Source organism: Mixophyes fleayi, chromosome 3 (assembly GCF_038048845.1).
Source record: "Mixophyes fleayi isolate aMixFle1 chromosome 3, aMixFle1.hap1, whole genome shotgun sequence".
NCBI lineage: Eukaryota > Metazoa > Chordata > Amphibia > Anura > Limnodynastidae > Mixophyes > Mixophyes fleayi.
This window is the reverse complement of record NC_134404.1, coordinates 236,409,781-236,552,267: the sequence shown is the minus strand read 5'-3', so window position 1 is coordinate 236,552,267 and position 142,487 is coordinate 236,409,781. Positions and strand designations below refer to the sequence as shown.

The following is a 142,487-nucleotide window of genomic DNA, read 5'->3' as shown; positions in this document are numbered from 1 at the left end:
CATGTACAGGGCACCTCTCATTCCAATACCAATAGTACAAGTTCCCTTTGAACGGATAGCTATGGACCTTGTGGAGCCACTGGAAAAATCAGCACGTGGGCACCAATATATACTAGTGGTGCTTGACTATGCAACCAGGTATCCAGAGGCAATTCCCCTACGAAACATAAAGTCCAGCACCATAGCTAAAGAACTTGTATTGATGTTTACACGCTTGGGAATACCCAAAGAAATTCTCACAGACCAGGGTACTCCATTCATGGCTAAACTGATGAAGGACATGTGCCAGTTGCTAGGGGTTACGGCGCTTCACACCTCTGTATACCATCCACAAACAGATGGCTTGGTGGAACGCTTTAACCGCACATTAAAGCACATGCTCTTTAAAGCAGTGGCTCAAGAGAAAATAGATTGGGACACTCTTATTCCCTATTTGATGTTTGCCATTCGTGAGGTACCTCAAGCTTCAACAGGGTTTAGTCCCTTTGAGTTATTGTTTGGGAGACAGCCCAGGGGTATCTTAGATATGTTAAAAGAAGGCTGGGAGCAGCAAGGTCCCAGGGAGCCAAATCTGGTACAATTTGTGTCCCAAATGTATGAGAGGCTAGGAAAGATAGGGCCCATTGTGCAGCAACATGTAAAAGAGGCTCAGGAACGACAGAAGAAAAGTTATGACAAAAGTGCTGTTGTTCGATCTTTCAAGCCTGGGGACAAGGTCCTAGTCCTGGTTCCTACCCAGGAAAGCAAACTTTTCGCCCATTGGCAGGGTCCATATGAAGTTCTAGAGGCTGTCGGTCCTGTCAATTACAGAGTCCACCAGTTAGGTAGGAGAAGGGAGGAGCAAATATATCATGTTAACCTCCTTAAACCCTGGCATGATGAGGAAACCTCTCCTCAGGTAGTGAGTACTGCCATTGAAAAGTCTGTAGTGACCCATAGAGCCATCCTTGTCCATTCAGCAGAGACAACAGACTGAAGAAATGATTCGCCGGAACAGGGATGTCTTCTCTTCCATTCCTGGGCGCACTACCTTAATCGAACACGACATTGGCACTGCGCCAGGAGTCATTGTAAAGCAGAAGCCGTATCGTATTCCAGAAGCCAGACGGGTGGACGTGAAAAAGGAGGTCAAGAAGATGCTCCAGTTAGATGTAATTGAAGAGTCCACTAGTGAATGGAATAATCCCATTGTGCTTGTCCCGAAACCCAATGGGACAATTAGGTTCTGCAATGACTTTAGGCGCCTAAACAGTATGTCGCAGTTTGATGCCTATCCGATGCCACGTGTGAATGAACTAGTGGAAAATCTTGCTGGTAGCAATTATTTAACAACCCTTGATCTAACAAAGGGTTATTGGCAAGTTCCCGACTTCCACGGCCAAGCCAAAGACTGCATTTTCCACCCCTGATGGTCTCTATCAATATAAAGTCCTACCCTTTGGGTTGCATGGGGCACCTGCCACCTTCCAAAGGGCTATGAATAAATTGCTACGACCTCACACAGCTTATGCAGCTGCTTACTTGGACGATATAGTGATTTATACCTCAGACTGGGATCACATTTAGCCAAAGTTGAGGCGGTCTTAGCTTCATTAAGGTCAGCAGGGTTAACAGCTAACCCAGAGAAATGTGCCATAGCCATGAGAGAAGCCAAATATTTGGGGTACATTGTTGGTCGAGGGCATGTAAAACCCCAGCTAGACAAAGTGGAGGCAGTCAAAAGTTGGGCAAGACCAGAAAAAAAGTCGCAGTTAAGAACCTTTTTAGGCTTAGTAGGTTACTACAGGCGGTTTGTAAGCCACTTCGCCACTAGAGCTGCTCCACTTACGGACATGTTAAAAAAAAGTTGTCCAGATAGATAAACCTGGTCTGATTCTGCAGAAACCGCCTGGTCTGATCTTCGGTTAGCTCTTTGTTCCTCTCCAGTTCTACAAGCACCGGATTTTACCCGGAGGTTCTTCCTCCAAACTGATGCTTCTGGTGTTGGCTTAGGTGCAGTCTTGTCACAGGAGAAGAATGGAGTAGAAAATCCTGTCCTGTACCTAAGTCGTAAGTTGCTGCCAAGGGAACAAAAATATGCCACTGTGGAGAAAGACTGTCTCGCCATAAAATGGGCTACAGAAGCTCTGCGCTATTATCTTTTAGGCAGAGAGTTCACCTTAATAACAGGCCATGCACCATTGAGATGGATGCAGAGCAACCGGGAGGTAAATGCCAAGGTAACCCGCTGGTTCTTGGCACTGCAACCTTTTAAGTTCATAGTAGAACATAGACCTGGGATTCTGCACAAGAATGCAGAAGCATTGTCACGAAAATATGTGCTCCTCGCGAAGTCCGCGTCCCCCTACTTGGAGACGCTAGGGAGAGGGATATTTAACAAAAGGAGGCATTTAGCTGGCAATATGCAGATAAAGCAGGGAAGTAGAGTAAAACATTGGCACAGTTATGTACCTAGGTGGAGATTAAACTAGGTAAAAACATATGTGTAGTTTAAAATTGGTTTACTTACATGATTTAAAAGCTGCTTCCTCTCAGCAAACAGACAGGGTGGGTCTGATAGTCTAAACAGAGTCGGGGATGGACGTTTCCTTTTAAAGAGGTGGGTGTGTCACATGTCCATCAAGCTAGGCCTGTGGGAGGAGTATCAGGTATAAAACCCTGCTTGTTTCATTGTTCAGGGAGATCAACGCTGGGCTAGCTGGCTGATCTGGACAGAGAGCTGGACTATGTATAGTAAGCGTTGAGGGTCTCCATAATTGCTGTGCAAGTATACGGTGTCAAAACATTATTACCATCCTGACAATAAAGAACCAAAAAAAAAAGGAAAAAGTTGTACGCGTGTGCTTCTGCAGTAGCGGGCTCTTGCCACAATATACATATATATATATATATATATATATATATATATATATATATATATCTAATATATAAAAGCCTAGCGGCGTGTGTTAGTGTGTGTGTGTGGAAAAAACTATTTTCTCAGAAAGGGCTCATCCAATTGACCTGAAATTTGGTATACTGACATTATAATAGTGAAGTCAGTTAACTTCCATCATCCCCCCTTCCCCCCGTGGGAGGGGTAGTAAAGGCTAAATTTACGAGTTGAGGGCTCAAACTAATTTTCGTGAGGTAATTTTACCTCATGAACACACATGCTGTGTTAGTGTGTGGAAAAAACTACCAGGTGACAGAGTGCTCAAGCTGCAGCGCCACCTGCTGGGCGGAGTTATATACTACACTGACCTACTAAATTCTTAGCATTATCTAATATATAAAAGCCTAGCGGCGTGTGTGTGTGGCGATGAGATGACAAGAACCTTTTTAACACCTTAAGTAGCTTGATTTGACTAGAATGCATGAGTATCATGCACGGGTTAACTTGTATATACCGAGCGCGGGCATATTTTTCTCTGGTTTTGTTTCAAAATATTGCCTTTTTGTCATAGCAGCTGTCCATCAAGCCTATTTAAGGCACATTTGGGTGTGGCTCACAAGCCAGCCTTTGCTAGATGTAAACCCCTATACCTGGGAGGTGAGTGCATCTGATTTTAACTGCATTTTAATAGTGTTTAAAGCATATAGGTCAGTGTAGGACCTGCATATAATGAGGTACCCTTGACGTGTGATGCAGGCTTAAGTCTTTTGAGCAAAATATGAACTAATACCTCAAGTTTTCATTTTGCTAGACACACACAGATATGCAGTTTAAAGGATAAGCGCTGACAACTTTCTTTCTGTTTTGTATACATATATGGGCATTTATATTGCCACGCAGCTGGTACCACATACAATATGGGATATACCGAGCGTGGGCTTGTTGCCAAGCAGCTGGTACCATATATAATGTGGGATATACCGAGCGCCGGCTTATTTTTCTCTGGTTTTGTTTCAAAATATTGCCTTTTTGTCATAGCAGCTGTCCATCAAGCCTATTTAAGGCACATTTGGGTGTGGCTCACAAGCCAGCCTTTGCTAGATGTAAACCCCTATACCTGGGAGGTGAGTGCATCTGATTTTAACTGCATTTTAATAGTGTTTAAAGCATATAGGTCAGTGTAGGACCTGCATATAATGAGGTACCCTTGACGTGGGATGCAGGCTTAAGTCTTTTGATCAAAATATAAACTAATACCTCATGTTTTCATTTTGCTAGACACACACAGATATGCAGTTTAAAGGATAAGCGCTGACAACTTTCTTTCTGTTTTGTATACATATATGGGCATTTATATTGCCACGCAGCTGGTACCACATACAATATGGGATATACCGAGCGCGGGCTTGTTGCCAAGCAGCTGGTACCATATATAATGTGGGATATACCAAGTGCAGGCTTATTTTTCTCTGGTTTTGTATATATATATATATATATATATATATATATATATATATAAATTGTTGTTTTAAAAAAATAAAAACACTGCAAAGGTCTGTGCTGGTGATGATCATCATTAACAAAGATCTTTGCATCAGTCCTCAGGCACCCGAAACAGGGGCAAACGCAGGATTTGTAGAGGGGGGGTTTCCACACCACGCCGCCAGTGGGCGTGACCAGCATGCATGGGGGCGTGGCTATAACAGACAGTTCTTGGCTGCTCTCCAACTCTTCCTATCCCCAAAATATACGTGGGCAATGCTGTGTGCACTACTGTTAGGTGCACGCAGCTCTTCCTTTTCAAGCAGAGCCGTGTGAAGCGGGGGCAGGGTCCAGCCAACTCAATTATACAGTGTCCCAGGCTTGGAGGGGGTTTCCAGGCACTAGCAACCCCCCCCCTTCCCCTCGGTTTGCCTATGCAAAAATGGTGTGCCTGTTGACAGGAGTATCTGCAGGTCTGCATGAGAGGCATTTGCATGAACATGGCCTTACTGTACTAAAGCTACATTTTGCACACCACTTCCCTAGACTTTTCTGCCACTTAAGGCATAACGAAGCACAATTTCAGATGTGAACTATCCTGCATGTGTGAGGCCTCTTTTTGAGCATGCACAGAACAAATGCACGCAACTTATGCTAGGCAAACTGGCATATTACTCACTCTCCATCAGGCCTTTGTATTTAAGAGTCTAATGGGTTAATTGTCTGTTCAATACAAATACTCAGATGTTTGCCAATGAATGGATATGTAGGTAATTTGGTTTATCCCTTAAGCCTGCTTCTATATTTTACTTCTGAAGAAATCACCATTTTTAGATGAAGAAATGCATCAAGGCTTTTATGCAATTTAATTTACAGATGTACTGTTTGTTTGTTATTTTTCCCCATGGACTGATTTCATTCCATTCTCAAAGTTTAAAGAACTTCATGGCCAATAAGGATCTCACACAGATTAGTAGGGAGTTTGAATAATATGGAGGCTGACTTGTGACAGATTACTCTCCTGCAAGTTGAGATGCCGGGGACTGGAAGATAGCGGGCCCCCAGGTAAGTCTGTGCTGCCGGGCCCCCTGGTGAGCTTGGGCCTAGTACAAGAGTACCCCCCTGATAGTGGTCCTTCTCTTCCTCAGGATGTTAAGGATAGTGGTTGATAGATTTTCAAAGGTGGCCCACTTTGTTACCCTGATGGGGCTTCCTTCTGCTTCTGCTCCTGCTCTAGCTGACATCTTTGTCAAAGAGATATTCAAACTATATGGTTGCTCACAAGAGATTGTCACTGATCGAGGGGTGCAATTTGTGTCAAAATTGTAGAGCTCTCCCTGCAAAAAGTTTGACATCAAATTAAATTTTTCCACTGCATATCACCCGCAGTCAAATGGGTAAACAGAGAGGGTAAGCCAAGACCTGGAGACATTCATTTGGATGTATATTTCCGCAAGTCAAGACAACATGATTGAGCTGTTACCATGAGCTGAGTTTGCTCATAATAATCACACTCATGAAGGGATGTCCATGTCCCTTTTTTCATCCTATATGGTTGTCACCCTCAGTACTCTCTTCCGTCCCCATTCCAATGGTTCCTGCTGTTGACATCCTATTACAAAAGTTCTCAGACATCTGGACCAAAGTAAAACCAAATTTAATTAAAACTTCTTCTCACTACAAATCAGCAGCTGACAAAAAAAGATGTACAGTTTCTAGTTTAGTTCCAGGGGAGATAGTCTGGTTATCCACAAGGAATCTTCGCTTACGAGTACCTAGTATGAAGTTCGCACCACGTTTCTTTGGACCTTTCAGAATCCTATAAAAGATTAATCTAGTGGCCTTCAAGTTCGATTTACCAGCCTCATTACATGTCATCATCATCAACATTTATTTATATAGTACCAGCAAATTCCGTAACGCTTTACAATTGGCAACAAAGTAATAAAACAATACTGGGTAATACAGACAGACAGAAAGGTAAGAGGGCCCTGCTTGCAAGCTTACAATCTATGGGCTCTCCAAATTGTTCTGTTTCCCTACTCAAACCTTTAGTACTTAATCATTTTACCCTCTAGAAGTGATCCTCCTTTGTCTACAGCAGTTGACCAGCCAAAGGAGTACAAGGTTAGCCAGATTTTGAACTTTGTGTTTCTAAAGTTGGTCTTCAATTCCTTGCGGATTTGCAGGGATACAGTCTTGAAGAGCGTTCTTGGGTCAAGGTCTCTGACATTCATGCTCCCAAACTTCTTAAGCTGTTTCATAGGAAATTTTTTGATAAGCCTTTTATTGGGTGTCCGGAGTCCACCCCTAAGAGGGGGATACTGTCACACATTGAAGTTCGGCATTTATTTTTCGATCCAGCTGTCCGGCACACTCTGTCTATTCGTCCATCCACTCCAGGCGCAGAACCTTGTGAAATAATAATAATACTTTGTACAACAGAAGATGCATGGCCCTTTAAGAGCTCTGAACCTGTGATCATGTGTTCTGTCTTGAGACCCGCCTGATCAGTTCAATAATTTAAATGTGCTCAGTTCACAGCTCTGTATTAGGCTCTAAACCTTTACTTCAGTGTTCCAATACTTCTTGTGGCTAATCCCTGTGAACTCTGACCCGGACCGTACCTTACCTTTTTTGTACCTATCGTTTGGTACTATTCATCATCCTGTTTGTTGCTGGCTGGCTTGTTCTGACACTCCTTCTGTTTCCTGATTTGGCAGCCTGCAGTCTGATTGTGTACTAGTTCCGGCTACATTGACCAGTCTCTCTTCTCACTTTGATACCAACTCGTCTTGCCTGCAGGCAGCGCAGAGGGCCGTGACCTGAAAACTTACCAGCAGCAAACCCCAAACCTCCGCTCCTCCAGGGTGGCGAAAGTGAATCCACTATATCTTCTAGAATGGTGACACAATGGTAGGCAGAGTCACAATACTGGCAGGCTTTTTAAGGACTTCTATACAAGGCAGGCATTTTAGGGACCTATATACAATACAGGAAGCATTTCAGAGATTGATATACAATACAGAGTGCACCCCAATTACCCATATACAATACAGAAAGCATATCAGAGACGATAAATGTGACAAGACCGGGCCTTACATTGAGAATATTGGGTCAGCCTAGTCTGTCAATCAGTGGGCCAATTGAACAAGAGCAGCCAACTCGGTTATCAAATGCCGCCCAGTGGCCAGATCCAGTATTGCTGTGGTGTCCAGAGAGGGTGGTCAGAGGCAGCTCACAGGAAGTGTGAAACAACTGTGGACACTGTTACAACAGAAAAGCGTGGAAGAGGTTAAAAACAGGAGGGCCTGGACTCTATCTACAATCAGGAGGTGGACTCTCCCTGTTTACTGACCATTGTTCCAGCACCTCTCCAACGCAGACTGGATGGCACGGAAACAGCAGGTGGTAGACCACTGATGTCATGAGGGCAGCACAGTGGCGTAGTGGTTAGCACGTCTGCCTCACAGCACTGGGGTCATGAGTTCAATTCCCGACCATGGCCTTATCTGTGTGGAGTTTGTATGTTCTCCCTGTGTTTGCGTGGGTTTCCTCCGGGTGCTCCGGTTTCCTCCCACACTCCAAAAAATATACTGGTAGGTTAATTGGCTGCAATCAAAAAATTGACCCTAGTCTCTCCCTCTCTGTATGTGTGTGAGTGTGTGTCTATAGTAGGAAATTTAGACTGTAAGCTCCAATGGGGCAGGGACTGATGTGAATGAGTTCTCTGTACAGCGCTGCGGAATTAGTGGCGCTATATAAATAAATGATGATGATGATGATGATGATGGTAGACCACTGATGTCATGTTCAACCTCCACCCTTGTTACCACCAAGACTCTACACACCACCAAAAAAGGGACCATGGCCGGGGGGGTTGACCCAGGGAGTGGGCAAGAATCAACAACTTCATGGGGCCCCTAAACGGCAGCGCAACTTTGCTAGTGGGTGTGTTCATACAATTGGGGGCATGGCTGTGCATCATTGCCCATGCCCAGGCCACCCTCCTACAGAAAAAAAACCTGCATTGTTGTGTACACCATTGAACGGTCACCAAAAATTGGGATTGTCCCACTAGAATCACAACATTTCACAGACTCTGCTGCTCTCTCACTTTCACCACCTGTTGCTGCAGGTTTCTTTAGTTGCAGCTTATCTGGATCCCTATTTTGGGGAAAAAATGGATACATTTAGAAAATTACAGCCAGCGTTAAATCAATAGCACCCACAAATAACAATTAGGCCTTCCTCCAGCCCCAACATTAAAATAATAGTATTCACATTTAATAAATAAACCTATTTCCCTCCCTACAAACAGCCCCAGCAATAAATTAATAGTATTTACATTTTAGAAATATACCTATTTCCCGCAACTATCAATGCCATTAAATAATTCATAGGCACATTCAATAAAAAGACCTCATTCTCCCCAAACTCACCCCCACATTCAGTAGCCCCCAAACCACCCCATCTTAAATTAATAGTCCCCACTACTGTGCCTCTCCCCCCCCCTTTTTCCTCATACTGTGCCTCACCCCCTTTTCTCACGCCGTGCCCCTCCCCCCTTTTTTCTCATGCTGTGCCTCTCACCCCCCCTTTTTGCTTGTTTTGTGCCTCTCTCCCCCCTTTTTGCTCATGCTGTGCCTCTCTCTCCCTTTTTGCTCATGCTGTGCCTCTCTCTCCCCCTTTTTGCTCATGCTGTGCCTCTCTCTCCCCCTTTTTGCTCATGCTGTGCCTCTCTCTCCCCCTTTTTGCTCATGCTGTGCCTCTCTCTCCCCCTTTTTGCTCATGCTGTGCCTCTCTCTCCCCCTTTTTGCTCATGCTGTGCCTCTCTCTCCCCCTTTTTGCTCATGCTGTGCCTCTCTCTCCCCTTTTTGCTCATGCTGTGCTTTTCTGCTTTCCCCCCTTTACTTACCTTTCTATTAGCTTCTCTCTTCTTTTCTGTCTTCTCTCTTCTTGCTTCTTTCTTGGTCCTCTCTGCGTTGCTCCTCACTGAATGTCAGGCGTGACTTGATGATGTCACGCCCGACATTCAGTGTAAACAGAGGAGGGAGGAGGAGGGACGCCGGTGCCGCAATCACCTCTCCCCCACCTCCTCCCCCCACCAACGAAATGTCTGACCCTGAACAATACAAAAAAGAAAAAGTGGCCAGTGAGGGCCCTGAGTTGGAGAAGATTGGAAGAGAAAAGACTTGGACTGATATAGAGTAACCATCTCTTAGGGCCAGAAAGGATCGCTTGAAGCAGGATCTTCTACAGACATATCCGGCAGCGTACTCCTAGGACTGATTTTGTTAACACTCCAATGGGAGACACTCGCAGATTCTGGGGAATTGGTGAGCCCACATCAGTAGGGAGACTAATATCTAGGGTCCCAACAAGCTGGTGGAGAGTGGGCCAAGCGGCTGGGATTAGCAAGATACACAGACCCACCTATGGATCAGAACCCGTGGCCCACTTGGATTGTCATTTGTGGACTTTAATACCGGGAGTTTGTGCCTGCTAGAATTCTGTTGGGATTTTCTGACACTTGTCTATCTAAGATCTAAATCTGTCCCTCTCAGTCTCACTTATTTACCTCTCAGCCTGTCTCTCTCATAGCTGCTTCTCTCAACAAATTTCTCTCTATCAGCCTGTTTCTCACACCTGTCGTTGTCTAAGGTCTCAGTCTCTCTCTCTCTCAGCCTGTCTCTTTTACCTCTCAGTCTGTCTCTCTCTGCTGTCTCTTTTACCTCTCAGTCGGTTTCTTTAATAGCTGCCACTGGTCACTGACATCTCAATGAAGAGAACAAACAGTAAAGGAGACAATAGATAATACATATGGGTTCTGCAAAATATTTAACACGGATCCCAAAAGGTACCTTTAGCTGGTCTCTGATATCAGACAGTTTAGTTAGTTGACCCTGCTGAAAAAAAAGAAGAGATTGACATAATCAGCCTGATTCATGTTTGGACGTAAGTCCATTTGCGCGTTGTATCATGTGAGAAATAAGCTCAGGACATGCTCAGAAACGGACCATAATTAATGACCGCAATTGCATGCAATGCAAGTCCAAATGCAAATGACACTTATGATTGCCTGCGACTTGAAGAGCACGACTGGGGAGGGAAGGGACAGACTAACGTAGCCCAAGTACAGTAAGGGTGTTCTCACACAGATGCAGACGATTCAAGCACGCTTCTTTTCAGACGTCAGGTTTGCACCCGTTCCAGGGCAGGTGTAACTGACAGATGATAGTGATGACCAAACATGACATTGTCTCTTACAATCTAATGGGATGAATGCCAATTCATCTGCACTGACATTGCTACATATGTTTAGACATATGTTTATGTATATGTTTATAGGTATATATGTACTTGCATACATTAGCATAGCGATTTTATTTTTAATAGTAAAATTTATTTCAAAACTATCATTACACACTTTATTATACTAGATTATATTTTATTTCCAGGTGCAGAACCAACACCACCCCTGCACATTCTCATTGAAAAAAAAATTTGAAATAATTAAACAAAATTATTTATGAGTTTGTTGTAAAATGTTTATTTTTCTTTATTGGTTTATAAAAAAGTTTGTAAAAAAAATTATAATGATACATACTTGTTAGTAAAGTATGTGATAAAGGGGTTATTATTAACATGGAATGGTGCAGGTTGATGAGTGCAGTGAAACAGTTAATATAATGTATATGTCAGGAAACATCAGTGTTTAGGTCAATTAGGGTAATTACAGAAATGCACGCACATGTATTCCGTTGCGACTTAGGAAAAAATATGCATGTAGTGAAACTGATGCAATTGCTCAAAAACAATACAAATACAAAAAAAAAAAAATCGCTTATGTGAGTTACTACCATGTTAACGCCAGAACGGATGCCTCATATATGGTTGGATTTGAATATGGGTTTACGTACGTACAAGCTATGTGCTCTTTTTTATAAGCGCAAGTTGCATCCAAGTTGTGTCCGAACATGAATCAGGCCCTATGTTAGCATCAGGAGATTTTTCCCATCATACAGACAAAGGTCAAACTCCCTAATTCCAAACTGGTATATTTCAGGGTATACACCAAAGACCCATCTTTCCATTTAATTGAGGTAAAATTCTTTGAGTGCAATTATTTAGGTAATTCATCAACCCTAAACTGTTGTACATGTTTATTACAAGCAGCAGATAATCAATAATAATTAATCCTCTAATATAGAAACCCTATATTAGGGGTTATATCTATTGTCAACTGAAAAAATATTTCTTTATTTCTTCTGCAATAAATAGACTAAACAGATCATCCTCGAAAACATATTAAGGCGCCACATTCCTGGACGAAACCCTAATGAATATTCCTTTACTGAAAGGGTAATCATGCTGTGATCCAACCATGAAACAGGAACATGTTGAGGATTTTGCACAAACACAAATCAATCCTCATATATCCTCTGAAGAACAATATGAGCACTTGCTGTCTTATACCCCATTCATACTGCACCAAAATCCCGGGTTTTTCCTGGGTCGAGCTCAAACGACCCGGGTCTTGGTGCAGTGAAAAATCCCGGGTCTAAAAACCCGGGTCTTCAACCCGGGATTTATCGAGGGCTAATTCCCGGGTCGGACCCGGGTTGCTTGCACTATGAATGGAAAAACCCGGGTTTTTGCATAGTTGCATAGGGGAGAGAGAGAGAGAGAGAGAGAGACAGAGAGAGACAGAGAGAGAGAGAGACAGAGAGAGAGAGAGAGACAGAGACAGAGAGAGAGACAGAGAGAGACACAGAGAGAGAGAGAGACACAGAGAGAGAGAGAGACACACAGAGAGAGAGAGACACACAGAGACACACAGAGAGAGATTGAGATTTTTTTTTTTTCTTTTCTTCCATATTCCAGCTTTCTGCCAATGAAAAGTGCTCTGGTGATGACTCCCACAAATTGCCAGGGCACAGACTTGTGCAGTATGAATGGGGTCAACCCAGGAAATTTCCGGGTCCAAGGTGCAGTATGAATGGTGTTTCTGAGCTGGGACGCTCCGAGCCCCTGCAAAAACCCGGGATATTGCAGGGGCAGCAGTATGAAAGTGGTATTAATGGTGGAGGCCTCTCCATCAATCAATGAAAGCTAACTATATCAGTCAATCAGGAAACATTTCAGAGTAAACTGGAATAGTTTGCTTTAAGCAAATGCTTGTCTAAAAATGAGATTTGTCCACAATAGGATTAACCGTGCCATTAAAATATCCACCTAGAATTATAACATAATCTGTAAAATCCAGAAACATCGGTGTGATTTTCAATATATTGTCCCTATTAGCACTGATTGGCTGCATAATTTGCCCACAACAAATATATACAGGTCTCTGTGGACTGCATATGGAGTGTTCTCACAATATTGGATGGTTACTCCTCTCTTTATCTCAATGGAGGGAGCTAAGTAAACTTCATTATGCAGCTCCTAAACCTGTTGTCCCTGTATTGTGCTAGTAGCTAAGAGCAAATATATACATATATACTTTTCCATTTCCATATTAGACATGCAGTAGAAAGCAGTAAAACAAAACATACACCTTTCTAGTAGATTTCAATTTGGTTGGTTTCTTTAATATATTTAAAAATATTACCAAAAGTAAATTTAGGATTTTTAGCTGATCTCTTCTTATGAGTTTCCTCCTTTAGTAATGTCAATTACTGGTTGTCTTTCTTTGATTTGCAGGCCATAAATAACAAGGTGGAGGCTAAATATCTATTGCAAATTAGTAGACATGGTTATACTCAGTAATTTGACAGTTTAAAATACCTGCATTTACATTTAACAGCACTTGCCTCCAATAATAATCTGTATATAACTAGTGCTATTTTAGTAAAATTCAACTGCTTCTTATCAGGTTTGCTTTACAATTTGACAAAGATTACTTAAATATAAGTATGATACTGTTACGATCTGCAGATGAAAAAACCTGTGCTAATCCTAACTGGCACTGGCAGACCAGGGGCGCAGAGTTCCCTGGTGTTCGCCAAGAACCGCCGTAAGGCGGTATTTACTTCACTGTCAGGAACTCACAAGCCGCGGCCCCCTGGACTGTCTCAGGAAGTAACACAGGCCTCAACGGAGGATGATATTGCCAGAAGATAATGCAGAAATATTGATAATGGAGGGATCAGGTATATGGATGCACACAGAATAACAGGCTGGCAGGGATCTAGTACAATGAATCAGGCATAGAGGTACTGACTGGTTAGAATCCAGTACACAGGTAGTCAGAAAATGTGTAGTCAGACTAGTCAGGTTCGGTACACAGGTGATCCAGCAATGCGTAGTCAGCCAAGCCGAGTTCGGTACACAAATGATCCAGCAATGCATAGTCTGCCAAGCCACGTTCGGTACACAGGTGATCTAGCAAACGGGGTCAGACAGGCCAAGTAACGGTACACAGAACCAGCAACAGTACGCACTCACACGGAAAAAGGCACATAGAGGAAACAGGAGTCAGATGCTAGCAACAAGTTGCACTGACACTGAGTGAGTGTCAGTGCCGATATTTTATAGAGAGCAATTCAAAAATCCTGCCCCGGCAGCCGAGTCATGTGACCTGCTACCCGGAAGTGCCGATTGCGGCACAGGGAGACACCGCTGGAGCAAGGAACACGTAAGAGTGTTACAGATGCTAAGTATTCTGAAATTAAAATTTCAATACAATATATAAATTAATTTTTTATTTTTTTTAAATGCCACCAGTTTTATGTGTTAGCATCTGGACCAAACACTTGGTGCTAAGATCTCCTGTTGAGATAAAATTGATAAAGAATGAGATTAAAAATGAAAGCTATGATAATAACTGCTAAGATACTATGGGGGGTATTCAATTGTTCCTCCGGGCGCCGCCGGAACGAGCGCGTTAAAACTATTACCGTTTATACGGTAAACTTGCGCTTAAAAACCGTTAATACGGTAGTTTACTCGCTGAATTTCAGAGATGAAATTCAGCGAGTAATTACCGTATTAACGGTAATAGTTTTAACGCGCTCGTTCCGGCGGTGCCCGGAGGAACAATTGAATACCCCCCTATATGTTCTAATTCAAGATTCCAATGCAATGTGATACATTATTTTAGTTGTAGCTTGTGTGATATCTGTACACTATTAGGGCCTGAGTCATTAAGGAAAGCAAGGCAAAAAAAAGGAGTACATTTTCTCATGGACAAACCATGTTACAATTCAAGGGGTGTGAATTAGTTCATTGTTTTGCACATACAGAAAATACTGGCTGTTTTTTCATGTAGCACACAAACTTGATAGCTTAATTTTTAAACTGAAATCTAAAGTTGATCTAGGACATGCCCTACCAACTATAAATCTTTCCCCACATTTTAAATTTACCTCCCCCTAAAATGCAATGTGGTTTTGCCAAGGTGCAAAGTTACTCCCTTTTTCTGCTATGCTCTACTTAATGACTTAGGCCCTTAATGTTCTTCTTTTCTGCTGTACCTTGACTATTTATCTGTATTGTGTTGCTTGTTTTGTTACCCCCTCTGTATTTGTATTGAAAAACGTTCCAAGTGTCTAATTTTCAACAGCCTTTGCTCCTGTCTTTCTGATGCAAGTAAGTTGGTCTAGCTTTACTGAAAAAGAACACACTAGTGGGAGAACCCTGGGTTTATCTATATATGGTGGACTTAGGGTCACTTTTTGCTAATCAATACCTTAATTAATTTTTCTTGAGAAGGGAAGCTTGATCATTTAGATGGAGTTGAAGAGCCTATTATAGGGCAAAATCATTCCTCTATTATTGATAAAAATTCTTAAAGATTTATTAGTCAAGGTCTATAGTTTTTTGGTAAACCATCTTTTTCAACCTCTGAATTTCTGGAAATTTAATTGAAAAGAACTTGGTACCTTGACCAAGCTTCATTCCAGGGGGAAAACATATCAAGCTCCATATTTTTTATTTTATTTTTATTAACTTTGTGTGGTATTAACCAGGGTGTGATTTTTTTAACATTTTGTTTTGTGGAACTACAGGTGGCAGCCAGCCATGGGTGTCAGGCCATGTTGGCACTTGTGGTTCTCCAAGTGCCAGCATGATCTGGCTGCCATGGGTATGCTGGTGCTTGTAGTTATACAAGCATCAGCATGCCCAGACTGTTTATGGCACCCTGACATGGCTGGGAATTGTAGTTCCACAAAACAAAATGGCGTCTGTTTGTTTTTTCCTAACTTTAATTGTCGTTATTACCCTACAAAAACCACCCAGAGGTGTAGGAAGAGCCCTGGTGCTTTAAGCACTGGGCTGGTTATTCCTAGAGGGGGGGCCCCGCACGTTTATTTTTTGCAGACCCCACTCCAGACCAGCCAGCGCTGAACAGCCTGGGGTTGGTATGTCATTATGACACAGGGACCCCTGCCGCGTGTCCACCTGCTATAGTGCAAACCACCCCGGCTGGTTTGCCTAGTGCTGATTGCTTTAAAATCATGGGATCCCACGCATATTTTCCCTGATTTTCACGCAACCAGCAGTAGGCTGGCAGCACTAGGGTTAATAATGATCGGACGGGAGGACCCCACACATTTCTTTTTTTCAACATTTATTTATTTTTTTACTTTTGACAGCCTCCGGGACCTGCGGCTATATAGGCAGACCAGTGTATAGCCTGACCAGTGTAATAGTGTAATTTTGCAGCTAGGAAGCAGAGTGTTGTATCTAGCATTTTATCAAGCAAACTCGAGAGAGTTATCTTAATTGCACCTTCATACATTTGGAGACTTGTATAGCTAGAGTGGCAAACAGTTGGGACTTCGATCTCTAGTGATTTTTGAAATAGCGATTTTGACAGAAATACATCTCTGACGATTTTACATCAAAACTCAGGTTAATACATCGGGGAGTTTCAACTCTCCCGAGAAAATTGCAGGATTTTCAAAATCAGAGCTTCATGCATTTAGCCACCAGGAGGTTCTATTCAATTTCAGACAGTCCCACATATGCTTCAAGTAAACCTTCTACATAAAACCAGAGAAAAAATAAGCCTGCGCTCAGTATATCCCATATTATAAATGGTATCAGCTCCATGGGAATATAATTGCTCATATATGTCTACAAAACATAAAGACAGTTGTTGTCAGCACTCATCATTATCACTGCATATTTGCGTGTATCTAGCAAAATGAAAACATGAGATATTAGTTCATATGTTGATCAAAACATTTAAGCCTGCATCCCAGAGTCAAGGGCATACATCTAGCAAGGGCTGGCTTGTAAGCCACACCCAAATGAGCCATAAATAGGCTTAATGGACAGCTGCTATGACAACATAAGGCAATATTTTGAAACAAAACCAGAGAAAAAATAAGCCTGCGCTTGGTATATCCCATATTATATATGGTACCAGCTGCATGGGCTTATAAATGACCATATATATTCTACATAAAGGGCAAATCTCCTTTATCGTGATACTTAAGGTATTCAATCTGCTGATACTATGCCTACCCTAGATTTACAGGTGAAACAAAGGTAATATAAACCAATGCTTTATTCATTCAAATGTAAATATAGGAGCCCAATTTTTAAAATGATTGTAGATGCTCACGTTGAAAGTGAAAAGTGCAGATGTTGCCTAGAGCAGATTTTAGCTATTACTTTGTAGAATGTACTCAGGGCCAGTGCAAGGTTGCTTTGCACCCTATGCAAAGCTTCAACCCACCGCCCCTCTTCCCCCCAAAACTCACTTCTCAGCCCCTGACACACTTGACATTTGTAAAAGAAAAACTCTTACCTCCTCCTGGCTGCTGGTAAGGCTGCAGTCCTGATGTACACCGAATGCTGTCCAGGCTTCACTGTTGCCCAGGAGCAATTGCAGGATATCTAGAGTGGTGGCTCCACATGTTAGATTTTAGAACAAAAAAAAACTTGACATCACACACTTTACACCTGACATGTCCCCCTCTGCCCACAAGCTTTTGTCTCACATGTCCCACTGCTCACCATCTTTTCTTTAAAATGCCCCCTCCCCCCGCTCACCTACTTTTCTCAAACATGCTCTCCTCTCACATGCCCCCTTGCCAGCCAGCTTTTTTCTCACATACCCTCTTGCCCACAAGATTTTAATAAATAAACTTTTTAATGCTTAAAGTATTTGCCCACTACTTGGCTGTTGCTGTCTATTAGTATAATTAATTTTACATCTACAGAATAAATTAACACATGCAAATAAATAGAGAAAGTCAATCTAAATGACATAAACTAGATCTTTCTATATTTATTTGCATTTGTTAATGTATTCTGTAGATGTAAAATGAATTATACTAATAAACAGCAACAGAGGACAGCCAAATAGTGGGCACATACTAAAAAACATAAATGTTTCATTAACTACGAAGGTCCTTTAAATTAATAGGAGTCTATTTATTAAAGTTTGATTAGCCAATAAAACAGAGAAAACAGCTGTTTTCTCCGTAAAGTGGTCATCGCACAATTTATGAAGGGTTTATGGCAGGAGAAATTAAAGCTTTCTTCTTACCATAACCCATTTAACTCCATAGATTAATATGAGGACTGCGAAGCTCTGCAATTGCAGCAAAGTAATGAAGTTCGTCCCCATACTGTTTTAATACATAGACCGGCAGTTCCCAAACTGTGCGCCGCGGCGCTGTCACTGGGGTGCCGCGGGCCAGACATAAAAAAAACGAAACACAGAAACTTACCAATCCGTCGGGCGCCGGGACCCAGCAGCCTCCTTTCTCCTGCAGCTGTCACTGAATATCCACGTCAGTAACAAGCTGCAGGAGAGAGGAGGCTGCTGGGTCCCGGCGCCCGACGGATTGGTAAGTTTCTGTGTTTTGGTTTTTTTTATGGCTGGCGTGGGGCTGAGTGAGAGGGATCGTGGCAGAGGAGAGGGACAAAGGATGGTGACAGCGGGACAGAGGAGGAGAGCAGAGGATGGTGACAGCAGGACAGAGGTTGGTGACAGCGGGACAGAGGAGGAGAGCAGAGGATGGTGACAGCGGGACAGAGGAGGAGAGCAGAGGATGGTGACAGCGGGACAGAGGTTGGTGACAGGATGGTGACAGCGGGACAGAGGAGGAGAGCAGAGGATGGTGACAGCGGGACAGAGGAGAGCGGAGGATGGTGACAGCGGGACAGAGGTTGGTGACAGGATGGTGACAGCGGGACAGAGGAGGAGAGCAGAGGATGGTGACAGCGGGACAGAGGTTGGTGACAAAGGATGGTGACAGAGGGACAGAGGAGGGGGACAGAGGATGGTGACAGCAGGACAGAGGTTGGTGACAGAGGATGGTGACAGCGGGACAGAGGAGGAGAGCAGAGGATGGTGACAGCGGGGCAGAGGAGGAGAGCAGAGGATGGTGACAGCGGGGCAGAGGAGGAGAGCAGAGGATGGTGACAGCGGGGCAGAGGATGGTGACAGCGGGACAGAGGTTGGTGACAGAGGATGGTGACAGCGGGACAGAGGAGGAGAGCAGAGGATGGTGACAGCGGGGCAGAGGATGGTGACAGCGGGACAGAGGTTGGTGACAGAGGATGGTGACAGCGGGACAGAGGAGGAGAACAGAGGATGGTGACAGCTGGGCAGAGGAGGAGAGCAGAGGATGGTGACAGCGGGACAGAGGTTGGTGACAGAGGATGGCGACAGAGGATGGTGACAGCGGGACAGAGGATGGTGACAGCGGGACAGAGGATGGGGACAGAGAGCAGAGGATGGGGACAGCGGGGCAGAGAAGGGGGACAGAGAGCAGAGGAGGGGCACAGTGGGGCAGAGGAGGGGCACAGTGGGGCAGAGGAGGGGGACACAGCGTAAGAGGGGCAGTGGAGGGGGACACAGCATGAGAGGGCAGAGGAGGGGACAGCGTGTGAGAAGGCACAGGAGGGGGACATTGTGAGAGAGGGCAGAGGAGAGGAGACAGCGTGACAGAGCAGAGGAGGGGGGACAGCGTGACAGAGGGCAGAGGGGGCAGTGTGAGAGAGGGCAGTGTGTCTGGATGCAGAGGGCGCAGAGTGCCTGAGGGCAGAGTGTCTGGATGCAGAGGGGGCATCTTTGCATACAACTAAATAAGTATTTCTGTCCTGACCTAAATACTTATTTGCAATTTTTTGACCCAACTACTTCTAAAACAGGACTGCTCAATAATTATTTTGGAGGGGTGCCTTGAAAAAATTTGGAGACTCTAAGGGTGCCGCGAACTGCAAAAGTTTGGGAACCACTGACATAGACTGTAACTCATGGGGATTTCTGAGTGCAATCCTCCCCTCACCTCACCCCCATTTTCACCAGCCACATCTCCACCCAGTATTTCCAGTCTTCCCACCCATTTTCTGTAATCTCATATTTCAACCCCCCCCCACTTTCTGTAGCATTCTCTCCTCCCCACTCCCCATGTTCTGTAGCATCCTCTCCCCCCTACTGTTTTCTTTGGTACTCCCCCCTCCCCCCCCTCTTCTCTTTTGCATCCCCCCCTCTCCTGTTTTCTTTGGCATTATTCTCTTCTCCCTGCTTTCTTTGGCACCCCCCTCATCCTCCTGTTTTATTTGGCACACCCCCTGCTTTCTTTGGCATTCTCCCCCCCCCCCCTTTCTCTTTGGCATTCCCTCCCCCTGCTTTCTTTGGCATGCTCCCCCACCCCTGCATTCGTTGGCATTCTCCTCCACACCTGCTTTCTTTGGCATTCTCCCACCTGCTTTCTTTGGCATCCTCTCTCTTCTCTCTGTTTTCTTTGGCATTCTCCCCCACACCTGCTTTCTTTGGCATTATCCCCCCACCAGCTTTATTTGGCATTCTCCCCCCTCCCCCCTGCTTTCTTTGGCATTCCCTCACCCTGCTTTCTTTGGCATTCTTCCCCCTCCTTTCTTTGGCATTCTCCCACCCCCCTGCTTTCTTTGGCACTCTCCCCTCCCCCTGCTTTCTTTGGCATCCCCCCCCCTCCTGCGCAATGCCGCCCCCCAGAGGCTGTCACCCTAGGCAGCTGCCTAATGCTGCCACTTTTCAAACCCGCCGGAAATTTGTAGCTTGATACATTTACCCCTTTGTATCAAGACTCATTTTTTGATGGTGGTGGAAAGTAAAAACCTGAGCAATCAAGGTGTTATGGATTTAAGTGCTTAAGGGTGGTGTCCAACAGGAACGCTTTGATCTCTCCCTTGCTAAAACTCGCTCCTTCTCTGTGAAACATGGAGCTATTACATTAACAAAACATTGTTTGCCGCTTCCTCAGTGCTTAGTCACTCGACATCTGACAGGGGAGGCACATTTCTCATTTGCTTCAATGTGTCAGCACAGTAGTGATTAAGTGCTATGGACATTAGTGCTTTCCTCTCTGGAAAAGTGATAGCATTCAAAGTGAACCATCTATATTCTAATATTGACAATGATTTGGTTGGCATAGTGGTTAGCATTGCTGCCACACAGTGCTGGAGCTGTGGGTTTCATTTCAACTAAGGCACTATTTATGTGGAGTAAAATGCATAATTAGAGCCATGTCGATAAAAAGGTAAGGTGAGCACATTGTGTTTGGCATCATTTTAGGATGTTCTTTTCTTTCACACTGTAGCTAATCTCTAGTAGTGGGGAAAGTAAAGATTTCAACCAGAATCACTAGGATTTAAAATATATTTCCAGCACAATACTGTTTTTAAAGGTTACTGGGTATTTATAAAATAATAACTTCAATACTTCCTGCACTTCTGGGAGCATAATAATGCTGGAAGCACATGACGTGTTTCCTGACTCTTGTTACAAAAGCGAGAGGAGGGAAGGGCTGGCTGATTACTGCATACAGTGTGGGTAAATATAGGAAGCATAGAAAGCTCTGACATGCAGGAATCACAGGTGAGATCTCCCGAAATGTCTATTATTAACCCTTCAACAAAATCTAACTCCCGAGTTCTCCATCTCTTATCTCATAACCAGTTGTACTGGCTTTTCACCTTATTTAGAATGATTGTTATACTGCTATAGGGTACTATGCCTATTATGTATATTGTAGGTTGTGTATATATAATTGTATGACTATTTTATCTGTGTATTATCAAGGCTCCACTGCATGACTTTTTTGCACTATTCAATTTGTGGCATCCTTCCAGTGTACTGTGTACTGTACTAATAGTTTTTTGCTGGGTGCTATAATAATTAGTCTATACCTTATCTGTTCTCTGACCACGTCTCATGATTTTGTATTTTTAATCTGTTTTGAACTATTCTGTTATATTCTGTGAGCATTCACTAGTAGTACATTTTATTTCATTATTGTGACAACATTTCTTATTGTCATTATCTAATCCCCATGACGTGCAGCTGAAATATGGTGATCACAGACTACTGGAAGACTTATCCTAAACTGAAAAGCACACCTTTTCAATACTCCTTGGTTCCCAGTGGAGAGTGGAGGCCTTGAATCTAGGTTATAATTATATTCACTAATTCACGGCAGCCACTGTAAGAGAGGAGCAAACACACTGATCAAAGGTGAAAAGCTTAGCAGACTGAAAGAAATCATCCATGCAAGAACATTACCTATGAAACATAAATATGCATTGAAAAACACACACAACCTGCAACAATATAAATACACACGTCCTCCTTTCTCCCATTTCACAATTATGTCCCACTCCCTCCATACTGACACTTCTCTGCTTGTTCTTCCCCTATGGAATCCCGTTGCATGTTTTCTCTCTCAAATGTCCCACCCAAGTGCCTCTTCTCTTCATGGTTTCCTCCATCCCAGCTCTCTCCTGAGGCATAGTTTAAATTAAGCATACAAGCTATCAGGAGCATCAGTAAAGGATATACTCAGGGTCATTAGATTTGGCAGTTTTTTTGCAAAATGATAGACTCTCCAGCTAAGTGGGACATTTAGCACAACACCATCCATTTTCTGCCTCATCCTGCCCACATTCTGCCTTATTCCCTTTTATTCACGTGTGATGTCAAAAGCTGTCACATATGGGCATACCTTCTTTCCACCCATTTCTCTTACTTCCCATTGTCCATACTAAACTCTGTCCTTTTTGCAAAAGATCAGCATCAGACACACATATCACCCATTGTATACCAACCTCAACAGAGAATCAGTGCTGACTTATGTTACAAGAACTACAACTCAGGATAATCACATGAGCAGCAATGTGTCAGAATGCCATTGTGTCAGAAAGAAAGCTTGTGTCTGTTCTCTGAAGGCAGGTCTACAAATGTCACAAGTTATGACTGAATTGTGTTACCCTAGCAATCACGGCACCATTGGAAAAAGTGCAAGTACAAATATTTAATAGAAAGGCTGTTACAAAAGCCACTTGTTACAAAATGCTATATATCTAAAATGTATGCAGAATTGCCAAGTTTGTATCACAACAATCAATTAAAACTGGAATGAAAGCAAATGTTAGGTGAACCAATATCTGGTGAGAAATGCTCTAGATAGGAAAATGATTGAGTGCTGTTTCTGATTGTCACCTTCTCTCATATATAGTGGAGTTGTGGAATAGAGTTGAATTTGATGTTAAAAATTGTTTGATTGATTTGTATATACTTTGGTGCAATTGCATCCATTTTTATTGGTAAGTGCAGGGATTTGCGAGCGATGATGACGGCATCTGTGAAAATGGAAAAGACTGTCTTTTAATGGGATGTATTTTGTATCTTCCAGTTGCACATCTGCAGGAAAGCGCATTTCAAGGCACACGTTGACAATTTAATATGAATATTTACACCCATAAAAGTGACACATGGAATAAAGTTAATAAACAGAATGGCCATAAATTATTAGTAGATTGGACTCAAAAGTGATGATTCAGTCTTAACTCGATGGGCATTTTCAAGTGCAAACCTGCAATTGATATTTCAAGGGCAGTTTGAGACGCCAGGACATGGACATCCACCTTGAAATCTGCTAGGTGGACAAGTAGGCGCACTTGTGCATAAAAAGACACATTGTGGGACTACACTTTGCAGTTTGTAAACTCTTACTGAGAGCTTTATTTGGATATATTAAAAAAAAATAATTGCAGGAGTGAAAGTTAGTTATTAGAAGGGAGGAAGTCATAGATATATGAAGTGGAGGCGTTGGTGGGGGCATTGTAGGTGAGGGTGGGCAGGATGATTTGAATTGTGGGTGGACTGGGGAGCCAGTGAAATGGTTTGCAGAGTGGTATGCAGCTATGTGAACTAATATGCAAATAAGTTTATTTGCTGTGTTTGTCTTGCCGCATAAGAGTTCTTTTAGACTTGAACACATATGCATTTAGAAGGATGGTTCTTATGTTGAGTTAGAAGTATCTCAAGAGCAGTAGCATTTTTGCCAGGCTTACATCAGGCATAGCAACTGCACAAATGACCAACTAAAGCGCAGAGATGGCACAGCAAAGTGGCTTGAAAGTATTAGTAATAAATGCTAAAGTCGCATTGCCATATTGTGAAAATTACATTTTCCAAATGAAATGTAATTACATAGAAACAGAAATACAAATGAAACTAAGTGAAATGCAATAAAATGAAATACAAATATATGTTGCTTTCCTTATCTAATGGTAATCTTTTCTGCAGTAGACCAAATGGAAATAACAAATAAATGATGCAAATAAATGGGTGCTACTTTATATATTAGGAGGAGTCAACACACATTTTGTCAATTAAAAATGGAAAATGCTGGTGATAGACATTATCATCATCATTGTGTGTCTCTACAAGCCCTCCAGCAAGAAATACGCATCCTGACAGGCATATCTACATATGCTTCCACGCTTGAGTCGCATTTATGTGAACATGCCTTTACTGTACTCAGCATATACTTGCCTCCCCTTCCCTCCACTCTTCCGGATCTCCAGGCATAAGGAGACCCAAGTCAACTATACACAAAAATCTACACAGACATAGGCACGTATGCAGTATGGAAATGCAAGCAAACAAACACTAAATGAGCCCCAGTGTCCAGCTAGTATCTGCAAATATATTTGTTTATTTCTTGCTTTGATGAAGCAGGAATAATGCAGCTCTAGGAAAGAGTGAGACCACGTGGTGCAGACTGCACATCCCACCTCCTCTGATCTCCGATACTTTTGGCGCTGCGTGACCTCCCTATGTTGCGCAGGCGTGGTCATGTGATACAGAAGTCGGTTACTCCAGGCAAAGGATTTATCAAGTTCAGTCCTAATGTCTGCCTTATGAACCCCCAAGCTTCACCTGAGCCACCAGTTTTTGTTCAATAACAGCTGAGACTGCGGATGAAGTTCGGTGGGCATAGAACAGAGGAGAAAAGATGGAGCTAATGGGAATAAAGCAGGAAGTAGCTGTAGGCCGTAGGTAAAGGCTCGGCGGGCTCATGCTCACTGGCTGCTCTATTTAGTTATAAATAAAACTTTTTTAGTATGAATTCAGACAGTCAACTGTCATCTATCCTCCTGAAACATTAACATCACTTCAAGTGAACAATCAATATTATGTGTAATTTATATATTTATGATGATACAATTAAAAATAAGTAGCCCAGGCACAGAGGTGCTAAGGAAAATTTTGTTTCCTGAAAGTGTCTCTTTATTCTGTAACACCCCCTTCTGTATTATGCGTTGTGAGGGTGTATATATATTGAATGATACAGATGCTTCTCACCTCTGTACTTTTTTCAGTGCCTCCGCCCGAATCGCTGCTTTCTCTTCTGGGGGGTGTTCTAAAGATACACCAGGGGGAGATTCTGGAAACCTCCTGCCCAGTATTAACACTCTGTGACAAACTGTGTGCTGCAAAAGCCAGCCAGGCCCATTTATTGAAATGGAACCACTAAATGCAGCTTTGTGATTTTATAGAAAAATATAATTTGGTATAATTTGAAATAACAGTGTGAACAATACAATACAATGCAGTAATAAGACAGTGTGGATGAAAGTGGAGCACCACTTCTTACTATCAACACCAAATTAAAACAATAACTCGCAATAAATCAATAATATTAACAGCATACAACATAAACATTAATTGTCACAGCCCTTCTGCTCCACGGGAGGTTTCTGTTCTGGAAAAATATATCAGATGCTAACCTTACTGGCTCCTGATATTGGGAATATCTCAAGGGGTGAATGTATATATTTTTACTTATAGCTCTACAATGTACTGCCAAACACACACATCAGCAATATTCAAACACGCCACACAGATGGAGCAGTGCACTGCAAGTTGTGCTTTTCTGTATGGAAGCCAACATGGCATGGAAACAACATGTGTCCAGTTTGCAGCTTTTAGAGGTCTTTAAATCACTTGCAGTAAGGTACAGCAGTCCCAGTTTGCAAACCCTGCTGTAGCAACAACTGTAAAATCCTCACCATGTATCCTTTCTTATTTGTATCCTGGGACTTGTAGTTCCACAACTTTATTTTAATACCAAAGGGATCACCTTGTGTCACAAAAACTGATAAATATTTAGTGGATCCCTTGTAGCTGCCAACTAGTGAGGCTCATTCAGGGGCGCAGAGTCTTACGGTAGGTGGTGTTCACCAGTGACCCCCACAAGAGGGTATGGAATTTGCTGCACCTATTCCGCAGGTCGCGGTTCCCAGAAGGAGCAATAGGCAGAGCCTGATACACAGGAATTGTAACGGTAAGTCAGAGAAATACTGGAGGTATTGGCAGGGAAGCCGGTCTCATCGTAATGTTGAGCAGTGGTGAGTAGCAGAGCTAATAGAGAAGAAGAGGCTGATCCGTGGATGGTACTCAGGGCACCACAAGTGAATACTGGTACCGTGGAATAGAACTGGGCTGATCTGTAGATGGTAATTCAGAGCACAGCAGGTGAATTACTGGTACAGCGGCAGTTCAAATAGAGTCAGTAGCGGAGTGGAACTTAGCTGATCCGTAGATGGTAACTCAGAGCAACAGCAGGTGAATTACTGGTACAGCGGCAGTTCAAATAGAGGCAATAGCGGAATAGAAGTTAGATGATCCGTAGATGGTAACTCAGAGCACAGCAGGTGAATTACTGGTACAGCGGCAGTTGAAATAGAGGCAATAGCGGAATAGAACTTAGCTGATCCGTAGATGGTATTCCGAGCAGCGGCAGCGAGTTCCTGGTAAAGCGGCAGTTCCAATTAACGTAGTAGCAGAGTAGAAGTTAGCTGAACCAAAGATGAAAACACAGGACACGGCCGGGGAATACAGGTGCAGCGGTAGTCCTAATAGAGACAACAACGGAAAGAAGCTTGAGCTGATCCAAGGATGATAATGCAGAGCAACAGCAGGTGAGTCAGATCGAAGGAAGCCAAATACTTACTGAGAGTGAGTAACTCGAAGAACAGGCATTGGACAAAAGGAAATGGGAGGTTTATATAGCTCTCCAAAGTGCCAGGACCAATGGGAACAGGTAGGAGGTCATAAGAAAGGGTGGTAGGTAACACTTGCGCAGAACAAGAGACCAGATAGTGGCTGTTGATCCAGGGATGTAATCAGGATACCGTGATCACCGTTTAAAGGAGAGGTAACAACGCCGGTGCCCGTCCGCGGGGCCGGCGTGTGACACCTTGTGGTATAAGCTCAAATGCTGATTAGACAAACACTTGGTGCACATTTACCTGCCCACCCTTCTATCCCTGACTCTTCAGCCCTTGTGGCCAGATATAGTCCAAACCCCACTTGAATAATAACAGATAGGTAAAATAACCAGTAACTTATCTGCACCAGTGTGTGTCACTGGTCTGAACTCGATTATCTCCAAAATGGCTGACTTGCAAAATGTCCTTCTTCAGAGGTGCATGCATTCCTCCTCCTACAGCTTCAAACTGTGACTTCCCAGCAGGTTCTGTTCACCACTCCACTCTGCTCTGATATCTCTCAAGACTGTCTGTTCTCCCTGCTCAGACCACCAATGCAGTGCCCTTCTGCCTAGGGTCGCCTATCTGGACTTGTCACACAGCTCAGTCTCTCTCAGGGTGCTCCTCTCTCTCCCTCTTCCCCGCTCTCTGGTTTCTCAGTCGTGTTAGACTCCGCCCCCTTTTCACAGTAGCCTTGTGGGAGATGTAGTTTCTCTTCCTGGACTGGTAAATAGCTATATCAATCTCTTTTCTTACTGATGCAATTGTGATTAGTAGCCCCTGGGTGCTCAAGTCCAACTGCAGCATCCCCAGGGGTTACAATTCAATATTTAGTAACTGCACGGTACAATTCTTCTATTATTTATACTGCATGCAGGACAAGGTTAAGATTTGTAGGGGATCCAGGGGAACTAACTTGTGGGGGCCCATGTCAGAAACACTTCCTGCAGTCTGATCAACTCATGTCAGAGAAAAATATTATGTATTTATATTTCCATTTATTTCACAATTATTTTATTAGAGTGGGTGCTTTTAACATTAACCAGACCTAATTTTACTAAAAGATTAGAATGTTATGAAATAAGGCACTCAAATCTATAAAATAGATTTACTAAAATCAACTTTGATTATTTATTACTAAAATATTTTTTATTTATCAATACCTCTCCCTTCTTATCCTTCGGTGAAATATTAAAATAAACATGAAGATTATGTAAAGAAAAGTACAGAATTATGTAACAGGAGATGTTTAAAAACAAATCAGTTGGACAGACCAAGAAAGGATAAATATACTATTCTACTAGAAATGCTTTTTCATATTTTGATTACTTATAACATGCAATAACTATAACTCTCTTATTGGCCTATTTATTATGGTCCCTTCAGTCTTGAATCCCCGGACCACATTTATAAGTATGGTAGTTATTAATAACTATTGGACCGCAGCAGATATCGGAGATATCTGCTGTGGTCCTATATTGTTACCCTGGATGGAAGTAAGTCGTCTGGTTAGATAGAACATACTTGCCAACTCTCCCGGAATGTCTGGGAGACTCCCGAATTTTGGGTGAGTCTCCCAGAATCGCGGCATTTGGCTCTGCCCCCACTGTAAAATGACGCGTTTGCGTCATGACGTCACAGGGGGCGGGTCCAAAATGATGCGATTTTTGGAGCCCCGCACGCCCACCTCCCCCACGGCAGCTCCCGGAAGCAAGTAGCAGAAAGTTGGTAAGTATGAGATAGAAGTCCCAGGACCCACTATTATTGTATGCAAAAGCAGTCCCCATAGGATATTTGACCTTAGGTCACGCATGCGCAAAGCAACTTTGCCATAATAACTGGAGAGGAGAGCCAGACAACGGGACTTTTAAGGTAAGTGAAATCATCGCCATGATGCACTGTCCCAGGATGGTTTTTTAATAAATGGGGTCAAAAATTATCTGTCATTGTTGCGATGGCAGATGGTGATTAACAGGACAAAACCCTGTTAATTATTAATTATGCCCCATAATCACTTATTGTATTTAACCAGACTATACCTTTTAGGAATGGCTGTTAAATATATTGTGACTAATCATAATCTAAAGTATTGAATTTGAGTACCTACAAGGATCTTTGCTTCATCATCGCAATGTCTAATGTAATATTACTTATAGTTATGCAGTTCCAAATTCCAGATGTTCTGGTCGATTTAAACTGTGGATAGATCACAAAATTAAAGTTCAGTCCCACAATTGCATAATATAACATCCTCAGTATATACGTACAGATTATGCATTGTTACTGTTTTTCATACTGTACCCTTTCTATTTATTAATCTAATTTGCCTGACAATTTTCTCACATTAGATACTACAAATGGATCAATTTGAATGTTCAATCATCAACTGTGATTTAATCAATTTTGAGACGTTCTTCAAAATTCAATTGCTTTCTCACCACTGTAAATGGTCTCAAACTCTATTATGCAAATCAAATCAAAATAATATATCTGTAACAATATTAATATGACAAAATTAATAATATATGTAATAGTATTACTATAGTTACATTGTAACCAAGTTCAGTAAAAATATCATTCCACAGTACCACCCGGAACGTAATTAAATGCTCACCCACAGTAAAGTGACCCACAACATTATTCTATTATTATTCATTTATATATGTTTACATACTTGCCAAATCTCCCGAAATTCGGGTCGGTCTCCCGGACTCCCGGGAGAGCAGGCAAGTCTCCCGGATTCCGCAATTCCCTGGCCAAAATGACCCTCTCCCGGACTGCAGTGTCTGAAAATAGGCAAGTATGGTTAACTGCTGTGGTTTCATGAAATATGTAAACTAATTATTTTCAAAGGCTGGTAAATTTAGTTAATGCGGTAGGCAACCTGTTATCAATATGTCTTATAATGTATTACATCGTATGCTGTATCTTTTAACAATAACAATACAGTTCTGAGATACGAGGTTTGCACTTCGAGTGAGCACACTCTGAAGAATAAAATTTGCCAATTTACATTCCCGGACTAAATATGGCGGCAACAGCTGCTGTCTTCCTGGAGCTGGGAGGAGTCGGAGCGCCTCTCACAGCACTGTGCTAGGCCTAGCGCTGTCAGATGAGGGTCACGTGCTGTCATCACCACGTGACTCTGCGTGCAGGGAGGGTAGTTGTCCATCCTCTGGGTACTCGCACTGTGCAGTGACAGCGCGTGAGTGCTGCCAGTGTCTGTGTTCAGGGTGTGGGGAGTATCAGCTGCACAAATAGGAGCCATGGACAAGCTGCGCAGGGTTTTGAACGGTCATGAAGACGAAGAGCGGGGTCTGACAGCTCAGGTACCATAATAAACTGTTGCTTTTTATTTGCTCAAGAAGTTTGCATGCAATATTTTCACTTGTGTTCTGACTTTTGTAACCGTCACGTAGTGGACGTAAGAGCCGGATGTGCTCTTACACTGTGTGTTTGACAATGAGAAGTTCCTGTTTTGACACAGGAATCTTTAACATGTCTGGTTGTATGTAATATTGATTAAAACATTAGCATCTAAGTATATTTGGGCAATTAGGACATGCATTATTAACTCCTTAATATATGCAGTATTTTTCAGGTTGTGTAAGTTAGAAGAAGACATGTATATCTATTTATTTGACAGAACTTGCATAGTGTTATTCGATAAAAATGTAACTTTACTGATTCATAAATGAACATCAAGTATATTATAGGACCCAGGATCAAAAGCATATATTTTAAGTTTTTTTCTTGACTGTATGTTACAACTAGAAATGGATGCAAAGTTCCTGTGTACACAAGTTCTGAAAATGTACCCACACACTATTGTATGAATTTTAATTTAAAGTCCTTTACACTATCCTTTTGTTTAATAAAAAAATACATACAATGATCTAAATATAATAAACTTGGCACTGTATGTTGAGCATGTGCAGATAAGACATTGAATGGTCAGCACAGCATGGTGGCTAAGTGGTTAGCACTTCTGCCTCTCAGCACTGGGGTCTTGAATTCAATTCCTGACCATGGCCTTATCTGTGTGGAGTTTGTATGTTCTCCCCGTGTTTGCGTGGGTTTCCTCCGGGTGCTCCGGTTTCCTCCCACACTCCAAAAAACATACTGGTAGGTTAATTGGCTGCTAACAAATTGACACTAGTCTGTTTGTGTGTTAGGGAATTTAGACTGTAAGCCCCAATGGGGCAGGGACTGATGTGAGTTCTCTGTACAGCGCTGCGGAATTAGTGGTGCTATATAAATAAATGGTGATGATGATAATGGGCAGAATTAAGCTGACACATAGTATTATAATTGTCAATTACTGGGTGTCAGATTTGATTGATTATATTTCTTACACATACATTTTGGTTAATATTTTTAACTATGCCACCTATGTAGTGAGAATTGTAAAAGCTGATTGAAGGTGATTGCATAGACAAAGAAAAAATGTGCGACACCTTTACAGTGGTTTCATGTAGCCGCTCTTCAGTGCTATACTTTTCCTGCTAGAAAAGCCCATTACTGAAGAGCAAGTCATCAGAGCCAAATTTCTGCTGTTGTGATGGGTTGAAGGAAAGTGGAAACTCTTCGCTCCTTTCACAAGGCAGTAATTAAACTTTAAATGCACTGATCTGTGTTACTCACATGTGACAGGGGCTAGAGCTTTTAACCTGAACTTCAATCTTTCTTGTTAGCAGCTTTTCAGTACTTATGAATGCTGTGCTATTCTGTGTGGAAACGCAAAGAGTATAGTTGTTGCGTGACCACATCCATATGGTTGAAGTAAGATGGGTAAGTCATGAAATAATGCTGGTGGAATATGGGGTTACTTTAACCTTGTGTGACATCATCATTAGCTATTTATATAGCGCTGCTAATGCCGCAGTGCTGTACAGAGAACTCACACACATCAGTCCCTGCCCCATTGGAGCTTACAGTCTAAATTCCCTAACATACACGCACACACTGAAATTGACTAAGGTCCATTTAAAAGCAGCCAATTAACCTACTAGTATGTTTTTGGAGCACCAGGAGGAAACCCACGTAAACACTGGGAGAACATACAAACTCCACACAGTTAAGGCCATGGTTGGGAATCAAACTCATCACCCCAGTGCTGTGAGGCAGAAGTGCTAACCACATAGCTGGACTAAGTCACTGTTGATGGGCTTTATTGGTCTTTCTATAGCAGCCAATGTAAATGTCGCATTTCTGCCACATTAGCGCTGATAATTTGCTCAGTCAATGGTCAAGGTATTGTTCATTGAGATATTAGCTCTCATATGACAGGAGCTTGGTGCTTATGCTGCCTGCGTTGTGCAGTAAAATAGACTGCATAAACACTGAGTGCAAAGGGATATAATATGCACCTTGTTCCTCCCGCACATCCTCGAGACCTTTTTTTTTTTCTTTTTTATTAGAGCAGTGATATGAATGAGGGAGCCCTGGTAAACACCCCTTTTTCAGGAGGTGGTAGTGCAGCTGTACAGGACTGACCACTCTCCTCTTTAGAACAAATGTTGGGGGTCCTGTCACCACCAGGGCCATCTTAACAATATTATGGGCCCCCGGGCAAAGCAGTGCACTTGGGGCCCCTACCTACACAACCACACACTGGAATTTAAATGTAAATTATCAATAAAATTTTGTTTATATTTATTAGGGATGTGCACCGGCCACTTTTGGTGTCTCGTGTTTTGTGTTTTGGATTCGGATTTGCTTGAGGTTTTGGGTTCGGATTTGTTTCGCAAAACACCTGACGAAAGGTTTTGGTTCGGATTTAAGGTTTTGGATTCGGATTTATTTTGAAAAAAACATAAAAAGTGTTAAAATCAAGTTTTTTGGTTTATTTTCACTCCTACGCTATTATTAACCTCAATAACATTCAATAACAATCATTTCCACTAATTCCCAGTCTATTCTGAACACCTCACACCTCACAATATTGTTTTTAGTCCAAAACGTTTCACCGAGGTAGCTTTCTGGACTGCATAGTGCAGTGGTCCCGGTACACAATTTGGTACCGGGGCCACAATACCTTCGCCTTCAAATGGTCTGAATTCCACTGCACAGCTGCCTGCTCCTACATCCTCTGCAGCATATACAGGGTGTAGTTCGAGCGTGTCAATACCTCTTGTTTTTGACGCTGACAGGTCATTTTCATTAATGTATGATTTGGCAGCAACATTCAACGTTGTTTAATATCTGATACGCCTCTATCTGGACTGCATAGTGGATACCTCCTCCAACTTTCAAGTGTAGTGTTTATAATTTATAAAAACTACAGTAGTTATAGCACGTCAATAACTCTTGTTTTAGACGACCATGGTACAGAGCATTCATCATTGAGATCCCATCAAGTCTGTGAAAGACAGACAGCGTCGAAGTGTTATTTGTTGACTTTGTTAACCAAAAAATTGTCCCTGTTGCAAATATTCGTGCAATAAAGAGTGACTTTTTCATTTAAAGGCTCAAGCTTTCAAGTGTAGTGTTTATAACTTATAAACTGGACCACTAGTCATGAACACGGGCCAGGGCCTAAGCCGTTCCTTTGCACTACGTGTCGTAAATGGCATATTGCCAACTTTACGTTTCTCCTCAGATGATTTTAAGTTTCTCTTTTTGCTACTTTTTGAATTTTACATGCCCTGTACTAGGAGATTGGGCATCGGGCTTGGAAGACGACGTTGATGGCATTTCATCGTCTATGTCATGACTAGTGGCAGCAGCTTCAGCATTAGGAGGAAGTGGGTTTTGATCTTTCCCTACTCTATCCTCCAAATTTTTGTTTTCCATTATATGTAGCACAAGAGAGCGTACCCCTAAGCCACACACACTTGGCAAAGCCTTTAAAAATTATATGCGGCACAGGAGAGTACCACTGGACTTATACTGCTGAATCAGTGAACTTTGTAATATAGCAGTACCACTGGACTTATACTGCTGAATCAGTGAACTTTGTAATATAGCAGTACCACTGGAATTATACTGCTGAATCAGTGAACTTTGTAATATAGCAGTACCACTGGAATTATACTGCTGAATCAGTGAACTTTGTAATATAGCAGTACCAATGGACTTATACTGCTGAATCAGTGAACTTTGTAATATAGCAGTACCAATGGACTTATACACTGCTGAATCAGTGAACTTTGTAATATTGCAGTACCAATGGACTTATACTGCAGAATGAGTGAACTTTGTAATATTGCAGTACCACTGGACTTATACTGCTGAATCAGTGAACTTTGTAATATAGCAGTACCACTGGACTTATACTGCTGAATCAGTGAACTTTGTAATATTGCAGTACCACTGGACTTATACTGCTGAATCAGTGAACTTTGTAATATAGCAGTACCACTGGACTTATACTGCTGAATCAGTGAACTTTGTAATATTGCAGTACCACTGGACTTATACTGCTGAATCAGTGAACTTTGTAATATAGCAGTACCACTGGACTTATACTGCTGAATCAGTGAACTTTGTAATATAGCAGTACCACTGGAATTATACTGCTGAATCAGTGAACTTTGTAATATAGCAGTACCACTGGAATTATACTGCTGAATCAGTGAACTTTGTAATATAGCAGTACCAATGGACTTATACTGCTGAATCAGTGAACTTTGTAATATTGCAGTACCACTGGACTTATACTGCTGAATCAGTGAACTTTGTAATATAGCAGTACCAATGGACTTATACTGCTGAATCAGTGAACTTTGTAATATAGCAGTACCAATGGACTTATACTGCAGGATTGTTTTTGGATATTTTTTTTTTATTTCCTTTTTTTTATAATTATTTTTTTTAATTTTTTTTTTTATAACTTGGGAATAATGGGGAAATAACAATGCCCTTTTAGAAGGACAGAGCACAGGACACAGCACCACTGGACTGAGCAGAACACAGCACAGCACGAGATATAGCAGGACAGAGGACCACCTAACACAACCTCCCTCTACCCTGATCAATGCCCGAGTGAAGATGGTGGCGGCTAGCGGGGAATTTATAGAATACGAGTATCGCGAGATCCGACAGCGGGATTATGACTCAGAGCCTCGGTTTCAGTTTTGCAATTGGCGGGAATACCCAGATCTGTCTCGGATCCGGCTCGGATCGGCAACGTTCGGGTGGGCTCGGATTTCAGATATCCGAGCCCGCTCATCTCTAATATTTATTGGTACCTGCAACAAAAATCAGTGTTTAAACATTAAAAAACATGCTGTATACATGGGTGAAAAGATTTTTTTTTTTTTTTCTATTGGGCCGTGCCTATGGGGCCCCTATGCTTGTGGGGCTCCCGGGCAACTGCCCAGCGTGCCCAGGGGGAAAGATGGCCCTGGTCACCACCCCTCCAGGAACAGGGAAATTAACTTTTGCTTGAACCAGGAAGCTGGGTCACTCTGTGGAGTGTTCATAGCTGCAGAGAAAATGAGTATTACAGCCTGACCATAGTTCTTCTGTAGAGCTGAAATGAAGATTTATGGAGTGATTGATAACTCTAGTGCTGTGACCTACGGTACAAGCCATCTCTCTGCTTCAGATAATGGAAGCTTTCCGTGGCGTGCCTATTTGCTATAAGAGGGGTAGTCCCTTTTAAGAGATGGGGAAGTCCAAAAGGACATGCCATGTACAATATTGGGAAACCTCTTTGATTATACTTTGGGGCCTGATTTCTAATTAGAAGTTTAATGAAATGTCTTCTACTGCATCGGATCCAGAGAACTATATGAAAATATTGGTGATGTATGTTAATTTTGTTTTTTATTTTTGTAACTGTTTGCATATATAGACGTATGTCACTTTGATACTGTGTTTATAAACACCACACTTACATTTTAATACTCTACAAATTCATTAGTTTTTTTCGTAGAGAATAGCTGTTGGTTTGTTAACCCATTGATTGTTGAATAGTAGGGTTTTAAATTGTCACCTGTTTAAATGTTTCGGTGGTAGAAACATAATTTAGGAGATATGGGCTATTTGAGTAAATTCACACTACAAATCTTGTAGACTGTGTGAAAGATATGTGCAATATTCAGTTGTGAAATTGATAAACATCTTGCTGCTGCATTCAAGTTGCATGTCCTGTATGTATGAGACACATCAGTGGCAGTGCAGTGTGATAATTTTTTTTTATTACAGCATTAGGGCATGTAAGGACTGGCATAATCTGTGGAAGGAATACCTAGTTTTTAAAGGACAAACTTGGTGCTTTACTTTTTGTAGACATAGTTGCAAACAGCTTTCCCTTCCCTATTTCCCTTTCCTTTATTTTATTTGGCGAGTGATCTTTGAGATGGCAACATCAAATAAGAAGCATGCAAAAAGCTCTTCTCAACTTCTAATGCTGGCTGCAGAAGCTGCAATATCTGCACCACTTTTGGGTATTTGGCCTGATATCACAGCGTGTGGACCCACAACGACCCCCATTCTGCGTAAATATTCCGTCAAAATCTCATGTCGTACATGTTGGAAAATGTCATTGGAAGATGAGTGCAGTCTGTACTATCGTCTACCGATCATGCAAACAGGCCCCAGTGCAACGGAAAGATTCTTTTGTTAGACCTGAGCAACAAACAACCGGATCTTGTCATGTTTGATGAAAAACTTTGTAAACCCTGTCTCGAAAATATTTGTATTATGGAAAAAGATTGGGCCTTGGGCAGCTTTTTGGCAGGGCTTTGGTAAAAACAACAACCTGCATCTTCTCTGTGAGCAGTGTGTAAAGTTAAAAGGCAACACCCTAGGTGTTTTTGCTGATTTTCCACCAGAGTTAATATATGCTATAAAGGTGGCTTTATGCAAAAAGTATAACCTCACACCTGAGATATAAAACTACATATTTCTATACCAGAAAATAAGCTATTGAGTAACTAATCAGTATGGCTGTAGAATTATTATATTTTTATAGTGTTCTAAGAACAGCCTGACTCTCCCAAGTATTAGCCTATTAAATATAAAGCTGGAGGGCCGTAACAAAACAGCATTGTGTCCTCCTTGCAGTTGTACACTGAGTCTGCGACGGCCGTACTCACATGGCTATTAACAGCTGAAACTGACTTTATGCTACTTAAGGAAAACAATCATTTTCCTAGCAGGGTTTCTCCGTAGAAAGCAAAGAGAGCGCAAAAACTTAAAACCAAGTAATACAACTTTAATAAAATCAATCATTAAATCTTGTACATAGAATAGAAGACTAAAAAAGAAAAAACCTTTTTGTGGTGGAACACATCGATTCAATCGCAATTTTATGAATTGATACAGTCCAGCTGCAGGAGATCTTAATAAGTTAGTCAAACCTATAAATATATATATATATATATATATATATATATATATATATATATATATATTTACATGGGATAGCTGGCTTTGACTGTTTATCACCCCATCTACATTTCTTCGAGTTTCATTTTGGAAGTCTGAGAAGCAGAGGACAAAACAAAGTGTTTTTTTTTTTTTTTTTTTGTATGCCAATCAAATTAAAACTCGCCCTAAAGGGAGACTGGGACTTGAGTAAGAACAAATATTCCTATGTCGCATATATTTTCATTTTGCCTTTTTTTCGTGCTACTTGTGGAAGGAAAATAGTCTACACATTTGTGATAGATCTAGACATTTAAATGTACTAATCCCATAGAAACTCTCTATATATTTGAGAGAAGTCAAAAAGTCATGTCAATGGACATTTTTGGAACAAAGTTACAATTAATCTGGGCAAAAATGAAAAGTTCACTTTTTTGAATAAAACCCCTACGTGAATAATTGTGAGGGTCTAGTTGGAGTAATTGTGTGGGTGTTTCAAGTCTTCTGGCACTACATTTAATATTTCCATTTAAATGAATAAAATCAAAACAAATTCCATATACTTAAGATACCTACAGATGATATGTAGTCTTGTTATATGACCTTTTCAGCCACAATATAGGGCAATAAAAATAATTACACATTTAAAGCTAAAATGTGTACCTTTCTCTCTAGAACATATAAGTTTGTCATGAGTTTAGTAAAGCTGGGTACACACTACAGGTTTTTTAATCAATTATCGTGCAAATCACACGATAAATCTACCAAAATATATACAATATCTAAAATAAGTGCATGTGAAATTATATAAATAACCACCCAGCGCTATTTCCTTTAAATAAATTTATACCAGAAGTTATTTATAAGTGAGACCGAATTATTAAACGACTCGCATTGCTCCTGTGTATGAACCAGCCAACCCCACACTGTCCGTTTCTGCAAAGCAGAGCTATTTGCTTTATGAAGCAGAGCCCACCTAACACTATTGCAGAGAACTGATAGATAGCATTTTGGACTTATTTACTTAGGAATAAACGTTTTGGTTTCCTTATGTTGTTCAGCACAGTACTACTTTTTATTAATATATATGTATTAATATCAAAGGTTTTACTCTGTATGGCATTAGAGCTACTAGTGTTTTAAAACAATAACAGTATGTAAAAACAATGAAAGTTGATGGATGTGTTCACAAAAGCATGTTTAAATGCCTTGCGGTGTATTTGTTTATTTTTTTTTATCTATGGTTTGCTACAATTTGTAGTGATGCAGTGTATTTTTTTATAGTAGAAAACTGATGGAAAATGCATTTGAAATTTAAGATGCATGTTTGATGTGTTAGAAATTGAGTTTGTTGTTGATTATACAATTCATTAAAATGTGCTAAAGCACATAGAAATTACATATTGGGCTTTAAATAAAAAACACCAATATCAAATCAAACAAACTTGTTTAGTAAAAAAAAAAAAAAAAGACATTCTCCGTTGCCATCTTTACATACCTCAGACTGGAAGCATTCAAATGACTGGCAACATAAGTATATTTAAAATGTGGACATTGTAATGTTTAGTACTTGGAACAATGACCACAATAACTCCAGTTTATAGCCTCTACTGGGGACATATATAAGGATTTGCACACAGATTTTTTATTTTTTTTTATAAATGTGAGGTCTAAAAGGTATTTACTTACAGTATACATATGGACTTTAATATATTATTTTGTTCTGTCTGTTTTGAGAAAAACATGCTGCAGTTTTAAACTTGTGTTTATTTTTCCTCATAAGCGCAAAGTCTATTGGGGATTATTGGAAAATAGATCGAATAACTGATGTGCTTTTGTTTTACTCTGACAAAATTCGGATGGGTATTAGTTCAGTGAGTGAAATTAAATAGAGTTCTACTTACTGTATATGAGCTGTTCTTCTTGTCAAAAAATCCAATTCTGCTCTGTATTGGGCTCCACAATCCTAAATTGGTAGATTTGGGTTGAGATTTCCTTTGGTTTTCAGGTTGTCGCTTATGCTTTATTAAGAGAATGCACCTAAAAAGCTTGTGTGCTGGTAAAACTGTTACAAGAAGTATTATATTCCAGTATCGGTGGATATTGGATGTGGCAGGAACTTTTTTCTGTCTGCTCTGAATCCCTTTTGGGTTTGAAATTCTGGACTTGGGTTTGAAAATTGTCAGCTTGTTTTGTGTTCTTAGGTCATGCTAAATTGTTTCTAGAATGTTACTATAGTATGTAGTAGCTCCTTTATTGACTGTTAGGGTTTTGCAACAAAATATCCCACAGCATTATTTATTTAGTCTGTAGCTTTTATTCTTTTCATTGGTTTGTAAGCAATCATAGAGCTCCGCAGCACTGGACAGTGTGAAAATTCGAAATGTACATAAATCGGGGCCATACAAGGTAACAATAGAAATGCATACTTGAAACCAAAGGTAGGCAGAGACCTGCTTGTGAAAGCTTATAATCTAATGGGAAAAGGGTAGAGCTGAGACAAAAGGAGCTAAGCTAGGTACACACTACATGTTTTTCACCCGATCATCGTGCCAATCACACGATTAACAACCGTTAGATCCATATTGCTTTAGTGTATACATTCCAACGATCATTTTTTTTTATCGTACCAAAGCACATTGTATAGTTTTAATTTTCTAAACTGACTAATAATCACTATCAACGATGGAATGATGTCGGGGAAAATTCTGAAGTGTGTATATACTCGCGATGAGCAGTGTAGGCAGATCTCCATAGCGGTTACCTAGTCACGTTCATATCAACAGATGGTTATGACAGATGAAGAGCACAGATCTGGAGGTAAATCGTGTGTGTACACATGAACCGACATGCTGATTGGGACTTTAAGTCGTTGTGATATCTTTAACAAATTTACCATCAATGAAAAAATTTCTGTAGTGTGTCCAGCTTTAGGTCAACTCACTGCGGAGATTAGGACCAGGATGTACTAGTGTGAGTAGTATCTGAGGGACAACAATAGACTTCAGTAAAGTGGTGGGTTTTCAAAGAGCTTTTAAAAAGTCTAAACGTTTATGACATTACACATGCCTGGTTAGTTGCATTTGATAACATTATATGTAAATGTTCATATATAATCCAGTGTCCATCACATACAGTACATTCTCTAATGGTAGCCATAAAAGCCATAAAATACTTCCTTGTACAGTTACATCCATACATAACCACATGCCACTAGCTCCATTTTTCCACAATCAGATCTGCAAAAACAGGGTTCAGTCCAGCAGTTGCTACCGCTGAGAAGGAAGTCATTTTAGCACTGTGATTTCTTACAAGAATTGTAATCCACTTCTTATAGTGAACTCTAGCCAATTGGCATGTATTACTGCATTATCTGAACTCCCATTGTTTGACATTGAATATAGGAAATTGTCTTTGCATATTACCAAATCGTTCTGCTAATATTGCTACTTTATTTGGATTATTCCCTGTCTACGGTGTCCACTATAATAAGAAAATCTTGCAAAAGGTAGGTAAAATAATGGAACCACCTAATAAAAAAGGACTCGCATTAAACTACCATTACATTCTACATGTGTTTCCTACTCTTGTGAGCAGAAAGGTGGGGTTGCCAAGGATTAGCTATTATGGTACAACCAAATTCTTCACTACAGGTCTCCTTGAAGCAGTTCATTAAGAATCCCTGTCTTAGAGCACCCACCATTGCCTTATAATTATCCCCACTTGCCATACTTTGTGAACGTCCACAGATAACAGATTGCGGCCCAACCTGGCAAAATCATTTAAATGGAACTCTAGCCAAAATGTTGTCTCCGTCACTTCAGTTTTTCTTAATCAGCAGATGTTCAGACTGTGAAGGTACATTAGGATCGCTTTTCTAGAAGTGTGATTCTGACTGCATTACAGCTTTCTTTATTAAGAAAAGAAAAAAATAAACACTACTTTTGTGATCTCCTAGCCAGTTCACTGGTTTGTTGTAAACAGACCAGTTCCATTGCAGAAGTTGAGCAGAGGACAGGACTATTATTTAAATTCTGATTCTGAAGTTATTATTATCATCATTTATTTATATAGCGCCACTGATTCCGCAGCGCTGTACAGAGAACTCACTCACATCAGTCCCTGCCGCATTGGGGCTTACAGTCTAAATACCCTAACATATATATATATATATATATATATATATATATATATATATATATATATATATATATATATATATATATATATACACACACACACACAGGGAGGGAGGGAGGGAGACAGGGAGGGAGACAGACAGGGAGGGAGGGAGACAGACAGGGAGGGAGGGAGGGAGACAGGGAGGGAGGGAGGGAGACAGACAGGGAGGGAGGGAGACAGACAGGGAGGGAGGGAGGGAGACAGACAGGGAGGGAGGGAGGGAGGGAGACAGACAGGGAGGGAGGGAGACAGACAGGGAGGGAGGGAGACAGACAGGGAGGGAGGGAGGGAGGGAGACAGGGAGGGAGACAGACAGACAGACAGACAGGGAGAGAGGGAGGGAGGGAGACAGACAGACAGACAGGGAGGGAGACAGACAGACAGGGAGGGAGGGAGACAGACAGACAGACAGGGAGGGAGGGAGACAGGGAGACAGCGAGGGAGAGACTAGGGTCAATTTTGATAGCAGTCAATTAACCTACCAGTATGTTTTTTTTGTGTGTGGGAGGAAACCCACGCAAACGCAGGGAAAACATACAAACTCCTCACACATAAGGCAATGGTTGGGAATTGAACTCATGACCCTAGTGCTGTAAGGCAGAATTGCTGACCACTTAGCCACCGTGCTGTCCATGATTTCCAACATATTCTTAAAAGCCGCACAATAGGGATATAAAACAAATATATTCTAAGATACATTTTGGCAAACTGGTTTTGCTTATTCCAGCTGATTTATGTTTGCTTGTTTCTTTTTTTTTTCTTTTTAAAGATTACATTTTCTATCCATAAAAAAAACAACAAATTCTAATTTGTGCTACTACTTCACCTACTGCCTTCAGTATTCAATATTCCAAAAATGAAAAAAAAGTGTGTTGTCAAACTACAACAGGCAAAGAAGCTGCATTTCTCAGGGTTAATATGAGCAGAAAAATGATTATTTTATTTTTGCATTTTATTTTTTTTATACTTGCTTACCAAAGGATTGTCATCTACTTCTGGAAAGGTAATGTTGTCAAATTGAAAGCGTTACTTTGATATGATATGTTTTTGTAATGGCTTGATTGCTGCACATAATGGTTGATCATATATATGTACTTTTTATATATCAAAAAGCACTGTATGCATGCATCATATCTACTTTCAGAGTTTTCAGCATGCTTGTGTTATTCATTGTTAAACCTTTTGACATAAGTATTTAAACCCATCATTAATATAAGTTTTTAACTTATTGTGCTAAAGGTTTACAGTTACAATAACAAGTAGGTAACACCTTTTTACTTTTTATTTAAGGTCTTGGATTCAACATCACTAAGTTTTGGCACTCGAGTGAAGTGGTTTGCAATATGCTTCCTTTGTGGAATTGCATTTTCGATCCTTGTAAGTAATATATTTAATTAATACAGTAGCAGACGCTCAAGATTTCCAGTCATTGCCATAGTGTGTGTCCCTTAAATATTTAAAGCACTGGGGTTATAAATATACAAATTTGTTTGCTGCTACAAATTATTTTTGAGAGAATTGTCCTAGGTCTTTGTGACCCACAAACATGTTTTTAGCATACAGAGTTTCTATTTATGCTATAAACCTATTTGTGTGTAAGAAAAGATGACTAGGTTTTGGTGTTTTTCTTGTCAGAACTTTCAACTACAAATAGTGCAATTCTTTCAAATTACGCACTGATCCCTCATTTAAACACACTAATAATGATTACAGTATGATTGTCCTTTTGGATAATTTGTTCAATCTGCTGAATCTGTGTAAGTTATTAGATTTAAACACTAGCGTTTGTTTTACGTCATCCAAGTCTCAATCTGCCCACATGGAGACACCACTGAAATGTGCCAAGTGCATTTAAAAAATAAATAAATAATAAAAAAAAAATAACTAACTACTTATCGTATTGGTCTGTCTTGGTTTGAAAAAAAAATTCTACTTTTAGACTTGCCCATCATTATTTAACGGAGTTTAACAAATGGCTGCAGAAGCTTGTCTGGCAATCTGCAGCAAAATAATATAACTTTTTTTTTAAAAATGTTAAAAAAAAAAAAAAGCAAAAAAAAAAAAAAAAGCAAACATTAAGCAGGATTTCACTAAACTTTGTTAAAGCACTTCATCAAGGGAGTATAAAAATTTATCCATGTAATATAATGCATATAAATCTACATCTTCCTAATGGAACTACACAAAGCAACTGTTCTTCAGCTTCAATGCTTTTCTTAGTAAGCCGATCAGCTACTTTTTAAACTTTGTTCGGTTGGTATCAAATATTCTGAAGAATTTGTCCATCCAATGCACACACAAGTGGTAAACTTTACACCTCTTACCATTTGAACCAGTCTTTGGCACAAGAAAGACCAGTCTCTAAAAAAAAAAATGTTATCTCCATCCACGTAAGTAAATTTTGTAACTTGCCTTACCAGTTTTTTAGTTTTGTTTTTTTTTTCCAAGCGATAACCGCAACAAAGGTTGATTTTTTTTTTTTTTTATTTTTTTTTTTTTACATTTTAGAAAGTAGAATAAAGCTGATATTGAAGAAGTATTGTCCTGACATTTGGCGATAACCTGATTACTCATACTATTTCATTCTTATCTGTATTACTTGAAAGCAGATGGTATAACTGACTAGTTTGTGCTAATTGCGAGGGTTTAGTTGCTCGTATTTAGTATAATTTGTTATGACGAAGTATAACCTACGTTTATTTTAATTTATCTAATAATGTTCTAATATTTGTCACTTTCTTCTCCCTACTTTGAAAGAGGGCTTTAATTAAAGTTGATATAGCTACAATCCTTAAGCTGACCACCTATGCTTTGATCTTGCTGCTTGACCCAAGAAGTCAGTGACAAGATCACTGTCCAATTTGGCCTCACATGTGTGAAATCTGGATATTCAGCATTTGGACCAAGCGGATGTATCACTTCTGGGGTCATTTGAACTTGTTAGTGTGGTTGAAAGATGACGGCAAGCACAGGTTGATAGCTGTCATTGTCAAACCTTTAACTTGCCCCATTAGAATTCTATTAATAGGATCATTATCTGGCATCGTGATCATTTTGGAGCCACATACTCTGCCAGATTACAAGTGTCATTTTATCAAATGGAAGACCCTATGTGTTATTTTTACTTTAGACAATACAAACACTATTAAGATGCGTATCAGTTGAGCGTTCTGTTCATGGCTTCCAATGTTGTATATGATATATGGAAACTTCCCTACATTTTACCTTGGCTTTGAAACCTGATGAATGGGGTGTGGTTGGAGCTGGCATAGCTGTATTTCTCCTTGCCTCTGGAGGTATTATTTCATTCATAATTATTGATGGTTAGGTGTTTTGTTTTATCAACTTTCTTCTAACTGTTTCTTGTACAAGTATATCACTTCTATATCCATTTTATGTGTAACTGTGTACCCTTTTGCTGCCTTATTGCTAAAAGCTTATACTATATGTTGTGTCTATGATGATCTAAAAGAAGCTCACAAGCCTTAGCCTAAATAACAGCTTTTGTTTAGCTACATTTATTTGTTTTTTCCTTTTGTTAAATGGTTTGTGGTGTTTTTTTTTTTTTGTTAAACTTCTGGTAGACTTTTTTGTTTCTCAGACTAAAGCTGGGTACACACTACACTGTTTTCATCCAATAATCGGCTCAAACAGCCGACATACGACCGCTCGTTCAAAAGTCGGGTCAGTGTGTACAGTGACACGAAGGTCGAAAGTCTGCCCAAATGGACGATTGTCCAATAAAAAAAACCTTATGCGCTCACTGACTAAATGTTTCTAAAATATTGAGCTGTATATAATGGGTCTAATAGGTATAAGTAGATCAAGACTGATTATATGTAACAAAATTTATTGCAATTCCCTATATATGGTAAATAAACAGGTGAAATTGAACATGTAAAAATAAACATCCTATGATACTTAAAAAATTGCACAATAAAATATTAAAATATTAAAATTTCACTGATGGATATACATGTAATCCTGACATGTATATGTTTTGTTGAAAGAATCTGGCTCAACAACCGCTGATGGACCAGATGGTGACAAGGGTTTCAAAACATATCACAGTAAATGCATTAATTTACTGTCATAGATAATCATAAATGAAATATACGTATATGGAGCAGTCCCAATGTTATAATCTGTAGAGCGTTCTCTCAGTTATACAGCTGAGGGAAATGACAGTACATGTGTCCGACTAATTCCACATGGAGGTGATATCGATACTTGCGTTTTTGTGGAGCAATAATCTGTTAATTGTCCGGTCCCAAAATGTCTCGCTGCGTGATTCCATGGGGTTGTTAGTGTTCAGATGTTAAAAATAACGAGTGATCAGTCCCGCTATTGATAGGAAGTAGTGACAGATAGCAAGCATGAAACACGCTTCCGGTTTTGGCTACCGGGTGTGATGTCGCATCCGGAAGATTCTGTTGGCCAATAGATTGGTGTAAGGAGGAGTTGCCTGATTTGGTTGGTCGTACCGTTTAATATTTTCGTTCCAATCTCATTTCTGCTGTGTAGTGTGTATAAACTTCCGACTGATCCACAACAGTGGGTACGAAATTAGTCATTGCTCATGACAACATGGCTGTAAAAAGTCGCTAACGGGACGTCCGCTCTTTCCTTTCTCATCCTAAACAAGGCTAGTGTGTATGCAGTCCATGGACCGAGCGATCGGACCATCGATCGCATGTAAAATTGCTCGGCATAAAAAGTTGGTCGAAATTTCTAAAGTGTGTACCCAGCTTAAATGATCAGACACATTAACCCTTTGTAGTCTCACTCAAGTCTGTGCAGCTGCTGTTACACAGTGAGGATGATTCAATTAGTCATGAAGTGCCGTGGGACTTGGCCTTGATGTCCTGCTGTGCACCTTGCCGGCTAATATGGTACTAAAATCTCCTCTCATTTTACCTCACATGTCTGTGTGATGTGAGGGAAAATGAGTGGAGATATTTGTAAAATTGCTGCTGCAATGTGTCTCTGCGGACTGTTCTGGAGACACCTCGCGACCAATTGAATTCTCCTCAAAGTGCGTGGTTGTGACAACCAGGTAGTAACTTGAGTTAGGTAAGATGGTTTTAGTTCTTAAATGGTTTTCCACTACACCAGTTGGCACGGTCGGTGGGTCAAAAATGTCATCATCAAAGGATTCAGATGATTAAAACCTGAACAGAGGAATGACCTAAAACTGTATTCGGCATATGCATCACCCTATCTTAAGGTCATTTAAGCAGAGATTGTAGGGTCGTTTACACTTAAATTACCTAGCCCACTTCAAAGGTTTTGTTCTGAGTTGGTTTAGCCAGGAATTTTTTTAATTTTTTGGTTTTATTTCTTCATGCCACGCACATTGCTTCTTGGTTGCTTCTCTTGGTTGCATCCCTGAACCTCCTCGCTGTCTTAAAAGGGTAAATCCATTAGTGATGGATGATGACCTCTTTATTTTGTTTTTGTAATGCGATTTTATTTTTATTTTTTTTACTGTAAGGTATTAAAATTTCTAAGCAACAATTTGTGGAAAGGGGATAATTAGCACAGAAAGGTAAATCTGTGATTATACAGTAAATTGTAGGAAAGGGAATTCTACTACTTATCTGCGAATTATGCATTTAGATGTGTATATAAGCGAAACAACATAAATACGATGTATGTTGCATCCAATCAAGAGAAAAAATAGCAGTACTAATATATACTTTTCTTAATCAGTGTGGGACAGCTAAAAAGATGGTGAACCAAAAACAATACCAAACTGTATTATCAGAGATAATTAATATTTAAAATCCATTCATATAAAACCTTGTATATCTAATATATGTCTTTGGTTATTATATGCAGACTTTACCAGTTGTGAAACTTTGTTAAAACTCTGTCTATGTTTTTGATGAAATGATTAGCTGTAGTAGAGGCGTTTTCTGTTATGTATGTGTCTCTGGTGTAACACACTGAGTTGCAATGTTAGTGCAGAGTGTACGTGACAGTCTAATGTGTTTAATGATAAACAGTAGGGCATAGTGTAATGTGTGGGGCTTTGTATTTTATGTAATGATAGAACTGTAGTCTTTGTTGAAAATAATGTATGATGATCAATGCCATGTGAAAAACTAGTCTGTGTGTGACATTGTAACTTTATTGATTAGTGGTGTTTATTAGTTTAAAATGTGGGGTATTATGTGAAAGTTTATTATTGTAGACACTGAGGGACTTATCATCATTTATTTATATAGCGCCAGCAGATTCCGTAGCGCTTTACAATTGGGAACAAACAGTAATAAAACAATACTGGGTAATACATACATACAGAGAGGTAAGAGGGCCCTGCTCTTTGTAAAGTGTGTAGGAGTGTGCAATTTGTGCTTCTTTCACTGATGCCATCATCCCCTTCTATTGATTAAAATACCAATACACACTGTTGCTTTGATCCCATTGCGCCCTGCCCTGGCATCCGGCATCTGTGTGTTAGGACCATGTCTGTTATCTTTATAAGGTGCAATTGTATTTGCAAAAATAAGTATCTTGCATAGGAGCCACCAGGTCTACTTTCCTTACATTGTGGATCATCTTTTTTTACAGAACTAGTAAAAAACCACTGTCTGATCTTTCACTTGACTGGCCTGCTTAACCATATTGTATACAGTGCCATCATAATTTATACTGACATTTACAGCAATATGCTAAAAACTGGGACCACTTGTTTTAATACATTCTGAACCTCTATCCCTGTAGCAGATAAAAAAAAAAATCAACCATAGTCAGGATGTTTGGGTTTTTCCCATTGGTAAATTAGGTGCGTACATTAATGAACACATCTGTGCAGAATGTTAACATTTAATGTAAACACATTTGATTTACATAAAAATCTGAGACCTTTTACTCACAAATGTAACCCAGTTTGTTGTTATACTTATGCTGCTTACTTTTTCAATAACCATTCAAAACAAGTGTCCTACAAGTCCAAACAAATCTGCATTGCACATCTCAAAAGTATAATTCTAATAATATCCAAGCAAGATGAACAGTTTCATCAAGGCGTCTTAATTCTAAGATGCCCACTAATAAGCGCTGATCCATAAACTTCACTGTAACACCTTTAAAAACTTTCACTGAAGCAAAACATTAAAAACAAATACCAAGACAATATTAGTGAAGTGATGTATTTATAGTCTTTCAATTATAACACAGTTTAGCTCTGTTACAATTTTGTGTATACTGTTACATTGAATATTCACCTTCACTTATTGCTACTTTTGCAACTTCAATAAGTTTGAAATACTGCTGTGTCTCAGGTACACATTGTTTCATGAATGGTTGTCTTGCAAATCCATTTGATCTCCCCATTTCTTACTACTCGCCAATCATTTCATAAAATTGTCTTTATTTATATTCCCTACAAACATGTCCTAAAGGTAACTGGTTTCATCATTTATCTTCTCATTTGCACTGAAACAGATATTAACCCTGGATTACTTTATCTTGATATTGTCTGCTTCTCAATAACATTAAAACATGTGTTGTAAGGTTCAACTAGCAGGGTTTATTAATCATTCTTTTCTTGCTTGCTCTTTCTAAATTAGCAGTGATTTATTTTCGAATAGACAGCAATTTTAGAAATCCCTTTGCTTTTTATATGAAGAGCAATTTATGCAGTGGATATCGGTAATTAATATTTAATCCATTTTCACACACTTGTCATTTTTTTTTTTTTTTTTAAACCTGCTTGTTCAGTATAAAATGAAAGCTAATGCTTTAGCGTATTACTTACTCCTACTTGTTAATTGGTAGATTTTAAACAGCCGCTATTATTTATTTGTTTTATGTAACATTCATAGCATCAATCTTTTATCAATAATATTTGTTGTTGCACTGTTATCTCATACACATCTTTGTAGAGACTAGTTTATTAATAGAGAATGCTTTTTCTATTTATTTTATAACCCTTCTTATTGTTGTAAAGTGAGACTTGATGCTTAACATATTTCCTATCTCCACTTATGTAATTATATTCTTCGAGCAGCTGGGGAATATTGGTCACTAGTATTCTTATCCACTTCACCTAACACATCAATGGGAGTGTGTGAGGACTGCACATCCTAGTGGATTCTTTGCAATTGCCTAGGCAGATTGTTGCGACCAAAATGCAGTTTTTTTCCATAAATAGCATTATAGATATGCGGATATATAGTCGCTAGACAAATGATAATCCTTGCAGAAACAGCATACACATGTGACTGAAGCACTAGTTCCTAGTCACTAATCCACAACCACCCTTCAGTAATCCCAATACAGGTTATATTCCCCTTCAATTTTTTTACAGTGGTGGGCGGATTAGGGGTGGAAGCCAGATTGTGATAGGTGGAAAAAGGATAAGACTTGACCCTGAGTGTCCTCCTTGTGGGGGTTGAGGACTGTTTGCTCCCTGTAGAGGCGGGGCTTAGGAGTCTTATTCAGAATACTAGTATAACAATGACCTTGAAAGAAACCGGAAAAGGTTGATAGTATTATATCTACATACGATAATTGTTTAACCCAGGCCTCGATTAAACACTCCTCCTGGGGACATTTTAAGAATAACTTGTCCAATTTATAGAAAAATTAACATACATATGCATGTAACAAAGACATCGCTAGAATTATATATACAAAAAGTAAATAAATGCAACATTATCTCTCCCTTAATCCACTAGCTTAAGTAGTTTTAGTCACTTTGATGTTATGACTTTCTGAGTCCTGGCCACTTGGCATGACAATTTCACCTCTACCAGCGTTGTCCGAGTCTAGCCCTTGGTCTCCCCGTTAGATCAGGCGCATCAAGTAACAAGACTGCATAACAGGAAATTCCTACCAGGGTTGCACTGACAAGTGCTTCAAAGCCGGGCTTATTGGAGGCCCACTCAGAATCAGCTGGCTGGATGACTGGTGGGGTGTGTCCCTTTCCAGTTTTGCAGCAGTCCCCATTAAAGAAAAATGGACATACTCACAATTAAAACTTTTTTTTTTTTGCAAGAACTAGGTTGGATTTATATTCTCCGTAGAGGAAATACCCCCTTCGAAGTCCTATGTACTGCTTCCCAAAATTCTGAACATAGTATTGCACAAATTTATCAAATTATGCTTGAGTTCACTTATACTGCCATGCCTAACAACTAGAGATGGGCAGATTCGGTTCCCCGAGACCCGAACTTTGCCTATCCGAGTACCGAGCTCGGTACTCTCCCGCCCGCTCGGATTCCAAATCGAGGCCGAACGTCATCGGTTTTCGGGGCTCGGTTCTCGCAATAATTGAAATCCATAAATACCCACCTCCACAGCAATCCATTGCCATTTGACAGAGTGACAGAGCAGGGTGTAGTCACAGGCTGATTAGAGCAGGGACAGAGGATATACCTTATTCTTCATCCAATTCTGATAACAATTGATAGAGAAGAGAGGAGGCTAGAGGAGTCTTTTTTTTTTTTTTTATTTTTTTTTTTTTTACAATATTTGGGACTACAAGTGCTTTGGGGTGTCCCTCATTCTTTTGCATTAATATTTCTGGCTGTCAAAAGTCATATTTGTCAGCAGTATCTAAAACAATTTGTAGCACTACAAGTGCTTTGGGCTCAGCATGAATTCAAAGCAGTCCACATATGAACAGAATGAGCAACCGGGTTCTGTCACTAGTCCTGATGGTAGTGTTCCCAGTACGTCATCTGGAAAAGGCGATGTCAAACTACAGTCTTTTGAAATCGGTCAAAAAAACACACACCAAAAAAACATTTACTGTGTTGAAGCGAAAAAGAAGTGTAACTGAGGAAAGTTAAGTGCTGATAAAAAAAAAAATTGCCAACATGCCATTCTACACACGCAGTTGCAAAGAGAGAATGAGGCCTTCACCTTTCTCTATTAGTGGCAGATCCAAAAATGTTACCGAGCCTACAAGTGGTGCACAACTACTGTTGCGCGTCAAAGCCGAGCTGCAAGATAACAGTAAGGCATTAGAGGGTAATGTTTGCTCTGAATCAGAAATGACACCAATCCCTGTGGAGAATGCATCCAACAGTGGGATGTCTAATCGTGAGCATTCTGTTAGTGTACCCATAAAGAGGGCCCTTTCAGCAGTTCTGCTGATGTGTGCCTGAACAGCCCGTGTGTAGCTGGTGATACACAAATTGTGGATGCCACTTTGGAATTAGAAGAGGGGGAGATTTGTGTAAGCGACGAGGGCGCTAATGATGATGTTGATGATTATGATGCAGACAGATACCAAATTGCCATTCTCAATTTCTATTTATATTCTAGATTATATAACGGCTGAATAGTTTTCTATTTTACTCCTAGTGGAGAGGGGATCTGATGCAGACAGATACCAAACTACCTTGGTCTATTTATTTTTACTTTCTAATTCTACAGTCTATGCAGGCTGCTTTTGTGCTATTTTACTACAAGTGGATGGGGGGAGGCTGATGCAGACAGATACCAAACTGCCTTTGTCCATTCCTTTGTATATTCTAATTCTACAGTCTATGCAGGCTGCTTTTTTTCTATCAACTACAAGTGGAGGGTGTAATATACACCCAAATACGATGGCTGCATTGCCAATAGGCTAAGATGAAGAGGAAGACAACCAGATTTGTGTGCAGAATTAAGAACGGCCTACCAGGGATTAAACTGTTTTCTTCCTAATTTATTAGCTTTAGAATTACCTTACTTATCCAAGAAGCAGGTGGAGCACTAAATTAGGTTATTTTATGCCCAAAAACATTGATTTTTAAACAAAATTGCAAAACCAAAACACGCAAGGGCGGTTTGGCAAAACCAAATCACGACGGTAATCCAGAACTTAAAACACGGGGGTCAGTGAGCATCTCTACTAACAACACACTTGCTTGGCAAAGGATATATACGATGTATGTCTATTAAATAGTGAGACTGTGATTCCACCTAGTAAACAAAGCAATCAGAACCGGTTATAATTGCATACGTAGTAAACTTGAACCTCTCTGAACTTGCATGGCAAGCTGCAACACTCAATGACGTTCAGTTGATTGTGAGTTGCCATTTAGTTTCGTTGTGTTTTCTGTAGAGTGCCGAAAAATGGTAAGTTTAAAAGTTGAACAACGTGACAATTTGAAATTTTTAGTAAAATTGCACAAAACACCAACAGAATTTTCAAATGCTTACTACGGCCTGTGGGAATGACTGCCTGTCTCGTGCGCGTGTGTTTGAGTGGCACAAAAGGTTTAGCGAGAAACATGAGCATGTCGAAGATGATGAACGTCCTGGATGAACTTGCACTTAAAGAACCAAAGAAAATGGAGAAAAAATGATGGCTGAATCCGTGAACATTGACAAAAACACCGTATGGAAAATTTTGCGTGAGGAACTTAACATGGCGAAAGTTTGTGCAAAGATGGTCCCAAGGGTTCTCACACCAGAGCAAAAAGAACATTGCAAGGAATGTTGTGTTGACATTCTGCAGCAACTTGATCCAAACCTGTTTCATAAAGTGATCACTTGTGATGAGACCTGGATCTTCCAGTACGGTCCTGAAACCAAAAGACAGTCCATGCACTGGAAAACGCCGTCATCACCAAGAATGAAAAAAGCTTGTCAAAATTCAAAGCAATGCTCATTGTTTTTTTTCAATATCAAGGGTGTAATTTTGGAAGAATGTGTTCCAGAAGGCACAACAGTTAATCAGCATTATTATAAGGAAGTTTTAAAAAAGCTGAGAGAGTCAGAAAGAAACGTCCGCAACTGTGAAAAAATGGTTTCTTTCTTCACCAGGACAATGCGCCTGCTCACACAGCACTTTCTGTGAAGCAGTTTTTGACCGACAAACACATTACTACACTTGTACATCCTCCATATTCGCCTGATTTAGCACCTTGTGATTGTTATCTTTTCCCAAAAGTTAAATCAGTGCTTTAAGGGACATATTGAGTCAGTTGATGCTGTAAAGAAGAAAACGGCAGATATGTTGAAACAAGTGACAGAAATTGATTTGCTCCATGCGTTCGACCAGTGGAAAACAAGACTACAGCGATGTATTAGTGCAAATGGGGAGTATATTGAAGGGGACAAACATTACATTTGTAATACCAATAAATAAAGGTGAGTTATTTAATCAGTCTCGTTATTTAATAGACATACCTCGTACAGCTTCCTTAATGAAGCACACTGGGTAATAAACTTTAAAATGACTAGCATCTGTTCCTCATAGAAATGCAGTTTAAAATCCTGACCAAATGGTACAGATTTCCTAGTCTTCTCAACAAAATCTCTCTAACATACCCCCCACTAGCTGGAGGTGTAATTTAGCTATTGGAGCGCCTCTCCCCTTTTGGTGGAATTGCACATGGATTGCTCCCTTTTGGCAACAGGTCATCTGCATTTCCACATTGATTACAGGATCTACAGTACCAGAAGACCCTAGACACTTTTGTATACTGAATTCCCATTTGAAGCATTTGAGTGGCGCTGCAAAAGCTGTGATTCCTATTCCAGTGGAAATTGGAAAAGCTGCCTACTCTTGCAGATTGGTTCACCAGGATAGCTCCATGAATATAGAAAACCTTCTCCTCTCCTCCTGAGATAAGAATGCCGAGTTCATCTCCAACTGGTTCGATTCGACGTCCCTCCTCTCCCCTGCCCAGGGTTCAATAACTAATCCTGACTAATTTGTTTAAACTTAGGCTTAAAAGATTATGCGTAACCCAACACCAACCATACTGCACCATTGTTTTTCAACGCAATTATAATATAAATGTAAATAGAAGTGTGTGTGTGTGTGTATGTATGTGTGTGCGTGTGTATATGTATATGTGTATATATATGTGTATATATATATATATATATATATATATATATGTGTTATGCACGTTTTTTCGCTATCCAAGAACGATTGTCGAATCTCGATTTGTGTTTCCAATGCACAAATATTTATTCTCAAAGTAGCAGAATAATTCAAGCGAAATAATAAGTACAGCCGTTACTTATCGCTGTCGCTCTGGATCCAGTGAACAGTCATTAAGGTCTGAAGGCTGTGGTCAAGATGACTGAACACTAGATGAAAGCTACTGCTTATATGCAAACAGAAATACAGTAAAACAATGCAGATGGTGTGGCTTGCTTCTATTGGTCCAGGCTTCAGGAAGGTCCAGGGGGTTGCAGATCATAGGCTAGATCAAACTAAAGAATCCAAAAGTGGGGGTCATCTCTCCAGGGGATGTGCTCCTTTCTTCCCGCCAAGACTCCAGTTACAACTAGTCCATTAGCATGTTATAGTCAGCATCATATTAAAGGTTTATTCCCGAACATCAATAACTAGAGTATGCAATGTGCGATCTCTTCGCCGAATGAACCGGACAGCTGCTGATGTAAAGATGATTAATATAATACCAGACATGACACCTTTCCTTTAACCTGTACCATATGTATCACTAATATGCATATAACTTATAATAATACACATAAACACGACTATATTTCGACATAAATAACTGTGTTGCAACTGCGATTAATGTGTACTATTTACACATTAATCGTGTGTTTGTGCGAATGTATACAAAAGTGTATAAACTGTTATTGCCACGTGTTGCGGCTGGATACGCCATTCCACGCCGTAGTGTGCTCTACGCATAATTTCAGACAACCAAGTTTGCTCGATATTAATTGAAATGACTTTATTCAATTTGCTGACTTCGAATATATATATATATATATATCTTACTTTTTTTTATTTACAAAGACAAATGTGAGCAAACCGTTTTGCGACAAAGTATCTGTTAGTTTGTGAGTACTGTGCAGTAGATAAAGAATATATATAAAGAGTTTAAAGTAAAAAAAAAAATCTGGAAGAATATCAATATTTAGATATTATCCGTTTTCAGAAATACTTATTTTTTTAGTTGTTTACCTCTATATGTTCCCATATTAGTGTAAATAGCGAAAGTGGAAATTGAGGTAGTGGTCCAAAAGTGATGGCTAGCAGTAATTTCTTAAGTGATATTTGTACGGTTACCCACATTGGCAGTCCAATTGCAGACTGCATTCATGCAAATTTTTCCACAGGTTTTACTTTCTCAAATCTGCATTACCCTTTAAAGCAGGCCTGTCCAACCTGCGGCCCTCCAGATGTTGTGAAACTACAAGTCCCAGCATGCCCTTCCAGCTATCAACTGGTTGTCTACCAGCAAAGCATGCTGGGGCTTGTAGTTTCACAACACCTGGAGGGCCGCAGGTTGGACAGGCCTGCTTTAAAGTAAACCTGTCACCTATACATTAAACAGATATATGAATAGAAATATAAATGTTACATTGTTTGCTAGTTAGTTATATGGTTTGTTCTGTTTTCACTTTGTTACGTGTATGCATGAAGTTATCCATTTTATGGACACCTGTAATTTCTTGATTATTAATAAAAGTGTAAACGTCAGGAACATCCATATTGCACTCATGAGAAGCATTATATGAATGACATCAAACTAAAGGGAGTGTTGGAAAATAAACTGTTTACAAACACTCCTTATTGGTTTACATCTGTGAGATCATATTCGATTAAAAAAAAATGCTAAATTATAAACTGATTTAAATTATACGTAATGCGAAATAACAAGATATTCATTACAGAAAGAGAAGGGCACATTTTTACACCAATTTATATAAAAAACTAGATTTGTGTACATTTAATATTCAGTTTCTCAGTCCTGTACTACATTGTGTTCCATTCCCACATGACATATACACTTTAAAGCAGGGTTTCCCAAATTGTGGCCTGTGTACTTAAAGGATAACAAAGATTCACTCTGTACTTGCACTTGTTAAATTAAACTAAACTTAAAGTAAATAACATGTATTATTAATAATAATAATAATAATAATAATAATATATATACTGAAATCAAATTTAGATGGGTGTTTTTAAAACATTGCATTACAATTTTATAGATGGGGTAAAAAAAAAATTAAACATAAACCTGATGGGTTTACTTTAATATTTTTTGTGTTTAAATAGGGGACTGCGTTCCTTTTTCTTCCTTCTGGAACAAAACTTTTTGCTGTGTTCTATACACTAGGAAATGTTGCTGCTTTAGCCAGGTAAGAATATGTATTCTAATCTTCTAATTAATTGTGAGACTTTAGTATCCGTTCCAAATACCCTACCATGTATAAAAGCATGCTATTGACATATTTACTTTTTACTACAGTGTTATAATTGCAGATAAAAAAAAAATGATTACTCCTCTGAATTAATATGAAAATGCCTTTTTGATTACTATTTAGTTGTTTGTTTTTGTTCACCCCTCATCCCCAAATACCAAATGGAAGTTTATATAGCTTGCTGAGAGACTCTGTTGATTGGATGAGCTATGGAATCCTGTGGCTCATTCAATCAGCATTGTGAGCCTGATTCAATAAGGAATGTAAACACTGATAAGTGCCTTATTTTGCGTAACATCGCTATGCGCATGCCCAGAACCGGACCATATGCCAGTGAACACCGCAAAGTCCAATTAATCTTTGAGAGCAAAGTAGCATTACTACAGCATACAATTTCATTGGCGTAGCGGGGAGGGGACTGGATGTATTCACATACTCCATGTACAGTAGGGGCATTCCAAGCTTGAGCACACACAGCAATGTCTGATTCAAGCTTTAGACATCTCTAAGGTACGTGTTTTTCTGTGGTTTCACTTGCACCAGCTACAAGTTGGATAAAAGTGCTGATTACTAGTGATGATGGTTGCGTTTGCAAGCTAGAACATGTGTTTGAAGTCAGGAGCAAATCTATAACTTTTGGGGTCCCAGTGAAAGTAAGTGTATGTATTTATTAGAGGGGAAAGGGGAGGGATATTGGTTATTTTTTTTGGGGGTGAGTGGCGCTTTTATTCAAAACCCCTAAGGGCCAGTTTATGTCTCTGTTTAGAAAATACACCTTTAATTGTATCCAACAGTTCCCGGGGCTGATCATGGCTTTTCCTGAAAGCTAGCTGAGACCAATCACTTTATTCATGCAGCAATATATTTCGCGCCTCTCCTATTTTCCTTTCAAATCTCCAACTACATTATTCATATAACATGGAAGACTTTTTGCTCTTGCATTTATAACCTAGTGAGGTCAGGCTGTTGATCTCACCAGGTTTAACAGTGGAAATATCCTTTGGATAAAAAATATAACAACTCTTATGTAGACTCAAATGCCACAGTTCAGATCAGTGCTGCTTCATGTCAAATCCCGTGTTTTTTTTTAAATTTTTATATCCATAATTTTTTATATCTAAGCGTATTCATATTTGCTACACTATGTGTGGCGCTTTTGTTTTTTGTTATGTGCGCATATGTAGTGTTTGCAGTATCTTAAATATTTCCTTTGAACAAAATATCAATTACATACATTTTTTATTTATTTTAAAGTTAATCTGCATTTCGGTAGAAAAGATAATTGTCAAGTTTTGAAAAAACAGAATAATTGTTTTTTTTGTTCTTTGTTCTCACCAGTACATGTTTTCTTATGGGCCCACTTAAGCAACTTAAAAAGATGTTTGAGCCAACAAGATTGATCGCTACAGTGGTTATGTTGGTGAGTATGACAAATTAAATTTTTCTTTGAATGGAAATATTAGATACATTATTAGATGACTGTGTGGAGAAATGTCAGCATCCCACCCCCACCTCACCCTCACTCCCTTCCCACTATTGTATACATTATCTTTTTTTGTTTTTTACATAAAAGTGTCTGCTAGCCCTTTATATTTCAAGATATATTAAATCTCCATGTGAATGTACAGATATATAAACAAATAACTACTTAATTGATTGAGTAAAGTAGTACTTGCCTCTGGGTTTCACTGCAGAGGAAATAAGTGCATTGCAGACCATCCGTAGCTCTGCAAAAGAGCTCTATTGAAGCTTTTTAGAATCCAATTTTGTATCAGGCTTGGGTGACCTGTAGTTCTCAAGCTGTTCTTGGTTGCTGGATTTTCCGATTCCATAAACGCTGAAGTGCCACAGCTTGCCTAAGCCTACTTATCCTCATCGGTGGTACTTGTTATTCCGACCCTTCTAATACAGACGATTATATAAACAAAAAAAATCTGATTAGTCTAAAAACGACATGATTTAAACAGACAGAGGACATTGCCGAACAAACTGCTATCCAGACTGGTAGAAAGTGCAAAGAAACTGCACGCCAGCACTTGAATTCGACATCAGAAAACAGAGTGACATGGAGATTTTTGAATTTAAAGCAGCAATCGTGTTTTTGCTTGTGTATGTCAATCTATTGTTTCTTCATTATTTTTCTTTATATTTGAATGCCCTATACTTTTGTATATTAAATCTATAATTTAATATGTTGCGTCCTTGATACTCTAATGAATCCATTAGCCTCTTAAGAAGAATATAGCTCGACCAAGTTAACCCCCTTGAATGCCAGTTTGTAATTTTTTGATACATTTGATTAACACGCTGTGTATTTACATTTGTCTGGAGGTGTGAAGTGTTAACCCTTTGCTTGCTGGTGTGGGTCTTGCTAGTCTGTGAGCAGCTAGAAGCCTTGGGTGCCAGTGTGGGACAGTATATTGGGGTTCTATTGCCTGTATTCCATAGATGGTGGCAAACCTGAAGTGCATGAGGTGTGAGTGCTGTTTGGGGGCGATTCAGTAGGTCAATAACCTGTGTGATAGGTAAAGAGAGACTGCGGGCTAGAATCATGTGAACTCGAACAGCAAACACCCACAAAGTCACGGCAGCTGGGAGCGTGTTTGTGACAATTGGTATAAGTAGAAACTTCATTTAAACAATAGTATGCCATCTAGTGCAAAATCTTCACTTTTGCCAAGATTCATGGTTAACTTTTCTGCAAGACTTTTAGCTGGAGATGGCTAAAAGTCCGAAAAATCACACTCTATTTTTGAATTGATCGATCTCAAAATGTGCTGAGTGGATACCACTGGAATGCACCTTCTATTACCATCATACTTCAGTTTGTCTCTGGTTAAAGTTCTCTAATATACACACATGACATAGAGAGGGTTATAGTGCACTTACATTCAGGGGATACTAGGTGAATATCATAAAGGGAAGTCTTGAACAAAATAAAGCGTATGATGGGAGCACTAGGATTTGGATAAGTGAAATAAGAATTTTGCAAAGTATTCAGTATTTATAAACTCTCCCTTTGAAAAACAGCACAAAGCTGTTTCTTAAAGCAATGCCTACTACAATGAAAAATGTAAGCTAAAACGCAATTTCAGTAATTAGCCACTCCATTTGAAAAATGGCAAAGGATTAGAAATGTTGTGAGTCCATCACTATTTTGTTACATTGTCCCCAACTGCAGAAACCTGAGAAGCTAAGAGTATCCATTGTCATATTCTAACCATCTGACTTATTGCTAAGCAATGTATTCAAAGAGGAAATGGTGCACAGTTACAAACTTTGTAACATTGCAGTCACACAGTTACTTAATTCCATACAAGAACAATCGCCCAAAAAAAAAATTGAAAATAAGTATACTCATAAATTTGATCTTCACTCGGGTGATTTGAAATTAAAAGTCATACATCTAAATAAAAATAATAATGTTTAATAAATCTAGATATAGTGTAAGGTTCTTATGAAGCTACACAAATAGTACACATTGAATTAAGAATTATGACCATTAGGGGAGGATGGGGGGATTCAATTCCCACAATAAGCCATCAGACATCATCGCGACATTTGGCCTTTTTCATTTTCTGGTACTACGATAATTGAACATCACGGATTTTCCTGTGTTCCTCTATGGGGTCAGAGGAAAATCTTTGATCTTAAATGACTATGGTGTGTGTTTCCCTGGCACTCTGCAGCAATTGATTTCCCCCCTTAAGGTGCAAGCTGCGAGTCTTATTTTTATCTAAAATATTTCCATTTGTTTACATATTTTTTTCATGCCATCACCTCTCCTGTGAATTATACTGAATCACTTGAATTAATAATTTATACTTACCTATGCATGGAATATTTCTGAGATGCATTTTCTTGATACTGTTTGTGGCTGGATCACATAGGAATAACTTTATTGTAGATATTTATTAAGGGTGCAGGACACCGCTCTATACCATTGCAAATGTACTGATATATTTTTTAAATTGTGTGTATTTCGGTATAGAAAATGTATTGTGCCAGGTTAGAGGAAGTCTGTTTTGCTTAAAACAGGAATTACTAAGTAAGTATTTTCAGCGCAGATGTGACAAAAACCTGCCTTAGCCTAAAGGCCCAGCAGGAGGTTGTTACCAGTTGTCACGTCTTGTTAGAGAGACGGGAAACTCTGAACAATGTAGACTAAGGATACAAGTAATTTAGAATATCACAGATTGCTGTGAATTTTGTAAGTTAAATTGAGTGAGCTCCACGTTTAGATAAATATCACATCCTGATAAATTATCTGATGTGATATCAGACTCTTCGGTGCCTGGTCGGATCAGGGGGCAGGTTTACACCCTGCCAGGATTTTTCAGAATCTGTTTAAAAAAGAGCTCTGTTTGACCATATAGTAACATTATACAATCTGTACTTCGGGAGATCACTAGTCCTTACTAGGACACTTGAACTAATAAATATCACTGCTTCAAGAGCCTGCTTGGATGCCTATTTACCTGCTGTAATTCCTGTGACCTACAGATTAGACCAAATCTAATCCGTTATCTGGCTGTTCTGAGGTTGGAACAATGCATCCAGAACCAACGCTCTGCCCTCTACCTGCAGCTCTGGCCACTGTGATAGGCTAGAGGGAACGATCCACAGCAACCATGATCTGAAGGCGAGAGGTCAGGTGTACCAACTAGGTACCCCCTTGTACACTAGCAGCAAGAGTTATTCAGAAGGACGCTGTGATAGGTGCCAGTGAAGCAGCCTACTGGTGGCGGCAGCAGAAGCCCCTCCTACTGCGGTTAGATAATTATTTTGGATAAACAAAGGGGGACGGTAGCAAGGAAAGCCCAGCTGGACTCCAGCAACACACAGACAGGGTGGCATAGGACGTCCATCCTGTCACACTGTTAAATTAAGGAATGGTGAAATTAAGGTTATATGCTCCTAGCCAGATGCCACTTGTATTACATCAAAAGGGAGTTTGAAAGGAGTAGAAGCATTACATATGATTATATTATATACAATAAAGGCCCCAAAGTGAATATATTCTAAACAATGTTCCTAAAGCTGCAATCCCCTGTAAAAATGTGTTTTATTAACATAGTTTAACTGTAAGAAGAAAGTTGTTCTATTTTCCTTAGTTTTTTAAATCAAGCCACTAGTTATGTCTACCTGAGTCACATGATATTATGATGAAATGAGTAGAACACTCATCTTGTCAGCATGCATGTTTAAATGATAACTCCCTGGCAGAACGTTGGTGTCGGTGTGCAGCCGCGGTATAGAGAGACCAGCAAAGTCTCTCTGCATGAGAAGAGTTCAAGCACTGTCTTTTTAATGTTTACAGTTTTTGGTTCTAACTGAATAAAATCCCCTGAGGAATGTTTGACACTTCAAATTAAAAAAAATAGATTTAAAAAACAAAAACAAAAAAACTTGAAATGTGATTTCCATCTCCACTCTTTTCCAGTGTGATTATGTAGTAAAAAGATCAAAAGGAATAGCTTTAAAACTTTTGATTTGTTACACACAGATTAATTGGGTGAATGAGAAGTAGTGGCAGCCTGTGATACTGTGTACAATCCCCAACTGAAACAAATTATCTGCTCTACATTTTGCAGTTCATTCTTTAAGATTATACACTGAGTGCTGGATAATTTTATATTTTCAGTCTTTTGAAAATATGATGCATATACACCGATCAGCCGCAACATTAAAACCACTGGCAAGTGAAGTGAATAACATTGATTATCTCGTTACATTGGCTCCTGTCAAGAGGTGGGATATATTGGGCATCAAGTGAACAGTCAGTTCTTGAAGTTTGTGTTGGAAGCAGGAAAAATGGGCAAATGTAAGTATCCGAGTGACTTTAACAAGGGTCAAATTGTGATGGCTAGACGACTGGGTCAGAGCATCTCCAAAACGTCAGGTCTTGTGGGGTGTTCCCAGTATGCAGTGGTTAGTACCCACCAAAAGTGGTTCAGTGAAGGTAAACATGTGTCAGGGTCACGGGCGCCTGTCACGAAAAGAATTTGCTATCACCTTAACCAGCCTGTCCCTTGTTTCTTACCAGAAATCAGAGGACACCTTCAGAGGTCTTTATGGAGTCTGTGCCTTGACGGATCAGAGCTATTTTGGTGGCACAAGGGTGGATCTACAAAATATTAGGCAGGTGGTTTTAAGGTTGTGGCTGGTGGGTGTAATGTCTGAAAAAATGCAAATAATGGCAATACAAATAAAAATGTGTGTGTGGGTATATATAGATAGATAGATAGATAAAGAAAGAGAGATAGCATGTGTCCTATATTTCTAACAATGAAATACCCAATGTTTTAAACACTAACTGAAGAAATCCCAACAGGATAAATACCTAAATGGAAGAAATCCTGACACGCATAAAATACAGACTTTGACTGCATTAAAACGGCAATGCAAGCAGGTCCAGCGGCTATAAACCTGCCGGATCCACTCCATTTCCGTTTTAATACCGCCAGTATGACTTGGCACTAAGCTTAGCCATTCAGGACTGGAGGCACCATGGTAGGGAACCTGCAGCAGGAGGGCGCCCTGCCATGACGACCAACCTCAGGCTGGTCAGCACAGGGCTGGATTCCCTAGGGAGTGGGGTCCGCAAAATAAAATGTGCTGGCCCTTCCTCTTGGAAAACCCACCCCATGCTGACGGTACTATCGCTGTTTTCACACCCCTGGGCGATGGGTGTGGGATAATTAAGTGTGTTTTAAAATGTGTAAAAGACTATTTTAGCTTGTGCAATTACAAGTCCCAGCCAGGCAGTGCTGCCATAAATAGTCTGGACATGCTGGCACTTGGAGAACCTCAAGTGTCACCATGACCCGCTGAGTCATGTAATCACACACACTAAAATTTGAATAAATTATGCGTGTCGGGATTTCATCCAATTAGACCTATAATTCTTTTAGACTTAGACTTCTCATCTTATGTACCAGAGTCTTATGTGAAACTAGAGATGCTCACTGACCCCCGTGTTTTGGTTTTGGTTTTGGATCTGGATTACAGTTTGTTTGGCAAAACCAAAACACGTCATTGCGTGTTTTGGTTTTGTTTGGTTTTGTTTTGCAATTTTGTTTAAAAATCAATGTTTTTGGGCCTAAAATAACCAAATTTAGTGCTCCACCTGTTTCTTGGATAAGTAATGTAATTGTAAAGCTAATTATCAAAAAAACAGTTTAATTCCTGGTAGGCCTTCGTTAATTCGACACACAAACCAGATTGTCTTCCTCTCCATCTATGAATATTGGCAATGCAGCCATCGTCTTTAGATGTATATTACACCCTACACTTATACTTAAATATCTAAAGAAATGGACAAAGGCAGTTTGGTTTCTGTCTCTCTAGGCCCCCCTCCAGTTGTATAAAATAGCAAACAATTCAGCCGTTATAGACGGACCCCAAACTGTCTTTCTCCATTTCAATTAATATTGTACACTCTGTGTAAGACACCCTACCCTTAAGGAGAAATTGCCCAAACAGCAGCCTTTCAATACGGTACGTGATATGGAAATGCCCCAAGTCCATTTCCTCTTTGGGGGTAGATTGCACCCTACACTTACATAGAAAGTTTTAAAAAGATGTTATCTTTATCATCTTCAGCTTCATCCTCACCCTCATCAGTGTGTACGTCATCATCACAGACTATCAATTCATCGCTGCTTGAATCCGCCTTCCTCGTGGAAGATGTAGTTCATTTTTATAAACATCATTTTCTCCACATTTTTGGGAAGTAACCTTCTACGGCGATCAATGACTAAGTTCCCTGCTGTGCTGAATACTCGTTCAGAGTACACACTGGAGGGTGGGCAGCTTAGGTATTGCAAAGCAAGTTTGTACATGGGTTTCCAAATTGCCTGCTTTTCTTCCCAGTAAGGAAAGGGACTGTTTGACATTTCCATATCAATTACCTCTTGAAAATAATCCTCCACCATCCTTTGCATGTTAATACTCATATTGGATGGAATTATGGGCAAGGTCACAAATTTTTTTAGAAAAATCCTTCAAACCAGCCCAGATGTTAAACTGGTCTGCCCTCTGCGTCTTCCCTGCTTTTTTTTGGGAAAATTCAATTTTTTACAAGCAGCAGCTGCTTGAGAAACTGAAGGAGGACACGTCAGCAAGCCAAGGCCCAGTACAGCGGACAATTTGCTGAGCAATAGCTCCTTGCAAAAGTTCACATCTCGTTCATTTTGAAGCAAAGACTCAATGTAGGTCTTAAACTTTGGATCAAGCACTGTGGCCAAAACGTACTGATCCGAGTTCAAGATCTTAATAACTCGAGGATCATTGTGAAGCGAATGAAGTACTTGATCAACAAGGCCAACATATTTTGCGGAATTGCTTGCTTTCATCTCCTCCAGTTTCTCAAGCTGCTTTTCCAATATTCTAATTAAAGGAATGACTTGGCTCAAACAAGCACAATTTGCACTCACTTCACACGTCACAACTTCAAATGGTTTCAGCACCTTGCACAGCACTGAAAGGATTCCCCACTGTGCAAGAGTGAAATACATGCCCCCTCCTTTCCCAATGTCATGGCTTGTGCAATACTCTTGAATGGCTTTACGCTGTTCCTCCATCCTCTACAGCATGTACAGGGTGGAATTCCACCTAGTTACCACCTCTTGCTTAAGTTGGTGGCAGGGCAAGTTAAACTGCTCTTGGAGCTGCTGCAATCTCCTCCGTGTTGTGGCAGAATGCCTGAAATGGCCTGAAATCTTACGGGCCACCGAAAGCATCTCCTGCGCCTCTCGGTTATTTCTTAGGAAGCTCTGCACCACCAAGTTGATGGTGTGAGCAAAACAGGGTATGTGCTGGAAATCACCCAGCTGTAATGCTCGCACTATATTCTTGGCGTTATCAGAAATGACATATCCCGAGGAGAGTCCAAGTGGTATAAGCCATGTGTCAATCACATCTCTTAGTTTGCGTAACAAATTGTCAGCTGTATGCCTGTTAGTGAAGCCGGTGATACAAAGAGTGGCCTGCCTGTGACAAATGTTACGTAGTGGTGTACATGCTGCTGCTGTTCCTGCTGGTGAAGGTGAATGACAAACCCAGTGTGCTGTCACAGTCATATAGTCTTTGGTTTGCCCACTTCCACTTGTCCACATATCTGTGGTTAAGTGGGCAGAATGGCATTTTTCAGCGCAATCTCTACATTTGTACACACTTTTTGGTAGAGTTGTGAAATAGCTTTACGGGAAAAATGGTGTCGCGATGGAATTCTGAAACACGTCACAAAACCTCAGTTAACTGTGAAAAACCAGCTGCGTTTATTGTGGATATTGGACGCAGATCTAACACTAACATGGCAGCCATGGCGTCTGTGATTCGCTTGGTGACTGCTGTCATATTTGCTTCCCCTAACAAATTATTGTTTCACAGTTAATTGTTGAAATGCAGGACTGCTCTTTTTCTTGGCCTTCCTCTGGGCTGATGATTCACCCCCCAGCAGCAGCAGTGGGACTAACGCTTTCTTCAGAGAAATCAATAATAGTGCAGGAATCATCCAGCCTTAATAAGTGGGATGCCGGGCTAACTCCGAGCACTACTTGAGGGTATTGATGAGGATGGTGTGGTGGGTGTATTTTGTAGCCGTCGGGATGCCGGTGACCGGAGGGTCTTAGCTGATGATGGAGTGCTTGTAATTTTTTTGGAAGAACTTTCAGCTTTTCCCAACACTTTGCCATGAACTCTCGTCAAATGGCGTAACATAGACGAGGTTCCAAGATGGTTAAGGTCCCTCCCTCAACTGACTGTGGCTTGACATACACTACAAATGGCTATACAGTTGTCTGGATTGGGGTAGAAATAATTCCACACATAAGAAGTGGATTTTTTTGTTTTATGGCCTGGCATGACAATGGCCTTTTTCTTGTCACGTGCCAGAACTGCTGCCACTGGTGCAGGACTTACACAAACAACCTCATCCTCATCAACATCCTCATTAGCGCCCTCATCGCCTACACAAATCTCCCCCCTCATCCTCTTCTATTTCCAAAGTGGCATCCTTAATTTGTGTACCACCGGCTACACTCGGGCTGTTCAGGCACACATCAGCAGAACTGCTGAAATGGTCCCTCTTTATGGGTACGCTAACAGAATGCTCACGATTAGACAGCCCACTGTTGGATGGACTCTCCACAGGGATTGGTGTAATTTGTGATTCAGAGCAAACATTATCCTCTAATGCCTTACTGTTATCTTGCAGCTCGGCTTTGACGCGTAACAGTAGTTGTGCACCACTTGTAGGCTCATTAACATTTTTTGATCTGGCACTAATAAAGAAAGGTGAAGGCCTCATTCTCTCTTTGCCACTGTGTGTGTAGAATGGCATGTTGGCAATCTTTTTTTATCGGCACTTAACTTTTCCTCAGTTACTATTTTTCGCTTCAACACGGTAAAAAAATTTTGGGTGTGTGTTGTTTTTTTTTTTTGTTGTTTTTTTACTGATTTTCAAAAGACTGTGTAATTTGACATCGCCTTTCCCAGATGACGTATTGGGAACACTACCATCAAGACTGGTGACAGAACCTGGTTGCTGATTCTGCTGATATGTGGACTGCTTTGAATCCATTATGAGCCCAAAGCACTTGTAGTGCTACAAATTGTTTTAGATACTGCTGACAAATATGACTTTTGACAGCCAGAAAAATTAATGCAAAAGAATGGGGGACACCCCAAAAGCACTTGGATTGCAAAAAATTAACCAGATAGTGTTGTTAGATAAGACTTTCAGCACCAGAAAATTTGTTGTTTTACACTGGGGGATATGGGACACCCCAAAGCACTTGTAGTGCCAAATATTGAAGAAAAAAAAAAAAGACTCCCCTATCCTCCTCTCTTCTCTATCAATTGTTATCAGAATTGTTATCAGAATTGGATGAAGAATAAGGTATATTCTCTGTCCCTGCTCTAATCAGCCTGTGACTATACCCTGCTCTGTTCCTCTGTCAAATGGCGATGGATTGCTGTGGAGGCGGTTATTTAAAATTTTCAATTATCGCGAGAACCGAGATTCGACGACATCACAATGACGTTTTGGCTCGATTTGGAATCCGAGCGGACGGGAGAGGGTACTCGGATAGGCAAAGTTCGGGCGGGTTCGGTTCTCGGGGAACCGAGCCCGCCCATCTCTATGTGAAACAGTGTCAAACACTCTACCAGTATCCAGTATGAAACTCCTGAAAACTGACTATATTTGGTCCTACTTGAAGCTATGCAGACAAAGTTATCAAATTAATTTTAGCACCCTAATATAAAATTGTTTTCTGCAATCTCCAACTAATCCCTAGTTCCAATTTTGTTCCCATTTTTAAGATTGACTTTCTGCCAATCTTGTGCCTCTGACCCAGTTATGAAGTTTAAGAAATAGTGGCCTGCCAATTACATATGTTAGTTCCTTTAGCAGTTGTGGTTTGCATGCCATCAGAGTCACCCGCTTTGTTTGTCTTAATCTTTTTTAGTTGTAACGGCACTACCTCCTGTTAGACAAGTAACATTTATTGTGTGTGTGTATAGATCATTGCAACACAACAGATTTTCTAAACATTTTATCCTCTTTGTGAATACAGATCCAAATTATTTCTTAAGGATCAGTTTTCTCTTATCTTCTACATTTTATCATATAGCGGCCCACTGTTTTACATTTTATTTTTCTTACTATTTCTGTTTTTGAAAAGTATTTTGTGATCAAACTTGCTATTTTTGGCAAACTGTTTTTCATATTCTGTTATTTTGTTAACCTTATTTTATTCTACAGCAGTATTATTCATTTTATATGCTCTTGTTTTCTTTTTCCAATAGTTTATTATTTAAATCATTGGTTGCCTTTTACTCATAGAAATGTTTTTGCTATATGGTATGTACTTGCAATAGTGTTTATTTAAAATATTTAAATATTTCCCATTTGGTCTTAATGTTTAAAACAACATTTTCTCATTCTGCAAGCTACAATGCATCTCTGAACTTGTAAATGTTTGCTTTCTCTTACATCACAGCTCATAGTTTTTGGTGCTCCCTTACAAAAAAATCTTATTGAAACTGAATGGTACCATGTTGTGATCACGTTTCCACGATCATTTTACTTGTACATTAAATATGTTGTCCTTGAAAATGATTTTGTGCTGCTTGACTTGGTACAATTAGTTTTATTGTCCCTTTTTCCAATTTATGTCTGGATAGTTAGTTCCTCTCCTTAATACTTGTGTATGCCTTGAGTTGTCATGGGAGCTGTCTATCAGGCATAGTTAAGGCCCTTTTGGGTGTGGTTCACACTGCATCTGGTTTTAACTGTATTTTATTGATGTTTGAAGAACATAGGTCAGTGTAGGACCTGCATACAATGAGGTACCCTTGATGCCGGGGTGGATGATTAAATGTTCTGATCAAAATGTGATATAATGCCTCATGTTTTCATTTTACATTTTGCACATATAAGGTAAATCCTGTTAATTGAATTGGAGTGCATCAGTTAAATCATATAAAAACACAGCATGATATGGGCACACGTGCATAGACTCCTGCCTTGGTAACCTGTCAAGACTAGATCCGCAGTCAAAAATACAGTTTTCTCTCAAATCTATATATATATATATACTCTGAAGATGAATAAGCAATAGCCAGACCAGGCATGAAAAATAGAGTGAATGTGTTGAGTGGTGGCTGAGTTCTGCACTTATCTCAGAAAGGTCAGCTGCTGGCAGATAATGACCAGTTCACAGCTTGGTCACTTTCCTTAGCATATCTTTCTATCAGTGCCAATATTTCCATGTGGAAGAGCAGGATGTCTGCATATATGGATGTGTATATTGATAAGGAGATAATATCCTTCAGGCTCAATAATATGTGAAGTATTGAGATTAGTCTTCAAAAAATCTGTAAATATCTGATTATATGTGTTCTGTTTGACTATTAAATGTCTTTTGTTTTTTTGTTTTTTTTCTCTTAACAGCTTTGTCTGATTTGTACCTTATGTGCTGTGTTTTGGGTAAGTCAAATGTACCGTTTATTTCACTGTTGTATGTGTAAGGGTCGCAAAGACTTAAATAACCCTTAATTCACCCACTGTGTTTAATGAGTATAATGAATATATAATTCAAATACAGAATTGTTTTGAAGTATGGGAAAGGAATATTATATCCAGTATGGTTTTCCAAGTAAGGAAATTTAAAGCACCTCAAGTCAAGGATAGACAAGCATTGCTAGTAATGTTCAGTTGTTTGCCTATCTAATAATATACTTACTTCACATGTTTAATGTCCCCAGTTATCTCCAGAATTTATCCATTGCCCCAGTAGTGATATCACCTGTTTAACATCTTCCAGAATCTTCTGCTTGTTCTCACTATGCACACAGCGCACATCTCTAGAGAGTTGTACAAAGTACAGGATGTCCAAGGGTGAATGTCATTGTGAAGATTATCAAGAAGTATTTAAACATGTGAAGGGGTTTTGATGGCCATCTATATAGATAACTAATGGTACTTCCATAAGATGCATAGTGCAAATTGCTGTCTTCAGGGGATGCAGTATATCCTGACACTAGTTATTGGGTTTTATGTTTGATAGGTCAGGATAGCTTTGAACTACTGAAGAATTGCAACTAAACTGTATTTTTTTCACACCGTAAGCGTTACATTTATGAGTAAGTAATAGATTCCTAGTCATCAGTGAGTAAGAAGCCTGCATTGGAAGCTGGTTCTATGTCTATCAGCATTTCATCTACTCTACTGCCCCCTCTCCTTTCTCTATAGAAGTTTCCATAAATTCTGTACTTGGACAGATTATTGGGCTGTTTAGATGTAATTGGAAGCTGTTTGGTCCCAATAAGACAATTGATTGTAATCTATAAATGTCCATTGAGATGGATGGTAATATTGGAGCAATGATTACATTTACCCGTGTATGCGGTCATCATCTGAACACTCAGATTTTGCCCTGTTGAATCCATTAGAATAGCCAAATCATGTATACATGTATAGATAAATCTGACAACAGTCAGATGTCCTGTGTTGGGCAGCTTAACATGAGCACTTCTTTTGTTAAATAATAGCTGAAATTAATTTAAAGTGCTCATAATGGGATAAACATGTTTTTTTTGTTTTTTTTAAACCTTAGTGGCAAAAGAAAGGATTGGCAATTCTCTTTTGTATTCTGCAATCCTTGGCATTGACCTGGTAAGCATATCTTATTATATCTTCTGCACCTCATTGCAAAAATAAGCTTTAACCTTAAATTTTTTAACTGCACTTTCATTACAGGGAAAGTTGTGTACTTGAAACTTAATTTATTGCATGCATTTGTTTCACAGCCTTTTTTTTATGATGTTTTCTGTATGCTATCTGCAATGGCATTTAACATGGTTTTTAAGACCCACAAATTGCATCCTAAGTATTTATCCTCCTTAATCCCTCCATGGCTGCCATTACAAATGGGTAGAATCCCTTTCCTCAATTTCCTCTGTCTTTTCCTCTCTCTAGTAATAGGTAGGTCAGGTAATGTTTGTATTGTTTTTCTTTAGTACAAGGGGCTTCACTTCTCTTTGGTCTGGTGATGCACCATCCAATGCTATAAGCCGAGGACAAGGCTAGCTACTCTGGGAACATCAGTCTGCTACTTCCGGTAGCAGACTGATGCACATTCTCGCGGTCTACATCATAGGTCACAGGCACCAAGATGATGACCAGGCTAAAGGCTGGCTCTAAAGCATTTCCTGCATTGGGAAACATTGTGCCGTAATTGCTTGGTGTACAACAACTGGGGTTGGCCGTGGAATGGAGTCTGAGTTAATACCACAAAAGCTGATGGGCACCCACACTAAGTAAGCCCCGTAAGTTAGGAGTACTTGATCTTATGCAATGCTCACTTTAGTTAGCAATGTCCTCTCTCCATACTTTTGTAGAGCATGTGGAAAGGAAGGGCGTCCTAAAGATACAACAGCATAAAGTTTGTGTAGTCGAAGGAGTCTTTTTTGTACAACATGCAGTTCTCAACCCAAGGGGGAAACTTCACTCCTAAGCAGTATAAGGAGCTTAAAGCCTGGATGAGACTATTTTGTAACTAAGTAAGATATGAGTGCTATACAGGGGATAAAGATAGCAAGGTGACGAGCCTGAATTTAGAAAAGAAGAGATCAGACTGAATTCTCCAGGGTATTTAGATGATTCCTCTAGTAATGAATCTGGAGAGATTGAAGAACCATTTTGGATGTTTCATTTAAACAATGTGACGGTTTTGCTTAAGTATGTATAATAATCTATTGGCATCGATGATGAACCAACTGCCTCAGAGACTCATAAATCCCTTTTTGAAGTTTGCAATAGAAAGGGAAAAGTTTCCCCTGTATATCAGGTAGTGAAATAACTTATCCATAAGGAATGGGCATGTGGACTAGTGTCAGTCTAACTTAGAGACTGGAACATGTGTTCAGTGATGCTGAGGCTCAGAAGTGTAGCTTGGTCACAAAAGTAGATGCACCTGGACCAAGGGGCTTTTCTTTACTAATTAAAGCCCACCTTAACCTAACCTGACCACTTGTAGTGGTCCAGGGAATGTAAAAGACGGGCCTGTTCAAAACAATTTGAAGTGTTTTTCCACGTAGAGTATCTTTCCACTTAAGTTTGCACACCTGCACAGAAGTTTGAGCAGGTGCCGTCTGTAAAATCTTGTCCCCAAACACACCTGAAGAGGAACGTGCATTCAGCTAATGAAGTGAACTAGAAAAAATAATGTTTTGTTGATTTTTCTCAGATGTGAAGTGCCTCAATAAATACAATTTTCATAAATCACTCAAAATTGTAGTAGATGATCCCAAAATAAAAAATTTTGGGATTTATTAACAACCATAGAAACAATTTCTGAGATGTTTTTCAAAAAATGGCTTTTTGAGAGAACCAAAATTTAGATTATTTTTTTTTTTTTTTAAAAACCTTAAAAAGTTTTTAGTAAAAGAATATGTAACAAACATGGCAGGTACAACAGAGTACATTGCATAATGTAGATCCAATAAATCGGTCAGAACTGCCCATAAACAAACAATCAAAAAAGTAACAAAAAACAATAACACAAGAAACATTCAAATACACATAAGACAAAGACTTTAAGGGGGAGAGGGAGACGGATACAAAATTTAGATTTTTAAAATTTTACATTTTTCATTTTTATTGAAACATACTGCTGTGTTATATATCATATATAAAGAGATTTAAAATGAGACTTTGCCCAACTCTCTCTCAATTAGGTGACCTACAAATGCAATTTAAAAAAATGTTGAAAGCAAATTAAGAATTGCAGCTTTAAAGGCATATAGCTTCAAAACCAGTGCACACAACTGCCTAAGATTTTTGGGGTTTTCTTTACACCCATGGCAGCATTTATTATATCAAATTTCATTACAATCTGAATCTGTCAGTTTGAAACCCTGTGTTGGTTTGATGTGTAATGACCATATATAATTACAGAAGAGACCCGGCCTACATGGCAGTCTGTGTGGCCCAAGCTAATGGAGCCGGTCCTAGCCTATTAGTGGCTGGGGAAACCTAAGACCTCCTGAATAATCCCCCCTTAAACATTGATTAACTTCCTGGTGGCTGGCTGCTCCCCTGGAGCCAGCCACCTTAATGCATGTGTCGTGTGGATCAGCCTAAGGCTGCTCCGCCCCCCCTTCCTGATCCTTACCTCCTCGCCTCCTTCTAACATTTCTCCCCAGCTCCCGGTGGGTGCGCACATCTTGGAAAACTGCCTGTCTCTAGGGTCAAACGATCAATGACAGCTGCGTCTCCCTCCTTGCCTGGTGCACGCAGATCAGAACACAGGTTACTAGATGTGTTAATGTATTTTCTCGTATGCAGTGTATGTTTAATTACTTTTTAACCATCATTTCTTGTACTGGGGGGCACTACTGTATAGCATAATATGATTTGGGGGCACTATTGTGGCATCATTTGAACTGGGGGAATTACTGTTTGGCATAATTTGAACCAGAGGCACTACAGTATAGTATAATATGATTTGGGGGCAGTATGGCATGTTTTTTTTAATGTTTAAACACCGATTTTGTTGGAGGTACCAATAAATATAAGCTTAATTTTATTGATAATTTACATTTTTATTCCTGTGAGTGTTTGTGTAGGTAGTCCCCAGTGCACTGATTTGCCCGGGGGCCTTTATTGTTGTTAAGACGACCCTGCATCAGTTGTGGTTGAGGCTAATACAGTAGAGCAGTTTAAACATGCTCGGGATAGACATAAGGATATCCTTACAAAGAACTAAGGATCAAATAGGTTTTGGTGTTATCATAGGTTAGAAAATGGGCAGACTAGATGGGCCAAATGGTTCTTATCTGCCATCAAATTCTATGTTTCTCTTCAGTGGGCCAAAAATTATATATTGCAGATAAACAAACGTAAAATCCCTTCTGCAACTGCACCTTGTAGGATAGGGATTTCTCTCACTGCAGTGATTAACTTATTGTTTTTGATTTTCATAGTTTTCTGCACATTGGGCTTTAGATTGAACACCCAATTTCCATAAAAGAATACCCACATTTTTGATTAGTGTCCTATACTCTATGCACAATATTGAGAGATTAAATAGAACAGGTGGAGGACAACATCTTTATCAAGAATGTGAAGAAATATTATTCCTAATAAAACCTAAGAGAAAGTTTGTTAGTTGGAGTGGAATGTTTTCATATGCACACCAAATATACTACTACTTTGTGATCAAAATTCAATTAGATGCAATGTAAAATACAATTGCACCCGGTCCATGGTTTTTATTGCAACTAGGGTGCTTTAGTGTGGAGCTTGTATGTTTTCCCCTATAAGTGGCTCCAGTTTCCTTCCACTGTCTTAGAACATATTAGTAGGGTAATATTTGTGTGGTAAAGAAACTCCAATTTTGGCATAGAATGAATGATTGAAATATATTTTATTTGATGTGTCAACCACAAAATGAGCATTAATCATCCAAGCTTGTACAACTCTAGAATACCAATCGTGCTTTTTAAAGTGGTCGGTAATATGCTGGTGCTATACAAATTAAGGTTAATCATTGTAATAACTTAAAAACGTAGGGTTCCCTAGCAATATATCATATACCTTTTTAAGAACAGATGTTTTTTTTTATACTATTTCAGGATCAGAATAATTTTAATAAAGCTTCAATTTCACCTCTAAAATAACTTTTTTTTTTTTTTTTGTGTGTGTGTGTTTTAGTCTAGCTATGCAAATTGTATATTTTGTCATGATTAATAGCTTTTTTTTTTCATAGCAATTTGGAATAAATATACTTTTTATATTATTTGTGCATCGGCAAAGTCCACTTCTCTACAGTGCAATCTCATAAATGTACACCTCAATTTGATACGCTAGTTCTGGTGATTATAATAGTAATATATGTGCTTTAATACAAGGTCTGAGTATTGAAAAATAATTACATTTATTCATTCAAATTGAAAAGGCTGGTTTTTTTTTTGTTTCACTGGATGCCTTTTGCCTCTCCCATCTTCCATTCAGTGGTACCAGATGGATGGCAGGATGGACCAGATACGTTTCCCCTGCACCTTAGAAATGCTAGACCTCTTGCAAAAGTGATATAATGTTCGTTGAAATAACCAACATTAGGAGGCAACCCCTGGTTATGTCCGTTTTGCCAAATGCAGATGCAAATCTTCCTGATTGGAAGATACATTGTTGCAAGCTGTATTGTACAAATCAGGTGCTTGAGAACCAGAATAAATGAATACAGAACTAGAACTAGAGGCTGTTGGTTCCAGATTCAGCAGTAAAGTGGGGACAAGCCAGTGCCATTTTGAAAAACCATTTTCCTTAAGGCTTCATTGTCTATAGGGTGGGTGTGCATTAAGTGCATAAAATGGATTTTTAATGTCCAGCACACACATGTTATGGTTATTTTATGCACAGTGCAGATTATCTTGTTCCATACTCTGCATGTGCTTCAAAACAAACATGGACTATTGTGGATATCTCAATTTATTTCTTAAATTTTATTTTAGGTATAGCATCTCTTATATTCCGTTTGCAAGGTAAGTTCACAAGCTTCTAATGTTTTGGAAATGTACAATAGCAGTAATATGTAACAAGAAAAATGTCCCTCTGTTGGCTCACTTCCACATTTACTAAATCATTAATGGCAACAAATATGGCTTGAAATTTTCAAACCAGAAAATGTAACATTTTGGTTTGTTATGGCAATTTAATATTTACTAAATATATAATGTTATGAGTATTTGCCCTTAAGTGTTTTTCACATTTTGTTTTTTTTGAACATTATTTTGTGTTGATCTATGATTTATGAAAATAAAATGTGAAAATACTTTTTACAGCCACTGTGTACACGTGTGTGTAACTGTTTGAGCCACGTGCCCTATACTATATTACATAGCCTAACATAGTATCTAACTGCTTCGATTGACTACACAGCTGGCCACTCACATACATATTCCTTTTTAAATAAATTCCCCACCCATTGCACCATGTGTGGCCCATCCCTTTCAGATCAAAATTTGATCTGTTTAGATTGGAATTGATTGGTCTAGGTGCTATATTAGGGTGGAAAACCATTAGTCGGCACATGTTTACATCATTGATTAACATGGAAGTGGTGGAGAGTGCTGAGCAGCTAGTTGTGATTCCTGAACATTTAAATTGCTTACAGATCTGGACATTGAGCTACTGTGTTCCACATTGTGTGGTAAGCCACACAATTTATGGCTTATGACATTGTCCAAGGAGAAATATCATGTACTCCGATATTAGACTTAGAGTTTATATGTGTCTGGTTTCTATTGTTTATAGCATGTGTTCTACTTGCACAGTGGGTTTCTTTGAGGAGGCAAAGTTTATAGCAGTAAATATAAAAGGATCACTGCTTGCAGATAAGCATGAGTAATCCTGGCCACGCTTGAAGCGATTCTGTCATTCAGTCAAAGTGCCGAATGACAGGATCACAGGACAAATTGGATGAAGTGTGCGACCAGAGTACTTCCAGCGTCCATGAGACATATTAAAGATGTAGGAACATGACCGCACATACAAGCTCATAGCAATTATTTTCTGAGTACATTTACCAATGTGTTTGTGAATGATTATATTGCATTATTTTTGGGGGGTTTTGAGCCACACACAGTTGCCTGATATTGCTACAGATATTGAAGAGCATGGAGCTAGCTTACTCCCATGTGTAATAAGTTTTTAAGTTGTATGTCATGTGTTTACACACACATATTGTAGTCAAGAAAACAAGTGAAAAGATTGAACGATTTATAATTCATAATCTGTCTCCTTGTTACATTGTGAGAAGCTTTGCGTTATTGCAATTTGAAGTGATAGAATACATTGTGATTGATTCATGATACTAATGTGTGGTCGGTTAAATCTATTAGTATCTGAAATGATTTGCTTTTGATACTATGTCTCTTTTTTTTTTTTTTTCCTCCAAAAAGGGATGCCATCATAAAGTGCTTTACGAGCTGTATGAATTAAAGTTCAAGAACAAGATCACTGCTGCCGAAATCGAGGGATATAGCTTGTGATATCAACTAGGTTTATATTTTCTTTCTTTTCTAAAAAACAAAATGTATTTTTTGTACGTAACAAAATATTGATTCTTTACATTTTGCTTTTTGAAACACCAATGTTTGTATTTTTTAATAATTGTTTTAATAATGCATATTTATACAGCTACAAAAATATTTGCACTTGTGAAATATGTTGACCATAACTCCATTTTTCGGGTTTTTTTCTTTACTCCAAAACATTTTATTTCCTGTCCTACACTACCTTTGTTTGTAAATATTTAAAGCTTTAATAAATCTACTTGGTGTACATATAATATGTATGTTTGTGTACTCTGTATTTATTTTGAAAAACAAAATTATTATATAATGGAATTGAACCGTATACTTTGAAATCATAGGCTTGCTCACAGGGGTTGGGTAAGTGTCTCCGACTACGAGAACACCGACAAGGACTTACTCGACTTCGGAAGGCAGAAGGTGGCAATCACGAAAAGATGGTAACGGCGAATCTTTGAAATCACTATTTGCCAGCATCGCGATGAATGCACAAGACGGCACACAGTCATGTGACTTTTGGGACTGTACTATTAGGGGTGTTAGGCGCGGAATGTGTAAACTAGAAGGGTTGCTGTAAACTATTTTACATTCCGTGACTCCCTGCATGAGTCATTTAATACCCCTAATATTACAGTCCCACAAAGTCACATGACTTGTGTGCCGGCTCGTGCATTAATCGCGATTCTGGGAAGTAGTGATTTCAAAGCTTTGCTGTTACCATCTTTTCGTGATTGGCAACTTCTGGCTTCTGCAGTCGGGTAAGTCCTTGTCAGTGTAGTGGTAGTCACGTTAAGGCCTACCACTGGCTCACAGGATGTGTCCAGACACACCTTAAATTTGGGCATAACGCCCTTCTAACCTGTTTTTATATACAGACTGCGGGAATGTAGTGCGCGTGAAGAATGATCATGAAAGGGAGGATGAGGGCTTTGGGATGGATAAATGTTTGCCATAAAAAATTAAAATAGATTCCTTGTGTGTGCACAACCTAATGTGACATGACTAGAATTGGAATTATTCTATAAAGCTCATTTTGGAAGTGGAGCCAAAATATTGCTAATGTAATTTTCCCTTTGCATCTCTTTATAATTATTTGTAACCAGGGAATATAGATTATTTAAGTATAGAATGAATGGTATTTTATAATTGAAGTTTAGTCTATGTGAAAATAAATGCTGAGATCTGTATCAAGCTTGAAATGCCCTCAATGGACCATCAAACAGAGTTCACCCTAACACTGACCTGTATAACTTCCACCAACTGCAATTTATTAAACTACTATCGAGCTATACCTTAATAAAACTCACCTGCTGCATGTAAGACTGTCCAGATTATTTTCTTGTGATGTTTTGATGAGTTGTTAAAATTGACAAAAGCCACATGGAGCAAAGGTGGTTGCAGAAAGGTATGCACCAACCATCAGAAACGAACTAAAAAAACATTAAAATGTTAGGGCTCAGTTGGTGAACATTTTTTTAATCGAAAGGCCACATCCCTTTTCTGAAGGATCCCATAAGACCGCAAGTTCTATTGCAGGTTGCAGAAGTGTGTACATTTAGCATTTATGCACAAGAACATAGTTGTATAACACAAAATTAAAGTTTGATAAGAATACAATAGCTTTATATTATTGAGACAAAAAAGGAAATAAAAAATGTTCATGGATCAAAATATTTTAATACACACATAAAACATTGGTTATAATTTTATTCCTGTTAGAATTGTGCTACAAACTTGATTTTCTGTTCTAGATTTGATGTATTCAGTATGTTAATATTCCAAGTGCTGGTCTGTTATCTGTGACCTTAGACAAGTCTTGTCTTTTTTTCCCACTTGAAAAAATGTAAACTGCAGCAATAAATTGTCCAAAGCAAGACAATAAACGCTGAGCATATTTTAGTAATCGGGCCTATTGTATAGTAGTCCATATTTCTACAGCATCTACTTTGTTACTAACATGTGACTTTGTAATGCCCTCCGAAAGTTTTATCCGCTCCATATGTAAACTGTCGGGTGCATGTGAGACGTCCACCAGATGTGGCTGAAAAGCCAATTTTAACTTCAAATTGTGGCTTTCAACGTTTTTAAAACTCTTGTACATCACAACTAGCGTACCTTGGAATGGTACGGAAGGTCAACCCTTCATGTTTTCCCATCATAGAAGGTGCACTGTCTGTGCACACGCTATCAAGATCGCACATTCTAACATTTATAGCTTGACATTTCTCTTGGTATTGATATTTTTCAATATGCAAAGTGTTGCTAAAGCTAGCAACTCATCATAGCCACATAAATCTGCTGTTGTAGCACCAATAAATATTAAAACTTGTGCATAAACAGTAATGTCTGTAATGAAATAAGTAAGGCCTTCACCCGGGCATCTGTACTGAAGCTATTCAGTTAAATTTGCAGCCAGTAAAATGACACATAATAAAGACTGTCCTGATGTCCCCTCACTGTCAAGTCAAACATATTAGTTTAAAGCTAGCATTTTTTAAAAAAAAAAAAAAAAAACAGTTTTAAAATGGAGATGGTGGTTCTAAAGTGCCTACCACATCTAGGACACCGCGGTGGCAGAAAAGAAAAGTTGTGCAAGATAGGATTGTCCTTGGGCTCTCCCACCCACCCTTATGTTATCTTAAAAAGGACATACACACTTTAACAAACCAAGCACTTCAGCCACAAAAGTGCCACTCCTTGTGGCTGATTTGCTTGATTTGGTTGGGCCCCCACAAAACAAGGTAACAATGGCCTTAAGGCACCTAAGGTAACTGCTGTAATGACCTCTACTGTGGCAAGATGTTGTCATCAGCTTCAGCCTCATCCTCACCCTAATAAATTTGTACATCATCCTCACACATTATTAATTCATCACCACTGGAATCCACCTTTACAGAAGTCTCAGTATTTTGATGTAATTGGCGGGAAAAGCCTTCCTCATGGAACTTGAAGTTCATTTTTATGAACCGCATCATTTCCACATTTTGAGTAAGTAGCCTCCTACGCCGATCGCTGACAAGGTTCCGGGCTGTGTTGAAAACTCTTTCAGAGTACACACTGGTGGGTGGGCAGCTTAGGCAGTGCAAAGCGAGTTGGTACATGGGTCTCCAAAATTCCTTTTTTCCTCCCAGTATGTAAAGGGACTGTCTGATATGTCTATTTATATGCGATCGTGAAAATAATCCTCCACCATCCTTTGGATGCTGATAGTAGGATCAGGTGGAGTTACGGCAGAGGTGTCACGTTTTTTGGTCAATTCTTTTAGACCAGAAGTCAAAATTTGGTGTTGAGTCATCTGCATCATCCCTGGGTCTCTTGGGAAAGCTAAGTTTTTTCCTAGCAACAGTTGAGTGAGAAACTGAAGGAGGAGATGCCGTCCTGTCACGTAACATTTGAGCTGTCATCTTGCTCACCAGGAGCTCCTTCCATCTCTTCAGATCTGGGTCAGTACGAAACAAAGAGAAGACATAGCTCTTAAACCGAGGATCAAGCACAGTCGCCAAAATGTAGTGATCCAGTTTCAAGATTTTGATAACTCTTGGATACTGGCTAAGCAAATTAAGTACTTGATCTACAAGTCTGACATCCTTAGCGTAATTTCTTTGTTTTAATGTCCTTCAGTTTCTCAAGCTGCTTTTCCAAAAGTCTAATTAAGGGAATCACTTGACTCAAGCTAGCAGTGTCTGAACTCACTTCACAGGTGACTACTTCGAATGGTTTCAGCACTTTGCACAACACGGAATGTATTCTCCACTGCGTTTAACTAAAATACATCCCCCCCTCCTTTCCTAATGTCATAGCTTGTGGAGTAAGCGTGGATGGCTTTTCGCTGTTCTTCCCTCCGCAGAAGCATATACAGGGTGGAATTCCACTTTGTCACCACCTTTTGCTTCAGTTGGTGGCGGGGCAAATTAAATTGCTCTTGCAGCTGCTGAAATCTCCTGCACGCTGTTGCCGAATGCCGGAAATGTCAAGATATTTTACAGGCCACAGACGGCATCTCCTGTATGTCCCTGTCGTTTTTTTTTTTATAAAAAGCTCTGCACCACTTAGTTTATTGTGTGAGCAAAACAGGGAATATGATGAAATTCACCCAGCTGTAATGCTCTCACAATATTGGTGGCGTTATCGGAAATGACATATCCTGAGGAGAGTCCAGGCAGGATAGGCCATGTTGCAATGACATCCCTTAGTTTTTGTAGCAGATTGTCAGCTGTATGCCTCTTAGTGAAGCCAATGATACAGAATAGCCTGCCTCTGACAAATGTGACGTACTTGGGTACATGCTACTGCTGTTCCTGCTGAAGGCGAATCACCAACCCAGTGGGCTGTCACAGTCATATAATCTTTAGTTTGCCCAGTTCTGCTTGTCCACATATATGTGGTTAAGTGTACAGTGGGTAGAATGGCATTTTGTAGCCCAATAATAAAATTTTTACGAACCTTCTGATAGAGGTGAGGAATAGCTTTTCTACTGAAATGGTGTTGTGATGGAATTTGGTAACGGGACCACAAGACCTCAAGTAACTGTCTAAAACCAGCTGCATTAATAGTGGATATTGGACACAGATCTAATACTAGCATAGTCGCCATGGTGTCTGTGATCCGCTTTGCGACTGGGGACAGCTTTCATTCTTCTTCCTCTTGCAACGGATTGTTTAACAGTCAATTGTTGTAAACTACTAGTAGTCGTCTTCTTGGTCTACTTCTGGGATGAAGATTCATCCCCAACAGCAGCAGCAGCGGGACTAACGCACAATAATTCTTATGAGGATTCCAGGATAGTGGAGGAATCATCTAGCCTTAGCAACTTGGATGCAGGACTAACTCCGATCGCTACTGAGGACTTGCACAAACAACATCGTCCTCATCAACATCCTCATTAGCGCCCTCGTCGGCTACACAAATATCCCCCCTCATCCTGTTGCAATTCCAAAGTGGCATCCTCAATTGGTGTATCACTGGCTACACTTGGGTTGTTCAGACACACATCTGCTGAAGTGCTGAAAGTGAACCCATAAAGAAAGCCCCTTTCAGAATGGTCACGATTACACATAGCACTCGTGGATAGACTCTTCTCAGGGATTTGTGTCATTTCTGAATCTGAACATACAATTTCCTCTAATGATTTACTGTTTTCTTCCAGCTCAGCTTTTACACGTAAAAGTATTTGGACACCACTTTTGGAGTCCGAATGACAAGGTCTTGCTTGGTCACGACTGACCTTACAAGAAGAAGCTTCAGTGACAGTTGCCGAACTCACACTCGTAGAAAAAGGTGAAGGCCTCATTCTTTCTTTGCCACTACGTGTGTAGAATGGCATGTTGGCAATTTTTTTTTTTATGGAGATAACTTTGCCTGGATTACAGGTCTTTTTTCTTGACCAAGGTAAAAGGTGTTTTTTTTTTTTTTACTTTTTTTTTTTCACTATGCACTTTTACATCGGCTTTACCAGATGATGTAGAGGGATTACTATCATCATGACTGGTGCCAGCAGCTGGTTGGTGCTCCTGCTCTTCTGTGTACTGCTGTGAATCCATTTTGATAGTGCCATACACTTTTTTTTGTGCAAATTCTGAAGAAAAGCCTGCAATGGAGCGCTTCTCTTTGTGTGTAACATATATAAAGGCGTACAATTTGACTGCAAATTCAGAAGACAGGCCTGCTAGCCCTAGTATTTGTATTTCAGCAATGAGAAGTAGCAATGGAGCTGTCCTCTTTGTGTGTTACCTATATAACACAGTAGAATGTGACTGCAAAATTACACCAAGCCTGCCAGCCCTAGGATTTGTATTTCAGCAATGACAATTAGCAATGGATCAATGGACCTCTCCTGAATGTCACTGAAGACTTTGTTGAACACTGCTACCCCCTCCTCTTTCTATTCTATTTATATTGCTGCCCAACTGCTCTACAGACTGTGCTACCCTTTCTGTGTCCCTCTGTGAAATGGCGCCAGATCGCCGTGGAGGCCGGTACTTATAGATTTCAAAACTCGCGAGAGCTGATGTCGTAACAACGTTTTGCCTCGTTTTCAATTCCGAAAAGCGCCAAAGTGCCGTGCCGGGTCGGTACTCGGATATGCTAAGTTGGGTGTGTTCGGTTTTTGGGGAACCGAGCCTGAGCATCTCTAATTGTGATGTTTATTAGCAATACTTTATTCATACTTTTGTGCATTTGACTCCGTCAAACAAAATGCACATATTTCAGATATGATTAAGAAAAGCTGCACGTTTTTTTTTTTTTTTTTTTTTTTCCTTACAGAGCTACTTAATAATTACAGAATATTGCCAAGGTGGGCCCTGGCTTTTGACATAAAGGGCCTGAGTCATTAAGGCAAAAAAGGAGTAAATGTTCTCTGGGACAAACCATGTTACAATGCAAGGGGTGCAAATTAGTGTATTATTTTGCACATAAGTTAAATACTGGCTGTTTTTTCATCTAGCACACAAATACTTCATAGCTTTATTACTACACTGAAATTTAAAGTTGATCTAGGACATACCCTACCCAAACTATAAATCTGTCCCCACATTTTAAATTTACCTCCCCTCCAATGCAACATGGTTTTGCCTAGGTGCAAATGTTACTTCTTTTTTATGTTTTGCTCTCCTTAATGACTCAGGCCCAAAGATTTTATCTCCAAGTGCCTGTGCAAACTACGTTTCTGCCAACTCCCTCAATCTTGATCTGTAGGCCAATGTACTTTGGCAGAAATCAAGGCGTGCTTGTGCAAATCGCGTTGTATGGGGAGATCAAAGCAAATTTGCCAAATATTATGTTGATTGGAGTTGATGAAGCATCTCTGGGAACCTGATTGGTAAATTATCACAGCCCTGTGCCTAGGTATGTGTCCCCTATAAATTGATTCTGACTTAACATCCAGCTTGATTGTTCAGTGATTGGGTCCAAAGACAGTATCTCCATGGGGCCAACATAAGTTTGCTTCCAACAAGAGAACATATGGATGGTGTACATTGGGTGTGAGGAAAATGGGGTTGGGTCTATAAGCTTTGGCAACATATGGGAACATACAAGTAAAATAAAGCCCAGGGTGGAGGGGGGGGGGGGAAGTCTTGTTACAAATGCCAGCCACATGTTCAGAAAAATTTACACTGACTTTTGATGCTATAGTTTTCATTAGATTATCCCATTTTCAACATAGCTAGAGTTATGTTACTTATATTGCTCCAAGTAACTGTTAAAGGTAAATAAATGGATGTTCCATCAGGTTGTGGTTCCAAAGCACAAAAAGTTTATTTTGCAAATTAAAAGGAAGTTCAAAAGTAACGCCATTATAGTGCGCAAGTTTGGCTAGTACCAGCATTGAGCATTCAATCCAGAATGCCCTCTTGTCAAGGGCAGTGCTGAGTCATTTATACACATGGATGCAGGGGGGATGATTGTATAATAGCGTTTCAGTCACAGTTACACTGGTCACTTTCCTAAAGGACAGGGACAGTCCAGTAACACAGTTCACTGTATGTCAGGTCTTTGTTTTTGAGGCTTGAGTATGTTTCCATGGTAACTATGTGGCCAACTGCTCATCCCCACAGGTACTAGTTAAACAAGTAATTCCTCTCAGGCTCCCATCAGTAAAGAGTTACATGAGTGTACTTAGTATAATGTTATATAAAGTCTGATTTTATTAACATTAATGAATCAGATGTGATTGCAACAGTGTATTTTGCGATAGCAACTAACCGCAAATGTGTGCGATTAATTGCGATTGCATCGCACATGATCTAATAATTTACAATGGCTCAAATTGAACTTTAATACAATTTGAATAATTTCACTATAATATAAAAAATGTGGAATTTGTGAGGAACCAAAACAGCCACATAATATACTGTTTTCTCTCCATTCGGGTTCACAGTTCTTTTAACATGGTCACATCTTTCATGTTCAAAATTAGATAGTCTGATAGGGATTATACACTCCCTTATGGCATCACTATAGTATATAACTCTAAAGGGGCTATTTATTAAGACACCCCCCCCCCCAGTAAATTTTTATTGGGCATTTGATTTAAGAAAATTTCCAGGGACATCTGAGTGATGCCCTGCTCCCTGATGATACTGGCTAGCAGCATTAAAAGGAGTCTAATACCCCGTTCACACTGCATCAGAAACCTGATTGAGGCTGAATGTGACCGGGTCCCCTGCATCTACCCGGGTCGGATGACCTGGGTCTTTTACAGGGTTATTCCCGGTTCTGGCTCGAGTCTCACCGACAAGTGTTAAAAAGCAAAGGGAAAAAAAAAACAGGGAGACCCGGGAATTTGCCGCGGTGGGAGACTGTCACCCGAAAATATCCTGGGTTTATATACCTGGGATATTGCCAGGGCGGCAGTGTGTATGAAGCTAGCCAAGCCAGTCCTGAATGTGCAGAGGGTACCAGGCCTGGCTTGGCTAACGATAAGACTTAATAATAAAGCATTTTATTCTGTGGAATCCCCATGTTAACACCATTCTGAGATTGGTTTAGCAATCAGACGATAGCAACGGTATTTGTACCACTGCTGTTAGTAAATAAGCTACCTGTTTGCTATAGCAGATGATGGTTTTTAATGGCTGGGGGGTTGATAGACAGAGAGAAGCCCTAAATCCTGCGAAAATTCTCTAATTTTCGTAGGGTTTAGGGCTTATCTCCCTTTAATAAATAGACCATTTAAACTTGTAGCATGAAATTACATTCTTCCAAGTTAGCCAACCTGTATATAACTGTTTGAAATAGCATGGCAATGACATAAGGGGAAAACTACTTATATAAAGTAGTTAACACAGATCGATAGAGACCTAATGCATTTCTTTAAGGTTGTCATAATGCTGAAAATATAAAAATTAGATTTGTACAAATTATATACTTCTGCCAAAAATAATACTAATGGGTCATTATTTTATTACTGAAGTACATGTAAACCTGACAAGCATATTTAAAAAAAAAAGTGCTTTTAATTAATGTACATGTTCAGTGGGTATAGCATTTTTTTCTATCCACATCAAAATTACAACTTCTGAAGGTGGCATGGGATCATGCATACATACATACATATTATATTTAAATCTAGTGGAACACATTGTCAATAAACTTTTAGATTTAATTAATTTTACATTAATCATTATAATGCAATTAAAATGATCCTAATTACTGTTTTAATAGTTTTTATTAAGTAATCCACACCTTATAAATGCCATGGTTTTGTTTGTGTGTTGCATTGGAAATATCCTGGGGGAGAAAGACGCTCATATTGTATACAGGTTAAAATATATAATTCACAGATAAATGATTGAGCAGGCAAATAGTACTGATTTTTAGTACCATTTCTACAAACGTGTTTCTTGAGCTTTAGAAGAAGTTAAACCGATATAATGCAAGCTTGTGGGTGAGAAATAATGCGGCACTAACTGTAGCTGATTGGAGAGACGGTTTCAAAAACCCATTGCCTCATAGGGCTACAATGTAATAGTATTCCCAGAAGTGACTGCTCATTCAATGGTATGTTGCTTATTTACATTTTGTCCTTAGGGGAGGATCTTAAAATCAAATCTTTGTCAATGATTCAGTCAGACCGCTTCCAAATGCAAATCCTGTGCGGGGAGGAGTCTTGTGTACAAATAAGCTGTAGCGCAGAGGGTCGGCCAGTTATTCTGCTCACTCCTGTATCGCCCCTATCACTCTGCTCTCACGTGTCGTCCTATTCACGTCTTTTATTGAGGACATTGCATTAGGCGGGACCTGTAAAACCGGTTGGAAAACGTCCCGAGGCATCACGCGTGTCTTCAGAGGAAATGATTTTAATGAATCAGCCTCTAGCTGGGAGGATTTTATTTATTATTCTATAGTCTTTGTTTTATGACCATATAGAGATCCGGTAGCAGAGGGCCATAGCAACGATGTCTTTTCCTCCTATCCTGCAGCATCCGCCGGTTCTTCCTTCCAGGATACAGCTGAACAAAGTTTCAGAGAGAGGGGATTCTCATTACCCACCAATACTGACCGATATAAACAGGACACCCATGGACAAAGAGGACCTGTCAAATTCCTGGCCATCGGCGATGCTCAGGAGGCAGTTGGAGAGGAGACCTAGGGCTGATGCTGGGAGCCTCAGCCATCAAGTAGACATTGTACACCCAGCCAGGCGATTTCTGGAACAGATTCCCAGAGGGATAACTAGGTCATACGAGAGCATAATACACCCACGACCAGCAACTATAACCAAGCCGAGGAGAGAACTAACCAAAGACCCCCAACCCTCACGAAGACATCGGCAACAACAACAACAGACCGCCCAGCACGATCACCCAGTGCAAGAATCCATGGCTGCTCCGCATCAGGGCTCACAGACATTGCAACCCCAGCAGGTGAATACTGATCAGCAGCAGCATTCAGACGTGCACTTCTCTCTGTGCCTTACACCCGAAGCCATCCTTGTAATCCAGAAGAGAAACTTGGAGAAACAACTGGCACACCAGCAGCGCAGTGCCAATTCCAGGAGGATATTTGCCAGCAGTAGCAGACCCGTGAAGTGTCCTAGGAACCGTGCCGACCTCACACACAACAACCCCCTGCAAAGATCGACACCAGATGTGAGGGAATTGGTGAAAATATCCCTGCTGAACGATCAGCATCGTTACGATGATATGGAATATGAAGACGATGGCTGGTTAAGAGAGGGGGATGAGGGACTAGTGAGAAAGTGCACTGAGTGGTTGCGGGGGGTAGAGGTGGCCGCAGAGAGAGAGAGAAACCTTCATGACAAACTGCAATCTCTGCCCCATTTGAACACTTTCTGAGATAGCAACAGCTTTTGCCATTAAAATCTGTATATTGCCTCTGAGACCTATAACATTACAGAATATTTTATCAACCCATCACTGCCATGATTTGCACAAGTGCCAGATTTTCTGAAAGCAATTGCTGCCACCAGCAGAACTAGTGAGTGTTTAATCCTTTCTGGCCCCAAGGTTGAAAAAACTGTAAATCTTTTTTTAAATATAATGAAATTGTCTCCATATACAACCATCATTTAAAATAATGTACAACTTTGCTTAAAGTACACAGAAGACAGTTACTCCTGAATGTAGGATGAACTAGACTACAGTTACAATATTGTTTAACTGATGGGTATTGTTCCTTTGTTGCTCATTGGACGTTTACAGTAAGGATTTGTTTTTGGAGTACCTGCTAAACCTGTTTGTTTTACCTGGAATCAGCTGGTTTTTAATGGCCTTTGTTTATTACACCATGATCCATCAATGTATCTGGTATCTATAGTGTTCAAACCTGATGTTTCTGGGTGTGAGTGCCTTCTACGCTTTGATGTGTTTTAAAATACAAACACCAAGCAAGTACCTTTGTTTGTTTCTTTAACTTCTTATTGAAAGAGTATGTCACAAGAATTTGTTTATGTGTGTGTGTGTATGTTATAAAGGATATTCTTATTTATCCATGATTTGTTTTTTATTAAAATATTTTCACATTGTAGTGTCCCAAAATTACATTTTGCAGCAACTCTTCCATTTCCTTATGCTAATTATTGCAAATCACTTGTCACTACTATTTTTGATAAGAGAAGTTTAAAGTGGCATTATCAGCTAATAAGCAAACTTTTCCCATTCAATTAAAATGGCTATAGTGATGATGTATGTGTGAGCAGGAGGACCACTCAGAAGCCGAAATATCGCAGCACCAGTATTCTGTCAGAGCTGTTAGTTTAATCATTTAGGCCTGAGGAAAAAATGGCTACATGGAGTAGCCCCTGTAACCTCCGCAGATGGCACCCTGCTTAGGGTGAATTAATCACTCTAAATGGAGGTGATGTTTTCATTAAGCTTTAATATTGTTTTGTTTTCAATATTTTAAATCCCTAATCTAACTAATCACGTTTTTATTGTTTTATTTTCTGGACAATTTGTCAGTTTTTTTCTAGGGATATCTTTTTTTTTTTTTTAACTATTTATTTTGAAAAATAGCAGTCATGTACAGATAAGAATCAACAATTAGTACATTTGCAGGGCAAGAGACAAAAACAGAGAACAGTACATATGACGGGCATAAGTCAAAGAAGCTGAAAATGTTTGAGTAGCAAATCTATAAAATAGCCAGAGGTTGTCAATAAACGGGCAGGTAAGTATACAATTGTTATCTAGAATACTCAAGACACTATAACAATACAATGTGGGGGAGGGGGGGGGGGCACTGGTCGCCACCGAGATTGAAAGAAAAAGAGAACATACTTTCCAATTATCCATACAGTTCCTTATCCCTTTCTTTCCTTTTTAAGAAGGGGAACAAATAAATAAAAGAGGGGCAATAAAAGTTTCAGAGGAGATTACTACTTAGATGCTCCGGGGAGGGAAACAGCATTGAGAGTCCAGAGTCAGGCCACCTATGAACCTGGGGAGTCTTTTTAGGGGGAAGGAGTTGGTACAGGAGGTAAGGGGTTATAAGTAAAGCCAAGGAGCCCAAACCTGGTGAAATTTATCACCCTTATCATGTAGGTGGTATGTAATCTGTTCCATCCGAGCAATAAACCAGATATAGGATTGCAGAGCCGCCATAGTGGGGGGTTCAGCTTGTTTCCAAGACTTAGCTGCAAGGACATCGGAAGCCAATTTTGCAGACTGTCTATCATCATCAATCAAAGGGTAACAGAGAAGAAAAGACCATGGGGTCTTTCCGGACAGGGCATGGAAGGAGGGAGGAGAGGAGGGCCCTAACTCGATCCCAAAAGGAGGATATTTTAGGGCAGGACCACCAGATATGCAAAAAGGAGCCCATCTGGCCACAACCCCGCCAACATAATGGAGAACTAGAGGGGAACATTTTAGTGAGTTTGTCAGGTGTGTAGTACCACCTATAGTATACTTTGTATGCGTTCTCCTTCACCAAAGTGGAAATAGAGCTGGTGGCAACTTGATCCCTTATGATTTCCCAGTAGTCCTCCTCTGGGGGAAGGCCCAGGTCCCTCTCCCACTCCCTCTCATGCCCACCGCCCGGAGGTAAAATTACATTGAGAATTAAGCTGTAGATAGAGGAAATCATGCCCCTACCCAAGGGAGAGGAGAGACATAGAGATTCAAAGGGAGACCTAAGAGGGGGGTCTTTTTTTAAAATTTTTAATATACTTGGAAACCTAGACATAAATAGGGGAAACAATTTCAAGATTCACCAAAAAATACATTCACAAAATACATCAGTTTCATTATTTTTCTTAGCCTTTAACTAGTATTCTCAAATATAGCAAAACCTATTTTCTTCAAGAGTGCCAAGATATTCTAGGATTCCCCTTTTGCCAAGACTTATAGCTCAAGTATAAACTATATCTAAATAATAACTAATAGTAACTTGCAAGGAAGCTTGGGACCCAGAAATGGCAGCTCAATTAGGAAACCAAAGTCTCCATCTTTAATGGCAATTTATGAACAACCTTTCGGAAATGTGGGCTCTTTAGTATGCTGTTTACAAATGGCTTACAGATAAACGTTTACGCTGTATGTTACATATTGCTTTTCTTGGTCAAAATGTTGCAATTAAATCAAATTAAAAGTTACTTTTATTTGAACTAGCATCTTGTGAAAAAACGTGTACATTTAGATGCTTTCATGTAACCTATAATGGGTGTGTGACTTTAATGGCTGCAGAATGAGGTGTAATCAGAAGACCAATCAGAAGCCACAGTGGCCATGATTACGGTTTAGGGCTGAGACACTACACAATGGAGCCCCAGGAATAAGAGCCACATGGTTGCTGGTGGGGTTTCGGGAAGAATAAACTAAATTAATAAGCTGCTGGTGGTTGCATTATTAAAACCATGAACAACATTTTCTCATGTTCTAAACTGATTTACGTAAGAAAAAAAAACTTTTTGTAAGTAAAGAAAATGTTTCCCATTGAGTCAGAACAACTGAAATTGTGTGCAATTTTTTTAAATCGGTGGCAAACATTAAAAAAAAACCCTTACAAATGCAAATTTATATTTTATATAAATGCTCAAAATATAGATTGTTAAAAGTAGCTAAGTGGTTAGCACTTCTGCCTCACAACACTGGGGTCATGAGTTAAATTCCTGACCATGTCCATAGATTACCTGTGTTGAGTTTGTATGTTCTCCCTGTGTTTGCGTGGGTTTCCTCCGGGTGCTCCGGTTTCCTCCCACACTCCAAAAACATACTAGTAGATTAATTGGCTCCTATCAAATTGACCTTAGTGACTCTTTGTGTGTGTGTGAAAAAAATTTAGACTGTAAGCTCCAATGGGGCAGGGACTGATGTGAATGAGTTCTCTGTACAGCGCTGCGGAATTAGTGGCACTATATAAATAGATGATGATGCCAAACTGGGTGACAAAATATAATTGCAATTAACTTTCCCTTGTAAGTGCCCTACAAAATAGCACAATATGGCCTAGTTGGAAACAAATATTTAAAAAGAAATAAAATGCATCTTGAGGAATCTCTGGTGATTTTGTTGAATGCAATGTCCATTGCCTGCTTGACATGTAGAGAAGCTGAAAAATTAAAATGATTAGATTATACAGACAGAGAAAACAAAATTTATGAAGGTATTTCACTACTGGAGAATATGAGTAACCAATAGGTAATTTATTTTGCTACTAGTATAATTTAATTTGAAAATGGATGTTTGTGCTGAAAATATTTAATCATAATATTTGAAATAAGTTGGAACACTCTTTTATGGATGTTAAGTTTTATTACTATATAGTGATATTTTTCTTATTAGAATATAAAAAAATCTTCCATTCTTTTACTGCGCACCAAAATGTGACTAGTGTCATGTTTTAAAAGGCAAATATATTTTTCAGATTTGTATAGAGTAATAATAATTCCACAGGTTTTAAGTTGCAGTACTATAGTGTATTATTCTATCCTTACCACCTATGTCAGAACAACAAAACCACAAGCATGGAGCTCAGCTTTGTTCTGGTTCAGGGGGATTTGTGCACAATTCTTTCAGTCCAGTTTCCAGCATATGAGTCACAGAGCTGGATTTCAATGCTGTACTATAACCCTGCTCACCATTCTTGCACTGAACTCCTACATAGGCAAGAAAAGCATGTTGAACAAATACAGTCATGGCCAAAAGTTTTGAGAATGGTTCAAATATTGGTTTTCACAAAGTTTGCTGCTTCAGTGTTTTTAGAGCTTTTTGTCAGATGTTGCTATGGTACACTGAAGTAAAATGACAAAGATTTCAGAAGTGTCAAAGGCTTTTATTGACAATTGCATTAAGTTTATGGAAAGAGTTAATATTTGCAGTGATGACCCTTCTTTTTGAAGACCTTTGCAATTCACCCTGACATGCTGTCAATCAACTTCTGGGCCACATACTGACTGATGGCCGCCCATTCTTGTCTAATCAATGCTTGGTGTTTGTCAGAATTTGTGGGTTTTTGTTTGTCCACCCGCCTCTTGTGGATTAACCACAAGTTCTCAATGGGATTAAGGTCTGGCGAGTTTCCTGGTCATGGACCTAAAATGTCATTGATTTGATCCCCGAGCCACTTAGTTATCATTTTTGCCTTATGGCAAGGTGCTCCATCATGCTGGAAAGGCATTGTTATGTCACCAAACTGTTCTTGGATGGTTGTGAGAAGTTGCTCTTGGAGGATGTTTTGGTACCATTCTTTATTCATGGCTGTGATCTTAGGCAAAATTGTGAGTGGCTCGGAGATCAAAACATTAACATTTTGGGGCCATGGCCAGCAAACTCCCCAGACCTTAATTCCATTGAGAATTAATGGTCAATCCTCAAGAGGTGGGTGGACAAACAAAAACCAACAAATTCTGACAAACTCCAAGCATTGATTAGGCAAGAATGGGTCGGCCATTAGTCAGTATGTGGCCCAGAAGTTGATTGACAGCATGCCAGGGCGAATTGCAGAGGTCTTCAAATAGGAGGGTCAACACTGCAAATATTGACTCTTTGTATAAACTTAATGTAATTATCAAAAAAAGCCTTTGACACTTATGAAATGCTTGTAATTTTACCTCAGTGTACTATAGCAACATTTGACAAAAAGCTTTAAAAACACTGAAGCAGCAAACTGTGAAAACCGATACTTGTGTCATTCTTAAAAGTTTTGGCCATGACTGTACATTCCACCTGATGAGGGGGGGAGTGAGAGAGAGTTATTGGTGAAGCATACAAATATCTATGGGGACTGCATGTGCGATAGATATTGGGACTGTAGCAGATATCGGAGTTCCTCAATAATAAATAGGCAGGGTACTTTAATCTTTTGAAAACTGAAGTTTTCCCTTGATAATAACCTCTTTGTAAGTTGATAAATAGTCCCCTTAATCTGATGGTTTACAAGTTGAAGTATGTTGATGAATTGTTGTAAAATGACCTGTTTACAGCTTTATTTCAGATCAGTATATGAACAATAATATTACATTTACTCAAACTGCTAACGCAATTTGTAGAAACAATGACTACAGATCACATAATGCTTCTTGTATGACAAATCAGCTGTGCAAATACATGTTCTGCAACATTGTGATATGTTATAACTGCTCAATAAACAAAGGATAACATTTTTTTATACATATTTATGGATTGTGAAGGCTGATAGGTAAACATACTACTCTACTTAAACCATAAAACTAAGATGGCAACTAATATATCCTGATTTGTGTACATGTCATATTAAGTCTTGGACTTACAACATTTCTCTAGTAATTTAAGTTCAATAATGCATTGTTACATGTCTTGGTCAGGGTACAGCAAAACCAGTAGTCTCTGTTTATGTAATCTGTTGTAATATTAACATTCCACATACGTTGTTAGACAGTGAGTTTACTATGTACCTTGTATAAAAAGTGTCTTAATTACTGCCTGTCACAGTACAGATAGGAGGATGACCTGTTCGACCTTACATAGTTTTAGCAGTGTTTATGTCTTGCTGTCTGCTGCAAACACCAGCTAAGTACTCTTAACCTTTAATGGAAGCTTGAAAGAAAAATCCAGAATATTTGTAACGGTCTACTGTAAAAAAGTCAGAAGAACCTACTTGCTAACAGTCTTTTGGCAAGTGTACCAGATTTATACTGTGATACTATAAGTGTAATGAGAGTAAATGCAATATGTCTTCTATCTCTCATAGGTCCTCAATATGTTATTTACATTGATCAGGAATTTTAATTTAGCAGTTAGTTGTGTTATTAAATATATGCTTATACTACACAGCTCCATGTATTGAGAGTTAGTAACAGAACATATTTTTGAAAGACTCATTTATCCAGGCATGCAATGCAATGATGAAGATACTTTGATGTGCATGTCACTGGCTCTCAGCTGCAATAAAGCTGGAACAGTATGTATAAAGACACATATTGTCTGTCAGCGCTGTAGATTTGGTGGCACAATATAAATGATGATGATGATAATAAAGTAATGTCCTGTGGCATACTTTCAAATACCCAGAGTTGACTTAAAGGGCTTCAATGTAATGACATTTCCTGGATTTCCTTTTTGTAATGGCATTGAAATATAGAAAAAATCAAATTATTTGTGTATCCAAACTAAGTTGTTTTTGAGATTAGAAAATAGGTGTTTCAATACAAATAGAAGGAAAAAATGATCATACGCTTTTTTCTGCTACTGAAAATGTTATTTCCTTAATGTAAGGATGGGTTAATTTACAGTAATTCAACACACTCTTTTTGTTTTAAATATTGGTAGCTAAATATTATAGTCATTGCACATTCTATATCAACATTTGTGATGCCAAGGATTGATTAGAAGATTTTCAAGCTATAACTACAGACTTCCAATTTGATCTACTATAGTATTATAAATAAAACTTTTTAATATAGTGCTTACACATTATGCAGCTCTTTAGAGAGAATAAATGTTACATTGCTTTTTGAAATTCATTGAAACATTTTTAAAGCAACTTTATAATTTTGCAAAAAAAATGCACAGCAATTGGGGGAGTTTCAACTAGAATAAAATTCAAGGGACGTTTCTCCAGAATATCCATGGAGACACCTCACGTGTGGTTTTTTTGTGAAATATCCGCTCATTTTTTGATCGTGCCCCATAGAGGTATGAGAAAAATGAGCTGATATTTTTACCGTTCTAAAGGTAGAAATGCGCACCCGCGATGTTCTCAGGAACATCACGGCTAATTGAATCTCCCCAATAGACTTCATAAAGTTTTAGAGATGTCATGCTCGGCTCCTTTGTCATGCAATTAATCTAGAGATGATAATTGCATATCAGGTTTGTAAGGCCTCTCCTCTGTTTACTAGTGTTAAGGTAAATGCTTTCTCATATTTCAATAATTGTTTATTTTGGTGTATGTGATATAAATTGATTTAGGAGCTCTTCCAAATCACAGCTCTGCAATGATCTGCTATACATCCATTGTGGTCATTTATCTGTAAAACATTATCAAGAATTGTCATTACTAGGGATTAAGATTCTATATAATTATTTTTTGCTCCAAGCCATTGGTGCTTTCGTGGACAATTTCTGTTCTTTCCATTCTAAGCCTCTATTCAGTTGGATTCTATTGTTCGGTTAGAAAAAATAACAACAGCTCATTATCTATTTCAATAATGAATCACAAGTAGATACTAAAACATTAAAAACAAAAGAGTCAGGTAACTAGCAAACAGTTAGTAGTTTCCTGTTCTCTGCCTTTACAAAGTACAATAGGGGGTTGTTTATGAAATATAATATTTCTTTGACATTTAAGTACTTATCGGGGCACTAATGATCATAAAGTGCATTACAAGTTCTTTATCACTTGTTCATGATAACACAGAGTAAACAGGAACATGAATAATCATATAAAGACACAGACACACTTGCCAACATTTCAAAAGAGCTTCCAGGAACACTTAACCGCAGGTGAATCAGTTTACATTGTGTAGGGAATGATGTTAACAAACAGCGCATTATGTCTCCCCAACATTGGCCAATAACAATATACCTCTGTCACATTTTAAGTACAGATATTCAACCTTAACTATTTCAGCTTGATAAGAGTGGATTCTAAAAACTGCATCCTGCTATCAAAATAACAGATGTAGTACTAGACAATTGCTCAATCTAAAAAAACTAAGGACATTCTTGGGGGTAAATATGGTGAGAGACTGCCCCTGGCTGGGTAGTGATCAGCAATGCTACAAAAGGTTAATTGGTTGTTTTACATATACAGTTCATACACCTTACAATCCAAACTAGCCTGATATCAAAGCATGTCAAACTATTGTCTCTGTCAAGTTCAATGTTAAACAGATTTTTTTGGGCAAGTCTTAAGCTGGTCAACCAATGACCATATTGACATGTGGCCACTGCCAATCAGAACCAAAGAGCTCTTCTTGATTTCTTTGTTTATCTTAACCATTGAAGAACCAGATCTGCGAGATTTGGGCATTGCTGTTTGTGACCAAATTTGCCACATATTTAAATGGTTGGATAATTAACCATATGTCACAGGCACTAGGAGTTTTACCCAGAATTCACCAGGTGTAGCTACACTTACCAGAAGTGCGGACCTCTGGGTAGTGTGGTGAATCAGTGGAACCATACAGTAGAATAAAGGAAAGGAATGTCAATAGTATAAATGCTGAGTCTTGGCACCGTGGAACTGTGATGGTACAGCAGTTTAGTAAACAGGATAAAATGAGGAAAGAGTCCAAGTGCCTTAGCACGCAGGTAGCATATAGCAGGCCAGTACTTGATAACTGGATAACGCTAGGCAAAGACCAATCAACAATATTGTCACTCCAACTCTCTGCCTTGTTCTTTGGTCTGGTTGTCCATTTTATATATATGGAAAATAGCAAGCAGAAGGAAAAAGGGCGCCTAATAGTGTAGTGTCTTCCTGGAAGTGATCCCCAAAAGGCCCGTAGGTGAAATATATATGTGTACCAGATATAAGAAGTATTAAGGCTCATCAATCACATTATGCTGGAAGTGTCAATACTGCATATCTTCCATCATCTCCAACCATATGTGAACATAAAAGCAGACATTTTCCTTCTGCATGTTATTTTCCAGATTTGTTTACATTCGTGGTACCATCCGAAACTTTGAAGGAAGGCTGCCACCTCATATGGAGGAAGTGGTTATGGTGGATATGGACTATTGATAAGTGACTTGCAATTTTGAACTGAGCGCCACTGTTTATTTAAGACTTTTTTCCTATTATATATAGAGATAGATAGATAGATACATACATTGTATGGACAAAAGTATTTGGTCGCTAGACCACTACACTAACAGGGACTGTAATGATATTGCATTCAAATACATATTCTTTAACATGGAGTTGGTCCCCATTTTGCAGTGATAACAACTTCCACTCTTCTTCCAAGGCTTTCCACACGATGTTGGAGTGTTTCTGCAGGAATTTGTGCCCATTCATTCTGTAGAGCATTTATGAGGTCAGGTACTGATGTTGGAAAAGAAAGCCTGGCTCACAATCTCCATTCCAGTTCATCCCAAAGGTGTTAGATGGGGTTGAGGTCAGGGTTCAGTGCGGGCTAGTCAAGTTCTTCCAAATCGAACTCATCAAACCATGTCTTTGTAGTCCTTACATTGCGCACTGGGGCACAGTCATGTTGGAATAGAACAGGGTCTTCTCCAAACTGTGTTGTCACAAAGTTGGAATCATAGCATTGTCCAAAGTGACTTGGTATGCTGAAGCATTAAGATTGCACTTCATTGAAGATAAGGTACCTAGTCTAAACCCTGAAAAACAGCCCCATACCATTATCCCTTCTCCTCAAAACTTCACAATTGGCATAATGCAGTCAGGCAGGTAACATTCTCCTGGCATCTGCCAAATCCAGATTTACCCATCTAACTGCCAAATAAAGAAGTGTGATTCGTTACTCCACAGAACACGTTTCCACTGCTCCACAGTCCCGTGTCGGTGTGCTTTACACCCCTCCATCCGATGCTTGGTACTGTTCTTGGTGATGTGAGGTTTGCATGCAGCTGCTCTGCCATGGAAACCCATTCCATTAAGCTCCCGCCACATAGTTTTTGTGCTTACATTCAGCGCCGTAACGAGGGTGGTGTGGCCGGTGCGACCGCCTAGGGTGCAATGCCGAGGGGGCGCAACGACCGCCCACTCTTTGCTGTACACAACTATGTGTTTACCCAGCTGTTCACAATTAGGATTGCCCCCATATCTCTGTATATGTGGCCGCATGCTGCCTGTTTCTGTATAGAAGTAGCATGCGTCCACTCGTCACACAGGCACCCCCTGACTGCTCAGCTCCTCCTCTACATTGTGCACGGCTCCTTCCCCTGCTTTTCTGCTGTCTGTTTTCACTTCTCCCTCATTGTGTGTCTGCCTATCTGTCTTTATTTATCTATCACCATGTCTCTTCTCGGTCTTTCCTCTCCCCCCTCCTTTTCTCGGTGTGTCTGTACTTTTCGTATCTTCCAGCTTCTTCTCCACACAAGATTGGCAGTGAGAGGTAACCAGTGTCGGACTGGGCCGGCGGAGGGCCGAGGGATCCACCAGTAGCCCCTGATGCTGGATAGCTCCACCCTCTTTATGTGGTGGGGTGGAGCTAAAAAAATGATTCCTCCGTCCTTGACTAATTGGTGGCGGTGGGAACCGGGGGCCAGGTGCCGCGTGGGGGGAAAGGGGGGTTAGTGTGGCAGTGGGTGGCTGATCCCTCCTCAGGGACCAGCCACTTTTGCTAAACAGGAAACAGGAAGTAGCGTGCGTTCCACAGTGGAACGCACGCTACTTCCTGTTTCGCTTTTGATTGCACAGTGAGCATGGAACGATGCAGAGAGGAGTCTCCAGCGCTGCAGCAATAAGGTAAGTTTGAATGAAAGGAGGGCCTGCTGTTTGTGAGATTGACAGGGGAGGGGAGGGGGTTGCTATTTGTGCTAGTGTTAGGGAAGGGGGCTGCCATTTTGTGTGAGTGACAGGGGAGGGGGGGAAATGCTATTTGTGCTAGTGACAGGGAAGGGGGCTGCCATAATGTGTGAGTGACAGGGGAGGGGGGGCCATGCTATACTGTGTGAGTGACAGGGGAGGGGGGCCCTGCTATACTGTGTGAGTGACAGGGGAGGGTGGGCACTGCTATTTGTGCTAGTGACAAGGGCTGGCATAATGTGTGAGGGACGCACACTACTTCCTGTTTCGCTTTTGATTGCACAGTGAGCATGGAACGACGCAGAGAGGAGTCTCCAGCGCTGCAGCAATAAGGTAAGTTTGAATGAAAGGAGGGCCTGCTGTTTGTGAGATTGACAGGGGAGGGGGGGGGGCTGCTGTTTGTGAGATTGACAGGGGAGGGGAGGGGGTTGCTATTTGTGCTAGTGCCAGGGAAGGGGGCTGCCATATTGTGTGAGTGACAGGGGAGGGGGGTCCTCCTATACTGTGTGAGTGACAGGGGAGGGGGGGCACTGCTATTTGTGCTAGTGACAAGGGCTGGCATAATGTGTGAGGGAGTGTTTTTTTTTTTTAATGTAATGTGTGATATGAGAGAAGGGAGGGGTTGTCCTAATAGTACATGGGTGGGAGGTAAGCTATTAATTTAATGGTGTAGTTTAGGTGGAGGCTAGTTATTTAATGGGTGCTATTTTATTTGTGGGGTGATGGTGGGGCAATTTAATTTATTGGTGGGTTATTTAATTTAATAGTGGGGCCTATTAAATTAAGAAGGCGGTGACAGGACATCATTTAGTTTAATGCTGGGGTGGTTTTGTGCTATTAATTGAATGTGGGGCTGAGTTTGGTTAGGAGGGTATTTATTAAATGTGAAGATGAATTATTTAATGTCAGGGATGGTTGTGGGAAATGGTTATATTAAACGTAAATGCTGTTAATTTATTGCTGGGGCTGTTTGGAGGGGGAGTAATAAGTTTATTTATTAAATGGGAATCCTATTTAATGTTGGGGTTGGATAGAGGCCTAATTATTAAATGTGGGTGCTGTTGATTTTATTCTAGGGATGGTTGGAGGTTTCTAAATTTCATGTTTTTTTCCAATAGGGCCCCCAACATTCCAAGGATCCAGACAAGCAGAAACTGATCTAAGACACCAGCAGCCACATGTGGTGACAGTGACAAGAACAGGTAGGAGAGACCAGGACAGTCTGCCAACTGTCCTGAATCTGGTGCGGCAGTCAAAAATTTTTGTGGCTGTCTTGCTTATTCAGTATTTGGTCCAACTACAAGAACAGGTGGGAGGTATGTCCTACATCACACTGTACTGCTTGTGAAGGCAGAGCTGCGTTCACCTAACAGTGGTGCACACAGTTTTTTGTCTAAAATGATAACCTCCTGTCTTGAGTGCACCAGCACCCCCTTTGCAGCACTATATGGTATAAGGTGGGCCCCAGTCATTGGTTTCCCCAGTGGGCCCTTCATGCCCCAGTCCGACACTGGAGGTAACCCATCCATTATCATGTCAATGACCAATAACGCTATAATGCAAGCAGAGAATGTCAGTGTCTGACTTATGAAGCATGGAAGAGAGGTCACTGTTAAATACCTTTACTTTGTTCTAGGCAGATATATAGCTCTGTAATTCTGGAGATTTATGACACTGAGACCTGACCTCTGCAGTCAGTATGGGAAGACCATGTGAAATGGAGCAGTCTCTCTCACTTACAAACTAGGATATGGCCAGTCTCATCGTCAAAACATCCTGTACAGCAGCAGTCACTAAAATGTATCTACTGTGTCATGTCTGTACAGTGTTACTCTTTCTCCAAGCCGATGAGGGGTTCTAAGAAATGACTTAAGTAACCTATATAAGTATTTTCTGTTCATACACTTGAATAAAATAAGAGTTCTACAATTCATCATTATCATTTATTTATACAGCGCCACTAATTCCGCAGCGCTGTACAGAGAACTCACATCTGTCCCAGCCCCATTAGAGCTTACAGTCTAAATTCCCTAACATACCCACACACAGACAGACAGAGAGAGACTATGGTAAATTTGATAGCAGCCAATTAACCTACCAGTATGTTTTTGGAATGTGGGAATGGAATGTGGGAGGAAACCGGAGCACCCAGTGGAAACCCAAGCAAACACGGGGAGAACCTAAAAACTCCACATGAAAAGGCCTATTACCAGTAAAAATGGGAGTTTTCGCCGGAGATAGTTTTATGTTTGCACCTTAAACATCAAAGGTTTATTGCCAGCGATAACCCTGATTTTGTAAAGCGCTAGTCTGTCCATTAGCATTTTCCCTCCTCCAACGTACCCACCTGCGGGACAAGCATAGAGTGCTAAATACGGGACTGTCCCATTATAATCGTAATACACTTGTAATTACAGGGTGTGTTACACTTGTGGAACGGTCATAGAGATAAACCACTGGTTGTGCAGGCTTGCTATTGTAATAGCTAATATTAGTTATTGTTAGATATTTTTTTTCTTGTTTTGTGCTTATTAATTATACACATTGGGCTGTAATTAGGGCAGTGTGACCTCCCAGGACGCAATATAGTGCATTTGTCACGGCAGAGAAAGGCAACCTACACCTAACAAGATCGGGTTAGGGGGGGGGGGGGGGCGCCATTGCTCTTTTTCGCCCAGGGCACTAAAATCTCTAGTTACGGCTCTGCTAACATTAATGCCAGTGGAAGTTCGGAACTCTTCAGCTATGGAATCATCAGAGCATTGGTGACTTTTACGCACCATGCACCTTAGCATTCGTTGCCCCCGCTCTGTGATTTCACGTGGTCTTCCACTTCATGGCTGAGTTGCTGTTGTTCCTAAACACTTTCATAATTAACAGGTGTGGCCAAATACTTTAGTCCATATAGTGTGCATGTATATATATATATATATATATATATATATATATATATATATATATATATATATATATATACAGTCAAGTCCATAAATATTGGGACATCGACACAATTCTCATATTTTGGGCTCTATACACCACCACAATGGATTTGAAATGAAACTAACAAGATGTGCTTTAACTGCAGACTTTCAGCTTTAATTTTAGGGAATTGACATCCAAATCAGGTGAACGGTGTAGGAATTACAACAGTTTCTATATGTGCCTCCCACTTTTTAAGGGACCAATAGTAATGGGACAATCGACTCAAAAGCTATTTCATGGACATGTGTGGGCTATTCCCTTGTTATTTCATCATTAATTAAGCTTGTAAAAGGTCTGGAGTTGATTCTAGGTGTGACATTTGCATTTGGAATCTGTTGCTATCGACTCTCAATATGAGATCCAAAGAGCTGTCACTATCAGTGAAACAAGCCATCATTAGGCTGAAAATCAAAACAAGCCCATCAGAGAGATAGCAAAAACATTAGGTGTGGCCAAATCAACTGTTTGGAACATTCTTAAAAAGAAAGAACACACTGGAGAGCTCAGCAACACCAAAAGACCCGGAAGACCACGGAAAACAACTGTGGTGGATGACAGAAGAATTTTTTCCCTGGTGAAGAAAAACCCCTTCACAACAGTTGGCCAAATCAAGAACACTCTCCAGGAGGTATGTGTATATGTGTCAAAGTCAACAATCAAGAGAAGACTTCACAAGAGTGAATATAGAGGGTTCACCACAAGATGTAAACCATTTGTGAGCCACAAAAACAGGAAGACCAGATTAGAGTTTGGCAAACAACATCTAAAAAAAACATTACAGTTCTGGAACAACATCCTATGGACAGATGAGACAAAGATCAATTTATACCAGAGTGATGGGAAGATAAGAGTATGGAGAAGGAAAGGAACTGTTCATGATCCAAAACATACCACCTCATCAGTGAAGCATGGTGGTGGTAGTGTCATGGCGTGGGCATGTATGGCTGCCAATGGAACTGGTTCCCTTGTATTTATTGATGATGTGACTGCTAACAAAAGCAGCAGGATGAATTCTGAAGTGTTTGGGGCAATATTATCTGCTCATATTCAGTCAAATGCTTCAGAACTCATTGGACGGTGCTTCACAGTGCAGATGGACAATGACCCGAAGCATACTGCAAAAGCAACCAAAGAGTTTTTTAAGGCTAACAAGTGGAATGTTATGCAATGGCCAAGTCAATCACCTGATCTGAATCCGATTGAGCATGCATTTCACTTGATGATAAGAGGAAAGAGCCATATAGTGTAGTATTTATAGTATAATACTACACTATATGGCTCTTTCCTCTTATAATACATCGGCTGAGTGGAGTTTGTGAGCTGTGACTGTGCTGTGACCGGTGATCCAGTTATATCCACGCAAGCTATCTATACATCTGTTCCTGACCTACTAGGCTGTTTGGAGGCCACGTTCAGGCGTTCCAGATACAGATAAGCTGTTTATTTATACCTGTTTGGTACGCTGCCACCTATTACTTTTTATTATATTTCATGGGTGCCTTTGACATTCTTTCTTTTGCTTTTCCTGTCTCGGTTTCGGTATATGGTTGGAATCTATTGGAAACTAGACGATATTGATCTTACCAGCTAGACATATATTGAAGTCTGCATTTCCGTTATACTACAGTACTTATTGACTGTCTGGGTGATTTAAACCAGCTAACACTGGTCTATTTGGCGCCACTATTCCTCTTACTTTTGTATATATTGATGATATATATATATATATATATATATATATATATATATATATATATATATATATTTATACCAGAAATAAACAGCTGAAAATTTGTTTCTGCCGAGAAAAATGTCACAGTTTTAATTAAATTTGACTAAATTTGAAAGGTGGCCAACCCTGCAAACAAAATGTGTGTGTGTCTCTTTGGAAGGCCTAGCTATAGTAAGCCCCACTCTGTCACTTAATCGCCCAAATAGTTTGGCAGAGGACCCTCTTCCTCTTGGGAAATATAGTGTGCTACCTCCACATGTTGAGGATATGTGTACCATTGGCTGGCATTGTCAAAATGGTGGGGTTGGCCAAGGTGTTTTCCGCCAAGCAAGGTCCGTTTCATACCATTCAGTATTGTATGGATAATTTCCTGGGACCCACACTCTTGGGGCAATCTAGGAATTACTGGTGCCTTATGAACTGTTTAAGGACGCTTTATTGCCAGGAACCGCCTCATTTTGTAAATAGAGAAGGTGTCGTTCCAGGACTTTCACAGGCTGATCCAGAGAATGCTGAGAGCTTATAACACCATGGACAGTCCTGAGGTAGAGGATGATGATTGGTTTTGTCTCCTTCTTCCCCTTCTCCCCCATGTGTTTGTTTGTTCATTAAAGTTTGGACCTGTGAATCCCCCTTCCCTAATCCCTCCAACTCATTCCCCCATTACTCTTTGAAGTCTTGTTGAAATGTCTTTCATTAAATTATTCACCCTCTCTTTATATGTGTCTGTCTTTCAATAAAGCTTCGGGCCGGAGGTCTCCTTTCCCCTTCACCTACTTCCCCCTCACATCTATTGTTTGTTTGAAACAGTTGTTTAAGTTGTTGTGTTGTTTAAGTGATGGATGGTTAGTACAGTACTTGATGTATAGTGTAGGATGCCATATATTGTACATTATGTCTTGTATTGTACTAAATAGTATGTCAGATTATGTTTCACAGTGTACTGTGCTTACAGCTGCGCTGCCTCGCAGTACACATGAATGTAATGTATTGTATATTTTTTGTACATTTATACAAAATAATGATACTTTTTAAATAAAAAATACTCCAGTATGAATACTAGCGCTGTTAAAACCATTGTGACAATTGCAAATTATCACTCCAGACTCCTACTTGGGTGGATGGGGGTTTCAATACACCTGACAGGTGACATTCTTTATTGCCTGTTTAATCTTCCTGACCTAGAATCTGATTGCTAACAAATGGTTAAAATATAACACAGCTGAAACCTAGACATGCTTGAGCTAGCAATTTATCTGCTACAGCGCACATTGTCAATCTCAGCTATGGATAGAAAATATGTCTTTTATAATCTTGATTGTTCTATATGCTGTTGCTCAGAGGTGGTCATTTAAATGTTTTAAATCCATCAAAATATTTTAAAACCTCACAATGGAATTTTAATCCTCACAAATGACTTTCTTGCTTCATTGTATATAGAAGTTTGCATCAAGGAAGCCTGCAGTTAATCTGATTTGTTTTTTTTTCTGCTAGTCATTTACTTTAGTCTGACACATTTCCATTGTATGTTGACTACACATGCTACCTAAATGGAAAGATACGCCTGACTTGCAGTAGATGAAAGTATTGTATAATTGTGTTGACCCAACAGGTTTTCCATTGTCTAAAGCTGGGTACACACTACACTGTTTTCGTCCAATAATCGGCTCAAACAGCCGACATACGACCGGTCGTTCAAAAGTCCTGTCAGTGTGTACAGTTACACGATGGTCGAAAGTCTGCCCAAATGGACGATTATCGCCTCATTTGGTTGGTCGCACCATTTAATATTTTCGTTCCAATCTCGTTTCCGCTGTGTAGTGTGTATAAACTTCCGACCGTTCCACAACAGTGAGTACGAAATTACAGTCATTGCTCACGACAACATGGCTGTAAAAAGTCGCTAACGGGACGTCCGCTCTTCCCTTTCTCATCCTAAACAAGGCTAGTGTGTATGCAGTCCATGGACCGAGCGGTCGGACCATCGGTCGCATGTAAAATCGCTCGGCATAAAAAGTTGGTCGAAATTTCTGTAGTGTGTACCCAGCTTTAGTGCTTCTTTATTTATATATTTATCATAGCTGTTAACAGATATGGCTCCTGAATATTTGTTAACACTTCTTTTTTAATGCTGAGTCTTTCTTGGTATTACAGTTTGTAATCTGCTATATTTTTTTAAGAAAACCTATTCTTTTCATTGAATACTTGAATATTGACCTATTTCCATCCTATAAACTTCATGTGTCTCATGTTTGTGATCACTTCCATAATGCATACAAACAACTGAAATAATACATTAAATACCTTTTCTAGCGGTGTCTGTGCAAAAAAATTTAAATGAGCAATTTGACACACAAAGTAGCACAAATGATCAACGAAGCATGCCTTAATAAAAATATAATTGTTGTAATGATGAAACAAGTAGTTTGAAAAAAACAGCTCAAAAAGTAGACTGTGTTCTTAAACTATCAATTAAACACAGCAGAGTTGATATGTAGTAGACATGGAATCGGCTTAAATACAATAAATTATATTTATTTTGAAACATACACATAATAAAATTACATAATTGTTCTCACTTAGTATTATGATCTTGATATCCAAAAATATCAAAGAAAAGTTCTGGGGAGAAATGTTGTTCGATTAGAGTTCCAGTGATAGTAGCTATGTGAGCTCACCAATATCTCAGGAAGGAATCTCACACAATATGTCTCTCTGCAACTTCTGTAGTAGTGCTGACATTCTGCATACTTGCACGTTCAATTGAATTGAAAGAAATATTCAGTTGCAGGGCCAATGGAATTTAAGCCTGCTAAGTGTGGCTGGACAATGCTCCGCCCGCCCACCTGTGCAGAATTATTATTATTTTTTTTAGGCTACGTGCCACCTTATGTTCTGATTCTCTGCTCTGAACAGAGCAGGAATTGGAATAAGCGTGGGTATATGCAGGTGCGGCAAATGCACAGTGAATCCCAAAATGGGCTTCACTGCACATGCACAAGCTCTGGCAGGGGTGGTGGCACTGGAGACCCCAACAGTGGCACTGTTCTGTTGGAATACATTTTTTTCTCATCTCACACCTGACTCATTTCCTCACCAAAGTGACTGCCTCAGAGGTGTATCGTACAGACAAGGGGTGCACTGTATTTAAACTTCCCAGGGATTTAGTCTTAATTATTCACTTAGCAGTCAGTTGTGTATGTTTAATAGTAAAACAATAAGTTCCATGTAAAATCTACTACAGCATTTATCATATTATAGTACTAAAAACATATTTTATTTTTGCTCTTTTAATGCAAATATAGAGTGAATAGATCAACAATAATAGTTGCTCTGTAACTATTAATTTCATATTCCGAGACCAACATTTCTAAAAGTGTTACCTCCCATCTCATTAAAGTTATCAGATAGAAGTACTTTAAATTATTAAAAGAAAAGAACAACCGCTTACTATTTATATAGTTTAGAAACCTAACATAAACGAAAGGTAACCTCTTACTGTTTAGATATTCAGATCAAGGGCTCATTCCAGTGTGTATAAAAATCTTTACCCATATCACTATATAAAAGAGTACGTATCTTCAAACAAATTAATGATATTCAACAAATAACATAAGCAGACTACTTATGTTTAGGGATTGGCTGCACTAGTAGAAATTATTTTGATTATAAGATATACTTCAGAGCAACCTTCTACCTATTATTTCTTCACTATCACTATCTCTTCCTGGTCTCACAATAGCAATATGGAACAATCAATTAAGACACTTCATGTGTCAGATATCAATCGGTATTTCTATGAGTGATCTGAGAACAGATATTTGTAATGCTGTTGTCAATAAGCAAAAGTAGTAAATAGTAATATTAACAACATTGCAAAATTGACAGAGTATTTTAAAACCGCTATAGTGTTTCACAAGGAAGCTTTTATCGTTCACAAGGAAACATTATTCATTCACACAGTAGCTGTTCTGAGTCAGAAACCGTGTATCAAATTTCTCATTTTAAGGCATTCATATAGCTAGATATTGCAATTGGTTTCCGCATTGCAATTTTGGGCACATTAACAACCCTTTATCATTATCTAGCAAATGTGTATATATATATATATATATATATATATATATATATATATATATATACATTATATAATGTTTTCTAGAAATATACATTATACCGTGATCTAGTGGTGTCTTCACATCAGCATACTGTAATGATATGGAATATGTTAAGTATACCTCATACAATAATACTATCTCATACAGCATACAGTATGAGAATGATTGTTTGAATTGAAATACAGGGTGCATGCTGGGTACAATTTTTTTAGAGACAAGTCTGAGAATATCTTGTAAATTTGTGATGGTGCTTTAGTAAAATATACTACCCTTTGATGTTGGTGATCTTGTGACTTTATACATATGCTTATTGATATATTTAACCAATATTCTACAGGAACAAGTAAAATTGAAAACAAGATGGTTGTGTGAACTTCATTTCACATACAGGTGTGTTTAACATCATAATGTTTCTGCATTAGTGTGACAGAGGTCTCACATCTGTGCGCTGTGCGCTGTTAGGGGATCCTTTTACTATCTAACTCTCAGACTGTGCTTTCTTGTTTACCTCTATATAACTCCTCACATAGTGGTGCTGCCACTTCAGAACTGTGGATGTAATAGACGAGTAGGGGAAGAAGCTTAATAACAAAAATGCGATCTCAACATAGTTAAACACACCTGAAAAAGATTTCCTTGGCTCTGGCTCTACCACCTATCAAATGGTTAAAAATAAGACAAAAACCCTTTTACATGATTCTTCCCAAAGCTATAAAGCCCTATCATAAATCTTTGCCCCACAAAACAATTGAATCCTGGACTAGATGAAAAAACTTTTCTGGTCATTAATTTTTTATTAAGCAAACAGCACAATATAGCTGTTGTCAACTTTTGGCAGTCTTACTAGTGACATTTATTTGTAAAACCTGTTACTGGTGTTTATATAAAAAATTCTAGAATACTGAAAATACTAGTTAGATAGGCAACATATTTAGTGCGTGTTTGTCACTGTAATATTTACTATGTCATTAATTTGTCTCCTCTCTATTTGTTTTCTGAGATGCCATTCATTTTCCATCACATGTAACAACAACAAAAAACAAGCAAACACCCTTATGACTAATTAATGATTATTATTTGTCCTGACAAATATCCTCGTGCTTCTGAAATGTTGTAACTAGTAAATAGTTATTTCATATACATATGTCCATTCAATAAGAGTTTAACTATTAATGTATTTTATTCCATTTCTTGTGTTATATTTTTCTTCAAGGAGAAGTTTCAATATTAAATCATATTATAAATGTAAATATTTTAATTACAGAACTTATCTTAAAGCACAAACATTATACTATCTATAAACACAAGTTTCTCCTGGAGCAACATGATCTTCAAATCACTTCTTAGTAGTCAAAATTAACAGGAGACCACCTTTTAATTCTTCTTCCTCTGCCAGCACAAACTTTCTGTTGTTCAATGCCAACTGCCTGTTAAGCAGTTATTTCATCATTTGAATATTCATTAAATAAAGAACAAAATATGTTTTTTTAAAGTGTCGTTAACATAATGGTGTTGATAAACACACCGTTGCTACAAACAGAACACTTTTAAATACTTCAGACTGTTTTTATAAGAGTGACTTTGTTTACTTTGGGCTTATTGTCACCTTTATCTTTATGGATGCACTATAATTGCACATTATCATACCTATGTGACATGCAAGGAGAGGAGTGGGATTGAGCAGATCAGGGTGTGGAATACTTTTCCCAGAAATGTTCTTAGGTATGCTATATGGATACAATAACCACGGTTGTTTGTGCCTGTCCTTTCCTGGCAATAACTATTTTAGGTATGTATCCTTATTTTGATCAAAGAATATAAGTTTGCAAGTTAATTTCAAGCATTCTGATTTCTCACCAATATCTCAATATTTTTCCCTCCTGTTGTTTGCAATGTTTTCCTGTTTTTATTTTTTTTGCGTGCTCTCTGTGACACCCAATACCACAAAACAAAAATGTGCACTGTGGTGAAGTCCTTTATCCACAACATATGATACAATATATGTTTGTTAAGGGGATCACAATGCCAAATAGGTAAATGAATATTGTCAGGAGAGTCCTTTTTCTGGGCCGAGGGTTAGCAATTTCTACAGAAAGCGATGCAGACAGTAGATGCGTCCTCAAATGTGTTTGCAGAATGGGAATTGCAAGATGGCACCAAAGCGTCTCTTTGTTGAGCAGGACAATTGCATGGCAGTCCCAAGATGGCAACCAGGGAATTCGAATTCCTTTGTTCCCAAAGGGAAATATCCACAAGGAACAGGCTGCACTGTACAGTCGAAGGGACCTTTAGCAAACAGGAGCCATCAATGATCATGTTTGTAGTAAGTTCCTGCAGACCTAGCTTGACAGTTTGCTCCCATTAAGATGCACAGACAAAGGAGACCCATCCCTCTGTGCTTGGGACCCAGAACTTCACCTGCACTCACTGAAAATGGGGAGACGATGTGCTGTGCTGTGCTGTGATAGCACATTAAAGTGTTTGTTATGCTTTCTTTTTTTAAACTTAAACCTTAACATCATTTCCATTACATCATAACATTAAATAATACTCATTTCACACAGCATTATTAGGCTTATGGCAAAAGTAGTTACCCATCTGGAGCTTAGAACTACCAATGACTGTTTTGCACCAAACAGATATTTCTTAAGGAAAGTATATTAACTTAAAAACATAAGTAAAACAAACAAAAAAAATTTTGTAATTCAAGTGTCAATTCATATATGCAGACATGGTTGTATCAATATTCAGGAGAAGTAACACACTATATTTTGTGGTTACACTAGTGGCCTAAAAATAGTTTCGGGAAGCATCTTCTAAAAGTCTATTTTGTCTTATTTTTACCCATTTTACCCATTTAACATATATATATAGCTTTAGTATACATTGGGTCGGCTTCACAGCAAAATGAGTGGGCGTTGCTTATTTTTCCCCTACATTTCAAGCCTACATATTGGAAGGTATGCGGTATGTTACTGGAAAACATAGAAAAAGATCAATGAGCTGTACTAAAGCGGCAGATGGCTCAATGAAATATTAGCCAAGCATTGAAAGATTAGTTTGTGGCTTAGACTTATGTTCAAATCCTGTTAAAAGTTGTTCTTTCTTGATTGCTGCTGTGACGTACGTCCTGATTGGTTGATGTCAAAAGAGGAGGAGCTTTGGCAACCATTGGTTGGGCTTCACTCCACAGTAGGTGAGCGTGGCTTTTTTTTCCCATAATTTGCAAGCCTGTGTATTGGAAAGCATGGGGTAGATTAATGAAAGACATACAAAAATGTCTCTGTTCTTTAACTGAAAGCCAGGTGGCTCAGTGGACTAATAGCTAAGCACTATCAGAGCAGTTATTTTTCCACTATTTTGCAAGCTTATGTATTGGGAAGTATGCATTAGGTTAGTAGTAGACATAGAAAAAGTATGTTAGTAGAAAACATAGAAAATGGTAGATGAGCTATACTAAAGAGAAAGGTTGCTCAAGGGACATACCTCCTGTCTGCCCTGATTGGTTGACCTAAAATGAGGAGGAGCTTAAGCAAGCATAGGTAATGAATGACATCAAAGTTGGTCGAAGAAATAGAAAACGTCAGGTATGGTGTATTAAAGGAGTAGTTGGCTCAGTGGACTAATAACCCCACAAAGCATGAAAAGTTTATGTCGGCTGCTCAGGTTCCAGTCCCATTACAAGTTTCTGTTTAAGTACCTTGGTTGCTGCTGTGGCATAACTTGGGTCTTTCATGAATGGGTAACCTAAAAAGGGTCGTAGGTTAGGTTTCACAGAAATGCGTTGGTATGGCTTGCTTTTCCCCTATTTTGCAAGCCTTTAGTTTGGGAAGTATGCAGTATGTCAGTGAAAAACAAAATGTCATAGGAGCTTTATTAAAGAGACAGGTGGCTCAATTGAATAATAACCAAGCACTGTAAAAGTAGCTCATAACTAAATTCCTGGTGGCTCACTGTTGTTGTAAAAATAGTTCCTGCCTGAAGTTCAAGTTCAAAACCCCTTATAGTCTCTCTTTTTTTTATTGTATTGCTGCTTTGACATTCCTCCTGCCTGTCCTGATTGGTTGACCTAATTGAAGTGGGTGGGAGTGGCTCCCCCCCTATATTGCAAGTCTGTGCATTGGAAAGTATGCAGTAGGTTATTGTAAGACTTAGAAAAATGTATGTTTGCTTAATCAAAATGTCATGTGACTCAACAGACTAATAGCCATGCACTGTAAGAGTATTTCATGTCTGCAGTGCAGATACAAATCTCTTCATAGTTTTTTTTAAAAGTGCCTCGGTTGCTCCTGCCTGCCCTGATTAGTTTTCCTAAATGGGGAGGAGTTTAAGTGACCAAAGATTAGAGTTCACAGCAAAATGGGTGGGCGTGGCTTATTTTGCAAGCGTATGTATTAGGATGTATGCAGTACATTAATGAAAGACATAAACTTGTCTGTACTCTTAATTCAGATATGAGATGGCTCAGTGGGCTAATAACAAATAACTTTATGAGTTATGTGGCTCAGGTTAAAGTACCCTTACATGTTGCTTTTTTTTAAAGTTCCTAGATTGTTGCTGTGGCATACCTCCTGCCTTTCCTGATTAGTTGACCTCAAAAGGGGAGGAGCTTAAGTGGCCATAGGCTAGCTATCACACCAAAGTGGGTATGTGTGGCATTTCCCACCTATTTTGCAAGCCTATCTATTGGGAAGTATGCAGTAGGTTAATGGAAGACAGAGAAATGTATGAACACTTGTTAAAAATGCCAGGTGACTGATAGCCAGGCCCTGTTAAAGTAGTTTGTGACTGTAGCTCAAGTTGAACTCCCCTTACAGGTTGTTTTTTTTGTAAGTGCCTTGATTACTGGCGTGGCGTTACACTTCACAGCAAAGTAGGTGGGCGTGGCTTATTTTTCCCTTTTTTTGCAAAGTCTATATATTGGGAAGTATGCAGTAGGTTAATGAAAAACATAAAAAACAGTAATGGAGATGCTCTGCAATGACATTTTCCTCAATGGACTAATAGGCAGGCATTTTAAAAGAAGTTCAAGGCTGTGGCTTAGGTTTAAATCCCCATTTTTTTGGTTTGCTGCTGTGGCATTCCTCCTGCCTGACCTGATTGGTTAATCCATGGTTTCCCAAGCCCAGTCCTGAGGTTAATCTCAAAACGGAGGGGGCATAAATGACCATTCGTTGGACTTCAGTACAAATTAAGTGTGGCTTAATTTCCACTCTTTTGCAAATCTATATTTTGGAACTTTGCAGTATATTAGTGAAAAACATATACAAAGATTGCAGAGCTATATTAAAATATCAGATGACTCAATGGACTAATAGCCATAAGAGTGTTTCAGAGGTGCAGCTCAGGTTCACTTCTCATTACAGACTGCATATTTTTTTAAGTTCCTTGATTCTTGCTGTGGCATACCTCCTGCCTTTCCTGATTGGTTGACCTTAAAAGGTGAGGGGCTTAAGCAAACATAGGTTAGTTTCATACTAAATTTGGTGAGCATGGCATATTTTTCATTTATTTGGCAAGCCTATGTATTGGGAAGTATACAGTAGGTTAATGAAAGGCATAAAAAAGTCTCTGTACTTAACCAAAATGCTGGTGGTACAATGGACTAGTCACCAGTTATTATAAGAGTAGGTCGTGATTGGGACTTATATTTAAATCACCTTAGCATCTACATTTTTTTTAACTACATTGCTGCTGTGGCACACATCCTGCTCGTCCTGATTGGTTGACCTAAAAAGGGGAGGAGGTCAAGAGAACATGGGTTTGGTTTCAGACCAAAGTAGGTGAGTGTGGCTTATTTTTCCCCAATTTTGCAAGTCTGTTTATTAGGAAGTATGCAGTAGGTTCAAAAAAAGCAGAGAAAAATGTTGTAGCCTCTAACTAGGATACCATGTGGCTCCGTGGAATAATAGCCAGTTACGATAGCAGTATTCTGTAGCTGCAGCTCAGGTTTGCATCTCCTTACAGGCTACTGTGGCACAACTCATGCCTCTCATGATTGGTTGACTTAAAAATGCGAGTAGCCTAAGCTACCATGTGTTTAATTTTACCCTATTTTACAAGCCAATCTATTGGAAAGTATGTGATATGTTAGTGGAAAACAGAGAAAAGGGTCTCTGTGATTAAATAAAGCTGATGAGGCCAGGGTCTTTAAAAATAGTTAATGGCTGAGGTTGTGGTTCAAATCTCCTTACAGGCTGTTTGTTTTTGAAGTTCCTTGATTGCTCCTGTGGCATACTTCCTGCCTATCCTGATTGATGTAAAAAAGGGAGGGGCTTAAGCGACCATTGCTTGGGCATCACTTCAAAGTGGGTAGGCGTGGTTTAGTTTACCCTTATCTTGCAAGGATATGTATTAGGAAGTATGTCATAAAAGGAAAGGGGAAAGTGGGCTCCGCACCAGGTTTTGACCTTCCTCACTATTAATGTTTATTTATTACTATATTGTGAGGGAGTGCTTCTTTCAACATTCAATAATCACATAAAAGGAGAGGAGGAACACGAGTTGAGTCTAGAAGCAATCTGGTCTCAAACAGTTGTCAAAAACAATTAAAATAAAACTGTATTGGGTAATGTTAAAAAATCAATTATCAACCAGAAGAGAATAGGCGAATATTTAAAAATAAAGTATTGAAATATAACAAAATAGACCTTACGGTGGGACTGATCATCAATATTCTATGCTCAAAACAAAGGACCTCACAATATTAGACCTCACATGGCTTAGACCTAATTAGAACATTTTCATTATAAAGTTACTGCATGGTATTACAGCATCTCTGTTATGGCCTACAAGCACCTAGATGAGCTTTTAGAACAGTTAGGGTAGAGCTCTTCACCTGTGGCAGCCACCTTTCCCGTAGAGCTTTATATGCTCACAGGCAGGGCCGTAACTAGGGCTGGGCGCTATAATTCTAAGTTACGGCTCTACTTACAGGTACTCGGATGCCCCCAGGTCTTAGGCTCAGAGTAGTAAAAGCTCATCAAAAGATGGCCGCAGCGCAGGTGGAATCAGGGGTGCTAGTACAAGCCAAAAGGTAAGGGTCACAGGCAAACAGGCAAGGTCCAAGGTACAGGCAGAGAGTCACAACGGTAGATCAGATATACAGAGGTTCAAACAGCAGGTCAGCAAAGGTGCAGGAATGGAACGCTATAACCGGTAGGGAGGCTAAGCCCTCCCTGCCTTAAATACTGGTACTGGCCAATCAGGGCTTCACCCTGAAAACATCCCCAGGCAGCCACTAAATTAATACCTGGCTGCTTAATTAGCCCACAGGCTGAACGCGCTGTTAGGGTAATTTCACCACTCCTTTATCAAGTCCTTTCAGATATCAGTGAGATAAGATGCTGGTTAACCAGGAGATCAGTATTCAAGACACAGACATGCAAATGTCAAGATAGAACTGAGCTGTGCTCATTTATTAGTGGGTTACATTTATACATGAAAAAGCGTTTGATCTGGTTATAGGATAGAAACACATGATTGATATTTTCCTGAGTAAATAAAAAATTCTCTGACAAAGCTAGTTAGTTCTCTTCATGTCACTTTTATGGGTTCTTATCAACTTTCACTGGAGCCAGTACTCCCAATGTCATCATCCATTATCCCTTGTCCTAGGGGTCTTTGAGATAGTTCAAGGCTGGAGCTGGTGATTACGCTGAATGTATTTTTAAGGCAAATACCAACATTTTTAACTCCTTCACATATCATTATTACCATTATCGCTGATGACTGTAGAGATAATTTCACAATCTTCCTCCTTTTCATAATATATATATAAGGTTAAAAATGTTAACGTAAATGTTAACCTAACGCAGCCCAGACTACTTTTGTACAGTCTCTTGTGAGACAGCAAGGGTCTCTCACCATTCACCAAGTTGAGATATCAGCATTTCTGCCCCTGATTATTCAAAAAGTATCTTTTCTTCATGCCTCTGCTGTAATCTCTGTATATCTTTTGAACGTACATGACACATACCAGTTCCATCCTATCAATATGATCAATACCACAGTGATAATGAGTAGTGGGTGTACTAGTAAGTTAAATATACCAGTCATAGATTGAGATGATCTGGTAAATACATCCCACCAATGTTTCTCTAACTCATCCTTCAATTTGGTGGCTAAAGCTTTTAATTCATTACCTTCTATAACCGTTACCATTTTTGCGTGATTGTTAGTATAGTTTTCCTGCTTCAAATGTTCACTCAGCATTCTTGTATCATTTATAATTTTTACTATTTCCTTTATATTTAAGGTTAACTGAGGCAGACTTAGGCTATTATACTTGAACATTATGTCTACCTGTGACATTTGGTCCTTTCAAAATATCAACACTTTCCCTTGACATTGTAAATGTGTTATATTCATGAGACACCCTGAAAATGGATAGGTCAGCCTGTAGATTAGTATTTTGTTCATTATATGTGATTATGCAGACCATTTGAGGGGCTATATTAGTGTCTCATATTCCTTTGGGTGTAATGCCCATATACAAACACTAGTGTTATGCTGCAACATACATGGTTCAAATACTGCAGTTTGTTGTGGGCAAACAGGTCCCATGTCTGTGTTATCACAGAGATCTAGGTTATGTGTCCAGTGTGACCTGCGTCTTCTTGCAGTGTGATGCGTGCACCCAGGAGTCTCGGTTCTGGAGTTTCACTGATGTGGGCGTGGTCAACAATACCTGCTACGGACCCTCGTATGTTGGTTCAAAAGTTCTCCTCACGTGTTTCTTTAAGTACACCCAATCACCTGGTTACAGCTTATGTGGCTGTAGGTCTGACTCAGGCTCTGGAAGTGAAGAAAATGCTAGAACATACAAATAGTTCAAATAGTCAGTTAGACTTCTCATATAGCTAGTCCATGTTTATGTTGTAATTGCTGTGGATAATAACACCCTGTTTTTGGTAGTGTTCCAAAAGTATTTCATAAGAAGACAGCTTGCTATTCCTATATGGCACAGTTCTTACACTGAACAAGGCTATGGGCAGGCATTCTGGGCATGTTTTTTTTATTTCAGCCTTGATTTTCTGAATCTTCAGTGTCAATGTCCCATTCAACCTTTCTATTCGCCCACTAGCCTGTGGTCTGTACGGCACATGAAAAGCTTGCTGTATGCCTAGATCTGTCATTATGTGTTGTATTATTTTCCCTGTGAAGTGTGTACTTCTATCTGATTCAATTACCTCAGGGACACCATACCTGCACACAATCTCACCAAGCAGTTTTTTCACAGTTGCTTTTGCTGTTGCCTTGGCTACTGGCCAAGCCTCCGGCCATTTACTGAAAAGATCTGGACAGACTAGAACATATTCATATATTTCAGGTTTAGGCAGTTGTATATAGTCTATCTGTAGTCTTTGAAAAGGATAAAAGGCTTTTGGAGTTGTACCTTGTGACGTTTTTACCCTTTTTCCTGGATTTGAAGTTCCACAGATCCAGCAGGCCTTAACATAGTCTGTAGCAGCTTTATTAAATCCTGGAGCTATTCAATGCTGATGGACCACGCTAGTCATCTGTCCCTTCTCCAGGTGCGGCTGTCCATGAGCTATCATGGGAGGGAACAAAACCTGTGGAAGACAAAGTTTATCATTCAGTTTCCACATACCAGCGCAATCTTCTTGTGCTCCTAATCATTTCCATCTTTCTTTCTCCAATGGTCTTGTTTGTTGTTGAAACTTTTTTAGATCAGTGTAGTCAGGCATTTCTTTCTGTACTTCTCTTTCAGGCTTTCTCTTAGCTGCCTTTTTTGCTTCTGCATCTGCAAACGTCATCACCTTCACTATCACAATGTCTTTCTTCTGACGGCTCTTGTTTTTCACTATTATTCACTATTATTCCCTCCTTTTGAATCTCGAGATTCATACATTAGGGGTAACAATGTTGCTGGATTTAATACTGTGCACCGTTTGACTGTGACATGTGAAGCACTTAACAATGCTACCTCGTACTTAGTGAGTCTTGCTGCTGAAAGGTGTTTTTACCTGTTGTATTGCTTGTACTCTTTGTGGCGTCAAATGTTTAGTGTCCTATGAAATGCAGTGTCCTAAGAAAATTACCTTCTTCTGTGCTGCTTGGAGCTTGGGTTTGGACACTCTGCAGTCCTGCTGGACCAAAAAGGTTAGTAGAAAAACAGTTTCTTCTTTACACTGTTGTTCACTATCAGCAGCTATCAACAAGTCATCAATATACTGCAATAGTCGGGGTAGTTTCAGGATATTGCGGTAACCAACCTTGTAAGGCAGTTGACATTGCTTCAGAGAATTCTGAAGGGCTGGTTGCTCCTCCCTGGCGCAATCTGGTTCAGCAGTATTTTCAGTGAATCGGTAGTTATTGGTACAGAAAAGAAAGCATTTGCTAGATCTATAATTGTAAACCACATTGATGTAACAGGAATTTGGTTCAGCAAGGTATGTGGGTTTGGGACAGTAGGTGTGTTCACAACCAGTCGTTTATTTATTTCTCTGAGATCGTGAATTAACCTAAATTCGGGAGCTCCTCCCTCTTCCTGTTCTCTTTCCTTGAAAAGGTGTGTTGAAAGGCCTTGAATAAGCAACTTAGCGAAACGCGCATCGGCGTTACCGCTGGAGCTACTCAATCCTCATAATTGAAGAAATTTAACCTTGCAATCTATACCCCATTATATCCAAAGATAGAGGGGACTAGGAGGCAGTTAGCAAATCACATCCCGTAATATCAGTGCATTTAGGAGCGAGACCCGCTGAGAATATTAAGAATAGTTATATCAGATCTCTAGCAGCTGTAGTGAGTGTTGACTATATTATCACTTAGACTCATTGTAAGGTGTGTGTACTTTGACTCGACTAATAGATTAGATATCAGAAGAGTTGGATGGCTCAACACCATTCAATCTTTTTGTAATTAGATATCCAGATTTGCTATTATGTAGACTGGAGTATCCTATCTATACATCATATATATATATATATATATATATATATATATATATATATATATATATATATATATATGTCAAATAGACCAATATATTTTTTTTTATTTTTTTTTGCAACTGCAGGTCATATATTGAGTTGACCCCTCCATAGTACTGCAGGTTAAATCAAATATCATCTTCATACCATATAGTCCATGAATTAGGAGTATATAGGTACAGGATTGTAGTATATCCAGCTTTTATTATCTAGATCACTTTTTATGAGTTTACTTTTTATCCTATATTTCGCTTTTTAAATAAACTTTAATAGAGGTTGTATTTTAATAAAGGATGGTTCGAACATATGTTCAGCAAAACAATAAATTATAGAGGATTTTGTGCACCTAAATAAAGAAACTTCTGTTCTTTCTTCTCCCTACCTATGATATTGTCTTGTTTCTAGGTAGCACCCCAGTCAAATAGATATATATGATAGATAACTGAGTGGTATAAACCACTCATGAATATTCTCTTACTAAACTGGGCTAGAATCCTATAGTTGGTGTGGTAGAGCAACCCCCCGTTACACTGGATACATATTAGTGTGAGCATGCAATACCTACTTTTCCAAAGACAGCTACATGCTGACAATTGCTCGAGGATTTTTTCAAACGGTTCCCTGGGAAACCAGGTTGCCGGAGTTCCTTGACCCCTCCTCGAGGGGGGGTGCTGTTACGAGCCGCTGCGGTATGCCGCTTCCTGGCGTGAGGTAGCAGCCGAGCACGTGCATTAGTTTCAATGCACTGTTATATTTGTGGAGGTTGTAGGGACATCCTCCAACTCCAGGGGGAGCTCTCGCATGATTCTATTTGTCATTCATATATGTTCCTGGTTTGTGATATGACCTATGCTAGTTCTCAGCTAGTAATTAATTAGCAGCCTCCCGAGGCTGATTGTCAGCCCTGTCCTCCTCCTTTCTGATTTGTCCATCATGGTATTTAAGGCAGTGAGGACTGGACCTCACTGCCGGTTATAGTTCCTGCTCTGTGTATACTTACCTGCTCCCTGCTGTTCCCCTTCTCTGGCTTTGGATTGATCTTGCTGTGTATGACCTTGGACTGTGTACTGGACTCTGCTGAATTGCCTGTGACCTTGATCTCTGCCTGTTACCTGGATTCGTTGTTTGCCGCCAGCCCTGACCTTTTGCCTGGACTACACCACTGCTGCCCACTGTACCCCTTGACCTCGGCCCGCTTGGACTTTGATATTCTTCCACCTGGCCCTCACCTGCGCTGCGGTAGGGTTATAAACTTGTACTACTTTGAGCTTAAGACCTGGGGGCATCCGAGTACCTGTGAGCACGTTCAGCTCTATGGGAAAAGCGGCTGCTATAGGCGAAGACCTCTGTGACCTGTTCTACAAGTTTATGACACTTGCCATCAGCCATAACAGAAATAAGTAATAATATCCACTTGCTTTCCCTTTGTAAAAGTTGCTTGTTACATCACCTCCTCTTATACCCATTCTCACATGTTCATTGCCAAATGCCTTCATATCCTGAGGATTACCTCCATACTTTAACAAGACATGACATGCCACAGTGATAAGTTGTTCAAATTTACTCTTGTCTGTTTTGTCATTTCTAATCGTGCCGACGTGTTCCTAAATCCTCTGTTTTAGCATCCTACTAGTCATGCCCACGTAGACCTTATTACACGGACATACCAGAGCGTATATTACACATTTACTGACTCCACTGTTCTAACTGATGAAAAATGACTGTTCACAAGTTTGTCACCCAAATTTGGCATTCTCCGCTGAAATCAACTCTTATACTCAATATTTTGGCAATGTCTACGTTGGACAAAAAAATGGGCCAATGGCATTGTATAATATTTTGGATTTATCTCCTGGCAAAAATCGCTCACAAATTTAATTTTGCTGTCACTCTTAGACTTGTTTTTGCCATACATCAATTCATTTCTGGCTCTTATTTTTACCTGACTGTGGGCTTTTATAATTAGTCTTTTACTATAACCTTGTTGCAAAAGTCTAATACTGAGTTCCTCAGCTCTTTTATCAAAGTCAGATAAATCTGAACAATTTCGTTTTAATCTTAGAAACTCTCCCTTCAGGATATTTCTAATTACAGGTGGGAAGTGGGAGCTTTCATTATGGAGTATACTGTTAGTGGCTGTTTATTTACAAAATAAATCTGTATCTACTCTGCCATCACACATCTTCTTGATGGTCAAATCCAAAAAATTGATACTTTTCTGGTGCATTTCGCATGTCAAACATATGTTGTTAGGGTTATCATTTAGAATATTCACAAATTCTTCAAACATTTCCCAATTACCCTTCCACAGTATGAGGATATCATCAATGTAACGCATCCAAATCATGATTTCATCAGTATATTTCCTAAATTTATCATTAAAAACAATATCTCTCTCCCACCTACCAATATAAAGATGGGGGCACAGGCTGCGCCCATCGCTGTCCCCTGTACATGTAAGTAAACAGTTATATGATATTAATGAAGGATATTCAATTAACAAATGAAATTGTATACACCAATCAATGACACAATGTTGCTATAAATAATCCTTTATGTACCAGACATAATTGAAGGACCCTGATACAAACAATACCAACACCAGGCATATTGCCTAATATCCAATATACAAATTGTTAATTTTGACCAATATATGGGAATCTTCTTATGGTTCATGCAAAAGGATTACAGAAAGATTAATAAAAGAATAATAGAATGCCCATATGGCTCTTGTTAAAGAACTACATAAAGATAAATAAAGAACAAACAAACAAGAAAATAAAGTGATGTATAAAAGGAGTGCTATATTCATTTTGCATTTGGTTTTGAAAGAAAATTGTTAATCCTTTAATGCAAATAAGAGCCTTAGAATACAGTCATGAGATGCTTTAATACCATGCAGTAACTTTATAATAAAAATGTTCTAATTAGGTCTATGCCATGTGAGGTCTAATATTTTGAGGTCCTTTATTTTGGGCATAGAATATTGATGATCAGTCCCACCGTAAGGTCTATTTTGTTATTTTAATCACTTTCTTCTTATTTCAATACTTTATTTTTAAATATTCGCCTATTCTCTTCTGGTTGTTAATTAATAGTTTAACATTACCTAATAAAGTTTTATTTTAACTGTTTGTAGCAACCATTTGAGACCGGAGTGCTTCTAGACTGAACTCTTGCTCCTCCTCTCCTTTTATGGTATTAGGAAGTATGCAAGACATATAAAAAAGTTGAAGGAATGTATTAAAATAGAAGGTGGCTTAGGTGATTAATAGCAACAGTGTGTAAGGGTAGTTCATGGCTGAAGCCTGTGTTCAAATCACTTTACAGACTGCTTTTTAAGTCCCTAGATTGCTGCTGTTGCATACCTTGTGCCTGTCCTGATTGGTTGTCCCTAAAAGGGGAGAAATTTAAGTGACCATTGGTTGGACATCGCTCCAAAGTGGGTGGGCATGGCTTATTTTCCCCCTATTTTGCAAACCTATATATTTGGAAGTATGCAATATGCTAGTGGAAACATAGAAAAAGGCCACAGAGGTTAATTAAAATGCCAGGTTTCTCAATGAATTAATAGCCCAGTTCTGTAACAGTAGTACATGGCTGTGACTTCGTTTCAGATCCTCTTCTAATCTGGTTTTTTTTTCAAGTGCCTTGAATCCTGCAGTGACATACCTCCTGCTTATCCTGATTAAGGGAGGAGCTTAAGAATACATAGGTTAGGTTTCACATCAAATTGGGTAGACATGGCGTTTATGCCTGTGTTTTGTAAGTCTGTGTTTTGGAAAGTATGCAGTAGGTTTATGGAAGACATAGAAAAATGTCTGACCATGTAAAGAATATGCTGAATGGCTCAGTGTACTTATAGCCGAGCCCTTTAAGAGTAGCCAATGGCTGTAGCTCATGTTCAAATCCCCTTACAGACTCCTTTTACTAAGTACCTTTCTTGCTGCTGTGACATACTTACTTTTGTACTTTTGTTGGGCCTGATTCATTAAGGATCTTAAATGAAGAGGATTCTTATTTCAGTCTCCTGGATAAAACCATGTTACATTGCAAGGGGTGCAAATGAGTGTTGTGTTTTGCCCATAAGTTAAATACTGACTGTCAACCCCTTTTGAGGCCCGTTGACCTCAAAAGGGGTTGAGCTTAAGTGGTTGTTGATTAAGCTTCACACCAAAGTGTGTTGGCATGACTCACTTTTCCCCTATTTTGCAAGTCTATGTATTGGTAAGAATGCAGCAGGTTGGTGGAAGACATGGAAAAATGTCTATGCTTAAATAAATCACCAGGTGACTCATTGGGCTAATAGTCAAATGATGAGCGAATCGTTAATGACTGCGTCTCAGGCTCAAATCCTCTTACAGGCTGCTTTATTTAAGTCCCTTACATTCTCTTGTGGTATACCTCCTGACTATCTTAATTGGTTAACCTAAAAAAGGAGGGGAGCTTACATTGGAAAAGGTGTATTTCAAAGTGGGTGTGGCTTAGTGTTCTTCTATTTTGCAAGCCTTTGCTTTGGGAAGTAGGCAGTAGGTAGATGAGAGACAGAGAAAGGTCTGTGATTAGTTCAAGTCTACGTTTCGAATGACCTTTCAGGATGCTTTTTTTAAGTGCCTGGAATGCTGCTGTGGCATACTTCCTGACTGTCCTCATTGGTTGACCTCAAAAGGGGAGGAGCTTAAATGGCCATGGCTTTAGCTTCACACCAAAGTGGGATTGTCAGGACTTATATTTCCCCTATTTCGCAACCCTGTGGGAAGTATGCAGTAGGATAATAAAATACATAAAAAGGTTACCTTATTGATTAGCTGCGGTTTGAATAGGTCATGTCTATATCCTAGGTTCAAATCCCCTCACTAGCTGATTTTTTTTAAGTGTGGGGCATACTTCTTGATTGGTTGACCTCAATAGAAGAGGAACTTAAATGACCATGGCTTCAGATTCACACCAAAATGGGTGGATAGGGCCTATTTTGCAAGCCAAATGATTGGAATGTATGCAGTAGAAGAAAGACGTAGGAAAAGGTCTTAGGGCTTAGTGCCTTGCATGGTGCTGTGACATGCCACCTGACTCCTCTGGCTGGTTGACCTCAAAAGAGGAGGAGCTAAAACGACCATGGGTTCAGCTTTATACCAAAGTGTTTGGGTTAGGCATTTTTGCCCCTATTTTGCAAGCCTGATAGGACATATATAGTAGGTTGATGAAAGACATAAATAAAGTTGTTTCACCTAAATCAAAATAATACATTGACTATCCTCTGAAGAGGTAGAGCTTGATACACTACATAGCTGCGCTGCAACTTATTACCATTGTGCAGTATATTACATAGATGTTTGTAAGTTTAGTGATACCGAGACCTTGACCAGCCATTGAAGTAGGAGAGCTGGCTTTGTGTATGACTAATAATAATCTTTTTTAAATACTGGCTTTCCCTACCATTGTGCAATGTTTTAAATAGCTGTTTGCACGCTTAGTGATACCGAGACCTTGGCCTGTCATTGACGTAGGAGAGATGGCTATGTGTATGGCCAGTAGTAATCAGTTGTACCGACAAATATATGTGTTTAAAGCATTAGCCAACTGAAGCAGGGCAAGCAAATATGAAAATACAACAGTTCTGGATTGTGTTGTGTTAACCATATATGTATACATGGTATGTCCATTATTCAATTATTAAATGTGGCCTGGTTAGTTTGCACATACTGCTACTATTATTTAAACATGCCATTCTTTTGTATACTGTTATCTGTGTATATGCGTCCTGGCCATTGCATCCATAAGCCAGCAGTCACATCCTACTTTAGCAGATTTTGTGATGTCACACACTGTAGGGTGACTGCAAGTGAACTGAGAACTGGGGATGTCAATGGGATGCCCCTGGTAAGTGGCAACCCAACCCTATCTGTAGACACACCACAGTGAGAAAGCTGGAGGTTTTAAAATGCAGATGCAGGGAGGTAGGTGGAGTACTCTGCTAAGGACAGTGCTGACTAGGAGTCACTACACCTGCCAGACTGGTCCAGGATCATGCAGGTGAGGACATTGAAGCCTCAGCGGACTGTGTTCTCTTGTGGACATGCAAAAATCAGGAGGACATTGAGCTCAGTGCCATGTGAGTAGATTGAAGAGTAGCATTTTTGGGGTGACTGAGACAAATACACTGCAGAGGTATAGGAGTGTGTAGTTCCCAGTGTGATGAACCCTCTGGAATTGTCGCATATTCACTAATATTTTGTGTGCTGGGTGTTTAGTACATGGTTGCCAAGTCTCCTGGAACGTCCGGGAGACTCCCGGAATACTGGGAAATCTCCCGGACTCCCGGAGTACTCTAAAATCCCGAATTTCTATGCAGAGCGCTGCGGAGTCCTGAATCTAAACTGCGCATGCGCAGATGACGGTATCGGCGCGATGGCCTCTCTCCCAGAACACCATCGCGGAGCGCGGAGCTCCCACGTCCATGCCCTCTGGATACGATATATGCTGGAGTGGAGAGTGGAGAATGGAGACCAAGGGCTAGATTTACTAAGCTGCGGGTTTGAAAAAGTGGGGATGTTGCCTATAGCAACCAATCAGATTCTAGCTGTCATTTTGTAGAAGGTACTAAATAAATGAAAGCTAGAATCTGATTGGTTGCTATAGGCAACATCCCCACTTTTTCAAACCCGCAGCTTAGTAAATCAAGCCCCAAGTGAGGACTCGGAGGCATATAAACAGGCAATTACCATCTAATTCTGCTATATGGAGTTGGCATCCAACAAGAGAGTTTGCAGAGAAATATTTATTAATGTTTTATAGTGCTTCAAACTTACAGCTGAGTTACCTGCCACCATATACGGAGGTGGCAGGTAACTCAGCTGTAAGTTTGAAGCACTATAAAACATTAATCAATATTTCTCTGCAAGCTGTCTTGTTGGATGATTTATTTTAAATGAATTAATAAAAGGTACTTTTTAATGGGGTAGGAATGCTTATTATAGATAGGGGGCCTTTATTACCGTGAGGGGGGAGAGAGACTTTTTTTTTTTTTTTGAGAGAGAGGGGCCTTTATTACAGTGAGGGGAGAGAGAGGGGGGACCTTTATTGCAGAGAGAGGGGGAGAGAAATAAGAGGGGGGCAGTTTTATTATAGACATGGGAGTATGATAAAGTGGGGAGAGCGAGCAGTGCCATTTTCACATATGGACTGGGGCCTTTATTGCAAAAATCAGAGAGAGAAATAGAGATTGGCCTTTATTACAGAGAGGTGGTAGAGAATAATACAGTAGGGCAATGTATCCATGATTATGATAGACATTAAACTATCCTATATCTGTAGAAAAACTAAAGGATCAGATAGGGCCTGAGGTTGTTGAGACTAAAACTGTGCAGAGTAGATGGGCCGTGTGGTTATTATCTGCCATCATATTCTATTTGCGTCTGTCTATAGAACCATATTTCAGTGTAATAAATAAACACCTTTTTCAGTCTCCTAAATATTGTTGTAATTTTAAGTCTGCCAATTGCAATACAATTTTGTTCTGTTTGCCAAATCTTATAAAGGACTTTTCTCAATTTATTTTAATGTAGTTATAATTTTTACTATTTACATTATATAAATTGCAACAGAAAGACCATAGGAATGCATCGCCAATTGAAATTAATTGAAAAATGTCCCATTGAATAAATTTAATCATTTAAAACAAATTAAACGGGAGAGTGTCACTATGTTGGTTGCTCACAGGAGAGAACAACTTGGCTGGGGTAGCTACAAAAGCACACCATGGGGTATATTTACTAAACGGCTGGTTTGAAAAAGTGGAGATGTTGCCTATAGCAACCAATCAGATTCTAGTTATAATTTATTTAGTACATTATGCAAAATGACAGCTAGAATCTAATTGGTTGCTATAGGCAACATCTCCACTTTTTGAAACCCGCAGCTTAGTAAATCTAGCCTCATGTCTGGCTAATCTACTTTACTCCAGAGGGGCACAGCTGAAGTTGATGAGCTGAAGAAGGTAAAATTCTGAGTGACGGAGCCGAAAGCCAAAATGTCACAAAGTATAAAGCATGAGACTGCAAATGCTTCAGGAAATGCAATTTTATAAATTGCAGAGCAGTGGAGAGGTAACCGAGGAGACTGCAAAGATAATCGTACTGAGTCATACGGAAATTAGTTTACTATTTTGCACATAAGTTAAATACTGGCTGTTTTTTCATGTAGCACACAAATACTTGATAGCTCTCTTTATACACTGAAATTTAAAGTTGATCTAGAACATGCCCTACCGCAACTATAAATCTGTCCCCATATTTTCAATTTACCTCCTCCTCCAATGCAACATGGTTTTGCCCAGGTGAAAAGTTACTCCTTTTAATGCTTTACTCTCCTTAATGATTCAGCCGGAAATTGCTGTGATGACCGGTGGCACATCACAGTCAATTGAATCTCACCCTGAGACTATGATTAAGAAAACCTGCAGAGAAAGTCAATACTCATTCAGTATTACAATAGTTTGTGTATGTTGCATACTTGCCCTCTTAAGTATTTCTATTATGGCCCCCGTTGTGAAATAACGCAGTTGCCTCATTTCGTTTTGCGTTAGTGGGCACAATATGACGCGATTCTGTGGGCAGGATGCAGTAGAACAGGCTGCAGATCTTTTTTTCATTTAATCAAACCTCACTAGGGATAATTAAATTAATATATATATGTAGAGCCGTGGGTGATATGGAGACATAGGTTTTTTGGACGTATAACCCCCTTCTCCAGTCATATCTATTTTTTCAAAACATCCCTAAGCCTAATTAATTACTAAGTAGTCCCCCGCCTTGCTTAGCACTGACCCTGGCTGTGGCACCCCTGTGAGATTGCTGCTGCACCCCATGTCAGTGTGTAACCGGTGAGTGATGTATAATTTTTTGCTCTGTTCTGAAATATAATATTTGTGCTACTCCTTTAGAGATTCTGCATTTGCACTTGGACAGTATTCTGCTTCAGATATCAGTACATCTGGGCCTTACCTGCCAACCAGGAGAAGGTAAGAGTTAACATTTTTATTTTGCACATACACAATTTGCTTTGTAAGCTGTTCCAATGGCGGAAGACACTTTAGTCTAGGGGTCGGCAACCCTTGGCGTGCAGCGCCCTGCATTGTAGCACATTGAGCGGCTATCAATGCAGCACATCTCCAAAACACTGAACTGTTGCACATTTTCTGTGTTATATGACCTGGGGGCATTACTGTGGAATAATATGAACATGATGCACAACTATATGGTATGTTATGAATTGTGGCAACAGCTATTTGGCATAATATTAACTAGGATTCTACTATGAGGCATGATTTGTGGGCACAACTGAGGCATAATATGATTTGTGAACACAACTGTGAGGCATAATCTGAATTGGGGGCACTGCTCTGTGGCATAACTGGTGGCACTACTGTGTGGCATAATATGAATATTAAAATAATATGTGTTCTTGATTGTAGTAGATACTTTATAAAGTACAGGCAATAAGTTTGTTCTCAAAGTTTTTCCATATCCATATGAAGCTTAACCTCCACATTTGCCCGAATACCAAAACACTATTTTATCTACTTTTAATTATTTTGCAGAAGACTAACAGTAAATAAATTAAAAATCAAAGGGACGGATCAGTTCCCTAAGAATATATAGCAAATTGGATATTTGAAAAAAACTTCAGAGTGGATATTCGGAATTACTTTGGCAAACCAGGTGTAAAGCAATCACAACCCCTTGTACCCCAACCAAGTGCGGAAAGTGAAACTATGGTCGTAGCACTTGATTCACCTGAATGTGTACAAGACAGCGATGATGACAGCAATTATCCCAGCACAAGTTCCTATAGGTGTGAGGAGGATAACCAGGCAGAGCCTTGCTCTGGTAACAGAGAGGAACAAGATGAAACACAAAGTGTGCCTGCCAAAAAAAAAAATACTATTGTGAATTTACACCGCGAGTAACAAAATCATATCCAGTGTTAAAGAAATCCACATGTGGAAAGAATTTTGCTTACTGCGCTGTCTGTAAAAGTGATTTTGATATAAAGCAGGGTGGTGTGAATGACTGTAAACGCCATATTGAAGGTTTAAAACACCAAAAAATATCAGAAGCTTTGGAAACAAGCAAAAAATTGGATTCCTTCTTCCATACTTCACATGATGAAAATGCAGTAATTCGTGCGGAAATGCTTTTTACTGGATTTCTTATCGAGCACAATATCCCTATTTCAGCATCTGATCATGTAGGAAAATTGATGAGAGCTATGATGCCAAATTCAAGTGAGGCTGCCGTGCAAAAATATGGTTGCGGTCGAACCAAATCTTCTGCAATTATTAATCATGCTCTCGCTCCACACTGTACCCAACCGGTCATAGAAGCATTAAAGCATTTAAAATTTACATTAGCACTAGATGGTGGAAATGATTCAGAGGAGAAATTATTTCCTATATTGGTCTCCTATTTGGACATTGATGGAAAGGTAAAGCCGAAGCTTTTAGATCTTATTGTCTGTAACAACGCCACGAGCATTAATATTTTTAACGCAGTTGATGAGGTGTTTCAAAGACATCTTATTCCATGGACAAACTGCATTGGTGTGTGTTTGGATAATGCCTCTGTTAACATGGGAAGACTCAGGTCTGTAAAGACTTTAATTCAAGGGAAGAATCCTTCAGTCTTTACAGAAGGTTGCCCGTGTCATCTGGTGCACCTAGCTGCAAGGAAAGGAAACAATGCCCTTTCATTTGATGCGGATGCTTTCCTCTACAAACTAACTAGCTACTTTAGATTCACTGCTAATAGAGTTCAAGCTCTAAAAGATATGAGTGAGTTTGTGGAAGTCCAGTATTCGAAAATACTGAAACATGGGGTAACCAGGTGGCTCAGTATGCATCTCTGCATTGAGAGAGTGCTTAAAATGTTTCCTGCTCTGAAATCATTTTTCCAATCTGAAGACTGTGAGAAGAATGCAAGAAGCAGAGCTCTCTGTGAAACGTTTGAGGATGCAACAACAGAGTTGTACATTTTGTTCCTTCACTCAGTGCTTGGTTCATTTAATGAAACCAATATTGTACTTCAGTATCGTGCTCCTTTTATCCACAAATTGCACGAGTGCTTACTGGATTTATACAGATTGTTGTTGCTGAAGTTGGTCAAACCAAACATAATTAAAGGCGCTGACACTTTTGAAAGACTTCTGGCCATAGATTTTGGGGACCCAGACATGCAAATGGGGGACAGAGAATTATTTATTGGCTTTACCACTAGAAACTACATAAGGACCTGTGCTTCTCTAGAGCCAACAGCAGTGAGAAGGTTTTTTCAGGAAGTTAGAGAATTTTATTGTTCTGCTCTAGCATATATGAAAAATAAGTTTCCCTTTAGTGAAAATGTAGTAAAGGCAATGAAAGTTTTTAACTACAGAACACACATGGAAGCCGACTTTGAAGATATTGAAATACTGGCACAACGTTTCCCACAAGTGATAGATATTTCAATGATCCCAAAGTTGCATGAAGAATTTTCAGAATTCCGTGTTTGTGACTTGCCTGAGTCCTCTTTAAACAGATGCACAGAGGATGGTGTGGAAAGAGTGGACTGTATTTGGCATGAACTGAGTATGGTCACTGATCCAGCAACAGGGAACCCAAAGTTTCCTTTATTATCAAATATGGCAAAATCACTTCTAGTCCTCCCTCACAGAAATGCCGAAATTAAACGCGTGTTCAGCATGGTCTGCAAAGTGAAGACTGAGCTCAGGGGACAATTGTCTACAGAGGGAACTTTAAAAAGTCTCCTACAATGCAAAATTAATTTGTTTACAGACATTAACTGTCACCAGTTCAAACCCTCCCCAGAGCTTTTGTGTAAAGCAAAGTCTGCTGCTTATCAATTGAGGAAATCAAGTGAACTGAGAAAATCGGTGGTTTTGTGTGTTTTTGCTTGAGTTTCATGTTCATTATTGCACTTTATACAACATTGTTTACTTGGATATAGTTTACATAGTGAAGCTTGGTTATATTTTTGTATTGTATAATTTTTGGATATATCATAGATATAAATCTGTTGAACAGCGCTATGTTAGCGTTTTGTTAACTTTAGTAATTGTAATGTTATATTGTTGAAGCCATAATTTAATTTATTTATTATAAAGTTAATAACTTATTGTTGATTATTTATATATAATTCTGTTGATAAAGTTTGCGTTACTTATTATAATGTTTATTTAATGTTTAAAACATGTTTGTTTTCGTATTAAAAATCTTTCTCTTTGGAAATGAGCAAGTCATTACTCTATCACCTATACATAAACACATTATGATTACATGATGATCAAACTACTACAGGTTAAGCTGGTCATGCCCAGTGGGCGGAGCTGGTCACGCCCACAATGTTTTTTACAATCTCCCTAAAATGAATTTTCAAAAGTTGGCAAGTATGGTTTTGTATATATAATAAAAGGGTGTGTATTTCACACATTATTACTTTAAGTGATTTAGTTATCCCATGTCGTTGTATTGGGACGTCCAAGGGGTGACCTATGGGCAAATATCCAGAGTTCAGTACAGGGCAGCATCCGAGAAGAAAATGCATTCATATTTTTGTGGGAGCAGGCGCATGTGACCATGACACTGCATGCATCGACTAAAAGCAAGGAGAGACAGATACATTCACTGCCTTAAAGAGTCACGGGTAGTAAAAGTGACCATTGAAGTGTTTCTGACAGCACTTGTGTGGAAGGAAGCTGAAGACACATCATTGGTATCAGAGCAAACAATAGATGCATTTGTGGCACTAGAGGAAGCTGCAGTTGCATTCACAGCCAGGACACAATACCACTGGGTCTTATGACGAGTTCCTCAGTTAAGGTTACTCGGATAGCTCAGGAAAGCTAGGCTGTAGTGTGATTCTCAGTTATTGTTGTAATAGATATTGTTGCCAAATTGATGTAGATTGTTACCATAGGCCTTGCTAATGTGGTGCATTTTTGAGTTGTGTATCTAATTGATATAGAATCACTGCAAGCCAGTAATGGCTGCATAGCTGTGTGTATATTTTTAAGTGTATAGTTAAAAGTGTAAAACATTTAAATAGCATTATTCGGAGTTATACCAGACTTCTTAATAGTTATCAGTTACCGCTACACCAGGCTATGAGAAGAGACTAATCTCTGCTTCCTCTCTTTCATCAACAGGTAACTACTTTCACCTTATTTGCACCAGTGTCACAACTGTATTAAGAAAGTGCAGTTTTATTTCTAATGGTATGCTGTCCTTTCACTGTTTGTTTGTTTAAACCTTTTGTTTGTTGGGGGAGTTTATTGAGGGCCTGATTGAAGAACACTGCTCACATGTGTTTGTTAACCATATATATTCATTGTAGAATGGCTGCATAGCTAGTGTGTATAGTTCTAAGTGTATAGTTACAAGTGTAAAAAATTTAAATAGCATAATTCGGAGTTATACCAGATTTAAACAGGAGAAGAACATACTGCCTATTAACACAGCTACACAAGCACAACAGTCAGTATTCACCTAAAACTCCATATTCTACTCCTGATGTTTTCATTTCTCCCTGGCTACAAGTTTCACACCACAAGAAGATTGTTTTGGACTCTGCACTTATTTTCTTCTAAGCTCATGAAAGTTTGTTTTATCTGTCAGTTTATTTTTCCTGTAACATCCCCTCTGGTTAATCAACCTGCTGTACTACTTGTTCTGCCACTCCATACCCATGTTACAGCTATTTCAGTCCTCTATCTCATCATTGCACTTTCAATTCTACTCAAGGCTTTGTCTGTCATCACAAGTAGGAAGAAATGAAACTGAGTTTGAACCACTCTCCTCTCTCATGACTCTGCAATAACTCAGCTACTCCGTCACCTGTTCCTTATTACTCTCCATTCAACACTTCCACCCACTCCCCAACATGGCTCCCCACATCATTAGTCCATGCTATCCAGACATCCAGGATTAAACTACATCTACTGCATCATCACTCTGCACTGCTTCTCTGATTGCACTGGATATTACAACTAGGTAATTATTTTAATTCCCTAATTTTTTGCTATTTTACTCATAAATACCAATGCTTGCCAAATTATTTTTCTTTCTCTCCTTTCATGGTATTATCTTTAGGACTATATCATCCCCCACCCATCCTGCAACACACACTTCTGTCCACATTGCCCCTTCATTACTTCACTCACCTCTTCTTAACATTCATGAACTCTTTTCCTATTTAAATTCAATAAGTTTAACAGCCTCACCCTGTCACCAGAAACTAAAGGACACACATCTTACAATCATCTTTCCTACCTTCCTTCCTTCCTGCTTCTATTAGCTGGTGATATATCACCTAATCCAGGTACTCCTCACTTCTCCCACACACATATATCTGAACACTACAGAAATTCAACTAAACTCAAATGCATCACCTGCCTCCCCTCTCTTCCAAAGTCCTTTAAATGTGCCCTTTAGAATGCACGCTCTGTTTTCAACAAACTTACCTCCGTACACGATCTCTTCCTCTCAAACAACCTCAACCTTCTAGCAATAACAGACACATGGCTCCTCACGCAATCAGACACTCCCTCACCTGTAGCCTTTTCACATGGTGGTTTCCATTTCACCCACACCCTCAGACAAGGAGGTGGGGTTGGACTACTTCTCTCCCCACAGTGCACGTTCACAGTTCTACCAAATGTCCCATCACTCACGTTCACATCATTTGAAGTACATACTGTTAGAATTTTTGCCCATTCTCTATGCGTGTTGCTGTCATCATTCGCCCCCCTGGACCACACCAACAATTTTCTTGAACACTTCTCTGTATGGCTCCGTCACTTCTTATTCTCTAACATCCCCACCATCATCATGGGTGATTTCAACATCCCTATTGCTAATCCACGTTCCAATGTTGCTTCCAAACTACTCTCTCTAACATCCTCATTTGATATCTCCCAGTGGATTGAATCCACTACTCATCAGGGTGGCCACTGTCTTGATCTTGTTTTCTTTAGACTATGCTCAGTTTCTGATTTGCTTAGCACTCCTTTCCCCCTCTCGGATCATCGCCTTATTAGCTACTCTACCCTCAGTTCTTTACTCTCCCCAGTGTCAAAATCTTCCAAGCCTCCTCACTACTGCAGGAATATTAACTTTATTGATCTTCAACAGTTTTCCACCTCTCTTCAACACCTTCTCTCCCCAATTACTACATTCTCCTCCCCTGATCGGGCAGTACCCCATTTTCACCAAACCTTAGCAACTGCCCTTGATCAAGTGGCTCCAGCGACTCTACAGACTCCGCGTAGACTTTGTTGCCAACCGATCAGACTTGAAATGGTATCATCTCCCTCGACAAGCAATCAGCTCAATTCCTTTGTAGCACCCTCTGACATTCTCTTTTCATTTCATCCCACAAATGAAGAGGAAGTTTCTACTCTCTTTTCATCTTCCTACGCTACCTCCTGTCCTCTTACTCCCATACCTTCACAAATTGGTAGGTCTCTGTCTCATGTGCTCATTCCACCTCTAACTAAAATCTGTAATCTCTCTCTTTCTACTGGTATTTTTCTATCACTATTCAAGCATGCAGTGATTACTCCTATTTTGAAAAAACAAAACTCTGACCCAAACTCTCTCTCAAATTACCGCCCCATCTTTCAGCTCCCATGCAACTCCAAGCTGCTCGAGAGAATTGCCTACACTTGCCTCACACACTTTTCTTACAGCAAACAACCTATTGGGATTCTCTTCAGTCAGGCTTTCGATCTCAACACTCCACAGAGACTGCGCTGACCAAGGTTGTCAATGATTTGATCACAGGAAAAACTGAATGCCATTACTCTCTTCTAATTCTCCTGGATCTCTCTGCTACATTTGACACTGTTGACCACTCACTCCTCATACAAATGCTACAATCCCTAGGTCTTGAAGGCACTGTCCTATCCTGGTTCTCATCTTACCTATCTAATTGCTCTTGCAATGTTAATTTCTCTGGATCCACATCTGCTTTGCTTCCTTTGTCAGTTTGAGTACCACAAGCAGGGCCGGACTGGCCATCTGGCACTTCTGGCAAATGCCAGAAGGGCCGATGGCTATATGGGCCGGCCCAACTCCCCCTGTCTTCTTGGTGGCTGGTGGTTCCAGGAACCAGCCACCTCTGCTGCGCGCTCCCCAGCTCCCTTCCCCGTTATGCTGTGCAGCCAGTTACACTGGTGAGTTTCCTGTTTTTTTTTTCTAATTTGCTTTTTTTTTTACTGAAGAGGGGGGGGTGCCCGCGATTTTCAGGGGGTGCCCGCGATTTTCGGAGGGGGGGGGTCGCGGGGGTGCCGCGATTTTCGGGGGGTGCCCGCGATTTTCGGAGGGGGGGGTCGCGGGGGTGCCGCGATTTTCGGGGGGTGCCGCGATTTTCGGGGGGGGGGGTGTCGCGGGGGTGAGAGCCAGGGGGTGCTGGGAAAGGGGGTGAGAGCCAAGGGGTGCTAGGAGAGTGGGTGAGAGCCAGGGGGTGCTGGGAGAGGGGGTGAGAGAGCCGAAGGGGGTGCTGGGAAAGGAGGTGAGAGAGCCGAAGGGGGTGCTGGGAAAGGGGGTGAGAGCCAGGGGGTGCTGGGAGAGGGGGTGAGAGAGCCAAAGGGGGTGCTGGGAAAGGGGGTGAGAGAGCGGAAGGGGGTGCTGGGAAAGGGGGTGAGAGAGCGGAAGGGGGTGCTGGGAAAGGGGGTGAGAGCCAGGGGGTGCTGGGAGAGGGGGTAAGAGAGCCGAAGATGGTGCTGGGAGAGGGGGTGAGAGAGCCGAAGGGGGTGCTGGGAAAGGGGATGAGAGCCAGGGGGTGCTGGGAGAGGGGGTGAGAGAGCCGAAGGGGGTGCTGGGAAAGGAGGTGAGAGAGCCAAAGGGGGTGAGAGCCAGGGGGTGCTAGGAGAGGGGATGAGAGAGCGGAAGGGGGTGCAGGGAAAGGGGGTGAGAGCCAGGGGGTGCTGGGAGAGGGGGTGAGAGAGCCGAAGGGGGTGCTGGGAAAGGGGATGAGAGCCAGGGGGTGCTGGGAGAGGGGGTGAGAGAGCCGAAGGGGGTGCTGGGAAAGGAGGTGAGAGAGCCGAAGGGGATGCTGGGAAAGGGGGTGAGAGCCAGGGGGTGCTGGGAGAGGGGGTGAGAGAGCCAAAGGGGGTGCTGGGAAAGGGGGTGAGAGAGCGGAAGGGGGTGCTGGGAAAGGGGGTGAGAGAGCGGAAGGGGGTGCTGGGAAAGGGGGTGAGAGCCAGGGGGTGCTGGGAGAGGGGGTGAGAGAGCCAAAGGGGAAGGGGGTTCTGGGAGAGGGGGTGAGAGAGCCAGGGTGGTAGGGGGTGCAGGAAGAGGAGTGAGAGAGCCGGGGGGTAGAGGGTGCAGGAAGACGTGTGAGAGAGCCAGGGGAGTAGGTGGTACAGGAAGATGTGTGAGAGCCAGCGGAGAAGGTGGTGCAGGGGGTTAAGTGAGAGGGACAAAGGAGAAGATGGTGCAGGGGCATAGGTAAAAGAAAGTGTAAAGGGAGAGACATCTTAAGAATGGGAATGTCAGGGATGCAGCCATCATAAAACACAAGTAGTAATGAAGAATGGAAATGCACAGAGGGGACAAGTGTTAAAAAAATAAAAAAAAACAAGCCTTCATACTCCATTCACCTATATTTTCTATACCCCCACTCCTAAATTTCTGCTTCGACCACTGCCCTCTATTCCTGCTCCCGACTGCCTGTGTGAGCTGACAGCTGCTGATCCCTCCTCGCCCAGCGCGCCCAGTAGGAGAACAGAACACAGGATGCCATAATCAGGTAAGTTCATATATTTTCTCGTGTGCAATATGTTTTTAACCATCCTTTCTTGAACTGGGGACACTACAGCGTATCCAATAATGTTTAACACTATGTATTGCTCATTATTGCGCTGTAAAGTTTTTTGCATATTTATCTGTACAGAGATTTTTAATTAAGAGGAAAAAACATTGCTTGTCATAAATTTTATCTGTAATTGTGTCAATATATCTATTTTTGTTTGCATTGTAAATGATGTATTAAGCTGCTCTTGGGAGACTCACACTCAGTATCTGATATGCTGTACCAATTTTTATTTGTGAATGAGTTTTTATCTGAGCTTTACTAATGATTTGGGGGCACTACTATGCCATAATATGATTTGTGGGCACTTCTGCATGACCGAATATGTATTGAGGGTAATACTATGTGGCATAATATGACCGTGGGGCACTACGATGTGGCATAATATGAACTGGGCACACTACGGTGTGGCATCATATGAACTTCTGCCAAAGGCAAGTCTTTCATTGTTGAATATGACGGGAGCCCAAAGAAGTTGCTGTATCGGGGCCCAAAATTCCTCTTGTCAGCCCTGCCTGTGAGTCAAGGGGGTAGACGCCTCCAGGTAAATAATCTAGATGTTTCCTATCTAATCAAACTGATGGATCACATCCAATTATTTCTCACCCACCTCCTCTATCCCCCTTAATTTATATACTGTGTTATTTAAAATGAATAGAAAAGACGCATATCCAATTACTGTAGTAAAACAAAAATATTTTTCTGTGACATTTTGCTGTAGATGGAAATACTTTTAATGCGGCCGTGTGGGTTCAACTGATCATTCAATAGTTATGTTTTTTTTAGATATATGTTAGTTTTATTTCATGTGGAATGATTCATGAAAATTCTGCCATTACTATTTAATTGAGGGAATAGGGAACCTGTTACCTATATGTGTGTGTAAGTACTCTGTTCGTTGTTGCTATTTTGTGGGAGATTTGAAAAAAGCAAAACATTGTTTCCTACAGTGGCGTCTGTATAATTGGTGGTATTGCTGTAGTATGGGGTGGCGTGCTGGTGGCAATGTTGTAGTGTGTTTGGTGCTTAGTATTGCTAATAAGTAGGAGAGGGTATTGCTATAATGTGGGGGGTGACGCTGGACGCTGTAATGTGGGGGGTGATGCCGGTTGCTGTAATGTGGGGGGTGATGCTGGACGCTGTAATGTGGGGGGTGATGCTGGATGCTGTAATGTGGGGGGTGATGCCGGTTGCTGTAATGTGGGGGTGATTGATGTAGTATGAGTGTGTGTGGGGGGTTATTTATTGCTGTAATTTGGGTACTAATAATGTATTGTCATGGTGTTTATTGATGTAATTGGGGTGCTAATAATGTAATGTTGCGGGTCATTAGGAGAAATAAATACCCCCCCCCCCAAACACACACACACTCATACTACATCATGTTGTACTGCGCCAGCATCAGTGTGCAACAATATAGTGCATGGAGCCCACAACACGTGGGCCTGTGTGCTTTAAATGCCAGGGCTGATTTTTAGTCCCAGTCCGGCCCTGACCACAAGGCTCAGTCCTAGGTCCTCTGCTATTCTATAGCTACACCACTTCTCTTGAAAAACTAATAAGCTCCTTAGGATTTCAGTATCATCTCTATTTGGATGATAAACAAATCTATCTATCCTCTCCTGATCTCTCACCATCTGTGCTGTCTCGCATTACTGACTGTCCTTTTGCCATTTCATCTTGGATGTCTTCTTGCCAACTCAAACTCAATCTTTCAAAAACTGAATTAATAATATTCCCACCCAAAAACAGAAGCTTCCTGCTTGACATTTTTATTACTGTTGATAACATGACCATAAATCCCACCCCGCAAGCTCCCTGCCTAAGTGTAATCCTTGACTCACAACTATTGTTTATTCCCCACATCGACTCTATATCTAAATAATGTTAAATACATCTAAAGAACATTTCCAGAATATGCACATATCTCACACAAGACATGACAAAAACCTTAATTCATGTACTCATCATCTCCTGCATCGACTATTGCAATTCCCTTCTTACTGGTCTTCCCAAAATCAGACTTGAACCCTTACAATCTATTTTGCACGCAGCGGCTAGATTGATTTTCCGAGCAAACCGCTTTTCCTTTGCTAAGCCACTGTGTCAGTCTCTACATTGGTTGCCTGTTTTTCAACAATATTAATATAAAATTCTTCTACTAACATACAAGGCCATCAACAAAATTGCACCGACATACATCTCACTTGTCTCAGAATATCTCCCAACTCAACACCTCCGTTCTGCACCAGATCTGCATCTCTCTTCCGCTCTCATCACATCCTCCCATTCCCAGTTACAGGACTTTTTTCGGGCTGCACCCACTTTATGGAATTTCCTCCCTCGCACAGTAAGAGTTTCCTCTATTCTTAAAATCTTCAAGCGTTCTCTGAAAACCCACCTCTTCAGACAAGCTTATGATATTCCTTAACCAGCATCTTTATCTCCCTAGGTTACCCTATTACCACCCTATACACAGCTAACACAAGACAACAACCCTCTGACCAACATTGCTGTGGGACTGATCATATGGCCCATTCAATACTTTTTACCTTTGCATTCTAGCTGGTCCAATGTGCAATATGATGTAGCACGTGCCCTTGTATTTTAAACTCCCATTGTCCCATAGATTGTAAGCTTGCGAGCAGGGTCCTCTTACCTCTCTGTCTGTATGTATTACCCAGTATTGTTTTACTAATGTTTGTTCCCAATTGTAAAGCGGTACGGAATTTCCTGGCACTATTTAAATAAATGTTGATGATGATGCCACTGGTGATTCCTTTGTGTAGCTTCTCAAAAAAGTTGTGTTTGCTTTCATGGTATACCCACCTAGGTATGCACCTTTCTTTAAATAGGATAAGAACTCAATGGTAATAGGGGTGCATGCAAGCATCATCCAAAAGCCTGTAATGTTGAGACCTGTCATTGAAGTTGCCTGGGGTACACCAAAGGGCCCTCCCAGCTTGTCTACATGTGGCAAGATAGAATTCTGCCCCTGAGGCATGACAGTTGGTGGCCAAGCAGTGGGATCACCGAGGCTGAGGCAAGCCAATAGAGGGTCATTAGGAAGTGAATGCAGGTGTGCTAGGCAGGATCGCACATAGGGGGTTTCTAATTGTCCAGAAACCCCCCTCTGCACGAATCATGACCTCCAGCATGATTTTTTGTTGAAGTCAATAACTGATGTATATATTTTTTATCCGGCATTGTGGGAGGGCAACTATGCTGTATAGTCTCATTGAGGCCGGCCCTGACACAAAAGGGGTTTCCCCGACTGTGTACATTCCAAAACAGACACTCTGACAGCAAATCAGCTGCCATTCATTCTCTCACTGTAGCCAGTGGAGCCTAATCTCGTGAGACTGCTTGCTCTGCAGGAAAGGTCATACAGAGACAGTCATGGAGCAAGTAGGAACCATGTGTGTCTATATACAGCAGGCATCTATTATCCTATGTTGACAAAGATTATTTCATGCTATACTCTTCCTGGGTTTCTTATTTGATCATGAATTCTAAAAAGGGTAATTTGGCGCCAACAAGAAAAGACCTGCATTTACTTCAATTAAATATATGCTAGTAACATTTATATAGTGAATCTTTAACCACTTAATGTATTTAGTTAGTATTAAGCCATTAATACAGACCTTGCTATTTACTACAAAATGTAAGTACTTGCTCCTTTCAATAAAGGCTTACAAGTATGTTTATTTCACTCTAGGTATTACACCATTATAAGGTACAGAAACAAAGTACACATCCATCCATTCACCCCTCCATGATTAAATATGCATGGGTACACAAGATGGGGGTAAGGCAAGCTTTTTGTTGCTTTAGGATCATATGCCGCAGTTATATTCATACAGTTTTGCATAATTTCTAGTCCTACACACTTTTGTGACTAACATAATGACATCACTGATGATACCCCTTCCTAAATCTGCACCTTTTTATGTGACATCAGCCAGGGCTGGTTCAAGAAACTAGTGGCCCTAGTGCATAGATTACATCAACAGTCCCCTTGCGCCTTTGCAAATCCCTGAGGACACCTTGCAACTATATTCTTAAAGTATTAAGTATATCACATTTTTCAGAAGAGTAGCATATAGCAATAGTTGTCTTGATCTCATTTTAAACATTCTTAGTATACTTGTATCTATGCACCATTTACTGTGACAGCCCCACTTGCCATTGCTATGATTTACCTACCATCGTCTACCACCGATAATACATGAGGATACTTTTAGAATTTTTTTCCAGGGCCACATAAAGTTCTCAATTCGCCCCTGCTCCTTATTATGTATGTGTATCTTGTGTCTCTTCCCTCCTGCTACATATACGTCTATCTCTATCTTCTCCTACTATCTCAGTTTCGCCTTTGTGTTTGTCTCCCTCCAATTTTACCTTTCTCCATGTCTCCCCATATGTGACTGTGACCACCCCTGTTTTATGTATGTGCATATTGTTTTGTGTGGCTCTGTCCCTTTCTTTCTGCCCCTGTATGTGTCTGTGTCTCTCTGTCTGTCTCCCCATGTGCATTTCTCTCTATCCCCTTATGTTTGTGTACCATTCTTTCTCCTCCTTTGTGTGTACGTGTCTATACTTTTGTTCTCTCATCCCATCTGTGCCACAGGTGAACACCGGGAGGTATATTTACTAAAATGTGGGTTTGAAAAAGGGAAGCTGTTGCCTATAACAACCAATCAGATTCTAGTTATCATTTATTTAGTAGAATCTACACAATGATAGCTAGAATCTGATTGGTTGCTATAGGCAAAATCTTCACTTTTTCAAACCTGCAGTTTAGTAAATATACCCCTTAGGGCCTAAGTTCCCAAACTGTGCGCCGCGGCTCCCAGGGGTGCCGTGACGCTGTCACAGGGGTGCCGTGGACAGGAAGAGAAAAAAAACCCAAAAACTTTACCAATCCAGCGGCGCCCGGGACCCAGCATCCTCCTCGCTTCTCACTGAATGTCGGGCGTGGCGTTCAGTGACAAGCGGCAGGAGAGAGGATGCTGCGTCCCGGGCACCGCCGGATTGGTAAGTTGGTTTTTTTTTCTCTCTTCCTGGCCATGGCGGAATGCAGAGGGGGCAGAGGGGACAGAGAGGGCAGAGCGAGGGGGCAGAAAAGACAGAACGACGGGGCAGAGAGTGCACAGCGAGGATGCAGAGGGGGCAGAAAGGATGCAGAGGGGGCAGAGTGTGTGGATGCAGGGGGCACAGAGTGTGTGGATCAGAGGGGGCACAGAGTGTGTGGATGCAGAGGGGGCACAGATTGTGTGGATGCAAAGGGGGCACAGAGAGTGTGGATGCAGTGGGTGCACAGAGAGTGTGGATGCAGGAGGCACATAGTGTGTGGAGGCAGAGGGAGCACAGAGAGTGTGGATGCAGTGGGTGCACAGAGAGTGTGGATGCAGGAGGCACATAGTGTGTGGAGGCAGAGGGAGCACAGAGAGTGTGGATGCAGTGGGAGCACAGAGAGTGTGGATACAGAGGGGGCACAGAGAGTGTGGATGCAGAGGGGCACAGAGAGTGTGGATGCAGGGGGGCACAGAGAGTGGAGATGATGCAGGGGGAAACAGAGTGTGGAGATGATGCAGAGGCACAGTGTGTGTGGAGTCAGTTAGCTGTAAACTATTCTTTGACAGAAATATAATTGAAAAAAGATATAAAAATATTATTTTCCCTTGGATTTATGTCTATTATTGCCTAAAACTAAATAAGTATTTCTGTCCTGACCTAAATATTTATTACGCTTTTTGACCCAACTACTTATAAAACGGGACTGCTCAGTAATTATTTTGGAGGGGTGCCTTGAAAAAATTATGGAGACTTGAAGGGTGCCGCAAACTGCAAAAATTTTGTGAAACACTGCTCTAGACCCTGGTTGGATTCTTAAATTATATCCCTTTCTAACGAAAAATTAACCTATACTTAAATGTAATTCACTGAAAAATGTTATTAAATTTTGCAAACATGACTTTAGTGTCCAGCTAAGTTGGCACATATATTTGAGATAATTACAAGCCCTGGGCTAATAATTCTCCCTCTCTC

General features: G+C 39.9%; 2 protein-coding genes across 3 annotated transcripts; both read left to right on the top strand.

Moving 5' to 3' along the window:
* The first annotated feature begins 21,106 nt into the window (after nt 1–21,106).
* On the top strand, nt 21,107–77,151 carry SFT2D1 (SFT2 domain containing 1). Of its 2 annotated transcripts, none has more exons than XM_075203297.1 (8): nt 21,107–21,185; nt 42,434–42,520; nt 56,142–56,224; nt 57,626–57,707; nt 69,249–69,284; nt 70,414–70,472; nt 75,314–75,343; nt 76,763–77,151. In XM_075203297.1, the coding sequence occupies exons 1-8, from the start codon at nt 21,171–21,173 to the stop codon at nt 76,800–76,802; spliced, it is 432 nt and encodes a 143-aa protein (XP_075059398.1). In that variant the 5' UTR covers nt 21,107–21,170; the 3' UTR covers nt 76,803–77,151. The 2 variants fall into 2 exon arrangements, with proteins under 2 accessions (XP_075059398.1, XP_075059397.1); XM_075203296.1 differs by lacking the exon at nt 21,107–21,185 and adding an exon at nt 29,770–29,973.
* A 9,374-nt stretch (nt 77,152–86,525) lies between these two features.
* On the top strand, nt 86,526–88,345 carry PRR18 (proline rich 18). Its single transcript, XM_075200689.1, has one exon. It carries the CDS (start codon nt 86,794–86,796, stop codon nt 87,691–87,693), a length of 900 nt encoding a protein of 299 aa, XP_075056790.1. The 5' UTR covers nt 86,526–86,793; the 3' UTR covers nt 87,694–88,345.
* The last annotated feature ends 54,142 nt before the right edge of the window (nt 88,346–142,487 follow it).

What these genes read in the sequence shown, in the direction of transcription:
- SFT2D1 (XM_075203296.1), top strand. Translation starts at nt 29,911, where the DNA reads ATGGACAAGCTGCGCAGGGTTTTGAACGGTCATGAAGACGAAGAGCGG. An exon ending in AGCGGGGTCTGACAGCTCAG is followed by an intron (nt 29,974 to 42,433) that starts GTACCATAATAA and finishes TTTTTATTTAAG; the next exon opens with GTCTTGGATTCAACATCACT. An exon ending in AATGTTGCTGCTTTAGCCAG is followed by an intron (nt 56,225 to 57,625) that starts GTAAGAATATGT and finishes TGTTCTCACCAG; the next exon opens with TACATGTTTTCTTATGGGCC.
- PRR18 (XM_075200689.1), top strand. Translation starts at nt 86,794, where the DNA reads ATGTCTTTTCCTCCTATCCTGCAGCATCCGCCGGTTCTTCCTTCCAGG.